Source organism: Pempheris klunzingeri, chromosome 9 (assembly GCF_042242105.1).
Source record: "Pempheris klunzingeri isolate RE-2024b chromosome 9, fPemKlu1.hap1, whole genome shotgun sequence".
Classification (NCBI taxonomy): domain Eukaryota; kingdom Metazoa; phylum Chordata; class Actinopteri; order Acropomatiformes; family Pempheridae; genus Pempheris; species Pempheris klunzingeri.
Genome location: NC_092020.1, coordinates 22,034,849 through 22,179,027, shown reverse-complemented (window position 1 = coordinate 22,179,027; position 144,179 = coordinate 22,034,849). Strand labels below are relative to the sequence as shown.

The following is a 144,179-nucleotide window of genomic DNA, read 5'->3' as shown; positions in this document are numbered from 1 at the left end:
TTATTTACTCTCTCATATAGGACCAAATACTGCAGGTTTGGTCTTGGCCATTGGGTTTAGTGTGCTGCCAGTGCTTCATATCTGCTGGTACTGTAAGTGGGAATTAGGTGGGCCTACTTTTCTCCAACAAGGCACCGTTTAGAAAGGGCTATAATTGGTCATGAAATCGTTTCCTAATGATTTGTTGTTTATTATAAACTAGCTGTAAGAACAGATTGTGGGTTGGCAGGTTGTGTTTGACCACATTTCTAGAAAAGAGCTGCTGATGATGATCTGGAACATAATCCGATTAATAATTTCTTATTAAGAGTTATCAATGCATACTTGGCAGTTAAAACCATATGTTGACTTATTAACATTAACAAGTACAACTAGGAGGCCCATGAGCATTTATTGACGAAATATTTAACAAATACATTACTAAACAGAAAGTGTAAACACAGCCTGGCAACCCCAAATTTATTAGAAGATAATTTATAAAGCATTAGAGCCGGGGATGATTATTCTCCATCTTTTATTAACACTTAGCCTACAGCTGCAAACCTGATGAATAAGAAAACCTTTAATGATTCATTAACAGTTCTAACTGCAGATTTGATGACTAATTAAAAAAAAGTGAGAAATCCACAAGCATTTGTCAACAACAACGTTAGAAATCCATGAATTAATGCTCAGTAGTGTCTCCCTCTCTTATAACCCTATCAAAACATGGCCAGAAATGCTAATAAGACATTAATAGATTGAATCATGAGGTCTGTACCTGTAAGTGTTCTGACAACCTGCCAGAATTTGCTCTTGTTTATGTTTTTTTTTTTTTTTACTGATGCCATAAAGCATCAGTGAAATATTTATTAATCGTTAATAAAGCCAATTATTTACAACTTATAGCCTAAACCCTTTGTAAGGGGTGGTATCATTTTAAAGTGTATGTACACTGAGCTGATTGATAAAAGTAATTCCTGCCAAAACCTATTTCCACCTTGTATTATTATGTTAAAATAATATTCCTTCAACCTAAAAGAATGACGTTTATGTTAAAGTAAATAATAATATCAGAACTAATCAGATGCTGATATTTACACTCATTTATGGGGTCACTAGTTGGAGGTTTTATTTGAGAGAACTATAGCCCATGTTTATGTCCCGTTCTTCCTAAAGTCAAACGTTTTTCTTTCCCCGCAGCGCGCCGCGCGGTTAACACTGGCCCATTACACGTTGTCATTTGTGGCTCTCGGTGTTATTTGGACAATGTTTGGCCATTTACCCTGCCGGTGTCTGCGCGCTCCAAGGAGGTCTCGACAGAAATTGATACTAATTGCGGGGACTGTACACTGCTGGCTGGTGGAGCGCCTGCAGGCAGTTGGAGGACCTGCTTGTCACCGCCTAATTGACAAGGGCTTGTCTGTCCTGGGAGCAGCTGGTCCTAAGCACTGGCGCACAATCGCAATCTTGACACGGCCTCCACTCGCCTGAAGGAGCTTTGAGGGGAAACGCCGTTAAAGGGAGATTTATTGAATCTCCCTTTGGGTGACGCTGTATTAAGTACGCAATATAGGCTTATTTCCGCGGGTGCAAAAGAGAGCCGCACTCCCGGTATTAATAACAGAAGGTGCCAATTAGGCCAGACAGGTGACATTTCTTGTGACATTATGAATCACTGCAAACAAGACAAGCGCGGGTAAATAAAAGCTATGAGCAGCCCTGGTCTGAGATCGGTTATTTTACTTTTCGCAGCTCCGTGACACCCAGCGAGGCTGCGTGCGTAAATCGGATGAAAGCGAGGGGGATGTGTTGCGCCAGCCATTCAGCTGGCTCAGAGACGAGAACACAAGTAACATCAACCCTCACAGTAAAATAATCAATTCATTATTGTGGCCTGTTTCTATTAGCCCATGTCTTTATAGCTGAATGCATCAAGAGGAAAAAAAGCCAAGCAAGTATTGTTTTCGTCTGCAAGTGGAAAAAGGTTTTCCTCCACTTTCCCACTGCCTGTAAAGAAACGCTGCTTTTCTGGCCCTTTTGAACTGAAAATCGTGATTTTTTCCCCTGGTGTTCTCCGGACGCGCTCCTTTCTTTCTGGGGAACAATGACAACACTGGAGCACCCCGCCGGTGCGCCACAGTTGGGGATCCCACGGATTGTTTTGGACATCTTTGGATTTCATCAATCAAAATGACTGCAGTTTTCCATAAAAATGCTGAATTTGGTCCTGGAACCGAGCGGGCAAGGTAGAAAATACGAAGCTGTCCCTCTCGATGATAAATGGCCATCCTTTGATTGAGCAAATAGAGAAATACGTGCCACAGTACTGAGAAACAGGCGAAGATTGTTAAGACACTCATGACTCATGGTCCTGCGTCAGATCATGCCAGAAATGAATCGACCACAAACATTAGGCTGTAAAAGCAAAGGCTTTTTCCCAAACCTGGGAGACGCACAAGCAGGGTAAACCCCAAGTGGACTAATTATTAGTATTTTGTTTGGTTTTTGTGAACAAATATGAAATATATAAGCAATAGGATGAAGGTTTCGTCTTCAAACCACTGACTGACTGGCAGGTTTGAGGTGCAGCTACTGATACTAGATAACATCCCAGTAATATTGGCCTTTCTTACCAGGTTACTGGGTGTAACAAACCAGATAAGGACCCATAAATATATAGGAGTCTTCGGCCTGGCACTGCAGGAAGCTGATCCCTGCGAGTTTTCCCACCAATAAACTCCTGTTGACATGGAAATACCACATCTTATTGACTAAAACCCAATTATCTGGCATCAGGCAGCAGCTCTCTCTGGAGCAGATCTGACATGAAATCGGAAAACTGCAAAGTAAGACTTTTAATTTTCTGGGGAAAAAAAATTAAAAAAAAGTAAAGAATCAATCACCATGCTGACGCCTCTCAAAGTGTCTTATCTAAATGGCCTTAATGCTGCGGCTAATTATCCAATATTGACATTTCAGCCCGCCTCAGGTCAGAGGGTCAACAGTTGGAGATTAATGGCACAGGAAGGAGGTTATAGGACAAGGAACCAAAGATAAGTCACTGTAATATTACTACGATACATTACATTTAGTCTTTCTTAGAGCACTCATTGTACTTAGTTAAGATACCTTAAATTTTAGAGCCAGTCATGAGGCTTCAATTGTGTCTGTGGAGGCTTTTGACCTTATTGCAGTTTATGGTTTAGATGAATATAACATTTATGTACTGTTGGTTTAAGGATTTATAATCTGTACTTGGTGCTCAGTCGTGGCCTTATCTTATAGGTTTAGGTCTTCAGGTTTCCTCTTTATTTGACTGTATTCCTGTTTCTTTTGGTCCATATTGTTTATTTCTAATCATTCTATAACAGATATTGTGGGATAGTTTACTTCGGTAAGGACACCATCCCCTCCCCTCCTACCTTCTCGAACATATAGCAGAGTTGACTGCCTTGTCGGGCTTGAAGAATTGTTTAATTTCAGGGCCCCGGCGTTTCCTGAGGTGAGGTCTGCATTGGCTGCTAATAGAGATCTAATTGATGGGCCGAGTCCCGTTTCCGTGCTCTCTCTCCCTTTATTGCGCCCCGGCGTCTGCTGTAAAATAGGTCTGTAATCAGATTCCACCTATTCCTCCTGGAGCAGGATGAGAGCTCAGGGCTGCAGAGAGAGAGATGGGGCAAAAAGAAAAAAAAAAAAGGAAAGGAAAAGAAACAAAAAATCAAATTAAGACTTGAGTAGAAATTCAACATACTGTTGAGGCTTGATGAAATATTGGAAAGTGAGCTTTAACACAGAAATTCTCCTCTTTCCAGTTGGACTTTTCTTTGAATAATCCTAAATTATTCTCTTAGAAACTTATTGCACTCATCAGTAAGTTTACAGTGACTTTATCAGGTTGAATCTGTCAGAATATTCCTTTATTCCTTAGGGGATTTATCGTTTTGTTGCAATATTTCTACACTGAACCACTCATCTAAAATTCAACCTTATAGGATTTATATAGATCTTTCATGAAACCTTTGTTATTGCTGCCAAATGCCTACTATAATTATTATTTTAACATGGTTATATGTGCTTTCATGACTCAGACTCTCACTTGATGATCTAATCAATTTCCACACAGGCCAGCCTTGGTTAATACTAGTGTTGTCATGCGCCCAGAAGGTACAGAAGATGTCAATCAAATGAGACTTGAGACTGGCTGAGTGATTCTCTAGTTTTTCCTCTCCTCTGCTTCTCTCTCTGTCTCCTATAGAGCTTCCTGGAAGGCTGTGATTGGCCGCCTGTCTGGGCAGTGATAGCAGCCCTGGAGCCGAGGATGATTGATGATGGTGAGGGCAAGGCCGAGCGCTGGCAGCATAAAGCCCCATAGACGCCTCAATAAAGAGCCTGGCTAGTGGAGAGCCTGGGCCCCGCTCAATAGGGCCCCTCCGCCTCCGAGGACCCACGGCTAGAGGAGTGCATGGAGGGAGAGGCAGGGAGAGAGGGAGAGGAAGAGAGGGAGAAGGAGAGGTGCTCTGTTGTTGGATAATCCATTTAGCTATCGAGCCAGCAGCCGTCTGAGGCTGGATAAGTGCAGCGACGGATGTGTGTGGGGTGAAAATAGTAGGGGGCTGGCTGGTGGAGTGCTGGAGGGGGGATACAGGGATGAAGGATATGGAGGAGAGAGAGAGAGGGAGAGAGAGAGAGAGAGATGGATCATCCAGTCTCAGGATGCATAATGGGAAAAAGGGAAGCGGATGAACAGAAGTGGAGATGTGATCTGCAGGCTGCTTTTCACACACGCTAGAAATGATCATGAGCCAAAAACAAAACTGACCACAAAGCAGAGATTAGTGCCTAAACTGAGTGGCATGGCTGAAGCCTCTCTGCTGCTACTCTGGTGGCCATCATTCAGCCTACAGATGCATAACTGTGGTGACCTTTGCTTCAGCAGATCAATGAGACCCTGCTAGGTTGGATTCCTTCGGTGCTGCGTCCACTGCTGTGGCCCCAGACCGCATGCAGCCCTGTTGTAACCCCCAGCGCACAGCAGCTCTGAAAAGCACAATTAGGCAGCAATCTGCTCCTACCAAGCCAGCTTTCAGTGTCTCCAGCATGGCTACACGGTGTCCTGCAGACCCTCCTGGCTGGAGTTGGCAGGATGAAGCTCTGAGGGAGCGGCGGGGCTGGAGACAGATGGCCCGATGATGTGTTTTTACTCTGCAGGGTTCATAGAGATCAAGGATGAGAGTCATTATGCATGTAATGTGGTTTAAGACCCTGCATATGTTGCACTTACACACAACAGATTTAAAGTTAGGCCAACACTAAAACAAACTGAAAGTTCCCAAATGAACTTAAAGTATGAACTGTTGTTTATTAGAATTAGAGTAAGCTTTAAAATATTTTGGAAATGTCAGAATACTTTGCATGTGTTCTTTACCTGCCATGTCTTGTGTAATTCAGTCATGTTCATTTGCACTTTAATGTTCTTCATGAAAATAAATCTAACAAATATAAACAAAATAACTGCTTGTTGTTCTTTTGATTTCTGCTCTTCCATGCATTAACAAGCTGTTTTTGGAGGGGAGCTCTATTTGAGATCTCAGGTTATTTGAGATAAATCCAAGTTGACTATCAAATCTGTAAGAGCAAGTCTCCATTTATGTTCCAAGTCTTTTTTTTTTTTTTTAAATTCCAAGTCAAAGCAATTGGGAACTTCTAGCACAAGTCATTCAAATATGAGAAAATAAAATAAACCTTCAGCATAAGCGGGGATGTTACCAGCTTTGGGCTTACAGCAAGGTATTAATGTGACAACTAGCTTCAGCAGAGGTGGAAGAAGTATTCAGACCCTCCTACTACCACACTGTAGAAATACTCCACTACAAAAAAAGCCCTACATTCAAAACCTTTCAGCTTGATGAACTTAAAGTATCAAAAGTACTTATGCAGTAAAAGGCTCCCTGTCGGTGTTTTACTATTATATCTGATCTGAGGTTGTGCCAATTTTAACTACTTTATATACTGTTAGGTAGTTTAATATACAGCAATCCATCATACCCTATAAAGTCATATGCTTGTAGCTTTGGTTTCCCATGACTAAGCAAATTCGGTGCCCTGGCAGCCACACCACACACTCCCTCACCACCTCAACTTTTAATGATACACACAACACAACTACAAGGTGTCGTCAGAGTTGATAAGTGAAACTACAGACCAGCAATGAGAAAATCTAACCAAACCTCAGGAGGTGACAGAGAAGCTACAAAACACTCATAAACGTGGACACTACCCTCTGGTTACAGGACATATTGGTCTGTTAATCTCATAACAAATAAGAGAATCTAAAATGATGACTGAATGTCCCAGATCAACATACCTGTTCAGCTACCTGCTGTTCATTCTCATAGCTGCTTACATTTGATTTGTTATTAGGTTTAACAATCTTTCCATGATTATAATCAATGACTTGCACTATTTACTAATGATCCTAAAACTGCCAAACTACCAACAAATTACACCTTATTGCTTTACAGCCAATTAAAGCCACGCAAAATCTGTGTGAGCAGTTCAAATGCAATAGGTTAATGAAAGCGTAACAATCAAATGTGTCTTTATAGATTTGTGATTAGTGCGGGGGGCTTATTCGTGGGGTATCCATAACTTGATTTTGCCTCGGATTTTAATTGCCTAATTGGAGTGATTATTTAGCAATGGGAAACCATTCCACCTGTTCACCCTCTGTACTTCTGGAAGTGTCAGTGTTGGTTGATAGTCGTGTTGACACGCACAGTTCTTCTTCCCGGTGGTGGGAGAAGTACTCCGAAACTTTGCGAAGAAGTACAAATACAACAACATATTAAAATACTGCATTGCAAGTAAAAATCCTATAAAGTACAGAGCATTTTTCCAACTGTATTTTTGTGTTTAAACAGGGAAACAATATTTTTTTACAAGCTACAGCTGTTCTATAGTATTATTGTGAGTGATTATCAGTGAAGATTGGCACATATTTACAGGCACCTGTGTAATTTTTCTTGTATTGTGGGTTCCTGGTGCTTTGTGCTTTGGTAAATCGACCAAAATAAGAGTGAGACTAATGTTTGTACGGAACAGAAGGATACCCTACATGGACTTTAAATAGTTTCAAAAGTTTAAACTAGGATAAACTAATATGAAAGCATAGAAAGATGGCAAAAAAACAAAATCAAAGTGGAAAAAAAGAGCCAAAAAAACTATAGTATGCACCAACACATGTAGGTACAAGAGAACAAAGTGTGAAGTTAGGAAATAATGGGGATTACATTATACTTTTTAAACTGATGGACAGCTATGTTATTATTAGACTCTAGGATGAAAACCGATGCAGCAGAACTGGAGATATCATTTTGTTACTCAACACATTCTTTTTCCTGGTGATAATCTGCCGACTACATTACCCACAATGCAATTCAACCACAGATTATATGGTCAGAGATTCTGGTGTAACCCCAACAAATGTTTTCTTATTCATCAGACCTCACGCAGGTCCCCCTGGAGCCTCAGAAAAGACTTGATACACCTTTTTTGCAGTCGCGCTCCCTAAGGCCTGTAAACAGACCATAATGTGCAAAAATGGTGGCGTTTCCATTTAAAATTCTACTTATGTTTTCTCATATTGCACAAGAACCCCTCCCTCCCTGTTTTGAAAATGCATAAGGTTAAAATCAAGCCAAACGTATAAATATTACGGATCCAAAAGATATGATTCATGACGTCCCCGTTCTGACTGACATGGAAAACATGTGTTTCTGTGCAGCATGAACAAATTTAATCTGGAGTGGGCTTCCAGGCTGCACCATTATCCAGCACTGAATTATTTCATATCGCTGCGGCTGTTGTTGTTGTGCATTGCTGGTGGGCAGAGGTTAACCAAAGGCCAAGACAAATCCAAGCCATCGGCGTTGGCCGCATGGGGAAATGTTGGCAAGCGAGCCAGAGAATAATCATAGGCTAATCTGATTTCCAGCTCTGATAATGGAGGCCAGGCTAAATAAGAAAAATTTCAGGCAAATTTGTGCAAATGAAAAAGGATTCCTCCTGACATAATGGTATGGTGCAAGGCAGCCTCTAATGAGCAATAATCTGTCTAAGAGCTTCTCTCTCTCTCTCTCTCTGGTTTCTCCCTCCATCTTCTATCTCATCCTGTCTCACCCCTCTGCCTCCTCCCACCTTCCCCCACCACCCCAGCTCTCATCAGCTTCCTCTCTTTTCCTGAGGAGGTGCATGTCACAGCTATGTGACACAGATATGGAAGAGAGGAGGAGTAAAATCAGCAGCACGGATGTGTTGGGCGGTGTATACACTGTTATAGGATGTGTAACGTATGTGACAAAAAACTCCACATTACCAAGTAATTTTTTGTTCATTATCGAGCCATAAAAGGTCTTAAATACGTCTCCAATAAAAAGGGTTATTCATAGAGCTATTTCAATAATCAATGATGAGCCTTATTCTACCTTTTGTTTAAGATAATTGCATTAATAACCTGTTGATGCATTAACACCTTTAACAACACTTACTGCAGCTCTGAAGGGGTTTCAAGAAATCTCAGACACTCATCACCATTTAATTTAAAGATAATGTGTTGCACAATAAAATAAGATATCTAACCCGTTCCTCAAATGACGCCTCACATCAAGAGAAAATGGTGAGAAATCACAAAATCAACAAAGACATATGTAATTTCTGGCTGCCTACAAATAGACAGATAAAAAGTTTTTCATCTACGTGTTTATAAGTCGTCTGAAAAACCTTGAGAACAGTTTGAGGTTTTATTAAAAGACCTTCTGGGGTTTTCTTCAAATCACTACGTATTTATATAAGTAAAATTGATCCCTAACTCTGTGTCTTCGAGGTGATGATAATACATGAGACACAGCTAAAGCTAATGCAGTCCAATGAAACAGTCCTGCAATAAATCCTCATACACCAACACATGAACGTTATAATGTCCAGATTTTGTTGAAACACTTTTAGAGAGATGCTGAATCAACTGTATTTTGGAGGCTATAATCTGTGGTGCTGTTGAACTCTATTGCTTTACACTGTGAGGTGTTTCTAATATTTAGTCTACTCTTGCTGACACAAATGGATTCCACAGAACATTTGTTTCAACAGAGACCCTCACGATAACTGCAGATTTGTTGTCTACAGCTACATTAGTGTTATCTTGATGTACCTAATAAACTGGCAACTGAGTGTAGGACTTTGTAATAGACAAAACTTCCCAGAAAAACTTACATTTCTTTGCGGTTTAAAGTATCAGAGGCCAAGAGCAAAAAGCTGGACTTGAATGTGATAGAGATGCCTTGTCAAAACCAGTAATTGTTTTTTTCAGTTAAGAAATAAACAACACAAGATCCCCAGTGTGATCCTGTGCACATGTCAGATATCCCTGATGTCCAACAGCCTCAAAACTTTGGTTTTACCAGAAATTAAATGGTCCTCTAAATGATACCTTTGTGTTTTTTGACATTGGACACAAGAGGTCTAAAAGGTCCAGAAACACATTAACACTGTACATAAGCATGAGTAATACCAAAATGGCAATAACATAGTGTTTTCTCATTACAACACTGATACACCATGCTGTAGTATGTGTTATAATGGCGATATTCACAAAGCAGCAGCAGCAGCAGCAGCAGCAGCAGCTGTAAGACAATTTTACCTCCGTAGAAAAATAACACCCCTCTCCCTCTCCCTCTCCTCCCCTCTCTCTCCCCCCACGGCCAGCAGCAGCAGCAGCAGCTTGGCTCTGTGTTCCTGACAACTTCCATAAATTATTGGAGATTTTCATATTTCAAATTTCATCTGCATTCATGCGGAGCGGCCAGGGCCCCAGCGGAGGCTACAGTCAGGGTGTCGGGTTGTGGAGGCAGCAGCCCCCTCGGTAGCAGTGCTGCCACCGGCTGCCTGGCTCAGTGGCCCAAGAGACCCTTGGCTAATTGAATTGCGTCCCCTGATTAGATTATCCTTGCGGCAGCTTGCTGCCAATCTGAAGTATGGGTGCCTTCTATCCTACTTAACCCTTCTGCCCCCCACCCGCTGCTGCAAGCGCGCGCACACACACACACACACACACACACACACACACACACAAGGCAGAGTGCCCAATATATTCAGGGGCCATCAAAGTTGGCCAGTTTTGTTATTTTTCTTTTGCATTGTCTTGCCTTGTAAAAGCGGCCATCTTTCACCGCCTGGGCCTCGCCACCGCTCGTTCTTTACCAAACAGCCGACCCTGGCAAACTGTGACTGTCATTACTCCCCGTTTGTTTTTCTGTTTGTTTTGCTTTTTTTCTCTGCAGGTTTTGTTTACAGAGCATGTGGCCGACTTACTGAGGGACCGAGGGCTCTATCAACACACAAGTCCAAGCAGAACAAGGATCAGTGCTTGTATTTGACACTTAATTCACCACCCTGCTCCATTTCTCAAAAGCAATCTTGTATTTATTTAGCCCAACTTAATCAACCTCTCACTTCATTTGTGATTATCTGAGTTTCAATAACACACTTCGATAGGCACCACTTCTGTATAGCGTATTAATTGCCTAAATATTTCTCTTTTTTTGTCTTCCTATTGTTTACAGCCCTTGCTTGTAACATGCTCTAGTTATTTCTGTATCATGCATCTATATTTTCACTTGCTACTGTGACATCTAAATTCCACTGTGTGCTACTGAAGCAGATAATGTTGCTAAAGATACAGTATACGCTACACGCTATATATTTTGTCTGTGCATTTTGTGACTGCAACAACTGTTTGATCCTGAAAAGTCAAAATTGCTGTAATGTCAGACTATTGCAGTAATATAGTGCAATCATTTTCATTATACATTAACCTGATGATGACTTCCTGGGTTCATTGTTTGGTTTTTAAGTGTCTTAAAATTATAAAAATGCTCAAGTTGACATATTGAGACAATTTCCTTTTTCGAAACAATTAAACATATTTAATTTACTATCATATTAAACTAAGATAACCAGCAAATGTCCACATTTGAGCAGCTGGAACCGTTCACATTTCTGATTTTTTCCTTAAAAGCGGACAATTAATAGAATTCCTTTCTGTTGATCAACAACTCTAAAATAAAACATGTGATGCCACAGTGTAATATTTTGGAGAAACAAGTCCACCAAACATCATAAATGGACTGTGGTCTCATGACCCTGTGATGACTGCAAAAATGCCTCAAACCGCCCCCACCCCCCCTCCTCTTCAGCCTCTGGCACTAGCAGGCCATGTCATCTCATGCATTGCCACATTTCAGTTTTGGGCCGATGCATAACCCAGATGAATATAAGTGTTCGCTGAGGAAAAGTCATGTTCTGATGTAATTATCATCTATTGCTTCCTGTAATCGTATCAGACCTCTTTTGAACAATAATCTCTTGGTGAACGTCTGGAACGGAGCCCTCCTCCCTGTTTATTGTTCTCAACTCCAGTAAAACACAATTGAATTGAGGACTCAGCTATTAGATTTTTTGCTCTGTAGAATAAACTGAAATCGTATTTTTGCTGGAAATTATCAATACATCTTGGATCGCAAAAGTAAGAAGACACAGAGCAAAAGTAGACCCTGGGTAGAGTGAGAGGGAGGATGAAATGGATGAGGGATGAGGAAGACTTGATGGGAAGACTTTCACCAACTGGAAAAGGGATTTATTGACATACTGGGGTCAGATGTATATGCTACAGTTTGTAAATCACATCAAAACAGCAAAATACTGCTCCTGCACAGCAGCAACTTTATTGTGCGCCTGTTAAATCCAGTAAGTAAACTGAGCATATTGAAATGTGGGGCGGAAGCAGTGCACAACACATAAAAATACAATTTTACTGTTGCCAAGAATAAAGATAATAAAACAAAAATTGCATTTTTTTTCCTCAGTGCGCACATCTGAAAGTTTAGTAACTTTAAAACACAAGAACAAAAAACAACAACGTTGCAACCAACAATATTCGGTGTGCAATCCTACCAAATAAAACATCCGCTGCACACAACAAAAAAAACAATAACTATGTGGTAACATAGCTTCAGCTTTGAACGCTGTTTTCTGTTTTCCTTTGTTGCATAAATAACTCTGACAACATAAAAACAAAAGGAATTAAAATGATACCTGCAGGCTTTACAGAGATGCCTCAGATCTGCGGCGTTTTGCATCTGGTCTGCTGAAATATTGATGACGAACAGAGTTTGAGGCAAACCAATAGCTTTAATTCAATCAGTGAACTTAAGACAGTAAACATGGACAAAAATCCATCCTGAAACATGATTTTCAAAAAGCGGCCAGGGATTTTCTGTTTGGCTTTAAGACATTTACAAATGGACAATAATAATGGAGATACACATGAGTTTATCTGCAATCACACAAGCAACTGCACTGGTAGATACTTTGTTTTTAATCGTGTTTGACTGGCTGCTCTAAGCTCTGGTTTCTGTTTTTGAGTGAAATAGTGCATTTTGACCGTATTAAGGTGTCTGGTTCCCCCGGTGACGCGAATACTAAAAAGTGTGGTTGGTTAATTTAGGAAAACAGAAAGCACTCTTACTGAGGTGAAACTATTCTGCTTTCAAACTGAGTACCAAACATTTTGTTTGCAGATACACACGTTGTTGCATGACCCAAGTTTTTTTAAAAATATTTTTTACATTATTTTTACATTTTTTAATTTTGTTTGTGTTGTTGTTGAACATGTTCTGTCAGTGTTTGTATCTGACAGCCAGTTTTAAAGAAGAACAGAAAAATTTAACTTTTTATATATATATATATATATATATATATTTATATATATATATATCCCTGAAATAAACTTTTATGTAAGAGGAATCCAGATAATTTGTTTGCATGTCAATTAATGCATGAAGTAACTATGAATAAACAGTTGATTCACTGATGATCTAAGTGTGAACTATAATCACATGAAGTCATGGCGACTTGATCATTAGTTGATGGTGAGCAACATGAATTCATGATACATCCTGCATTAAATCTTAATGAGTGCATTACTTAAGCTTTACTTAAGCATATAATTTGTACCCTAATTATAAAGTCTTACTAATTTTTCTTTATCATAGGCTGATTGTAATAGTCAGACTAACAGGCTCTACTCTTACATTGCTGCTCCTTTATTCCAGGTGAGCATGATAGAGCATGTAGCCTTAGCTTCAGTCTTCTGGCATGGTATGTAGCAAAATCGTAACTATTTAAGACCCTTTTAGAGTCTTACTGTTTTAAAACTAATTAGCTGTAAACATTAAAATGTCAGATATATCACTTTCAAAGCCAACGATAGCATAATTAGCTATCTAACTAATTCTGGTCTCCAACAGAGTTATATTTTGTTATACAAAGACCGTATGAGGATAGGTAACATACGTATGAATATCACTGAACCTGCTGGTTCAGGAGGTGTTTTCCCCCCATTCTGTATTCCCACTTATATCCTAATCCTAATATCCTAAATGTAATTTGGGATGCTAATATGAAAACAGGACTCTCCTGGATGATGTAACAATCCTGTGGGTTTCTGTTTAACCCTTTATCGGGCAAGGGAGCATATTTGGTAACTTAAGTGGGAATTCAAAATGCCGCCCCTTGCCTCACCATGAGGCAGTAGAACTGCAAGATTTCTCCAAGCCAATCAGCAACAATCAGGCTACATGACAGGCTGGCAAGAAACCATATATGGTAACTTCATTGACCTTGACTTTCAGCATAAAATTTAATGAAAAAAAAAATCCAAAAAAAGTCTTGTAATTACCACCAGTAATGGTCTAGGGTTGAAATTTTGAATTTCTAAGTATTTCAATGAGTGCCCTATAAAGGGTTAAGCTGCAGATTGTATGGTCAGTCTAATCTTAAACTCACCCACACTGGTGAATTTGGCCCTCAGTATTTCTAATATCCTAGCTAGGTGAAAGAGAAATCTGTTCACCTGTTTGTGCCCAGCAGGAGGCTGAGGATGCTCTGGCATCTGCAGAGGAACAGCAGCCTTTCTGCTTCCCTCAGTAGCCATCCAGCTCATCCATCCATCCAGCCAGCTCTCCTGAGTCACTTTTCATAATTATTGAATTACATTCCTGGCAACCCATTAAGGAGGACATTCTCTTCTTAACCACCTGCTCTTCCCCCCTCCTCCACCCCATTTTGCGCCATCAATCTTTCAGCGTTACCGGAGCCCCTAAAAGCTTTCTGACTGCTCTATAATGGGGGACAGCGCGGGGTCAGGGGGTGCTACAGGACTGTGTGCTCAGGAGCAGTGATGCCTCAGCATTTGGGTGGGGAGCGGGGCAAAGGGACGAGTGGTGGTGGTGGTGTGAGGGGGCAGCGGGGGTCACTCTGTGCAGCCTGGCTGTAATAGGTCACTGACTGGACCTTGGGCTGGAAACAAGAGAGGAGACAACTGGTCTGTGCGTGTGATTATAAGGCAGTGTGTGTGTGTGTGTGTGTGTGTATATATGTAACCTGTTCAGGTGTTTCATAAATAAAAGTGCACTGACATTTTTCCTCAGCTTGCATCACCTAATATTACCTCCCACTAACTTTTGACAGAGTTCAAAGAGTAAGAATGAACTTGCAGCATTCACTGGTGGGCTGAAGTATCTAACGCTCTTCCCTTGTCCCATTCTTTTGAAGTACAGTTGGTCCACCTGATCTCTTCCCTCACCTGAGCTAACAACTAGCTTATTTAACTTAATAAGCGTATGTCTAATGATTTTTAATGATGATTTAATGATGATGGCGTAAACCTCCACATAGCAGAACATTAACCAGGCACACATATGGCATTTTATTATTCACCATCAATGATTTGAATGAGTTGGTATCATCATGGCATCATCGTTAACATTAAGCTGCTTTTTTACTGACATAGATATGAATGGGAGAGATGTCGGAGCATTTTGTCACATCCATCTTCATATAGTCTGAAATGACAATGTGTGTCTGCACTGATTAAACCTGATCTATGGCAATCATTTCTATGCCGGTAGAAAAGAGTTAAATAGCAACCACTTACTAATTCAAAGTAGGCCTATTTATGTTGAATGATAAATCATTTGCCTGGTTAATATTTCATAATGTAAGTTTGTGTAATGTGTGATCATTATCACTACTAAACATGTAAAAAAAAAAAAAAATACAAGTGTTATTTTCTGTTGTGGACTGGCTGCACTGGCTAACGTAAGGCTATCAATAACCAGTATAACAACCAATGATTCAGGAATTCAAAATGAAGGATTCAAGAATCCCCACATAAGCAAGCATCAAGTATTATATTAGGCAACAGTGGCAGGAAAAACTCCCCTTTAACGGGAAGAAACCTCGAACAGAACAAGGCTCAGAGGTGGGCGGCTTTCTGTCGGTGTCCGTTTGAAGGTAAGTAGTGCTCTCTCTTAATTCAGGAGGAAGAGTACTCCAGCAGCGGTCGACTCTGACTGAGAAGACTATATGCCCAAACTTGCTGCGTCTGTCTTCCTTTTAATAGTATAAACTGCTCAGTAGATCAAAAATCACCCCACGCTGGTTTGACTCTCACATAAAGCTCAAAATGTAAAATGAACTTTTAGAGCTATATTTTAGAATCCTATCTGATTTCACTCATTCTGAAGATTCTTTTATGCAAACACAATCAACAAGAAGCAGTTATATATGCAAATATCTCGGTTTGACGCACCACAATTAATCACAATTAGCCACGTTGAAATGCTAAATGTTTTGACACTCATCTCGTGAACATCACTACCACTTTGACATTTTGGTATTTTGGAGTGCAGTGCTCTTTTCACTGTGTTGTCCAGGTGATTCCACTCAAGTCAATGTTAAGTGAATAGTAAGGTTAGGTTTGTCTTTATCCTGCTGGCTTATTGACTCGCCTGTCAATACCACTGCAGGGAAAATCCATAAAGCCTCCAAATGTTATCTCAACATCCGCTCGTGGGCGTGCGTGTTCACTCATGCGTGTGAGGCTTTAAAGGTCTTACACAATATTTTACTCGAATGTACATTGGGTAAAAGAAACCCTTCTTTTGCGCGAGTTGGGAAATGTCTTTATGAAATGAATACATGCTTCTGTGTCTTATGAGGGCAAACAAAGATGAAAAGTATCCCAACAAATGGAGATTTTGGCGGGACTTTGTAGCTTGTGTTTAGGTTAAAGCGGTGATAATCGCATTTTAGCCGCCAGGGTTTGACATAACTCCAAAATATGCCTTTTCATACATCATGGCCTTGTGAGGATTTGGGTAACTTTTTAGTAAATCGACCCTATTGCCAGACAAGAAGGGCGATACTGGATGATTACATTCAATTATCACAACATTTGCACATGGTAACTACTCAACTGCTGAGGTTTAGGAAAGATTGTGATTAGGGCATATAAACTATGGTTAAGGCAGGGTTACAGTTAGGCAACTAGAACACTTGATTACACAAATTGTAGTGATGGCTAATAAATAGGTGCATCCCCACCTCCACAGAATTATTCTGCGCTTTGCTAAAGGACAGATTAGCACTGAGCACTGCCCCAAATCCCCCAGTATAGACATCTGGATATTCAGCTGTAACAACTCTTTAGCTGCTAAATGCTGCTGTCAGTTCATCAGCTAGCTGCTAACTTTAAATGTCCACCATCAGGAGGTGTGCAGGTAGTGTACTGAGGGTTGTTTGAGCTTGGTAACAAGGTTGATGAGCAATCTGACTGAACTGTACAGTAAATGTGACATAAAACCAAAACGTTCAGCTAAAAGAGGCTAGAAAACTACACAGGTTTGTAATAATTGTCTGTGGATTTTTTATTCCAAACAACTCCTGTCACTTAACTTGATATAATATTTATGTAGTGCAGTTTTAAAGTGTCTTAGTTTTGGTCAAGATAAGTGTTGAAGAATGAACGGCAGTCGTCACAAAAAAAGTGTTTGTGTGTGGTTACAAGTAAACAGTATTGGTGCAGATGGAGGGCTTATGCCTCACCTCACAGCATGCTGCTCATTACCTAATGCCCAGATCCCAACACGTATTATTCATTTCTGACAGCTCACCTGCTTCGCATGAAGCAAAGATGCACACATTAAAACACACACACACACACACACACACACGTCTACTGCTCACACTCAAGAACACATGTACACCTAAACTTACAGGATGTCATGAATGCAAACATACTGCACACATACATAAATCCCATATACTGTATGTTACATACCAAAGTGACCTTGCACACCATACCTCAGCATATGCTTTACACACATACACGCACACACACTGAGAGCATATGAGTAATGAACAACCTTAATAACACCTCCAACTTTTCCTGTTCTTCTCTCTGCTGGCTGTTTAAATTCACATCCCCCTTTAACGTCGCTCTAATCTGATTACTGCTGGGCTAATGGCTCTCCTTCTGCTCCTCCCAGACGCTCTGCCCAGACCTTGGAAAACACACACACACACACACACACACACACACACACACACACACACACACACTGAGTGTTCAGGGTGTGTGTTGCTGCAGAAGAGCTACATCTGCAAAGTATGGCCGAGGGAAAAGAGCTGAGAGAAAGAGTAAGAAGTTGGTGTATGGTGTTTATATGCATATGGGTGAGTGTTTTTGTGGGTGAGGAGGGGGGAGGGCGGTGGATCAGCAGCCAACTCCACTCCAAAACCCTCCCCTCACTCTCCCTTTCTCTTCCCTGCAACACCACCTCCTCCTCCTCCCCCCATCCCCTCCCCTTGAGTAAATCTATAGGGAGGGAAGGCAGAGACAGGTGCATTTCTCCACAAATTGAGTTAGCCAAGACATGCCACATCCAATTGGACTAAATTGATGTGAGAGTTTGTGATGTCTGCCGTGGGTATTACAGCAAAGGTCAGTGTGCCGAGACAATGACATCAATCTGGTCCACGTGGCCGGGCGCTCGGGCCCCTGCCAGCCCCCTGATTCAGATGCAAACCTGCAAACGCAGCCAGGGGAAGGAGAGGGCGGACAAATGCTGGTTGCAAACTGGTGGGTATTTTGTGATTGCTTTTGAATAGAAGCTAAACAAGACCTCGACACACCCTGGTTGTTGCCTTTTTGTGTTACGTGCTGCCAATGGCCAATAAATACTATAGATACCCTCTAGGTAAACAATGAGGATGGCTGTTGCTTTACTGGGTTATTGTTTTGATTATAAAGCAGCCAAACCAGAATCAAAAGGTATGGAGGAACCTCTATCTATCTATCTATCTATCTACACAGACAGCTTAGAAAATGAAAGAAGTCTCAAGGAATGATGGGAAGCCTAAAAGGTGTTGCAACATGCTACAGTAATAAAACAGCCATGTAAACTGGGTTTGTCATAATTAGAATATGGGATTAGCCGAGTTTCATCGCAGGTTACTTGAACCATAAATTAAATTTTAGCCACACTAGCAAATGACTCTATGGATGGCAGTGTTGGTCTACTATTGGTTTGATGGGACAGCTTCAGACATGCTTCCACCTTTTAGGATTTGCACTTATTCTCTGTCAGATGAGAAAATTTGATGCAATTTATCTGTATTGGAGCTCAGATATGAGTTGGGAAGCAATTAGCTTAGCTTAGCATAAAGACCAGAGGCAGGGGGAAACAGCCAGCCAAGTTCTAATGCTAACCAATGAACACACTTTATGTGGAATTGAATTGTTTGTGGTCTTAGAGGGATTGTTGTGCAGGAACATTTTCTTGATCAACAACTGGAAGTATCTGTTGGCATGTAACTCCGAGTTTAGAAGTGCCGATAGGCTCATTTTGGAACTTTTCCTCCACCGTCAGTCTCCTTAACCATTGCAAACCGCAATGGGTTTCGCTCATTGTCATGGAGCTGAAAACTGTTTTTTAGATAATGACAAGAGGGTTTTCACAGGACAGTAACTGAGGTTTGTTAACAGTAGGCAGATACCAAATAAAATACTGTGCAGCTCCAACAGCATTCACCTGAATTAGTTGTTAGACTGGATTTAACTCAAATATAACCGTCAGCTATGGTGGCGTTTTAACCATTTTGCTGTTTATTCACAATTCTATAGTTGTTTTGACCAAGTGGCATGCTTACATACAATCTGCACATATTTTAACATATTAGAAACAACAGGTTTAGTTCTTAAAATGTATGCTCATACTAACTAAAACAATTATGATTACAATGGATGGCGTCCTACGTCCTGCTGTGTTATGATGCCAGTGCAACTTCAAATGCGACAACCAACCATCAATAGATTCAGTTAATGTGTATGTGACATTTCCCCAACTCTGGGATGCTTTTTATACAGAGGCCTACCTACAATGAACACTAATTGCCTATCAATTTCATATCCAACACGTGAGTGGTAGTGGTTTAGGGCTACTTTGCCTCTACTCTCAGGAAATCCAATAGAAACTTCATCATGCTGTCACCTCTGCCAGGGCCTGCAAACCCAGATTTCAGGGGTATGGCTTTCATCCCACCTCTATTCAGAGAGCCATTTTCTTTGATCACATTAGCTTTATTGCTCCTCTTATGGTTCCCTCCGTCTTTTCACTGCTACTCTATATCAGCCCAGGGCTATTGGTTTTCATTCTGTGGCTTCAATCTGGACCTGGACCAGGCTGAGCTAGGCCAGCTTACATTGACGTTAATTCATATAAAAGCTATATGAACAGCTAAGTTCAACTCCTGACTTCACAAGCTCACTCCATCAATGGGGCATTACATTTGACAGAGTGCATTTAAAGGTAAATATATAGTAACAGTAATTCCTCAAACCAATAAGGACAAATCAATATTCTTCCTGAAGTGCTTCTGTGTATTTGAGTTGGTTTGACTTCATATTCATTTTAATCACATACCAAAATCCATAAAAAACATCTAAACATAATAAAAGGTGGTTATTTGAAGAGCTGCTGTGCAGCTTTGCTCAGTTTAATCTCACCTTTGTATTTGCAAAATAAGCTGAAAATGACTACCACAGAAAAGTACCTGCAAATCCCGGCCAATTAAGAACAAGTTATCATCAGCTCTCTTTGACAAGGTTTCCTGGAACTCCTGGGACCCACGAGGGTTCAATTCATCCCCAGTCAGTGGATTCCCAGTCCAGAGATTTGTCTGAGAAGCAATTTACTGTCATTTGCCAGAGAGTGCTGGCCTGATGCATAAACATCGTTCCTAATATGCCAATTCATCATCAGGCAGCCAGGGGATTCTGGGTGTGTTCTGATCAAATTTGCTCCAAGCGATGATGAGGGGCATGTTGGTTTTGATGCAGAAAAGTGCAGATCCAGCTATTTGTCACGTCAAGCGTCCACAGGGGAGGCAGAGGAGGAAAAATTCACAGCGTAGAGGTAGAAGGGATAGAAGCTCAGTCGCCCGCCACAGCAAAACTAATACGACTAACAGAGATTTTCAGCTTCGCTAAGGACTTGGTTCCAGGGATAGAAATGTCGGTCGGCCTGCCACTTTGGTCCAGAGTAAAATATCGCAACTGCTGGATGGATCATCGTGAAATTTTACACAGACATTCATGGCCCACAGACAATGAATCCTAATGGCTTTCTGACCTTTATGTCTAGCATCACCATGAGGTTGGTTTTGAGTGAAATGTCTCACCAATTACTGGATGGACTTTCATGTTGGTCCAAAAATAACCTGTACTTAACTTTTCATCAGTCACAACCATCGGGTCAGCTGCAAAACTAATGACATTTCCACCAGCATCAACTGCACTTGTTTTTAGCCCATTGCCAATTATAAAATGTTACCATGCTAAGTTATGAACATGAGAAACATTATACCTGCTAAACATTAGCACTGTTATTGTGAGCATAGGATGCTACTGGCTAAAGCACCAGTAAACTCCATTAGAGCTGCTTGTAGATGGTCCAAGAGCTGCTGGATCCCCCCCCCCCACCCTACACATGTCCGATAACTGCCATAACTGTCCAACACTAGGAGTAAGAGATTCACAATCGCTTCACGATCCTACGTCTGTCAAGCTTTACACACGCGTCAATATGGGCTTTTTCAACAATATAATTAAAGATATTCCAAAGAAAATACACATTTCTGGAATAATAGCTGTGAAATCTCAGAGAGAAATAAGCAGAAAGTACTACAGTATGCATTTGAGAGCTACATTCACACCATGGTATTAGTTTGTTTGTTTGTTGTTGTGAATGAAGGCGGCATTCAAAATGGAGGGAAATGCTCATTGGCTCTCCAGGTGCAAGTGTCCAATGTCAATGCATGACAGAAGGAAGAAGGAGAAACAGCCTCAGATGGTACACAAGTAGCTAACTTAAAGGTAAAAGTGACTTGTTTGCTAACATTAACTAGCTTAGCACTAAGTTATTATTGACGATAACGACAACAGCACAGAGTTGTCAGCAATGTTAGAAATGCTAACGACTGTGCGATTAGCTAGCTAGCGTTAGCGAACAAAGGCAGGTGAACCCAGCAGTGCTCAGTGTTCACAGCAGTAAGAAAAGGCACGACGTTAAACATTAACAGCATTAAATTATAAAAAATTACAAAAATATTACACAATTCCTTATATTTGTGATTAAAGGTAACATTTGTGTGACAGGAGACCAGTAAAGTTATGCTACTTTTGTTTAAGCTTTAGCTACGTTAGGTAGTTGTGTCGACCACTAGTTAATGTTTGCGTCTTACCTTCGAACAAAGGTTTATTTGTTGATCTTCGACGGTTTCAAGTAAAGTCTTCCACACTGTTTAATCCACAGCCGACATCCCTGCTGCTGCGTTCTTGGCCTCTGAAAAGTGAAAAATAATACATCCCCCTTCTAATCGAAACCTGAAGGATATCAGCTGTCAGACCTGCAGGATCCATATACAAATAGTTCAGTGCTAAAACTGAAGTGTTAAGAGCAGAAGAGTGGCCTCAGCGAGGCTACTGGAGGCTTAGGAGGCCTCCTATGCTTAGTTATGGTTGCTGACCTAAGGGAGGGGTTTAGAGGAAGGTGAACTGGCCAGGTGTGCCGAGGTCGGACAGTGCGCAGGGTTTAAACTTTCTCTGTTGTCTGATCTGACACTTACTGTCGCCAGTGTTTCATTTGCTATTTCACGGTGTGGAAAATGTGAACAAATTGCTGAAAGTCACTTTTAAGGGATAAATGTTTAAAGGATCTCGTGAAAAGACTAAAAAAAAAATCAGACCAGGACTATGTACTCAGTGCTGTCTGACATCCTGAGGATGTCTCTGCTTCCTGTGACTTAAAAAAGGTCACTGACTAATTTCCTAAACCCACTGACATAATGTAGCTTTTATGGATTTATCATACAATGTAGAAAACAATGTAGTGTCTCTTAGTAAACAATGTGTTTGTTTGGTTTTGTTGACAATAAGGAAAACAGAGACTATGACAGACTTTATCCGTTACTATTGTTGTCATTTCTTCATTTGTAGAGATTCAGAAATATGGCAAATCCGACACTACTCCGGCTGCAAATTATGGCCTCTAATGTCCTCAAGGAAGAAACGTATCGATATTTTAAGCTGTGCTCTATGCAGCCCACTAACACATCTTTTCTTACAGCTTTATAAAACATGCTAGGACACCCACTTTGTGTACCAGCCAATTTACCATCCACATATATTGATTTCAGCTGGAATATCGAATCTATCTCTCGCAGCTCTGTGGTGCAGCATCATCCTTCAGAGTCCAGAGAGCGGCCTTCTGGGAACAGGAAGTGAATCAGAGCCTGCAGTGGACAGAGCGACTCTGATGGCTCCCATCTGGCTGTTCTTTAAGGATTCCATCCAATCAAATTAGGTTTGATTGATCAACAGGCGCCGCCATTGGACGGTGGTCATGGCAATATAAATCACCCTCTGCCGCCATTATGGATAGGTTTCCTGAGGAAGAGCAAAAGTGACAAAGTGAACATGAAATTCAAGGAAGTTGACTTCCTCGTGGCGAATATACAGTTTACTAATCTGAGGTTTCTGTTAGAGAGGAGATAGATGATGATATTAGGATCCTAGCGCTCCAATATGGATGTGGTTCCCCATAAACTCTGGATAAACAAACAGGAAATCAAGACCTTCGTGGTATTGAGCCAGATATAAAAATCTGCCCCTGCTCTCATGTAAACCTGTTTATTATTATTTGCATTTAGTTCTATTTATTTATTTAACCTTTATTTTACCAGGTAAAATCAGTTGAGAACAGCTTCTCATTTACAATGATGACCTGGCAAGAGGCCCCAATGTTCACATCAACAGGAGCTTAATTCTTTACAGTGAGACCATGATATAAAGTAACACTGACTTACTCTACATCCAAACACAAATGCACAATGCAACAGAACATCAAAAGACAAACATGTAAACAAAGCAAAAACACATCTGACCTGTGGAACTAAGGTACCACAGCAGTGAGAGGGATGTCAGCCAAGCCCACCTGTGCATGGAATCAGCCAAAATAAGTCCAAACACCTGCATGTGTGGAGCAGAAGTGGCTTTAAAGGCATTTTAAAGCAGCTTATAAGAGATATTTGTCCTGATGTGAGTTATGTTTATCATAGCATCCCACTCTCTCCATTAATGCTGTGTTCAATCATTGATAAATGATCATGCCGGACTCCCCAGGTCTATTTGAAACAATATCGGGCAGAGTATCCTGTTGTGCGCATGTTATGAATATTTGAGCCCCTTGTTGCGGCTCTTTTGACTATATGGAAATAATAATTCATATGAGCTGCCTGATGGTTTATGCAGATGGCGGCTGGAGGCAAAATCGAGAGTCTAATGTACAAAGTGAGGCCACGTGTTTAGTCATAACACATCAAAAGAATATGAGATGAGGGAGGAAGGGGAGGGGGGGGGGGGGGGGGCACGAGGCGAGACAAATTAGCAGCTTTAGAAATTGATAGCAGGTGTTTACATGTGGCATTTTTTTGCACATTATAATGTCGAAGCAGGGGGCTGTAATAAACATTACAATGCGTTGTTTAATAATCAATGTAATTCACAATGACCTTGACGTTTTATGATGGATTGGGAGACACGGCCTACTGTAATTGCTGCCCACTCCTCCCTCCCTCTCTCTCACCCTGACGCCTCCGCTCCCACTGACCAATCTCTCCCCTTTCCTTTTTTTTTTGACATTAAAAACCGCTCCATCATTCTCGATGCGCCGCCTTGTCGCCTGCCGCTCAGATGACCATTAATCGCTTAATTCCAGTAAACCTACGTGCGCACAAAGGACCGCTGTCTGCCGCTTAATGCATGTGTGATTAAGCTTTTAGGCCGACCACACGGCATTATTAGCCAGCAGGTCCTTGTATAGAGGGTCAAATGCCTTCAGGGGGCCCGAGGGTGGTGTGGGGTAGAGGAGGGGTGGGTGTGGAGAGGGAGGGAGGGGGGGCAAGTTAATGACACTGACCCTCACTTCCCCAACAGCTATTCAATTCAACAATAATAACGGGTCACGCAGCTGATTTATGAGGCTGGGGCTAATAATTGTCAATTGCTAATGTGGGGGTGGGGAGGGAGGAGGGAGGGGGGGTGATGCCAGTAGACTATGCTAAATAAAATATGCCTTGACCCCACTGGGGGTGAAATGCAAGAGGCCAAAAAAAGAAAAAAAAAAAAATTGACAGATGATGTTTCAGATGGACCCCCTCAGAGCACGCTGCAGACTAACTGCGTCTGAAACCACAATGTTGGTTTGGTGTCCGTGGATTAAAACATTTAGAGTGAATATGCAGCAGCAGCAGCAGCATCAGCAGCATCATCCAGGCCAGACTCGGGCCTGCGCGCCCCATCCGGCCGCCTGCATGGCTGCAATAAATTAATAACAACCAAACAATGTGTCGTGAAGAGGCGGATTCAATTACTAAGTTTATTTACAGGGAAAATCTCATGAAGCCCATTGACCAACGTTAAACAGCGCGGGATGAAACGATGACAAGAGCTCCGATAAGAATTTAATTCCATCTCATTTCAGACGATTTTATGAATCAAATTCTTGAACACTGGCAAGAGATTTAATGATCACATCTTTGCGAAATCTTATTTCAGAACCGGTCGATGGCATTTCTCTGCGTTAATGTCGACTTAGAGGTTGGAGTAATTTAGTAATTGATTCCTTGCCTGGCTCTCGCCCGTGCCAAGGCCGCGTTTGAGGGTAATATGTTTCCTAATCTTATCCCCTGGAATAAGATTTTTATGTTAATCCACTGGCTGGTCTCTTGGTCACTTAGGGAACACAGATAAAGGCTCAGAGGGGCCGGAGAGGCCAGGAGAGACGAGCCGTGCTCTGCAAGGAGCTGGCTGCAGCATCTGGAAAACAAAGAGAGGAGGTAATGGGAGTTAATGATGGAATATCACACAGAGAAGAACCAGTAATGGACGATTAAATAATATTTACCTCGTTATCTTCGTTGAAAATCTGTAAATTAACCCTTTTGTTTCCATTTAGGCTCCAAAAAGGTAAATAAGAGTTATAAATCTGATTTCTCCTCCACCTTCTTTTTCATATCAAATTGACCCCAAATATCGGTCTTTTAGAATTTATAATAAATTGATGCATACATTCCCTTTCCTGCATAAAAACCAGGATAAAAATGTAACCAGACAGGTTTATATCGGCCACAGATTTGTGCCAAAGACCAAATAAAGACACATATGGTGAAAATACGCCAAAAACGCCTAATAACAGTAACAACAACACGACCCTGAGTATCGTGTGCTGCACGATTTTTCCTGCAGACACTGAGAGAAGACACCAGCCTCTAATTGAATTTTGCCTCTTCTCCAGATGTCACTTTCCATCTGTGCGTTTGGAAACGCGATGCGCTTTTTTACGCACGGGCCTGGAACACCTTCAACTCAGATGGTTGTTGTTTTTTTTTTCCTTCTGTGCCCTCTCTTGAGTCGACATGTTTTCTTATGTGCAGTTTCGACTCTTGAAATAATGGCATCTTAGAGAAAGAATGATTTTATAACAAAATATTCTAATTATTTGGGATATTTAATGAACTACCACTGTGGAGATGGAACAGGAGGGTCACTTTTACCCCTCAGATGGTTTTTACTTCAGATATTTTCACATTTTGCTGGTGAGACTGCGACCTTCGCCTTTATCCATCCTGTCAAATTGAGACATCAGACTAAATTGCCACGAGAGCACCCTCAAAATGAAATTTTTATCTCCTCTCTGAGCCCCTCCCCCTGCAACACGCGGCCTTATTAATAACCGTTTTGATAAGCGTAGGATTTCCTCGGGCGGAGGAGTGAGACATTGTAGGTGAAATGTGACAGCGGGACCCTCCCATCACTCTCTCTCTCTCTCTTTATCCTCCTCCGTTTCTTTGGCTTTTCGGGGGAGTGGATCCATCCAATCCATCCACAGACAATGGCATTTTGTTCCTCTTTTTGTCCCTCCTGTCGATCCGCATTCCTATATTGCTGAGCAACGATAGTGCGCACTAAATGGAGAGGAGTTCCTCCCATATCCCGGCTATTGTCCGGCACTTGCCAGGGGAATTTAGGGTCTTGCACACATCGCATTTTCCTGATTTATTTAAGTGAAGGCATATGGTTGAAGCCCTTTATTTGCCATATAATTACGAATTAACTACCGCTTTAGTTGAATTAAAGGGCCATTATGTTACTGTAAATCACTGTTTGCGCGCACTGCTGCTGTTTGGAGAAGGTGCTGAACGCGAGGACCAACCTGCAGCCAGCCACCAGCGTGCAGGACATGAACTGTCCGCACGTTTTGCATCTTGCAAAAGTTCCAAAAAAGAAAAAAAAAAAAAAAACACCCATTAAATCAGCTCAGGCTGCAGAGTCCTGCCTTTCGGTTTTAATATTCTAACATCAAAATATCAAACTGTGGCCTCTCATCCCTCCCGAACCAGCTGAAAGAATTAAAAGATGTTGAAACTATAAAAGAGGAGGCATTTCAATAGCTGGTGGGCTATGGTGGAGGGACTATAGACCGCAAGAATAAAGAGCGGCTTCAGTGAAAGAAACCGATGGCTAAAAGCTTAATTGTATTTGCCTCGGCGAAATATCAGAAAAGACTTCTCGTTTCTTTGAGCGTTATTAGATTAATTCCCAGAGATGGTTTCTTTTCTCGCTGCCAGACGCGTGGAGGGAGGACGGTGAACCATTTGGCTCTTTGGTTTCAATAATCAAATTAACCATTTGGTACAACTTTTGGGTCCCAGCTCGTGTGTAGAAAAGGGGAAAATAAAACATTTACATAATAGGCACCGGGTTGTGTCAAGAAAGGATTAACTTTTTTTTTTCTTTGCTTTCGTTGATCTCTGAAAAGACAATGTACACGGGGAAGAAAAGGGAGGAACACACTGCAACACGTCAGCAATTGTGGAGAAAAATAATTGATGGAAAAAGTGAGCGAGTCTTCTTTTATTTTAACAGATGATGTGGGAGCTGCACCTCGCGGCCTCGAGCTTTTACGGCCAAAATGTCCAATTTATAAGCGCGGCCGGTGGATAAAACCTAATATTCAAATCTCCTGTTCTGTTTCAGTCCAAAAATACATTTATCCGGTGTGGAGCTACTGACACACGCATCTGAATGTTTATTTGAAAATTCATATTTTAATAATCTAATCCAAAAACGTAATTTCAGACCACTGACCTGTAGGTGGTTCAGAGGTTGTTGTTGTTTTTTTTGGTTTGTTTTTTTTACCATCTCCCCGTTTTCAACAAATAAACGTTTATTTAATATTTTACAAACCTACCCTTATTGTGATGAAAAATAGATCGATATTGGGAAGCAAAACAAAATCAATGCCAAGCTCTGTATTAATCTTATAAGAAAATGTAATGGTTTGTAGTCTGAAACGATGCTGCAGCCACGTAGGATACAAAAAAAAACAAAAACCCTGATATAAAGTCACTAGTGTGGATCATCGATACGCTCAGGCCCTATAGGATTATTATAGGAGTATTACAGTGATTCTTCAGTGTGGGGTCTCTCAGATCCATCACTGAAACACGACCAGTGGTGAACAACAAATACAAACACCAAACACTCATCTGCTCAATTTAATTCATGCACCAGAATTCCTGTTGCGCCTTTTTGTGTTTGGATAATTTGGAAGAGAAAGAAAAAAAAAACCCGCAGCTTCAAACGAGCACTTGAACTCGGTCCGATGAAAAAAAAAAAAAAAAAAGAGAGAGAAACACATCGAATTTGTAAGCTCCATACAGAACGGTCCACCTTATTACACAAACCAAATTAACCACTCAGCCAATATTGTGAGCCTAAGAGGTCCGATGACTGCCTCGCCAGTTCGTTACTTTCATTAGAAAGATGTTATTTGCCAAATAAACGGAATAATGAAAGTAATAAAGACAATTACAAACTCATTTGAATCATAAAAACACACCCGGAAGTTTAGCCGAGATTATGCAGGGGAAGGATTAGAGAAAAGGGCATTATTAAAGAGAAGATGGTAAATTCGTTTATTACTGTGCGTAAATGGCGATATGTTTGGCTTTCCATCCACAGAAACTTCATTTTTAGCTGCTACACGGCCGTGAAGCAGAAAAAAGAAAAAGCAAATACCTGATTAACAGTTTAAATTACTTATTAAAAACAATAAAAAAAAAAAAAAAAATGTCATCACCCCTGCAGTGACATGAATTCGGTTCGGTGTCTAGCACTGGTGTTATGGAGGTGATTGCACTACAGGAGAAAATAAAATAAAATAAAAAATCCCCTGAACAAGCCTTTTATAGTCAGTGTCGCCAGATTCAAGAGAATAATCAGTGAACATCAGTCATATTTTGCCTCTGAGCACATTTGCTTTGTTTCGGTGGGTTTTATTGCTGGAAGCGTCCAGAAAGAAAAACAGAATAAAGCGCATCAAACATGGCGCACAGGCATCATTAATAGATAGCTGCACTGGAAACAGGTGACTTCACCTCAGCTGCGGGTTTGGCTTCTTTTATTTGTCCACAAAGGAGAGATTTTTAAACCTCAAAAGTCGCCGTACCTGAAGCACAAAAACGCTCTATATACCTGACAAGAGCGTTCATGTTTTCCTGCTCCAGTGCGGGAGAACAACAGAGCAAAAAACAGTCGGAGCAGAGGGGCAGAAGGAAGAGGCAGAGGGGGGAATACTATGTGAAATCCTGCCCAAGGTATACGGTCGCTTAAAAGGCTTAAAAGCTTGGAGAAAATTGGATCAGGGAGAATCGTCACCCAACTTTCATTATTTCCAAGTGGTGTGATTGAATTAAAGGGCAAGATGGTGGTTGGAGAGGAGTGGGGTGGATGGGTAGAGGGGTGGAGGCGGCGGCGGTGGAGGGGTGCGTAATGGCGTGGTATTAAATTCTAATTAGAGATGCAGGGGATCAATGATAGGGAGGTTGGACAGCCCGGGCCCCCAGTGCCAGCCCAATAGACTGATGAGTTATTGTCATGTAAAAAAGCGCTAGCAATAAGACCAAACGCTTTGCTATTGTCCAAGCGGAAAGAGCCAAGTTTATTATGAGGACTATATGCTCTAGAGACCTCGGGCTAGGCGGCTCTTAGGGGGCTTTTCATAAAACAGGGCTAGGTTCCTATAAAGGAGGCCAGTTTTGGAGCAGGCGCTGAGCAGTGAACATCTACCCACCGTCCAGCCTCCTTCCAACCAGTTCAAACCAAACAAGTCATCTTTTCCCCCCCAACTCAGACCGCGCGTCCACCTCATTTTTATTTTGATCATTTTTTTTTTTTTTTTTTTTTACTTTCCAACCCAATTTTTTTGGGTAGTTTTTTTGTTTGGCTTTTTTTTTTTTTCCCGGGAAGTGTGCAGCTTTCTAACTCCACCGAGCCTTCTCAAATGTATAAAATGGAGTATTCTTACCTAAATTCCTCTGCCTACGAGTCATGTATGGCCGGGATGGACACGTCGAGCTTGGCATCGGCCTATGCGGACTTCAGTTCGTGCAGTCAAGCCAGTGGGTTTCAGTACAATCCCATCAGGACCACTTTCGGGGCCACCTCCGGCTGCCCGTCCCTCACGCCGGGGTCCTGCAGCCTGGGGACCCTGCGGGACCACCAGAGCAGCCCGTACGCCGCAGGTAAGCAGCGGCTCCGGAGCCTCAACCCGGCGTATTATAGGACGTCTTGATTGCATTTGAAAATGGAAATGTGTTTAGTATTTACCAAACGAAATTTGCTTACACAAATGAAAGAATTTATCACGTTAGAAGCGATTGCAGGCAAGAGGTAATTCGGTTACGGGGTTATACTATCCCAGTCACACCCAAAACCGCCAACAGAATTATCTTAAGCTGCCAAAATGATAGGCATAATTTATTTACTTTGCGATGAGACATAAAGCTTCGAAAATAATTAGATAACCAAAGACTAAAGCTCATTATTGACACCGAATTGGAGTTACAGTAGCAACAAGCGGGGCGGATGGAAACATTATGACAAGTTTTCAAACTTGAGCCTCCAATCTGAGGAGCAACAATTAGTTTAACATTACAATTAACCGCATCACAGGTCAGCGACGTTATCAATTCTGAAGTAATTCACAAGTAATCAAAGGCGTAATACAATTGAAAGCTTTAGCCTGGCACCCTTAACCGGATTTTATACAAAATATCGAATTGGAATTTACTTCCAATTTGACAACATCACAATTACATACACTCACACCTCATACCGCACAGATGAGACCACTGCACGTCTAACCCACGACATTTTATTTGGTTTCCAGTTCCCTACAAACTCTTCACGGATCACGGCGGACTGAACGAGAAGAGGAAGCAGAGGCGCATCAGGACCACGTTCACCAGCGCGCAGCTGAAGGAGCTGGAGCGGGTTTTTGCTGAAACTCACTACCCGGATATCTACACCAGAGAGGAGCTGGCACTCAAAATCGATCTGACTGAAGCCAGAGTGCAGGTACACAGACACCGGCTCTCTCCGATAGGCGCCAACCTGCTCCCATTACGCACAATTACGCACAACGGGATTTATGATGCAAATAAGAAACATTTTCAAACATTTAGTCTAATCGCTAATTTTATCACATTTTAGTGATATAAAGGATCTACTGCTTTGACACGATGAACTACCGCTGCTGGCCCAGTCTAATACACAGTCTGGTGCCATAATGTGCAAAATAAAGATGGTGTTTGTTAGTAGGGACACTTTTAACCCAAAGCATTTATAAGCAAAACTATTTGGAGTAAATTCACCTCAACTGTGCGTAAGAGCCTCTTTGGCCATGACGTTTGTTTGAAACTTGAGAGTGGTTGATTTTTTTTTTTTTTTTTTTGGCACAAACCAAACATTCACGGTGGTTTAACCTTTATATTTGCACCCATTTTCAAGGTGTGGTTCCAAAACAGGCGTGCCAAGTTCCGCAAGCAGGAGCGTGCAGCTGCAGCGGCCGCAGCGGCTGCCAAGTCCAATTCTGGAAAGAAGTCAGACTCCAGAGACGAAGACAGCAAAGAGACCAAATCTACCGACCCCGACAGCACAGGAGGACCGGGCCCCAACCCCGTGCCCACCTCCAACTGCGGCGGACCGAGCCCCACCGGAGGCCAGGTCAACACCACCGGCAACGGACAGGTGGACCAAGTCAAGACCTCCGTGTCCACCGGCATGGGGGTGACAGCACCGAGCCAAGGCTGGGCCACCGCCCCGGGGACCATCACCTCAATCCCGGACTCATTGGGCGGGCCATTCGCCAGCGTACTGTCATCTTTGCAAAGACAGAACGGAGCCAAAGCTACATTAGTAAAGACCAGCATGTTCTAATGAAGCTCCGCAGCAGGAGAAGAAGAACAGAGCAGAGGGAAAGAGATGCGTCCCCCTCACTCTCCGGAGACTGAAAAGCAATTGCCCGAGACAGACTTAAGGACAATGAAAAGCAGTTAAAAAGAAGATGACAACTCTGTTCTTTTATTTTTTATGCCTTGCGCCGTTTCTCGTGCTCAGTGGACACATCTGCTGTAAAAGTATCCATCTTGACAAGTCGTGTTATCTTGTAATAACGTTTTTTTTTCTCTTAAAACAAGCTGGTTGAAATGTTTCTGAAATCCTGAAAAAAAAGGCATATTACTCCTGTACTAGTATCAACACACTGACACGCCTGTTGAGATGATTCATGCGTAAATTAAGAACAAGACAACACATCTCATCCCAAAGCGACACGCTCCCTCTTGTTTTAAGACAAAAAACTGAAAAAAACGACGTATTTAAGACTGAATACCGGATGAGGGGACTTGTTAAGATGAACATTTTTTTTTTTTTGGAGAGGGGGGGGGCAGTTTGGGAACAAACACAGACGTCTGCGCACTGGAAACGCGCCGCGCCATCAAAGAGCTGAGGAGCCTCGTTAAGTCACATTTACATGTCAAGAGTTCAACAGCTGCTTTGTTTGGTAGAGAGACGTTTAAAATCCATGACTGAGGATGCTCTCTCTCTCTCTCTCTCACACACACACACACACACAAAACAAAAAAATAAAAAGAAATCCACAGTCTGACACAACAAGTATCCAACGAGACGCTGACGCATTTTGCTTTTCTGTTCTCTCCACACACGATCTGCTGGTCGGAAGCAGCCCCCCCACAGCTGGGGTTTTTGTTTCCGGGGGGCTGCTGAGAGTTTAGTTTCTTTAAATTATCGATATAAACACAATTATTTCCTTGAAGAAAAAAAAAAAGGCACAAACTACTGCAATGTTCACCTCCGACAGGAAATCTGTATGTTTTGTGTGTCTTTCTACGGCAGTGTTTTTGTGGCTCAAATTGTATAGTGTTAATACGTATTATTGTCTCCTATAGTTGAACCATAGGCCATACTCCCTCGTAGAGCGACCATACAAGTCTTTTTGATGTTTTACAAAATTCCCTCGGAAGAATTTATTTTGGTTAAAAAAAAAAACAAAAGGGAATGGATGCAACCATTGTATTTATTTCTATATAATTTGCATGTTGTCTCTTTGTCTGATTTTTTTTTCAATGATTTCCCTTCCATTTTGTGAGCATTATGTAACATGTTTTGTCCAGGATCTGAAAGTTATTTATATGTAGGTAATGAATGCTTATATTTAAGAAGGAAATATTTCTACATGTGCACATAGTTTTCCAGGTGTACCATTGAAATGGTTGTTGATGATATAAAAAAAAATAATGGTCCAAGTTGCTTTGTCATGTTTTCTTTGGGCAAAGTGGTTAGTTATTACAACTGCTGACATTTACAGGTTTTACATTATCTTTATTTATACAATCCTAAAGTAAGCTTTTTTTGTTTTTTAAATGACTGATCAGTTTTGATTGAGTCGATTGAAAAGGCCAGACTTCAGCACCACGGACAGCACCGTCCTGAGCCACAACATTTAAGAGAGAACATTTGCCTTCAGATTAAAACAAGATTTAGACCCGGAACAAAGCTGGAAACCAATTACATCTAGATTAGAAACAAAGGCCAGTGTGTCACACCGACATGGAGGTATTTTTAATGGGGGGAAAATGACTAAATATCACATTTTATTGCGTCTTTTGAAGGTTTTACTGGGTCACAGTTTGGGATTAACAGCTACCAGAATTTGTGACCCAGTGAAAATATGATGGATGCATCTTTTTGGCTGAAATTCCTGTTCAGGAGCCTCGGCATGAACCTCACACTAAAATCCTTTTTCCACATTATAATCTGACTTCAACCTAAATAAACCCTGAACTACTGAACTTCACGTCACTGGCAGAGACTATTTAAACTCTGTGTTACTGGACTTAATTCTTTTTTCAGCCTTATGATCTTAGAGTTTGGTTTAATTCATCGTCTGATGTTGTTTTGTTTCGTCTGAGGATTTTTGTCCTGCAGTTTTTGGCAGCTCTCTAAATCATCAAATAAACAAATAAATAAATAAGGCAGGAGAAAAGAGCTGCAGTACAAACTGTTCATAGTAGAGTAGTTTCCTCTTTTACGCATTTTCTTTGTGATTTCATCCCTACTATCAAATATTAACAGTATTTTTTTCTTCTTCCGTCAGTTTCAAGTTAGTTTTCCTGCACAAACAACAGACAAAACCCCGGTTTTAATTTATAACATTTTATTTATAAACATACAGTATGCTATAAATGCCATTGCATTTAAACATCAAATTAATCTATATTTCGGATAGTGTTCAGGTGAATATTACAATAAATACAGAACAGACGTAAAGGTTTCATTCCCCAACTATCCTGTTAAGAAGACCGTCTGAATATAGAGCTCCGTCTCAAAGATCCCGCTATAAGAGACTCAGCCGAGGTTTATTCATGAACTAAATGAGGATAAAAAATAAAATACACAATCGGAACAGAAGCTTAAAAATACTGTAGATCAGAGAGATGAATCCGGAGGAGAAGCTTGGCTATAGGACGCGTTCAAGAGGAAGAAGAGGAGGAGGAAGAGGAGGAGGAGGAGGAGGAGTGGGGTGCTAGTTTGCTTTCATACAGCAAATCATTTGGTTTTAGGCTTAAACGTGCATTTTTACATCCACAATACGTAACCGAGCTCTTCTCATACAAGTTCCAAAAGGGAAAAAAAAAAAAGAGAGAAAAGAAGAAGCAAGTGACTTAAAATGTCCAGCTGACGGCACAGATCTTTAGTTTTGAACCAAATATTGCACAGGTGCAAGTGCTGCTGGTATGTGTGTTCATATCACCTCTGCTGCTTAACTAGATGCAACATGTGAGTTTTGTGTTTTTATTTTATTATTTTTTTTAATTTTCAAATGAATCCTACCACTGAGCAATTATCAAAATTACCTCAATTAATAGCATACAGAAGTCTAAATCGCTCTAACATCCAAAAAATTTTTTTTTCCAAATAGCCAACAAATGTAATCTTTGCACTGGGTTTTAATCACTGCAAATCACGGAGGAAATCACAGGGAGGGAAGTGTGAAGTTAAGGGTGTTCATGTGAAATAAACAGTACTTATCAACTGAAGTAAAGCAGGATGTAAGGGAGGGCTGCAGCTCGTCTGTCTGCAGTTTAAGGGTTCAAATTTGGCCAAAATCCCTCCCCACACCCACAGAATAAAAAAAAAAAAGAAAAAAAAAAGAGAAATAAAACACCACATAGCTGGTGTTCCCCCCCCCCCCCCCCCATCACCTTGCTTTCCTAAGGCACATTGAAGTCCTGACTTTCCAAGTGGACAGGCTGGCTGAGGAGCGACCTGCTGTGACCCAAAAGCACAGAAACAGCTCACATGTGGTGTTATTGCCCTAAAGATGACACTACATCTATAGTGTGTTTTTATACTAGCAGCTAATTTTATTCAGGAGCACAGAGAAAGAGATAGGAGGTCACTGTGAGGGCCAAAGGACCAAAAAATAGCGAGTTACTGTTAAAATTTCGACTGTAAATAGTGGGTTTATAAGTGACCTTTATTTGTTTTCCCAAGTGTTTCCACATTTGTTTGTGTTTTAATCGAGTTCTTCATCGAAGGGGTATAAAATTCATATTTTGCAGATCCAGCCTGTTATAAAGAAAATCCAATCTGAGCTGCCTCTCCACATATTCAGTTTTCTTTCCTGTTTTCTTGGATTTTGATCACTTCAAATTAAGAAATTCTTTCTTAAATGATAAAAAAAAACAAAAAAAAACAATCCAGTAACTACGTGATATACTGCATTTCCATTATATAGATCGTTTCCACCAAGGAAAACAGATTCTACTTAACCGAGACTTGAATGCCGTCCTCTCTTTTAGTGTGTTCCCTCTGACGGTATGGGACGCTAACATAGCCTACCTGTGTTTGAAGCATACCTTAATCTTATTGTGTTTTCTTTTCAACATGGCCGCCACCCCAGAGCAGTGTCCCTCTCTGTCTCTCGCTGCATGATGTAACAGAGTCTGTGGTGATACGTGGACCAATCAAATCCAGATTTCACTCACATATCAGATGACATAAACACAAAGAATATATATATCTATATCATATATATATTTTAAAGACTGTCCCCAGGTCCCTGTTTGGCCCCTACGAGGAATCTTCATTGGTTATTGAGGTGCAGAGGATGCAAAGATCCCGACGCGCTGCGAATGATTTGCAGATAATCGGGTTAGAACAGGGATGGGGTTTCTTCCATGAACCTTGTGCTTTTCTGTCGAGCGTCACAACGTGGTTGGCTGTCCGGCCGCTTGAAAGGGAACAAAGAGAAAGAGAAGGAAACCCATAATTTTTATAAGCCACGATTTTTTTTTAGGGATTTTCAAATTCAAGGACATGCAGCTCTAAGGGCACAAAACCCCTTAATCTGGGATAATGACTTTACTGCATCTTTTCATTGAGGCTCTGATTTAATTTTGTGGTTTTTCTGGTCCCTAAATGATGACGGCTGCTGAGAGGTCATGTAAAACGTGAGCTGTGTCTTTTAGTCTGCATGGGTTGTTGCTCCTGTGCAGGCAAGGTGGAGGGGTTGGAAAGTTACTGTCATCCTCTCCCAGCAGCTCCATCACCAGTTTCTCTTCCTCCCGGTGCAGCTTCAGATCCATCGCTCCGTTCAGCCAGGAGTCGCTGTGTCTGACACGTCTTTATTAAAGCTGCGCCGGGTAGGGTTTTTATATTAAAGAACACCCCGTCTTATCAGCCACACAGCGGGGCTGCTTACAGAATGAAACCTTAAATTCTATCGTGAGATAATGTCAACGTTTACTTTGAAATTACTAAATCAAACAAACCACTGTGGTTTCTGACCACCGTATTTACTACTGGTGCCACGACACCTTTTAAAAAATTCATCAGTGATGTGGTGAACTTAAACAAACACTAAGGATCAACACTTTACCCTTTTTAAAACATGTTAATGACGATTAACTCTCTCTTTATGAACATTATGTAACAGGAAGTCATTCATTCATGCCTAGTGGGTTTTTTTTGTTTGCGCTAGAACCTGAACACACATGTGCTTCATTCATGTTTAGAATGGATGGAAACATTGCTATAGAGACAGGAAGGGGGCCAGACGAAAACAAGAGCGATGGAAGGAGGACATGGGAGGGGATGGGATGGGGTGGGGGGGGGGTGGGGTACTTACAGCGGGAGCGGATGTAGCACTGGTGGCAGTTGAGGAGGCCGTTTCTGATCCGGACGTCCGTCCCCGTGGTGGTGTCCCCTAACTGTCCCTTACACACCCCACACTGAAGTGACACAGGAGCAGAGGGGGGCAGTTTGATTAATACAAATGACTTATTAATTACTCATTAGTTGAAAAGATGGAAACCAGCAATCTGTTTGCCTTCCAGTGGTTTTCGACTTTCCTGTCCCGCCTGTGACACTCAGCCACGAGCCCATTGGTTCCCACTGAATATATAATTCATTACAAATGTCAAAAATGTTGCGTTTCATTTTTTTTTATAAAAGTCTCAGGGATTTCTTACACAGCTGGAAACAGCAGATTTTTAGTTTTTCAAACAGGGATGAATAGTACATTTACTGGAGACTATTTTGAGCCATGGATTAACACACATTTGGTGCTTTAGTATTTCTGGCAGCAGATTGGTGTGTGTGGGGTTGACTCATGTTAATAATCATGAAAGAACACCTCAGCCAGTACAACAGTGTGGCTCATTGATGAATAACATATGAAAGACTTTGAATACACAAACCGTACTTGTTATTTCAGATCGTTTTTTTGCTGAGTTTTGTCTTATCATGAGATTTTCTCGTGATAAAAGAAGAAATACAGATTATCGCCTGATTTATCCTTTAAGTGCATTTGCACAACAACACCACTGCTGAAGCAGAGAACTTCTAATGGAAAACTAAATGAATAAAACACAAAATAAAACAGAGACTGAGGCTGAATCTTGACGTGAAAAGAGCTTATGAGAGGACACGTGATCTTTCTGTCACCGACCTTAAAGCATTGAATGTGGAAGTAGAGACTGAGGGTCTCTATGATCATGGCCGCCCCCTTCCCCAACGGCTGCCCGCAGCTGGAGCACAGCTTCTTCCCACTGACAGACCTACAGGACAGAGAAAGAGATGGAAAGACGCGGTGGACATAAAAGAGGAACACAGAGTTAATACGTTGTTTATCTGAAAGACAGGAAGAGCAATAAAGAAATGCTGCTGATACAGAAAAATCTAATCACACTCAAAATGACTCCTCAAAATTCAAAGTAGCAGACTAATTCTCAACACAGGAAACAATGACCGATCCTCATCTTAATGTCAGATAGCATCCTCTGCATTTCCACCATCTTTGCAGTGGACTTAAGTCAACAAAATAGATGTATTGCTTTTATTTTACACAAAGAAAGTGCAGTGGTGAAGTATACCTCCTTCCCTTGTCTACAATGTTTGCTGTTTTTGTTTGTAATTCTGTTGATCAAGGTTCTTGTGTGATGTGTTTTCTGTTCGTGCGTCGTCCCGTCATCGGCATCGTTCTTCTCGTGTCTTCTATGAGCTATTTTTTTAAACATCTGCGACTAAAATTGTATTTGAATGACTTTGGACTGTAGATGAGCAGTTGAATTTTCTAGACAAATGAATTAAAAACTCCTCTGTACTTTATTGAAATTCCCACTGCATTCAGAAGTCCTTGCTGCAGTGGCACATATTATGAGATGGATGGAGAAATGTAGGCAGCAAAGCAGAAAATGACAGTGCAGAAATGAAGTGCGCCCCTCTCCCTCCTCCCACCTCCCTCCCCACCTGCATGTGGCCTGTTTGTGATGCAGTACCTGTTGGGTGCTGGAGGCAGTGTGTCTGGAGTTGGAGGACATGCTGCGGGGGGTTTTGATGAGCTGCGGCCCATGTTATTATCAATGGGACCAATCCTGGAAATGGACAGCAACATGCAACATGATGATGACGACTCGTAGCTACAGCGACTCTATTGGGTGCGGGCGAACCAATCCAAGCCAGGACAACACAAGTCCGCTAAACAATGTTTGGACCAAAAACCAGACTTCATTGTTTAAAAAGCAGTTTTTGTGTTACTGTTGTATAAGATTCTAAGAAATACCTTTCTTGTCAGACTGATGTTTCTTTATGTGGTGGAAGACTACAGGGAAAATACGGGTACAAGATGCCACCTGGTGGTCAAACAGGATAACTGAAGCTGTTAGACTTACCGTGAGCATACTGCTCTTCTCACTTGTGGTGCAGCTGTGCTTACAAAATATATGCTTTCCATGCAGTAGTATACAATTAGAACATACTACTCCATCATAGCATTGCGCCTTGAACTTTGACCCTCATGCTCGTACATCTATCACTGTCCTGTCCTGTGTAAGGGCCAGTCTTGAAGTCTTGACTTTTATTGAACAAAAAAAAATAAAATGATGTTCAGAATGAAAGTTGTGGGGACTGGAAAAAAAACCAACAACACGCATTGTTTTTCTCACACTACGAAATCCAGGAACTGTCTCTCACACACATTCACACACCTCCTGTCTCCTGTGGGCCGGCCGGGCTTGCTGCTGTCTGCTGTGGGCCCTTGTTGTTTCTTCACTGGAGTCGAGGTCTTGGTCGGCATCGGGGGAAGTTTTTGGCCGTTTTGCAGACTGTGACCGAGTGTCTCCGCCTGACTGCTGCTCTGACTCACCAAGCTGAGGGTGAGAAACATGCAGAGATGAAAACTGATAGAAAATGGATATTTTATTGTGTTTCTGACCATTAACTAAAACATCACAATAGCTTTTCTTTACAGTTGTTCTCTGGCAGTTACTTTACATTTCTGCAGTTTCCATCTTCTACACACTGTGCCCACATGTCTGATAATAACCTTGTTAAACTGGTCTTATTTTAAGCTGCACTCAATGTTTACCACTTTAAGATAGCTCACTAACCTTCGGCCTGTTTTCATGCTGTCGTCAGCGGTGCTGATGTCACTGGTTCTGTCATTTTCTTTTCGTTTCCAGTCCACACTTTCTGTGCCCCCCCTCTGTGTCGTCCAATCGCAAACAAGGAACAGTTAGCTCGACGACCAATCAAAAAACCCATTTCCTATTTAAGCAATCCAAACCACCCAGAGTTCCCTCCTGAAGTGACATAAAATGAGTGCATGAATTTAACAATCTATCTATAATCAGTCAATCAGCCATTCACCGACTGCCTCTCCAGCAGCTCCTGCTTGCGTTCCCAGTCGGCCAGCGAACGGACGATGGTGTCCTTGGGTTCCGAGATGGAGGAGAACTCCCCCCTGCTGGGGGAGGACAGGGCCGAGGAGCGGGGAGTCAGAGGCGCCACAGTTTCCTCCAGTATCCTACGCTCCTGTTGTTGTGGGAGAGTTGAGTGAGCAGCATGTTGGTACAATCATCGGTTAAGATTGTTAGTCAGAAAATATACTTTTCTTTTAGATTTAAAAACACACAACTCGCACCTTCTATTCATTTAATTCCAAAATGACCATGATTTCAGATATTCTCGGTGTAAATTACACAGAAAACAAAGTCAAAAGACACCAAGGAAACCGCCGCACAGCCTGAGCATGCACACACCTCCTCGTGGTACTTCCGCTCCTCCTCTGCCACCTCCCTCTGTGCTTTCTCCCACTCCTCCTTCAGCTTCTCCTGCTCGCGGCGGTACTTCTCCTGTTACCATGGCAACAGACACATGACACACGGCACAGACCCTCAACGAAGAGGAAGACTAAACTGCTCGCTGCCGGTGAATATTTTGGTGGGAAAACAGAGATGGTGCACAGACGTATCTGGCATCAAAAGGAGCTCTGAGAGGCTTTTCGAAAGGCTTCAGCCTGAATCATTCGATGATAAAATCCTCTCCCAGTGTATCCTGCTGAATTTAATCCAAGACTGGACTGAGACCTGTAAAACTAGCTGTAATAATCAACTATGTAATATTTCCATGTTAGATACCCTCAGTTATGTACTTTTAATAAAAGATTTAACTTTCAGACATCAATGAATGCAAAGACAGCTTGTGATACCTCTATTATGGCTAAAAACATGCTCAGATCTGATATTTGTGTGTTAAAAAAAGCAAACAAAAGAGACCCGAAGCAAGCACTGTGGACAAAAGGCACAAGCAGAGCATGCAGAGCCCTTTTGAGCTCAGGGTTCCTGCACAGTTTTCCTGTAAATGCTGTTTTAATACATTTTTTGTTCCTCCAACATTTTAGATGATTTGAGACAAGCACAAACCACAGAGGACTAATTCTTCCTCTCTTTTCAGACTTGTGTAGGAACCCCAAAAGAGAGCTCAATTTAAAAGGTCCAAGATTTAGAAAGAAAGCAAATAAAGCACGACAGATGACAGATCGAGGCACAGAGACAACACAGAATATACTGGGGGGGTAACAAGCACATTGATGCACCAGACATTCATCCATTTCAGCGCATCTCATCTCAAACAGTCCTGCAACAACTGGAAAGCAGAGAAATCTATTCTCATCCCTGTTATTTTCAAGATTTACTTGTTGAGATTACACTGTAGATGGGCGCAATATACCACGGATGCCAATGTATCCTTTACAAGTTTAAGAATATGAGGACCTGAGATGCACCTCTGATTGGCTGAGGAGAGAGAGGGTGATTTGGGCAGCAGCAACAGCAGCAACCTTGGACAAAGTCCTTGTTTGATTGTGTGCATGAGATGGAGACAGTGAGCTAACAAAACCAAAGTAGAGGTTCTTCCACTGCACAAAATCGCCCTCTGGTGGTCAAAGTGTGCATGGGAGTAGCTGGGCTAGGGGTTGGGGGGGTGGGGGGTTGCTCATTATAAAACATACATAGAGGCAAGCTTTGCAAGTAGCAATGGTATGTGGTTAATCCGTCTGATTCGGACCTTTTTAGGTTTGTTCAACAGTAAATTATCCCAATTTGTGGTCTCTGACCCAAATTCAATCATGTGGGCTGTGCTAGTGAAACCGGCCAATTAAGAGACTGGAGTTTTAATTACTGTCGATAACGGAGAGCCCACGTCCTACTACGTATTTGTCTTTATTATGCATGATTCAAGCTATATGATTATTATGACATTTTGAAAACCTCTTCACCTTTAACAAAGCTACATCAATTATTCTTTAGTATCAAAACGTATAACTTTGAGGAGTTTGACACGACTGCGTTGTCAGAGCTTCATGAAAGGTGAAGCTGCTGAATGCTAAATAGCAAATGATCCTGTTATGCCTAAATGCGTTGTGCTGATGGACTAATACAGTTACACTGAACTTGTAGGTCAGCTGTGAGTTGTATGTGTTGTTGCCAATGGCATACAGAGTGTGAAGACTCATAAATCACACATTAAAACATTAAAATGATCTATTTGGGGCTGAGGTATCTCAACTACTCATTTCTCTCCCTAGAAAGTGTTTGTATACTCAGTTGCTAAACTGCATTAGATATTTCCAGCTAAGATTCAGTCCTGCACCTGATCCTCACAATGCTGATGCCTCGCTCGGAAGCTGTGCTCCATGAGGAACTGAACCCCTAAACCTTGCAGGCTCATGCGCCATGCTTTACCCTTTGAGGTATACTATGTACCTGCAGCATGCGCTCCTGCTCTTGCTGCCACCTTTCCTGACGCTTTCGCTCCTCATCCGGGTCCCAAGACCAGCGGTCACCCCGCCTGGCCTGGGGCAACACCGGGATTGACACCTGATAGACCCCAACACACACCCACGCACACACATCCATACAAACAGACACACACACACACACACACACACACCCATCCATACAAACAAACACACACCCATCCATACAAACAGACACCAATGTGCACAAATAGATAGACGGCATACAAATATTCGTGCACACGTTCACACATACAAACCACAACACATCGTTCATAAACAAACACGCACTCTCACCAAATTGTGAAACCAGTGGGACACCAACACACACACACACACACACACACACACACACACGGCCATACACACAGATCAACACCAATGTGCACACACATCCATCACAGGAAAAGAAGAAGGGAAGGGAGGAGACAGAAGTAGTTGGTCTACCACAACAGCACTACTCCAATGCTAGCCAAAGGACTCCTACTAAGGAGAGAGAAGACAGAGAAAGAGACAGATGAGCTCAAAGAAAAACAAAAGCAGTCTCAGCCGTTCTCTACAGCATCCTCATCTGGCATGCTACATGAACTAATCTAGTGTGTCCAGTGATATGAGGTAGAGCCTTGCAGTATGACACAGTGAGTTCACAATTTGAAATAAAACAGCACTAAAAGCTGATGTCTAATCTAAGAAAATAATGATGACATTTTGCTTACAAACCACTTTTTGAAACACGATTAACTTTATATCTAAAATAGCAGATGTTTCTAAATGTAAAAACTCATAATTAAGTGTTAACTGCTAACGAAGGGTTTAAATCCAGGTAGTTTTTCTTGGTTTATGATCTCTCTCATACCTGGAGATTTTCCTTTAATCTTACCTGCAGATTTGTAATTACTTTTTTCCCTGGATTTTAGTCTGTTTTCAGCATTTGACTTCAGTTTGATATCTGTGTACATGCATGTTCAATTAAAATAATGTAACCCAGCAGATGAGAAGCCAGATGAGAAGCAGTAAAAGGGTTTTTCAGAGTCTGACAATGAAATATTATGGAGTCAGATGTTTTTTTACTCACGTTTCCGCGGCAGTCCTTCTCCATCTCTTCTGTAGTGGAAGTGTGAGAGGAGCAGTAGTTAAAATACAATTTAAACAAACATTTCTGATACAGGTGATCAAAGTAAATATCGTTTGGTGGGGCAAATGTTTAGGAGAATGACAACACGGCAAGTGCTGATTTGACAACTTAAGGAGTAAAGATGCAGATGAAAGAGAACGAAGAAAACAGTCCACCAACAGACTACATCTGGAGCTAAATAATAAGCAGCCATCTTTTATTGCCTTTCAACTTTTATTTTGTCTTAATCTTTGGATGTACTCGGCTATAAGTTTGAACTTTTTCAAAATCGCTGAGCCGGGAGTGATCCAGATGTTGATCTTGCAGCGTTTGGTGGAAAAGCTGGCAATGAAACACACACTGAGGCAAAGAAAACTGATAGTTAAGTTAAGTAGGCCACCCATTAGTGGGTCATCTGTGATCATTTTCATAAACTTCCATATTTGACCTACATTAGTGGATATTTTGGAAAGACGGTGTATGACAATTAACATGACAATACTGATATGAACCAAAATGAAATACACTCTTTAACAATGAACACAGATGATGTAAAACTTGAGCAATCTGCCTTTGTTTCATTGTACATAGTTGGAGTACAAATAAGAAACGACAGAACACACAAAAGAGAGAGCGAGCACGTCACTGAGCATCCACAGCACTGTGGAAATGAGTGAAAAACAAGAGATGGGACTGAAGGGCTGTTGTTTAGCCCTTGAAGAAACGGCAGGGAAACCCTGCACATTTAGCACCTGGGGATGGAAACATGAGCTCCACCGACGAATGACGGGGTTTACCTGGCGGAGCGAAGAACTCCCAGCGTAACTTAGGGTTGCTGGTTGCCAGCGGAGACCTGACACTGATTTCATACTCTATAGTGAAATAAAAAATATGTGGGTGGAAGGACAGGAGGGAGTGAGGGAAGGGAGGGAGGGACAGGAGCAATAAGGGATAAACAGATGTCAAAACCAGGTGTTGGTATGGACATCGAGAGAACTGGGGGAGGCTTTTATAGTTCTGCTCCAGAGATGGTCTAAGCTAAATTAATCGTAACTGGAAAAACAATCTATAGCCTTAAAAAAAGGCTGTGATTCCGATTTGTTAAAAAAAAAAGGCAACATGTCACTCACTAAAATTTCAAGACAATCCAAAATTATTAAGACAGAAAAGCTAAGAAAAACAAAGCAGTGTTTTTATTACTCTATCTGGACAGGTAATAGTTTATACATGTTATTGTTGGATCTCAGGTTGTGTACTCTTCTACATTTTGAAAACTGAAAAGGGGACTTTTCATGGGGTAAGAGCTTATTGAAAAGATCAAAAAGGTGGAGCAAGAGTTTGTGCAGGTTCCCAAAAAAGGTTGATAACAGTGACACAGTGTCAGGCTGAAAGGAAAACAGGAAAAAGCCAGCAAGGACGATATGCTAATCAAGCTCAGAAAACAAGGAGATGTATGGAAAAGAAGCTGCTGGCTTGGTATTTGGATGCGAGGGGCTCGCTGACCTGCTGTTGTGTCCTTTGAAGGGTGACACACAAATGATCCTGGTTCAGCTAAGCTTGGTACAGTCTCTCTCTCCTGTGGTCTCTCCTGGGAACTGGGAACACTTGCCTGCAGGGACATTCAAAGATTATCCATTGGATGGTTGGGTGATTGTTTCATTGGACGTGTTTGGTGACAAAAGTTTGCAACCTCACCTGTGGGGTTAGTGACTGACTTTGCTGTGTGCCGACCCCTGACTGGACAATATTTGCGATGTTTGGACCGGATGGTTCAGGTTTTTCCTGTTCTTGTTTAGCTTCTGGAAACACACAAGAGCAAGATTTTATCTTGAAAAACAGAAAACTAACCACACTTTTGTTTTACATTTCTCCTCAAAATTCTTTAGTCATGTTTAAAAAATCAGTCCGTGACCAGCAATGACAAGTCTGAGTAACCACAAGAGGTCAGTATAGCAGTGTGCTGTTCAGACCTGCAGGTGGTGCTTGTTGAGCTGCAGCATCCGACTTCTCTGGAGCAGCTACTGACTGGCCCCCAGTCTTTCCAAAGCTGTCTTCCGGCTTGTGCAACTCCTATCAGGATCACAGATGGTTTCCAAGTTGAATAATGAACTAAACAAGCCTGAGATCAAGAGGCCTGTGTAGTTAATGGGCTATTTGTATAAAAATGGACTCAGTGGACTCAATCCCAGTTGACATTGGTCGCTAGTTAATCACAGGACGGACACAGGAACAGACAACCATTCATGCTCACACTCACACCTATGGGTAATTTAGAGTCACCAATTAACCTGTGTGTCTTTGGACTGTGGGAGGAAGCCGGAGAACCTGGAGAACACCAATGCACACACAGGGAGAACATGCAAACCCCACGCAGAAAGGCCCCAGGCTCATTCTGCAAACCTGCTGGCCAGCGGATTCAAACCCGGAACCTTTTTGCTGTGAGGCCCATGCATCAATCGCCTGTTCTTAATTTGATTGGATTTAAGATTCTATTTTCAGGGTTTTACTGTAATGAAACCATGAAACATCCTTATCCTGACCGATGGGAGTGAGGTGGGCCGGCTGGGTGGTGTCGAATGCTGAATGACTTTCTCGTCTCGGACGTCCTTAGAAGCCGATTCTGTGCCATCTTTCGCCTCCTTCGCCTTTGTTGCCACTGGGCTTTGTCCTCTGCTTGAGGCGTGTGGACTGTGTGTTGGGGAGGCTGCTGACGAGGGAGCGTGCACAGTGCTGTTGCTGGTTTTTGAAGGAGACGCCTGGAAACGAGGAGGAGATTCCCTTCCTTGACTCTCAGGTGTGGTGGGAACATCGATGTCGCCGTTGACTCTGAACAAACCATCCGCCTAAATCACAAGAGTTTAACATGTTTAACATTGGCATATGTTGATGAGTCTGTCCTGATTAATTACAATATGACCAGTTGAAGATTTGGACTTGAGAGAAAGCTGACTGGTTGATTCAATTTCTCTTTAAATGAATATTGTCGCTATTCTGTTTAATTCCAAGGATTTATTCTTCCGAGGATTATTCAGAATTATTAATCTACTCAAACTTGAGAACATGGGGTAAATTTCAAAAACATTTTCAACACTTACAAAAATGGGTTGATGAGAACCAAAAAATGAAAATAAACCCCGTGCCTAAAAACCCAGTGCCCTCATTTGTGGTCATTACAGGCCTCTCATCTCTGTTCATTATTAGCTATTCATCTAGCTCACAACACCATACTGGCCTCTATGACAAAGAGGCACTAATGTATGTGTGAGGAGCTCCTAGCGAGCGGTAACTTAAGACACAGTGATGGAGTTGGGTGAATGCAGTCTCTCAGTCTGCTCCCCTCCGCCTCCACCTTCTCCTCCCTCTCCGAGCAGCCTGTGTGGGCCCTCTTTGTCCACTGGGAGCCCACTTCACATTGAGAGGGCCCTACTTGTCAACTTCTTAAGTCAATAGGGAACAGAGGGCTCCATTCAAAGCCGGGCTCCGCTCAGACTCCTGACAAGACATTCCAGAAAAGTGCTCTGCCCCATTAGGTCTGGTAATAACCTGCCCCTCCCTCCCTGCCACACCAAAACATAAGATCTTGATTTTGAATATTCCCATTTGGCATTTTTTTCAGAAGAAAAGGAAATGGATCCTGTTGAGAGTACTTTGAGCTACACTGAAACATTACATGGCTTCTTCTAGAGGGGGAGGTCTTATCCTAGAAACCAGCCAGCTCATCACCATGGTGGCTCTGTGGTATTCAAATGTATCTGCCAAGACAGCTGGAAGGGAATTTACCCATCAGCCCGTGGGAGAGCAGCCAACACTGGGAAGTAATGACACGTAAAGTGGTCAAGACCTCAACTATTCCTTCTGCAGAACTGTTGTGGTTACACTAACCAAGTCTCTATTATTTTATATATTTAAGGACAAAACTTAATCATCTCAGTATAAAGAACCTGAACAGGGTCGACACTGTGGGCTGTGGTCTACTGAGGAGTTTTTACTGAGGCAACCAGACATTTGAAAAAGAAACAACCCACATGGCATTTGGAAGATTTAAAGCACAGTTACATCAGCAATGTAATGATAAGTGTTTCAGAGTTAGTCTCACCTTGCTTGGCCAGGGTTCATTTGCTGTGGGTCGGGACTGGAAGTAAGGCTTGGGCGTCAGCAAAGGCACCGGTTTGGGTGACAGGCCTCGGGTGGATGGCGGCTCAGACGAGCGAGAGCGAATCTGAGGCCGCTGGTGTGAAGAGTCTTTGGGAAACTCCTCAATTCGTGCCTCCAGTGTGGACGTGAACTTTGGAGCGGGGGCGGACTGTTGCCGCAGATACCTCATGGGCCCGTTGGGGTCCACGTCGAAGGGGTCTGGGGTTGTTGGGGAGGCGGAGAGGGAGAGGGAGAGAGGGAAGGGTGTGCAGGGAAAGGAGGGATCAGCAGATATGCTGCGGTCCAGTAGCTTTGGCAGCTGTAGGCGTTCCAGGACTGCTTCACTGATGGAGAAACGCTGGGCGTAGCGCTGGAGGATGGCTGATGCCTCCTCCGTGGTTCTGGCTTTCTTGTAGGCGTCCCGCAGCTCCTCTTCGCGACGCTCCCTGTTGAAGAGTGAAAGAGGCACAGAAGAGATAAAACAAAACAGCTGTGTAAAATATGAAGCAACTGATAGGACAGTTTCATTTACATTAAGTAAACATTAACTTTGCTTGTCTCTGTTGGCAATCTGGCAATCAATATGACAAATGATTTAACGTCCTAGGCCCTTCATTTCACAACTAGCATTCTTTATTCTAAACACTAAAAAGACATCGCAAAGAAAGGTGCAGAATAAATCATGGACTTTGTTTTCAGGAAATTACTAGAGGCATCTAACACAAGCAGCAACGATCGTTATGGACGACGTTTTGTCTCTTTCACACACTGATGATGCGGTTTAGTGTGGACATGAAGCAAAGGCAGAATTTTCTGGTCATAGAAATCCTTCTAAGCTATGTGACTTTTAGACTTTAGACTTTAGACTTTAGACTTCTTTATTTTATCCCCCATAGGGGGAAATTTTCTTGTTACAGCAGCAACAATATAAACAGGGACAGTGAAAGAACAAAGCAATAGAAAAGACAAAAAATAGCAAATATAAATATAAATATAAATATAAATATAGATATAAATATATGGATTGTGATGAAATGAAATAAATATTTACACCATAGGATATTTACAGGAATGGAATGGCATGGATGGTAGGCAGTATATTAACATCAGCCAGTGATGCTGGTGTTAAAGAGTCTGATGGCTGATGGGAGAAATGACCTGCGGTAGCGTTCCTTCTTGCAGGGTGGGTGCCTCAGCCTGCTGCTGAAAGAGCTGCTGAGGGCCCCCACAGTCTCATGCAGGGGGTGAGAGGGGTTGTCCATGATGGACTTGAGTTTTGTTAGTGTCCTCCTCTCACCCACCTCCTCTATGGAGTCCAGGGAGCAGTCCAGGACAGAAGCGGCCCTCCTGACCAGCCTGTTCAGTCTCTTTCTGTCCCTCTCCGTGCTCCCTCCTCCCCAGCAGACCACTGCATAGAGGACTGCAGACGCCACCACAGAGTCATAAAAAGTCCTGAGCAGAGTCCTGCACACTCCAAAGGACCTCAGTCTCCTCAGCAGGTGGAGACGACTTTGGCCCTTCTTGTACAGGACGTCTGTGTTGTGAGACCAGTCCAGTTTGTTGTTGAGGTGAACACCCAGGTATTTGAGGGTCTCCACCCTCTCAATGTCCAGTCCCTGGATGTTCACCGGTGCAGTCTGGGATGTCTTCCTGCGGAAGTCAATCACCATCTCCTTTGTCTTGCTGGTGTTGAGCTGAAGATGGTTTAGCTCACACCAGTCAACGAAGCTGGAGACGACCTCCCGGTACTCCTGTTCGTCCCCCTCTGACACACACCCTACGATGGCTGTGTCATCGGAGAACTTCTGGAGGTGACAGCTCCCAGAGTTGTAACTGAAGTCCGAGGTGTACAGGGTGAAGAGGAAGGGGGAGAGTACTGTCCCCTGTGGGGTCCCTGTGCTGCAGACCACCATGTCAGACACACAGTCCTGGAGCCTCACGTACTGCGGTCTGTTGGTGAGATAGTCTGTTGTCCATGCAGCCAGGTGACAGTCCACTCCCGCTCTTTCCAGCTTCACCCTGAGCAGTGACGGCTGGATGGTGTTGAATGCACTGGAGAAGTCAAAGAACATGACCCTCACAGTGCTGCCGGTGTTCTCCAGGTGAGTCAGGGATCTGTGAAGCAGGTAGATGACTGCATCATCCACTCCAGTGCTCGGTTGGTAGGCAAACTGCAGTGGATCCAGATGTGGGCTCACCAGGGGGCGGAGGTTTTTGAGGATGATCCTCTCCATGGTCTTCATCAGGTGAGAAGTGAGGGCCACAGGTCTGAAGTGGTGGGGCTCCCTGGGGTGCGTTGTCTTTGGGACCGGAACCACGCAGGAAGTCTTCCACAGAGCTGGTACCCTCTCCAGACTCAGGCTCAGGTTGAAGATGTGCAGGAGCACCTGACAGAGCTGGTCTGCACAGTCCTTCAACAGTCTGGAGCTGATGCCATCAGGACCTGCGGCCTTCCTCGCCTTGGTCTTCCTCAGCTCACTTCTCACCTGGTTAGCTGTTATGGAGAGGCATGGGGTGTAGGGGGAGGGGGGTGTCAGAGTGCTGGGATGGTCCGTGCTTTGGTGAGTGGGGGGAGGGGCGGGGGCAGAGTCAAATCTGTTGAAAAACAGATTAAGTTCGTTTGCCCTCTCCTGGTCTCCTTCCAGCCCCCTCTCATGGCCTCTGCTGTGACCAGAGATGGTTTTTAGTCCTCTCCAGACTGCCCTTACATTGTTAGTCTGCAAGTGGCTCTCCATCTTGGTCCTGTATCTGGCCTTGCACTCCCAGATCTTCTTCTTCAGCTCCTTCTGCACCCTCCTCAGCTCCTCCTTGTCCCCAGATCTGAAGACTCTCTTCTTCTCCTTCAGCAGGGCCTTCAGTTCTGAGGTCACCCAGGGTTTGTTATTGGAGAAGCACCGTACTTTCCTGGTGGGTACGGTGTTCTCCACACAGAAGTTAATGTAGTCCGTGATGCAGTGGGTCATAGTGTCGATGTCCTCTCCGTGGGGGCTGCACAGCACATCCCAGTCCGTGGTGTGAAAACAGTCCTGCAGCGCCTCAGTGGCCTCCTTCGACCACTTCTTCACATACCTTTTGGTGGGGGGTTGTTTCTTCACCAAAGGTATGTAAATGGGCTGCAGTCTCACCAGGTTGTGATCTGAGCGGCCCAGCGGGGGGAGGGGTGATGAACTGTATGCATCCTTGGTGTTTGCATACAGTAAGTCCAGGGTTTTATTGTCTCTTGTGAAGCAGTCCACATACTGGCGGAATTTGGGGAGAGTGGTAGACAGCGATGCATGATTAAAGTCTCCTGATATGAGGATGAGGGACTGGGGGTGGGATGTCTGCAGCTGGGACACAACACTGTGGATGATCTCGCAGGCGGCAGCCGCGTCGGCCGAGGGGGGGATGTACACAGTCAACGCAATGACATGTGAAAACTCCCTCGGCAGGTAGTATGGCCGCAGGCCGACTGCCAGCAGTTCAACATCCTTGGTGCAGCGCTGTTCTCTGACGCTGACGTGCCCCGGGTTACACCACCGCTCATTCACGTACATCACCAGTCCCCCTCCTTTCTTCTTACCACTCTCCCTCACGCTCCGGTCCGCTCTGACGAGGTGGAAACCGTCCAAAGTTACGAGCGAATCCGGAGTGAGTTCGTTCAGCCATGTCTCCGTGAAGTGCATGATGCTGCACTCCCGGTACTCCCGCTGCAGTCTGGTCAGCGCCGTTAGTTCCTCTATCTTGTTGGGGAGAGACCTCACGTTGCCCATAATTAAAGACGGTATGGATGGTTTGTACCGTCTCTTCCTCTCCCGACGCTTTACTCCGGCTCTGCATCCTCTCTTCCTCCTCCGGAGCTCAGCGGGGATGTCAGGCTTCTCCCATGTCAGATGAGGCCCGGCTTGGCGCAGCGCCAACAGCTGTTCCCGGGTGTAAACAATGGAGCCGTGGCTGAACGGGTCACCAGATGCGGACTCTAGAATGTCAAAAACGGTGCGAGACATTCTGATTCCGACGTAAATTGCACATCAGTGGTTGATGTGCAAAAATTCTGCCCAGTTGTTGGTTGAAAAGCAACAAAAAACACGGGAAACACACAAAAATAAGGAAGAAACAAGAAAAGTTTTGAGGAGCTGCTGCAACTGGCTGCCACTCTCGCGGCGCCATCTTGTCATCAATGTGGGCGAGTTGATGGCCAATTTGGCTGTTGCCTGCTTGTACACCTTGTGCAGGTTTTTTTTTTGGCTGAATACAAATGCAACATCCTCTTTATGTGTATTTCACCTACTTGTCTTCCACAATCTCTCTGTAGGTCTTGATGCTTCTCCTCCTCTCTGAGGGACAGGTGCCTGACATCACCTGCTCCATCATCTTCCTCTCCTCCTCCTTCTTGATGAGGTCTTGGGAAATACTCCTCCTCCGATTTTTCCAGCGGGCCAGGTCCTGAAGCACACAAACAGATCAGAATTGTTTCGGCTCCAAGTGAAACAAGGGAAGAGTGCTTGGCCCAGCTGCACTGCTGTGGCCCTAGAAGACTGATTTAAGTTGTGTAACTGGGACACAGCAAAAAACGACTGGAGTGCTTCGGCCTACATGCACTAAAATCTCTGCATATAACTGATCAACTCGTTCCACATTGGAGGCATGAAAGTCCAGCAAAAATAGAAATAGATAGAAATCATCTTAATCATAAATAAATAAACATGCATGGACCATAACATAAAGTCAACTCAATCTGAGACACTCACATCCTGCCAGTGATCCTCCTCTTCCCTCATCTTGTTGTACTGGTTGTGCATCAGTTCATGACGCACCTGACTGTGGGGCTGCAAGATGGCCTCCTCCTCACCACGCATGTCAATCATACTCACACTCCTAGAGGGAGGGAAAGAGAAAGACAGAGCATGGATAATGAAAAAACATGTGTTGACATTTCCTGAATAGGACATGGTTGAGTTTTTAAATTTTTTTTCCACAATGCTGCTAGTCATTACATTCATTTCCATCAGTGCCTTAGAGTAGGATTGTATGCTAGCATTTGTATCATTAAGTCATGTGGGGCACAGTAAAAACTCTGTACCCTGACCTCGTTCTCCCTTGATGCTCCACCAAAATCAGTTTATGTGTTCAGAGAGTAATATCAAAGAAAAGGTACAAATTCAGCATAAGGAAAAAAAGAACAACTTGTAACCAGTGGCTCAGTATAGATACCGAAATAAGATGCATGTATCAAAGATCTCATGAATGATTAAACTGCATCTTCGAAGGTAACATCCATATTTATTAAAAAATCCAACCCATCTGCCCCTGCACCAAAATCGAGCAGTATTCCTCCCTCTCAGGTTGCCTTTGGTTTAAGCTTCTGAATGATCCATTTCTTTCAACAGGAACTGCATTACAGTAAGAATGGTAGAATGCCATTTAACCACACAGTTGCAAATATCAGCTTCAGGTGTACATACCTGTGGCTGTAAAGCTGTAAGTAACATTGTGATGCGAGTGCACGAGATGCAACAACCAGTATGGCCTTCACACAGTCAAACAAAGGCTTGTTACAGAAGGGTTACAGTGGCCTTAACACTTGTTCAGTCAGTAATGTTGGAGCATCCATTTTAAGATTAGACACAAGACAGTAAAGTGCAGCCTTACTGTTAGGAGCATGCAGCTAAACTAGTTGATCAAAACAGGCTTAAAGTGGGTAAAATCACTGTATTCTTGCTTTAATAATTGTCCTTTTTTTGTTTTAATTGATACATTGCCAACAAGCAAAAGTATCGCTTGGCTTGAAACGACAAAACAGTGACCTTTACAGCGTTCACTCCTGGTCAAAGGTTTGATGGAGTTTTCAACTTAAGATATGACTGACATGTTATTTTATCTTACATTTTGGCCAGTGGGATGGGTAAGCATGTAGTGCCACTGCAATGAATAACTGTATGCTCTTTAAAACGTCAAACCAACATGCATTTAAGTCATGGCCTGGTTATGAATCCACTGTCCAGCTTCATGAAACGCTGCACTTTTTGCATTAGCTTTAGCAGCGAAGGAGATCAGCATGTTTTTTTTAAATTTTTTTATTGGGAGCGTGGTCTAAATGGTTGTGATACATGAGGCAGGCAGCTGGCAGAAGCACTGAGGTGATGTTGGAGCAGCACAGTTTAGTAAATCCTCTCCACAGCCACTATTACAAGCACTTTGCACAAATCTGAGAGGAATGGATCGTTGCCAGCAAAAAAGCATGTCCACTAGATTATTTGAAAAAATATTTTCATCATATTTCTTCAAGTGTAACAGCAAGGGACATCGTTTAGTAATGTTAAAGCACACTGCCACAAGTGTCCACCTCAACAAGTCATTTAACTTAAGTGGTACAAGTAGGAAAGTATTTGTATTTGTTAAGAGCTGTCCTACATCACATGAGATCATCTTGTAACAAATGTTGTGATACATCAACCCTGGCTGACGGTATTAACTCCCACTCACACCTCCATGGCTGCAAAAATCTGCATAAATTACAATTTACATAAAACGTTTCACTCCTTTTGCTTCCCCTCTTAGTGTGTTTTTCTAAATGAAGTCTCATACAACTCCAAAATGTGCCTGGAAATTCCTTTGAGCGGCAGCTGCCAAGATAAATTACAGCCCTGATTAATAACGTTCAGTAGAGAATTCCAGTATCACATGAGAGGTCTGAGTATTTTTTCTACAATTACAAGATAGTTGGAAACAGAAAGACATTAAAAACTGGCACAACATATTTGCTTGTGACCTTCAATCAAACAAAAACAACAGTTAACATTGCTGTTAATGGTTTAAAGAAAGTTCTTTGACTTGCTTTAACCTTTGGCAGATTTTATAACTTGCATAAAGAAAAACAGTCAATAAATAAATGATTAAATGACTTATTGAGCGGGCTTTGTTTTGCAGTGTAGAGCAGCTGGGCCACACAGCTCTGAGTGGTAAAAGGACAACTTACTGTGGGTCATCTGACACACTATGTGTGTGGTTGAATCTGCAGAAGGCAGAGAGCATGGAGAGAGAGGACAACCACAAATGAGTACAAGTACACTCCACACAGAAACACTCATTCACTCACGTGAATATCAAAACACAGTGATGGAATTATCGATTGTTAGCTAGCGGGTAGCATACTGTGTTGTGTTCACAGCTGTCAATGAGTTATTTATGAAAGAATATGTACCAGGTAAGGTTAATTAATAATGTGGTTTTCTGTCTGAGCACAGATGTATTTGTCAGTTTCTGGGTTTAATGATCCTAGAACGAGGCACAAGGGGGCAGTCTTATCCATCACACGGCCAGCAAGAACAGAGGAGGAGTTAACTGCATCACCGCAAACCACAACACTGCTAGCACACAACAGATGTGTATGGCCTTGATCTTAGAATGCAGCTGACGCTTAAACATTAAAAAAAGCACATGCAGCTTTTATTAAACAGCACAAGAGCAACATCAAGGATGTGGCTCTCTTTCTGTCTGTGACCAACACTTGTAGGTTTGACCTAAACCACAAAAGGTCTTCACACAGTCTTTTTTTATGGAGCTTCCTCTGTGATGTTGGGAGGGTGTGAGAGCAAATGTGGCCTGTGGTTTCTTGCCACAAGAGAAAAAGGAGACTAAATTAAGAGAAGCCTCACTAGATCAAGACCAGATAGGTCATACACATAGTATGTTGTAGTAAAGGGTCTATTTGTCGTGTTTTTTTGTGAGGAGATTTCAGCCTGTGATACAGTGGGGCTTCCATTAAAGCCACAGTCATTTTATTGGCGTACATGGAACTGTCAATAATTGACTGATTAATGGTTAAGCCAATTTATGGATTCAAGAATTGCAAAAAATATTTTTGGTTCCAATTAGATCGATGTGAATTCAAAGTCAAAGTCTGTATGCCCTAATTGGGTCTCCTGAAGAGATCAACGGTTGCAAACTAAAGTCATGCATAGTAAATCAAAGACCACATTCTCTGGTGTTTTTCCTCTCCAACTGTCTAAATAATAGAAAATAGCAAGGAAATGAGAAAAAATACATATTTTTTTTTAGAATTTCCATGCATTTTGAGTACAATAACAACTGCTTTTGAGAAAACATTATCAACTTGCATTCATGTAAAAACGGTCATGCGATCTTTTGGTAGTTAAGCCATCCAAACAGGAGCAAGTCTGTCTGTGGTCGAGGTCACATGCTGAGAAGGAATACTACTGGAATAGTGGATCCCTTGATTGTTAAGTTGAATTATGTAGTTCTAGTTCAACACGGTGGAAATTCATAAAATGTGGTGTAGTTGCTCGACGGCGCTCACGTTGTTGGAAGACTGCTGTCCAACCAAGATGTCCCTCCTTGTGGGTCGTCACTTTCACTCAGCGCCCGTCCCTTCCGACGGCCTGTATTGGTTGATGCTGTTGTAGCGGTTGCCATGGCAGCGGGCCCAGGAAGGAAGTGGGATGGGCTCGGGGTGGTGACGTGTTTGGGAGAGGTCAGCGTTTGGTGGCCCTGCGTCTCATCTCGTTCTGCATCGGCGACAGGGAACAGGGCACCGATGGCTGCCTTCCGTCCAGCCGCCCCCTCCTGCTCTGTCAAAGGTGGGTGTTTCCCGGATGTGATGACGGGGCTTGTTGCAATCAAAGGGGTTGCTGTAGTGTTTGCAGCTAGAGTCGTCGAATGGTGGAAGAGTTCCTCTGAGCACGACCGAGCTGGAGTACTGCAGAAAGCAAAGCAAACTAAAACGTTCTGCTGCCTGGTTATCATCCTATATCATCAGTCCGCATTCCTCTGGAGGAGCCAAGATGGAGGTTTTTGCAGACATAAATCTATGAAAATAACAACACGGTCACAAATCCCTTCAGAGCAAACTGGAGGTGAAAACACATTGGAGTCACAAAGCCAATGTTAAAGTCATTGAACGCTGTGCTCTTTGTCACCCTGTGATGAACAGCTACTTTCTGGGAAGCTTATTATCGGGCTGTAAATTCCCAGATTACATGGCAGGGAGAGAAAGGCAGTGAGAGGGCCAGGCTTCACATCCCGCATACCCAGGGAAGGAAAAGGCCTCATTTCCTTGCATCCTGAGGGTGGGTCACATGTTCGTGTTCCCTGCGAGTTTATTGGTGTGTGAACACATACTGTACATTTTTGCATATACCTGCTGTATGTATGTCTTCGTATTTGAAGGTGTGTGCAGTTTTGTTCCCGGTCTTTGACATGAAAGGTCAAGTGCCGTATTATTGGACACTAGACGGCCCTCATTTGTATTTCTTTGGCCCATGCTTGTTGCATTTCTAGATTTAGATTTTATCAATTCGAAATATATCACTGCGGATGTTTTGGTCAACAATTTGAATCCCTGGTTGAAACAGTGAATAATATTCATCCTTCCAAAAGTTACATTTTATTTTGCCATTTATGCTGCAGCTAAGAAACACAGTAAACACACACACACACACACACACATGCACACACACACATGTACGCACACACACGGCTGGAGGTCAGCTCTGCTCTATTTCTACCCAAACAACCATATCAACAACAGAGTGATCTTAAAAAAGATGTGTCAAAACAGCTTTGATAGGCAACTGCAAACACGGATATATTGATGTTATACAACTGGTTTTAAAAGCATTAACTCCTGGCAACACTAATATGTACAAATTCCAGCCTCAGTTTTCTTCTGGAAAAATGCAAGCTGTTAGCAACACAAGACGCCCGTATCAAAGCCTTTCAAAACATCCTCGAAATCCCCCTTTTTCCTTGGATCACAGCTATACACAAATCAGATTCCTACTGAGGATTCTTTTCACTCCCTCGAAAACGCTGACAGTCCAATCAATGCCGTAAAGTCTCTGCCAGAAAAAGCTGGAAACTGGGGGTGTGACTCTAATAACTCTCCATCAGAACTGTGAATGAAACGTCTGCTGGACTAGGAAATAACACAGGATAGGGCTGGATTGTGAAACAACAACGGAGACCCAAACTGATATTTTATATACAGCATTGTGTCTTGACAGCTCACAATCCTCGCCTTGTTACGTGACACCAAGTGTAAAATGTGTGACCCCTGGCTGGCTCACTGAGTAAAGACTCTGTATAGCAACAGTGTGTTCGACGTGTAACTTGTATTTGTTGAGCACTGGACCTCTTGCTGACTCACTGTTATGTTGTTCTGGATAAGGACAGCTTTTAGCAGTGCCAAAAAGGAAAAAAAAAAATGGCTGGATGGAAACACCGGCTGTAAAGACTGGAACCATTTCCTACCAAAGAAACAGTCTTGATGAAAACTGTTCACAGAAAAGTATGTGAATCATCTTGATCAACTGGGGCATTGCTTTTGGACAGATGTGCTACTGCTGTGTTTTGAATGGTAAAAATACATTTTTACCATTTGCCTTCACTGTATGGTGCTGCAAGTAGGAATCACTGTAGAACATACAGCAAAAATTGCACATAAGACTGAAATTATCTGCATGGCTAGATGGCCCCAGTGGTGAGTGAGTATTTTTCTGCATCAAGAACCTACACTACGGACTAAATTCATGTCAAAATGAAAAGACCTGAACAGAACCAGGGACAAAAACAGGCTCCTCAATAAGACACAATTGCCAACAGTTGGAGACCTGTGTCCCCTATGATACTAGCAGCTAATGTAGCCTCACGCCTCTGACTTTTTGTCCTTTTCAAACTTGTAGTCTCCCTCTGGAGATATAAAAATCTGTTATCCAACTTAATAGTAGCAGGACTACTCCTCAAGACCTGTAAACAGACCTCCAGACCTTTATGTGTAAAATCTTACCCTTACCCTTTAAGGAAGATGTCAAAATTCAGAAACAATATCAACAATTTAGAAATAAATAAACAATCAAATTCTGTAAGATAATCTACCATCTTTAAGATTTGGTTGATTAAGAAGAATTGTGAATCAGAGCCCTGTCAGTAAAAGGGAACTGAGCTGGTGATTTGGGGTATTGAGGAAAGCATAAATCAAGGTGAAGACCTTTGCTCAGAGGTGACCATCAGGTGAGTTACAGGCTCCATGGGGGTCTCTGCATGGGGCTGGAGGAGGCTACAGAGCAGAGGCTCACTGCTCCTCCTCATGCCTGCTGCATGGACCTCAGCGCAAAGTGTGGAGGCCGTCTGCTCCCCTTCCTCCTCTTCCATTTTAGCCTGGTTCTCCTGAATCTGTATCTGGGGTTCAAGGGGAGGGGTGGGGAACGGGTTGGGGGACTCTTCAGGTGGGACATCTATGCTAAGGACCTCATCTGGGCTGTTACATCACCCGTTCACACACCACACACAGGAAAGGAAGACGTAATCGACAACGGTGCAAAATTAGCAAGAAAGACACGAGGATGGCCGTGACAGGATGGTCATGAGACAGGGGACACACCAACGTAGTGAGGAAGAGTAGGTTCACACACAAGTGGAAAATGGAGGGAAGAGGGAAACCACCATAATGGATGCAAAGGAGGGAGATGGAGAAAAAAAACAATAATACAAAATCAATTAATACATGCGTTTTGATGTTTACGACACGATGGATGAAATTAACAATAGGGTGAATGGAAGATGGATTAGTAACACAACACTGGGTGAAACACACAGGTACAAAACACACACGCGGCACACACTTTCTTACTGTGTAGACACACAATTTGTTGAAGTAAGCACTGGAGTAATTAGACTGCAGATATGTGGCTTCTATCTAAAAATCTTTGACCTCCTGCTGTCTGTGGATACAGCTAGCTAGTTATAAGTCCAAAGCTCAAAACATTAGCCTTCAAAAAGTAAAGAAAGTACGGAAAAATCCTGACACACCCCTACACTACAAACACACACATATAAAACTGCACATACTGATGCTAGAACCAATTAAAGCACATTATTGATCCACTTAGCCCTCAGAAATATCACATTTCTACAGCGAGAGGCTCTGACAATGAAATGCTTCACAGAATCAAATCTGTGGTCCCAGCACTCTCGCGTGGTGACATGCCAAACCAATAAATGCCAATAAAACCATCAGAGGTCGAAATCAGAGTTAGAGCCAATTAAAACGCACATCTGGACTCCAGCAGCCGCTCATTTATGTACAGTACCGGACAGAGAAAAATAATTAACAGCTCAAACATTTCATCATTAACATCTCTAACTTGACACGATTGACACCTTAAACAACACAAAATTGACCCAAAAAGATGTCGGTGGCTAGTAGAAGTGGTGAATAACAAACGACACAGGATTTGTTTTCATCTACAGTCATTCTGTCAAAGGGGTCACTTTTATCAAGTCTCATGATCACTCCCACCCACATTTAAGTGTGCTAAATTAAACTCACGAAACATCCAAGGAGGAAACTAGATCGCCAGACTTTCTCTGATCAAACCGCATTTTCAGCTTTCAAGCAGAAATCTGTGGAATTCTCTGCCAGAAAATTCACAAGAACCTTGAATTAAATGAATTTCAAACTAAAACAAAGCCACAGTTGTACATCCTGTCTCCAAATTGCCAGATTATTATGCAATTACACACCTTCTGACATTTACCAGCAGCACCTGGGACCTTGAATGGCTTCCCACTATATTGATCCTACCTTCAAAATCATCATTTCATACATAGACCACCACCACGCAAATATTATTGTGGAAATATTCGATCATGCAAAGTGGCTAAATGTTCCAACCATTCACAGACTTTCATGACAGATATCATGAAATCGTAGTTTTGAGTTCAGTTGCACAGGACATCATTTCATTAGCTTAGTCAAGTTAGTTAATAACAACAACAACAACAATGTGTATATATTTTTAAAACAGTTCTCTGATTGAAACCTTCATTAAACCGCTGCTTGTCGTAGAAATTCACTTAATTTTCCACTATTATTTAAATTAAATGACATGGCAGCATTTTGTCTATGTGACAGTGTGTCTGCCTGTCTTCCTTTCTGATTTCAACAGTCACACTCACCTGAACGGTCTGTCTCCCCCTATCGGGGAAGTGGCTGTACTCCAACTCTTGCGTCCTCCCTCCTCTTTGTCGTTCTTCTTCTTGCGGAGCGGCGTGGGCATATAACCGCTCTGGTTGCTCTTGTTGGGCAGGTACTGGTTGAAGGGCAAGGCGGTTTTTGGCTCACTGACGGAAGTCCGCCGTGCCGACATGTCGTCCTTACGGACGTCTGGGATCTTCCTGTGGGAGGGGCCGTCGGACTCTGAGTCACTGCCGCGGCCTGTAGAGAGAGCGGAGGGGAGAAATTAAGGGTTTATTTATGGTGTCATGGACCTTTTATGCTCATCACAGAGAGATCATTGCCACCAATTAGACTGAAAGTTCAGGTTAAAAACAATCATCATTATTATTATCATTATTATCATGATTGTTCAGGAGATGGTGTCAAGATGCACAGCTTCTTTTCGTTATGTAGAGACGTAGTACAGGTGAAGAAAAACTAACTCCTCTAACTACTAACAAGTAATTTATCATTTGTACATGCTTTGATAAAGCTCATTGACTTGAAGCTTATTTTCAAAAGTATGTATATTATGTATATTGAATCAAACAGCAATTCCTTACTCCATTAATTGTCCCATTTGAATGTTGTTAACCCATTTTGTGATAACACAGCCATCTAGTAGTTTTGCTGCCCTTCTGATGAAGCCTATACACACAACATTGTGTCTGATATGTTCCATTAACCTTCTGAATGATATATATGTTTTTAGAATGAGAGCGATTCTCCTTTAAGTATGCCAGAGAGCAAGAGCCGTCCAGCTTGCAAAGTCATTGCCAGAGACAGGGAGAGACAGTGGGAGACAGGGAGAAAATGGGAGTGTGAGACCAAGGGGGAGAGAGAATACATCCAAAAATAAGCTGAGCAGAGAAACAGTGAAAGAGTGTCATTGCAGTTACCCCAGACTTCAAATGTCACAATCAAAATATTACGTAAAATCTACAGACTTTCCCAAGCTGTTACATCATACAGGCAACAGAACATAAAAGCACTGTTGTGGTGTTGTTATGTGCTGTGCACTCCAGTGCCTGAACATAAATCAACCCGAAGCAGGTTGATGGCCTTTTCTATGAAACAAAGCAAGGAACATAAATCATCACTAATTTTGTATTGCGCAGCTCCTGCTGACTAAATTCTAGCCTACGGTCCGGAAGAGTTCACTTAGGTTGCCACTGCGTCTGTCGGTATCACATTTTAAACACATTGTTAGCTATTTAATGTGAGTGGCAACACCTGGCTTTGCAGAAGTGCATCGCTCAAGGACTTTCCCTGCTCGGCGTCTTAAATTCCACTGCAAGATGTTCATGTGTGATGATTGAGGACATCACGTTTACAATTCCAGGGATGTGCCGCTAGCATACCAGATATCAGTCATTTCCGCCTTCACAGAGCTATTTTTTGCTAATGCTAACCCAAATTCAACGTTTGGAAACTGCAGGTAATGGATACCTGCAGCCATGCTTTACCCAAGGTCTCTCCAAATTCCTGTCTAAGATGTTCAGCACATGTGCTACTGGAATCCCCCTCCCTTTGGATGCATGTGTACTCGATCCATGACTCAATGTATATTTTTCACAAGAATAAACCCACAATTTCAACCAGAACTAAACCGTAAAATCTCCCCTTAGTTCTGAACAGATCCATGTAGATGCAGCCACAGCTCTCAGTGGAAACAAATGTCATATTTTGAACATGTGAAAAGTCCTGTTTCTATCAATAGACTTCTTCATTTTTATGTGGTCTAAAAGATTGACAGATCAACGTCCAAAAGAGGCCTTGAGATATCTGCACTTCCAACAATGAATGGTTCAATTATGACTCTTAACCCATCAATTGGAAACATGAGTGACTATACCCTCCAAGTCTATCCATCCTTAAGGAGCAACATATGTCCTTATGGAGCGATCTGCTCTTCTCACATATGGTAACACTGAAGCTTGAGGGAACGTTTATTGTGGGTCAGTGCCGCACTGTACCAGAGCTTCACAGAAACTTATTTAAATCAATAATCATCAACATGCAGTAAACCTATAGGAAATGTAAAAGCCATGGAGTCCAATTCAATATACGTTAAAGAAACTGAAAAACAGAAACACAATCATGAACGAAGAGTGAAAGTGATATCTGAAACATTTCTAATTGCATTAAAGCGAAATAAATGGTGACTGGGACAGTATTCATGCTTTTTCCAGTTTTCCATTTATATGAGCATTTCTAGCAAAAGAACAGTAAAGGAGTCATATATTTAATACAGATCTTCACCATATAGGTTCTGATAGGATCTGGCTCAGAAACTTTTACCTCTCCTCACTCTCACTACAATCGAAGCACTGTGTTATAAACATGCAGGAAGCACGACTGTCATTTTCATCACCAGCAGCAAATTCTAGCAGCTGTAGGGTAAAGAAACATGACTCTGAAACAACACTATATGGACGATATCATCAAGCCAAACAGGGTGCGTACTTATCTTAAGAGAAATTATCTAGCCATAGACTATATAAAAGAAATGGACGTGGCCTATGGGTCTGAAAAGCGAAGCCAATTCACAAGCGTCTTAAAAATTAATGCTTTCTAAGGGCCAGCAGGGGCGACTTTGCTGGTTGCCAAAAGAAATCTATGAGAAAATGACCCTATTTCTCACTTGATTCATTACCTCAGTAACCACAGTTTATGGTTTTAACAGCGTGATGTTCATTTTGAAAATCATGTTCCTATTTAGAATAAACAGACGATAAAGCAGGGTATGCTTTATGGTGGGACTACCTTGTGTACAGACACAGGTCATGCCTAAACCTAACCAATTAGAGGTAAGTCGCTGTGGAATGACTTCTCATTCCAAAACCCAGATGGTGACGTCCAAAACGCCAAACTCAGTGCTTCAAAACAGCATTCACAACATCACAGTGGCTATGTCCTCTTTTTAAATACTGGATCTTACTGACTGCATCAAGTCTGTTTCAGCAGAATCTCCCAGTTAAACTTTCATGAATTTGATATAAATATTTCAAACTTATCATTTAAACATTTGGTGCTGAATCAAGCTCCTCCAGCATTTGGAGCAAGTAGCTTGATGAAAATATTGTTAAAATAAGTGGGCAGCATCTAATTTTCTGGTTGGAGTGACCGGTTGGGAACATTAATAAGACCGCGAAGATAAAAACAGTAGTGTTTGTGCCTTCTCTGGCCTTTGTCAGCTCATGCAGCAGCTTGGCAGAATGCAACTAAAATAAATTCTGTTTAAACTTCAAGCACTTAAATGTGTTCATTACAATTCTGTGTGTGTGTATTTTCAGCCTTGCCGTCAATTCATATTGACATTGGATGTGCGTCATGTCCCTGAACAGCTGTAAGTGATCTAAACATGTCAGATATGAGGGCATGAAGGCATGTGATATGAGGGCAGAGGAACAAAAACATTTTACAGACAGACTCTATGTACTGTCTTTATCTGTATGCTGCTGCGTTTGTATCTGTGTCTTTCTGTATTGAACTGGCTGCGAAAACAAATATCCCTCTGGGACGATAACATCTAATTATATCAGACTGGATAACTGGTATTTCAGAAACCCCGTATACTGGACTTCAGGGACATTTCTTATTTAAAACAAATGGTGAAAACCGCCTCAATGACATCATTCAGTTTATTCTTTCAATCAGCCTTTGACTAGCATTGGGTACTGTCCAACAAAAACAGAAAAAGAGGAGGAGGGGCTCTACAACAGGAGCACCAGAAGCACAAAGTGTCTCATTTATCAACACTAGATCCATCTACCAAACTTGGCCCAAACAAAAGAGCATCGCCAATACTGAATTTCGTTCAGAGATTCGATTAAACTCTTCTCCCTGTCCTCTAATTACTGTCAGCGTGAAGTCAGTTTACAGAGCTGAATAGTGAAAGGGCTTTGTCTAAAGGTCAGGGCAGGGAAAACATACTCTTGTTCTGGGTGTATTCATAGCTCCTTGTGATTGGATGACAAGTGCATTGTTATCCCGTTCTCACTTCTCTAGTCTCCTGGGTCTGGTATGAACAGTGATAGTATAATGACTTCAATAACAACAAGGGCTTACAAATCTTATCAGACATGCAAATATGTTGACCCTGGCCTTGATTTGGACATCAGAATCATCTTATGTCTGCCACTGATGTAGAGCTATATTTTTTCTGCTATCACAAACCACGATGTCACCTCATTGTCTACTGGGGTGACAGATATACTGATAATAATATGCACTAGAGCTGCAAATAATGCAACTAAACCTCTTCACTGTCTATCACAATATTTGGTGATTAATGTCATATTTGACAACTTAATCACTTAATCGTTGCAGCCCTAAATTACACAAAAACAAGTTTCATTGCTTAATTTTTATCTGCTGATATTTCGGGTGGATTTTCCCCTTAACTCTGAGAACAAACATCAGCATCCAGTGAGCTTTTTAGTTAGTTTGACTGTTGGTGACAGCGGCTTAGGCTTTGGAGACGGCAGTTTCCTTTGCACTTCCCTCAAAACAAAAAGCCCAGCCTGATGGGATGCTTGGCTTCTGGCTTTTCCCACATGCACTTCAGAGATGAAACGTGCATTAAGCTTTCTGACGACTGCTGTAACCTTTTATAGGCTGTCATTAAAATTTAAAAGGGTCAAATTCAAATAAAGTGAAGCAATCAACAGCTTTCAATGAAAGCACATGGTTGGCTTGGCATTATAAAAGTAAAACCAAACTCTATTTTTGACTCAACTTTTGACTTCAGCACAAAGCATAAAGCCAATCTACAGCTTTTTGCAGTTTATGTTTGTCTTAAAAACTTTATGTAAAACATCATGTAAAATTGTTAAGCTATGGTTATCTAAACAAAAACTTATGATAGACTGGCAAACAAAGCAGTACATAAAGATTACGTACGTGTACTCAGATCTTTATGTTCTGTCTTTTCTGTTATATTTAGTATCTGTGATTGTTTTACTGCGTAATCCACCCATGAAGCATTATGCATGTGTTCACACCACACCAAGTATATGATTGACATAATCCTAATGGAAGGACAACCACCTGAAAACACACTGAAAACTTAAAGGACAAAATAGATTTTTAGAAAAATGTAGAGAAGAAGGTGTAGAAATCAAAGTAAGAAATACATAAGTGGAAGTCATATACGAGTAGCAGGCTGGGAGAATCAACTGTACCCGTCAGGTTCGCAGACCATGAGCCTGTTTCCATGACAACTAACAATCAAAATAGACTTAAATATGGATAAAAAGGGAGGGAAAAATCAGGCATATATTAATTTCCATGAATAGTACTTGACATCTGAACACATTTTCTAGGAAAACCCTACATTGTCCCAACTGCTAAGATTCAGGAATTTCGTACACTGTATGAGATGAGTTAGGCTCTGAGTCAACATACCGTTATTTTCTGAGCACCTGCATTTGTTTCTGTCTTTCTTAACGAGGAAGGAGCGTATGAAGCAGCATGGTGCTCCTACTGCAGCCGCTCCAAGCGCTTCTAGTTTAAAGTCTCAACTTTTCAGAAAAGCGTTTGGTGACCAGTCGAGCGGACTCGTTACCATGGTAACCAAGAAAATGGAGGAGAAGATTGTTGTGGCTGTGTCCATGCATCCAGAGCTTTAATTATGATATGTCAGACAGAGAGTATCACAGCAGAGACCATTTGTGGGGGCACTGAGCAGATTGGCCGGACAACTGACGAGGCGACGACATTTACAGAATTCTTTCCTCCGAGCGCCCACATCGCTCTACGGCTCTCGAACTGAGCGGTGACAGATGGGACATTAAGCTCATCCGTACTAAGTATGAGGTTGGTGCTGAGGGTAAAATAACAATGTCAAACAAATGAGTACAGTTGAAACAAAAGCAAATAGGAGACGGAAGCCTATCATGCAACGGTGGTCGTCACAGTGGTGACGTGTTGACTTAAAAACAAAACCCACATGCAGGGTTTTTTTCTCTCACCACACAAATGCTTCATTCCATCACTCTGTCTGCCTTTCTGCTAGAAAAAAATGCTATGTGGACACGGCTCCTGAGTCTAAGTACTATTAATTATAAGCTTCATTATTTTGAAGATCAGGTGTATCATTATATGGGACTGGGTTTCGTCATCGCTGCTAGTTCAGTCAAGTGTCAGATCAAAAAAACGCAATCATTCATACAACCCCACATCTTTCTCTACTTTGTTTCCTTTGGTAAGGATGCTTCATCATGTCGTCTCTCTCTAGTGCTGTCACTTATCTCATTCCACACTTCGTGAGAGTTATCAAACAACTGTAGCCCAGGACAACAGGCTCAAACACTCAACACAGAGCCACTTTTGTGTGGATGTCAATGGCAGATCTGAAAATCCTCACTGAAAGGTGTCACAAACACCGTGAGACTGCGAGATTAGACGGCACGAGGCACCCACTCGTGCATGTACATACTGTGCATAAACAGATGCAGAAATTACTGTAGAATAAAGCTAAATTTCTGCAACATGCAAATTCTTTAGAGGAAAACAAGAAAGCGAGGAGAAAATGCAGGACACGGGGAGGAGATTTTTTTGTTTTTTTTAATAGCATTTTTGTCTTAGAAAATGTTTAAACTGAAATATTGACTCTTCAATGCTTTGGCGTTTTTGGTCAGTTGAATTAAAGAAAGCAAAGACTAGATGTGGTGAGCAGCTGGCTCCACAGACATGAAACAGATTTTAACATCAGAATATCTAATCACAGCTGCTATTTGGTGTTAAAGTGTGTTCACGGTGTTTAAACTACAGCTTAATGTCTCCAGATTTGATTGTTTTCAGGGACACAGAGCTGATGTTTAAAATCACTACAGTGGAGTGCATTGACTTTGCTAGATCAAAACAGACCCTTCTGTATGTAGCATTCTTGGCACTTAAATTTTATCAACTAAATCAGTAATCACTAATATTTACAACCCCTGACAAAACTGTCATTGATTGGATGTCATGTTGGTGGAGCCTGTGTTAACATTACGCAACTGAACTGTGTTTGAGACAAAAACAGATGTGACAGCACTTGTTATTGTAGTTAACCCCGTTCATGTTTTGACATGACATGGCAGACTGACATCAGATATGAGTGATCCGCGAACTGATAGAGACACGCAAAGGATGTGCATGAGCAGCTTTTCAGAAAGGTAGGAGGAGACTTGTGGAGTGCATGAAGTCTTTCCTTAATAAGTCTTTCCTTAATAATAAGACTGGATTTTTTTTTAACTGGCTATAACGGAGGAGCAGTTTTGTTGAACAACAGAATACCACAGGCACAAATGACATCTTTTACAGTACATGTGCAACGTGTCTATATGCTAAATCTGACCAGAACAACAACAGCTGCGCCTGTACTGAATTTCCTCCCTTCAAACACACATATAGCTGTCACTAAAAAATAAACAACGACTATAGCTTGGCTTCAAAACAGGCATCTGCACTGAGATCATTGCTTTATTCTCCCAAATAGCCTTTGACTAGCGCTGGGCGTTGTCCTACGAAAACACAGAGAGGAGAACAACAGGCTTTACTACTGTATAAGTACAAGGACAATGCACCTCATTTATCTATATACTATATCTGTACGCCACAATTGACCCAAACAAAACAGCGAGTACTGAATTACGTCCCTTACACAAGACATATGGCTGTGGCTAAAATGACAGAATGGCTATTGAACAGATTTACCCTACAACCTTTTATTTTAAGGGTGGTCATTCTAACTGTAATATCATTGGCAGTGTTCCGTGTGAATATGAAGAGTGTTAAGTCTCTAAACTGTAGACTATTTCCTACCATCGCTGCTACCGCGGGTGACCAGGACGTCCGGCGACGGGGTCTGTCGTGAGCGTGAGCCGAAGGAGTCCAGACTGTCGAACGAGTCCTCGCGGCCGTGGCGTGGCGGGGAGAGAGAATCGCTGCGCTCAGAGTCCCAGCAGTCAATGTAGCCACTGTCCCGGATGCTGCGTTTAGGGCTCTCTGCCTCCTCCGCCTCCTGAACATTTAGAAACCAATACTCAGGTTACATCGAATGCACAATTTGGTGTCAAATGCATGTATACAAAAGGAAAGATACAGGACATTTTGGTCAAAGTACATTTCACACCTAGTACACCCCTAAATCTCACTGGAAGTGTTTGATCCATCCTGTCTGGTCCACATGCTTTTTCTCTTTCTTCTCTCTACATTTTCTCATTTATTCTTCTGTTCAAATCGATCTCTGTCACTCTCTCTCCACCTCAGTGACCCCTCCCTTTGTCTGTCTACAGTTGAAACATGTCTATGCAGCTAATGGAAGGTGGGGAAAGGCCTTTCCTGTCTACCAAAAGATTTCCTGTTCCTGACCCCTGGATCGTCTGTTATGCAACTCCCAAACCTCTGACAAACTCTGTATTATATTTTTAACTAGGCTGTGCTGCCACAGCGTTTATGTCCCACTTGTCCATTTGTCTAACATACATTAAAATCCCTGTGGTAAAGCAATGCATTGTACAGTGATGGTGCGTTGATCAGATGGTTCTTTGCCTTAAATTTCAATGACGTCCAACCTTTTTAACTTCAGTTTTTATTTTAGTGCCGCCAGAATTTGGCATTTTGGCAATCTGGCAATTTTGGCATGTAGAGCTGAAAGGGTTTGTTCATTGCATAAATTGCATTAAAAAAAAATCAGATAGTGTTGGCTTTATATGGCCAGGTTTGGAGAAATGTGGGAGCAAAGCTACACACCACCAGTGATACATGAGGTGCATCATTTTTTCTTTATTTTTCCAAACCCTTTAAGTGACACACTTGCAATAAGTGAGCAGATAAAACTGCAGCTGGGCCACGCATTCACCTGCTTCTTGTATTTCAATCATCATTTTTAAGGTCCAGCTTTCGTTCCAGAAGCAACAGAAGTGAACTGGGAAGTGCCAGTTTAATTATGGATGTGTGAACTTCATGTGCTTTGCCTGATTTTCAAATGTTTTTATTAATGTCTTTTTTTTTTCTTTTTTCATAGAAACGTCTCATTGTCTTGGTCAACTGCAACGTGTGAACATCTGGGAAAGTTATTTTGCTGAGTTGGCAGTGATTTCTCAGTTTTATAATAGCAGAGGGACGTCACATTGTGGAATAAATCGCATGGGGGTGACATCATGGTTATGAGCGGTTGTCGTCGACTGTGTGTGAGTGTATGTGTGTCTTGAGGGGCTTGCTAATGCTAACTTTTCTCTGTCCCTTTGGATCGGTAGAGGGCTGAAACCAGACTGACATGACTGACACGAGTCCAATTTAAGAGCTCATCCCTGGACCTCTGCTAAACTGCAAGTGCAACTAGCGCGACTGTTCTGCCCCCATATTCTAGATGACCGCTTTCCTTATATTTTTAGCCCTGGACATTACTAAAACATGACTTAACAAACCTTTCGCATCTGTGACAGCAGGCCCTCAAACTCTTTCAGGTCCAGCGTGGGCCCGTTGTAGGAGGTACAGCCGTTGGCAGCCCGACCCAACCAGTAGATTGTGATTAGAACCTAAAGGAGAGACAGAAATGGTGATAAAAATGAGAGGATACTTTGTAAAGAAAACTTCCGTTAAAGCAAACCATGGAGCATAACTGTAGACAGGTTATTGTGAAATCTTGGAACATTTTCGAAGCAAAAGTACAAGAGCCAATTTCAGCGCCAAGTGGGACCAATGACAGATATGTGTATATGGTTCCATCTTTTCAGGGAAAGGTTTTATCGTGGGACTAATAAAGGAATGTCTCATCTTATTTTATTTGTTTATGTGTGTGTATGCATTGTTCAGATTAATTGAAAATAATGAATAGAAGGTGACACATGCTATCATCAACACCCAATTAAGAACCCTGATGTAATCTCAGTGATCAGCAGTAATAGAGAGGGAGCTGTTTAGGCTTGTTTAAAAACAAAAGCAACACAGTCATCCAGTGATCCTGAGTGCAATCTTAAATTCAAGCTTCTCATTGCAGTCAAAAGTCTTGAATTCAGACTCACTGTCCATTAGACTGTCAGGACAAAACACATCATTCAAGGTACATCGAGCCAATTTGTTTGAAGCCTGAGTCTGCTGTTCCAAACCAATCATTACCACAAAAAGAGTACAACTGCATATCTCTAGGGTAATGTAATTTAATGTCTTTCCAGAGGAAAACTGTACAGTTCAGCCAAGTGGATTTACAGAATGTACAGTAGCAACACAGGCCAACATATGAAACCTTTCGCTGGTGTTCTTAATAAGTAAAACAGCCCACAAATAATATTTTGTCAGCTCACGGTTGTATTGAAGGAAGGTAAAACTGCACGAAGCAAACACTTGAAGCCATTCTCCCCTCGATCCCTTTCGCTGTTCTCTCTACAAAGCAAAACAAGCTGGCTTTTCTTGTCATTGCAATCCAGCCTCTTCCAAAGAAGTTCGGCTACATGTCCTGCACAAACACGACAAGACTGAGCCATTGTTCTGACCCTGAAACCAGTCACAGGCACTTCTCCTGCTACAACACTGCATCCTTTCAGGGGCCACGGTGATTTATATTTGCCTGTTAGCTAGCTTAGCAATGAGTACATAAATCACCAGGTCAATCTCATCTCCTTCAAACACCGTGTAAAGGAGCTGAAGGAGGCTGTACTTCTGACTGTTGCTTTTAACCTGATGTCCTGAATTAATGCTGAACGTGACTGAGGAAGTGACACTTACTGCATTCAGTGCATTCCCTTTGGAGTCAGCTAAATGCCTAAAAATGCTAAATGTACGGATCGGCTGTAGCCACAGAGAGATCACACAGAGCTGCACCTTTCGCTCTGCTGGCTAAATGTCCCCAGCTATATTTACTGTGTCCATGTCAACCGGCACTCCACAGGGACTGCTTTGATAAGAAAGCTCAGCGTGGCTTAATGTGTTTATTTCAGTCATACTGTCGGCGTAAACACCCTCTGCCATTCAAACACACTTGGAGGAAGAGCAAAGAAACAGGCCTGCTGCTGAGTAGAAGTACAAAGTCTTTTATGCGTGAAACTGTGCTGATTCCTGAATGGAAATTCTGCTCCTCTACTTCAGCCCAAAGTAGAGGAGCATCCTTACTGAGCTGCAACTCTACAGCATGGAGGGATTTCCCGTTTTGCTCAGGGGATCAAACTATTTTCAAGTATAGATTAACACTACTGGTGATAGATTCACAGTTTGGGCATTCATCTTTATGTAAATTACCTGTGCATTAAAACAATACTGCACTTGCTGTGGTTATGCTTTATCATCTAGCACCCTGGGCAGTAGAGTTTATTGCTTCTAGGTCATCAGTACAATGATAACATCCGTGCCAGCGCACACTGGAAGTGGGTCAGCACCAGCTGTGTTTCAGTTGCTTACTAGTATGCTTTAAACGCATTCATATTGATCCCAACTGCACAGCACAGTGGGAGGACATAACACAACTGTGCACGCATGGTGCAGACACGCAACACTAAAGCTACAACAAACAACCACACAAGAAGTGAAACTTGGGCACAAGGTCTAAGCTAGAGTAGTTCACAGAAAACATGTCAGTGGTATTTTGACTGACAGAAACGTGAACGACAGGCCTGACAATGATGTGAAGGACAGCATTACAGTTGGTGTCTCTTTAGTTTCAGAAACTGTCTGATGTAGCAGATGTGGAAAGACCTGTCAAAGAAGTTCCACCGAAAAAACAACAATCATCTCTTTGTTTCATGTGCACACACACTTGAAGTGGCGCATACACAAAGGCTGGAATAAATCCCAAAATGCACCTACAGTATAAACACATACACACCAGCCCGTGCATGTCACAGTCCGCAGACCTATAGATGAACATATAGCGTCATCAGAATACGCACATGCACAATCAGCCCTTCTTGTTCACACCTGCATCTGCTAAACAATCGTCTCATGACTCTTGATTCCACCCATCCATCCAACACTCTCTTTTTACCTCGACATCCAATCGGTTTGCAAAACAATACCTTTAACACCAAATCAGCAAATTCCTCTCGGTGCAGTTCCTTCACCTCTCAATATGTGATGTGCTGCAGAACCAGCTGCTATCAAATGCTAGTCATCAGCCTGAGTCTGCAGGGGCAGGTCCATGGTGTATTAGCATGTCGTGGCAGCAAGTCCTGGCTAAAGCCTTGGCTGCTGGGAATTTGTAGGCTGTTTGCTATTGCTGCAAACGCTGGCTAATGTGGCTGAGAGTCCCCGTGTGTCGTCAGCTAAATGAGCTAGCAGCTCAGGCTCAGGCTGGCTCTGCAGCTCCACACATTAACTTGTTCTGTGCACAGCAGCATCACACAGACAGCGAGAGAGAGAGAGAGAGAGAGAGAGAGAGAGAGAGAGAGTGAGGTGAGAGAGAGTGAGAGAGTGTGAGAGAGAGAATGAGAGAGAGAATGAGAGAGAGAGTGTGAGAGAGAGAGAAGAGGCTTTGACTGCAGAGTGGGCAGGGCTAGCAATATGTGTTCAACTTCTTAAAGCAGCATTATTAGAAAAAGAAAAAAGGCTGCTCTAGTATATTTAGACAGAAATCTGTCAAAATGAATCATTAGGAGGGGAGACAGAACAATAAATACAAAGAGAACTAAAATAGACAGAAAAGGAGGAGGGAATCAGTGACATTCAAATGTTTAGAATTTAATCTAATGAAACAGGTAGAATGGGTTAAGTGTAAATCAATGAATAAAACTATAAAGAGCAGAGCAAAGGGACATATAAACAGCACTGTAGGTGGAGTGTGTGTGTAAACGACAACTGCAAAAATAGCTGGAATAAGTAGAGAAAGAACCAACAGATAGAGAATTAGGAAACGAAGAACAGACAAATCAACTGATTACGTAGATGTAAAAGACAGAGCAGATCAAACAAAAGCAGGTGGAGTGCATACAATTTAAGACTAAAGAAGACCAGATAGGATAGGTAAACAACAGTAAGAAAAGCAAAGCTAAAATGGCTTCAAACAGTAAAACCAGATGAGAAATAGGTAGGTAGTATTCTAGTAGAATAGTACAGCACATACAGTAGAGCTGGCTGTAGAGTGAACAGGACTGGTAAGAGCTGAAAAAGACACAGTAAGACCAGCTGAAAGAAAAGAGAGCGACAACAACAGCACAAACAGAAACACCAGACCATAACAGCAGATGTGTGTTTCCCACACAAACACACATTTAGCACACAATAAAATTATCCCACTGTAATTCAGAAGTATCACTTACATTCTTGAGCTTTCGGCTGCAGTCGCTTCCCCTGGGAGAATAAGAAAGAGAGAAAGAGAGAGTGAGACATTGACCTTTGGTGTTATTTAATGATATATCTTACATAAAAATAACAATGGACACCTTTCAAACAAACCACCTCCTACACATCCGTGCAGCAACATCAAAACTTATTTAATACATAGAGGAACCTGCAGAGGATGTAGCCCACGCAGGGAGAAGTAACAGACTCTGCACCCCCATCTTGGTTTGGTTTGTTGTTTGGTGATGTATTCAGTACTTTCAGCAGATATGCTGATTGGCTGCAGTTTGACTTCAGCTATCTAAAATCAGGAATATTTGTGTTGTGTTGGTCTGAGCCAAAGAGTCAGGGCACCTCTCTAGATCTGCCGTTTTGCACCGGCGTTCTCATCGTTCACATAGACGTCCTTCAACAGAAAGTCAGAGGAGACAGATGTCTCAGTGGTGGCCAGATGCTGCGACTGCCAAGTGATCTCTGGGAGGTGCAGTGCACAAACATCACTGCAGTGGCCACTTAGCACTACAGCTGTTGCCAAAATGAAAAGACGTGGATCTTGTGGATCACCACTTGAAGCTATAAATGGGAAGTGGAATGAGGCAGTTGTAAAACTGACCCCAGTGCACACTTGTGTTCTTCTTAAAAGTTGAAGGCAAGAAGGACCCGTCAGAGTAAAAGCAGCCTAATGTAGAAACCTGCGCATCATAAAGCTTCAGCCTGGATTGTGACCAAAAAAAGCTCCAAATCGGTACTTTGGCTCATTGGGTTGAATACTCTGTGGTACAACCAAATGATACGGGAGATCAAATAATTTTCAGAATGTATATTGGTTTGAAAATGAGCCAATGGCCAGAATTGGAAGGATGTGGTTTCTCTTTCTGGTTTTAGTTGTGAGGCTGCTGGCTGCAGCATTTTGCAAGATTGGTCAGCAAACATATTCAAACCATTATGTTTTCCTAATTATCTCCATAATTGATATCTCATCAAGATCCGTACGAATAACAGGTCTTTAATAACAGGATATCAACGTCACTTTACATAGTCTACCTCATAAAGAAAACTCATTATCTGTTAAAACATGTGTGGGGGAAGGATTGTATTACATGAGATACAGCTTCCCATAAGGAGAATAAAGTAATGAAAGTAAAGTAATAAGATTGCTTTGAACAGATTAGAAAATGTCCCACTGTGAAAAGCATCCCTCGACATGGATAACAATGGATGACTTAGAGATTAATATGAACTAAAATGAAACTATGCTTCCCTGTGTTAGGGTCTTATTATTAGTATAAAGAAAATATTGAGCATTTTTTATTTCTTAAATGATGGTATACTTTATGAAACTGTTTATAACTAGTTTCCAGTGCCTGAGGGTCACAAAGCCCAACTCACTCAACACAAAAGTGACACCCAAATTACAGTTGCGTGAGTTTTCCATGACAGCAGTGAGTGGAGAAAGAGAGGAGTGAAAGAGGAGAAGAAGTACAAGGTGAAAGTAGCTGGAGGGAATGATCTGTAAACCCCCCCGCCCTCCTCATCATCCTCTCTTTCTGTTGGCTTACTAAATAAACAGACACAGGCTGCTTTTGTCCACTGTTACCTTGAAGAAGCAAACCTGAAGGACAAACATGGCAGATTCCACACGGTGTTAGATCATGTTTTAGAGCTTCTTCCACCCTTTTCTGTTTTGTCTCTCACATTTTATTCAGTGTCAGTGGTGAACTATTTGAAAACTACAGTATAACCAAATCATCTCTGAAGATCACACAGAACACCTGTGGGTTATATTCTCACTCTAAATGTATTTAATCCTACCACAAACCTATTACCTAAAAACAATAGCAAAATTAGTAATGATGTGTCAAAAGAAGTAATGTCACGTTTGCCAAGTCTGAAATAATAGTGTTCTTTGGGAGATAACACTTTTACACAATGAGAGGCCAGATTTTATGAGCTTCAAGCAGCTACATGAAACTTTCATTTGGTCGAAAGCTGTAGTTTGTAAGTGAATGGTGTCTGGAATTAAAGCATCTCCCAAACATCCATCCAGACCGGCCGATCCAAGTGGCACAGCGAGCGGTGTGAACACCTCTGGAGGAGAGAAAAGAGATGGGACAAGAACTAAGCTAACCCAGCTTGGACCTAACGCTGCTCCTGGCTAATATCTGGCCAGACCAGTCAGACCAAGCGCTGCGGTGGGCCGGGGCACTACACCAGGAGGACAGGGAAGACAGCCGGACAAGTCGGGCTCAATCGTTTCGATGGCAAAGGGACCAAACGGAATTAAATAATAGAAACAGCAAATATAACCAGTTATCTCACTGATCTTGTTTACTTAATAGGTCATAAAGTCATATTATGTTCTACCCACGATTGAATGTTTACAAGACACATTGACCAAGGTTTTATTGATGAAAAAGTGCAACAAAATTAAAATTGATTTGTAGAAGAAATGATGACTTTTGCTATTAAACACCTGTATTATGTTGCTGACGGTAAAGAGTAAAAGCAACTCAGTACTTATCATTTTAATGAAATCCTGAAGGACTTGTGTTTTCCTGTACCTCAGACGAACCCTTTCTGATTTTCATCATATTTATTTTCACGCAGCCGAGGAAAACTTTCTTGTTTGGATTTGTTTTTTTGTAGCATTTCAAAACGTTGCGTAATATTTGCTCAACAGCTGACCGCTCCTCTCCTCTCCTCTCCTCTCCTCTCCAAACTGTCACTTATCTTGGAAATCGATCTGTTTCAATCAACACGCAGAAGAACAGGAGATATTTCAGGCCTGAGCTCATAGTGTACCCAAACTTGCCTGTCTTAACGCCTCCCTGTCCAAAGCCCTTTCCTAGATGAGTAAACACCTGTCCAGAGAGTCAGGGGGGAGAAGCACCGAAACGGCTTCCTGCCATGGGTACAAGCTGCAAGGAAATAGCATCCTGTACGACAGAGGGTTACATAACGACTGGAAATAGCACTGGGCCGCTTGAACAATGACACCAATCTTTCCTTTTTAGCTTGTGCTAAGTTTGTTCGGTATGAGAATCATCTTCCACAGAAAAGACGATCCTTTACAGCTAAGGTAAAGCTTTGATTTGGTTCCTGTTATTATTATTCTTATTGCATTATCATTTTCAAATGACACATATTGTCACCTTCCATCTGACACGCAAACAACTGTATGATCGAGAAAACATTTAATATTTTTCAATCTGTAATCATCTGTTTACATTCAAAACTATCAACTCAACTCTAACTCGTGCTGAAGCTAGGCTATGGCACAGGCTGAATTAACTTCTAATTAAACATTAGGGATGTACATTTCAAGAAAAAAAACTATTCAATAGTCACTAAACTATTCACATATTCGAAGCAGTTTTGGATTACAGCCAATCTTTAGGCGATTGCTGCCCACAACATCTTACGTCCACCTGGAACAAGCGCCAGAGTGGGACTTAGGAGGAGAGACTGTTTGTCCTCACATCTTTACACAGACCTAGGTTCATCTCAATGCCCCGAATGAATCTACTGCTCCCCCACAGGCTTACTACCAGGTGCAGGTAAAAAAAAAAAGGAAAAAGTAACAAGTAACACATGACAACATTGCATTATTGAAGCAATGTCACTGAAGTACAGACTACTGACAATGACACTAGCACCCTCATTTAAACTGAAGCTAAGCCATTGCAACAGAATGATGTTTGTTAACTTGACGCATTCAGAAAAAAACGTCTACTTAAACTTTAGTGTACACAAACACACGCGCCGCGATCTGTTCTGTCAAAGAGTCCCTTGTCCTGACAGAACCAGTCGAGCAGCTCCTCTGTGAGACCAGCTAAGATGAGCACTGTCCCCTTTCTAAACCCATCTATGAATGAAACCTTGTTGATGCACAGACAGCACGAGGACAGCACATGCTACACCCACACTGACACACCCACACACTGACAAACACATACAGTTCATATGGGAAAAAAAAACTACACGCACTTGGCTTTGTTACCAAGCAACAAAGTAGGAATCATGGTTCAGTGAGTGATGTAAAGCCTTGTGTGGTGTTTGGACAGAGACCAGCTGTCTTACAGTTATGCTATTGTTACCTCACTGACACAGGCTCTACAAACTTCCATTGACTCTCAGTTAGTTATTTATGTTGGCAGTGAAATGCACGATTGTCTGATGCAGAGGATGACAGACGGGGTGGCACACAAAGAGGCACAACACAACCATTGATACAGACAAGCTATCTGTTGACACACAGTTTAAGGGTTCATTATCAACACTTGGTCCATCTACTTAATAAATTATAAGCCTTCCTTCATTTCCACATTTTTAAAAAAACACCCAAAAGCTCCGGAGCAGTTACTACACTGAGTGAGTTGTGTGATAGTTTTGTCAGCTGTTGTTCAGGGATGTCCTTTAAGAATTCAGAAAAAAAGGAGATTTGACTGAAAATTGAGCACACTACATCTGCTGATGAAGATCATGCAATATGGTTGAAAGCTCCATTACAGATACTCCTGTAAGTGGACCTTGAGATGAGATTATACATCTCAGAATAATAAAGTACTTTGCTAACTACAGACCCTTTAAAAAAAGAACAATAACTCCCTTATTGAGGACTCTTACCTTTGTCAAATGTTGGCTATTGTGCTTATGGACAATACACACTCACACACACACACACACACTCACTCACAGACCCGTAGAGCAGTAAGGTAACACTGAAGCTTTGAGACTTACTTGGCGGTGGGGCGTGTCGACGTGTCCTGCAGGTCTCCAGGGTCAAACAGCTGGGAGCCTTTCAGTCCCAACTCCTCACAGCCGCGCAGAAAAACACTGAGGTTGTCCTGCGCAGAACAGACACACACACACACACACACACAGAGTTTTCATCAGGATAAATACTATGACGGTAGAGACCGAAGGCCAAGCGAGGTCAGCAACGCAAACACATGCATCACACACACACACACACATATCACTATAAATCATACATTTATTGTGTTGAAAATACACTACTGGGACTACAGCAAAGAAAAGAAAGTAAAGTCTGGTTCATTAAGCATGATACACACTGTTAATTCAAATATAATATATACACACGTAAATACACATCAAAACTCAGTACTTCTAGTAAGTCTATTCTCAATGACCTCCCTAATCTAACCCTAGCCTTCATCGGACATCAACCAAATCCTAACCTTGAACTCCAAACTAAGTCTTGAGCTTCAAAAACCTTCACAGACCTGTGAATAAATGATCCTAATAGTAAAATGGTGCTAAAGGTTATCTCACACACTCAGACAATAAGATAAAAGGTCAAGATCCACTTAATTTACTGCACACTGAGTCTCTCTGATACACACAAATCTCTGAACAACTCTATCAAGTTCTCTCTGCCAGGCAAACAACACACACACACACACACAAACTTGAAAATCAGGATACCTGCTTGACAGAAACGTGATACCACCAGGTTTTGTGGTCAGCTTTCTTGTGTCTCCTCTCTCAGATTACTCCAACTTTCCCTCTTCCACTTTCTCTTCCTTCAACTGTCTCCTGCTTCCTTTTTATCTCTCCTCCGTCACCTGCTTTTCCTTGATTACTCCATCTTTCTCTTCTTCTCTGCCTTTCACTCTCTCCCCATCTTGTCAGTCTACCTCCCTCTCTCCCCTCCGCTCTCAGACAAACTCTTTGTTGGACGCAACCTGAGCCGAGCTCTCCTCTCCTGTTCCCAGGTTCTCTCTCTCTTTGTTTCCGTGTCTCTCTATCCTTCAGAGGGCCACAGCCAAAGCCCTTCCCTGGCCTTTCTCTCTCTCTCTCTCTCTCTCTCTCTCTCTCTCTCTCTGGGTGTCACCATTTCCTCTCCACCCTGATTGTCCCTAGCACTCTCTCTCGTTATCTCTCTCACACACCAAAACACAAATACAATGCACTTATATCCACATACAATCTGCACACATTTAGACAAAATGCTGTTTTAAATGCTCAGACACACAAAAAACCAAGAGACGTATTTATATGCACACTCTAACTGGGTGTAAGAACACATGCATGTCTACAAACACATAAACACACACACACTTGGAAACACTTGTTCTCACGATCCTTTCCCATTTGTAGGAAAACACCCCCTCCAAACCCACCCTGCAGCTTCCTGTGTTTTTGGGACAGCGCCATCTCTGCTCTCCTGGTGAAGCAACCCCACCCGCACACACACACACACACGTGCACACACACACACACGGCCATCCCTTTGAGAGAGGTCACAGCAATCTCTTCTTTTGACAGTTTTACTCCAGGGAGCACACACCTACGGAGCGATTAACTGGGTCTCACACTGACACTGCTAATCAAGGTCATGTTAGACTTCAAAATAAAAGGCTTTCTGTCTGGCTGCATCCCACTAACATCAGTGTGGGCTTTATTTATGAACATTTTCCAGATATCACAAATTACTTCATCAGGGTGGGGGCGGCCTGTAACAGGGACAATGAAATATTACTTATCCACATTGCTCATGAATTTCCAGATTACCCTCGTGCGAACACTTGGACGCATTTTATAAACTCTTCTTAACTCAATGACTGTCTATGCGCATGCATATTTAATCTGTGCTGGACTCGCTGACTAACAGCAGAAGTGTTGAACAGCCTTCAGCTCTCGATGTGTGTGCACAGTAAACCTCCAATTATTGTCTCCAAATGAGGGATATCAATTACAAGTAATTAATCGCACAATTTGCTGTGACTACCTGCAATTAACAGCATTTTTATAAGACTGAAACTTTTGATCATGGACATTTAAATGTAAATTCACAGAATTAATGTAGAGTCAAAGGGGGGGGTCAGGGGCACTACTCTAAATGGTCAGGTTTAAGTTACTTATAGCTCTGTAAGAAATATAACTGACTCCATAAGCAATAACCTAATAATAATCTAATTCTTAAATATCAAAGCCCTTTAAAACAAGGGCTGCAGTCAGAACTAGACAAGTGAACATAAAAATGTTCTGCTGAAACACACTATGAATCCAAGATGTGAATTAGAATTGTGATGATAAAACCAAAACCAAAACAAACATCGCACACAGCTCGGCCCTACCTACAAAAACCTTCAACCTTCAACCCCCAACCTTCAACTATAGGTGCTGTAAAGAGACACTGTTAAGAGACAGGCTCTATGGAGCTGCATGATAAGGAGCGGCCAATTTCAATCTTCCATTAGCTGACATTTCAGAGTCTGAAATAACAAACATTGAAATAAACAACAGGCCAGCAGGCTATTAAACAGGCTCACTTAGTAGAAACTTGCGTAATTTCAAACATGATAATTTAGTGGGTGTTTAGAGTGTGTGCTTGTGTGTTTGTGTGTCTTAAGAAGTGAGCATGACTTTGCGGTGATTTGAAGGTCAGTGCCACAGGAAACTCGGCGTCTACCGCAAAGAAATGACTGACAGCTGAATGTGTTTGTAGAAGGATTGGGAGGTACGAGGGTGAGTCTGACACAAAGACCCTGTCAACTCTGTTCCAAAGAAACATGAAGTCACAATACATTTGGGCAAAAGTTCTCGCTGGCGTGGAAATACCAACATTGGTAAGATTATCAAGAGATAAAATCAATAAATACAGCACAAGAGGAGAAGAAAGGGAAGAAAAGCAACCACCCAGAGTCATCTAAATGGCATTTAGCGACCAAATCTGAATATACATTCATAGTTAGAAGTTGAGGATTATTCAGAGTTAGCAGCAGATACGATGCTCATAAGTATTGTATGTGTGTGTGCGTGTGTGTGTGTGTTGTAGCTGCACGTGTAGTCCAAGTGAGAAAAAAAGAGCTTGGCTTCCCTTGAACACAACCCCCATTGTAATCAATATCCTACTACCACGATTAGACCACCAAGGTTTTTCAGAGAAGATCAGTGTTCACGCCCTGATTTGGGTCCTTGACAGAATCCAGAGGAAAGCTGCCCAGGATGAGGAAACAAGCCACTTTGGTGTCAATGAGATATGCTCCTGATTCTTTTTTCTCCCTGCCAAGGGTAACAACCAAAAACAAGCCAGCACAAGGTGAGGACGAGAACTCAACCATGCCTCTTCTGTGGCTCAGATGTTCCACTCACAAATATAAGCTTACATTGTAATTCATCTTAGTCTTTCTTAGCGAACTTGTGTATCCAGAGGACATGTAGTGTTGCTGTATTATTCTTTTATAGATGTACCAGTACCTACTGATGATAAGTGTATATAGCAGAAGACGCATAGTATTTGCGTTTATTAGAATTTCTATGCATATTTACTAGAGTTAGAGAAGTTTAACAACCAATATTAGCAGTATAACGGTAACGAGAAATCACAGTGCAGGAAAGCAAACGATATTAGAAACAGTGTTGCTCATATACAGTTTGTCCAACATGTGGGCCTGACATGTTCATTTATTTAACTGAAAAATTGTTCTGCCCAATACAACATGTATTCATTGTATTCACAATTCTAAAAAAAATTATAATTATCTAGTGCTTAGTTCAAAACTTTACTCTCAGCTAATGTGGCATTATGCAGTTTTTATAGTATTAGCCTCAAAACATGCTCCTGTCGTTTAATTTCTTTTAATTCTTTTATCTTTATATTCAAGACGCAAGATGAATGGTCTTTAGCATGGATTATTTTATGGGCTTTGAAATGCTCTGGCTGTACCAAGGGTAATTAAATTACCTCAAGATACACTCAATAACTCAAATGAATATGAACAGTGAAAAAAACCAAAAGCTGGGTTTACAAGGGTTTTATGTAACAGTCTGAAGTACTGGGTTTCTTACACATGCGTCACTCAAAGTAACACAAATGCCTGTTGCTTTAAACTTAATGCCTGTAAAACAACACATTTTTAAACATGTGAATTACAGCCATTCAACTTGCAAGGCAATATCCATTGCGTGTGTTTACACACCATAAAACATGAGCATACCAGTCGACCGAGAGACGGCTGGGAACACAGCACGTAACAACCAACCTGTTCAGACGAACACTGAGCCATACAGGCCGAGCTGCCAAAACATTGAGGTAGCTGCTCTAATTACAAAACAGCCAAACCTCCACAGAGACTCATTTTCCCATTAGCCCCCAAACAGGAAGAGGAAGGGGGAGTAGCCTGTGTTTTATTACGATGGTCCAGATAACAGCAGACCCCTTGTTTATGCGTTTCTCACCTCTTTAATCACAGCCAAGAGGAAGAAAAGTCCCCGCAAAGCCACAGGAAGCTAAGAGACAGAATTATGAAACTTCCAAAGTATAGAGGGTCAAATTGTTTTGCCTGAAATAAAACCAGCAGGTGTGACTTTTCCTTCACCTTTTATATGTTGTCCTCAAACTCCTAAAGTAAACATGTTGTCTTTAGTGGATGATTCATCCGCCCCTTTGGGCCAATTAGTAATGTTTTTCGTTCGGTCACTGCACTGCCTCTCCTTGGGCCGCTTGTTGTTAATAACGTTACATGCATCAGTCACTGTGAGTTTGTGACATAAGACTTTATGGTTTATCAAACGACGGTTAAACAATCACAAACAGTACTACACATTATTGTAGACAAGTGTTGGCATTAATGTGTCCACCTGCCGTAGATACTATTAAGTGAAATTCTGAGGTGAAACTGCTAATGCGACACACGTTTTCTCATTTGATTTTGACAGTTCTTATTTATCGTAAGACAGCTCGGGTTTGAAAATGCTTCTAAAAAAACAACTTGTGAAGGTCTGTGGTTTTCACAGTATATTGTTTCTGGGAAGAAAAGTGCCGATATGCCAGGAAGGATCTATTTCGGCCCTTAAAAAGCCTTTAAAATACTAAAAAGACGGGGCTGTCAATCAGTGCAGACGGGCTGTTAAGAGCCATTAAGGCACAAATAGAGGAAAATGATTGACTATAGCCAAGAATGAGGGATGATGTTCAAAAACAAAACAAAACCAAGAAATAACAACAAGAGAAATTGAATATTGGTGTTAACGCACAAATCACAGAGTTAAAACATTACTTAGATGGAGTGAGCGCAGAGGTTCTTGGGTTTAAAAGCTCTAACAGGATAATCAATTGTTATTCTCGCAGTGATTGTATGGTGGAACAAAAAGGTCTGTAAAGAATGTGGCTGTGTAATTACCCGCCACTTGTAAAAAGCCAGAGAAGGCTCATTGGCGGCCATTAGTGACGCCACGAGATAAGAAAAGCCATTTCAGCCCATTTCAGACTTCCTGGTCTACTCTGTCATGCCGTGATCCAAATCATACAATCTTTTTCTGAAAGTACCAGACTGTCTGCCCTTATCCCCCCTTGTACGCCATCATCACATTTTAACCGCCTTTGTCCGTCGTAACCAGGGAACAACCTGTCAGTGCAGTGTCATCACTTTAATCACACTGATTTGGCCTGCCGTTGATATTAATGCCACATTTTCACAACTGGAGGTGCGATGAGCAACAAATAGTTCTTAAAAGAACAAGCTGAAAAGTGAATTTAGGAATCTCAGTATGTGGCCACCTATCATTTTGTAATTAGTGCTGACACGCAGGCCTACGGTATCCTTGCAGATACAGTGTTTTTTTCATGACAGCTGTTAGGACTGAGACTGGGAGCGAGTTGGGAAGAAAAGAAGACAGGAAGTACATTTAGCTGGAGCCCCAGTGCGATCAGCTTTCAGTGTGCCCCTGTTTATGTATCTTTTCTGGTCCTGAAAGGTCACTTCATCCAGATCAAGGTCTTAGGATGTCATGAAAGGGCTCCACTGTATTGCACTGTACTTGACTTAAATGTATCAGTGTTCAGGTCGACTGAAATTCACAGGCTCTCATTCAAAGCAGGAGGCCAACTTAAGATTTCTTGCTGCTCAGATGGAAAAAAAAATGCTTTGGTTTTAATGAATCTAACAAACTTTGTTTAGTCAAAGAAATACAATGGAAAGATAGTAAAAAGTGTATATCTGCAGTTGTTGCCTTAGGTGACGCTGCAATCCAATCACATCATTGGATACTTAGAAATTACTGCTTATTAATTGCTGATAAATTACAATCACAATAGTTACTGATGCTGCTTTGACAAAAACAGAAAAAAAATCTGGCAAACAGAATTTCACAACTTACAGTACATAATCTGGAAACAGACCAATCACCCAGCAAGTTACACGATGGCGTACTTTATATTAGGCCTAATTAAGCAAATGCATGAGGCTGCCATTGTGTCCCTATGTTACCGCTATGTCATGTCATTGCCATAAATACAGTTCTGCACATAGTGGTAAACAGCTGCAGACAGGGAAGGAAGAGACGTAAAGCACTATGACAAAGAAGAAAAGCAGGAGATGGCATGGATGAAAAGATCTATTAACGGAAGTTTTTATTTATTTATTCACGGTGGTGGTCAGTTTAACTTTCTATGCTGCTACTGTAACACCAGAATTTCCCCCCAGGGTTCAATAGAGTCTTTCTATCCATCTATCTATCTATCTATCTATCTATCTATCTATCTATCTATCTAAGTGCTGTAATCGTAGGTGTAATGGATAAGTGAAGGTGGAGGACTCACCAGGCCAGCTATCGGTGTAGGAAGTCTGTTGATTTTCTTCACCAGGCTGGGTTTAATAGAGCTCAGCAACCTGATAAAAGACAGAGAGGGAAGAGGACATCTCAAGCTAAATTTTAATGAAAGCGAAGTCATGCCTTTTAAATGTGTCCTCATGACAAGCCGAGATGAATATTTCATACGATGCATCACAAAGTGAGTTTAAACCAAGCTCATGCAGAGTGACATAACCGCAGGGAAAGAGATAAAGAGTGAGTGAAACTGTGTGTGTGTGTGTGTGTGTGTGTGCGTGTGTGTGTGTGTGTGGGGGGGGGACAAAAAAGGGAGAAAGAGACATTTCTGAGGGTCCCACAGTGGCGTCTGGGAGGCTTATGACAAGAAAGATCCTAAATCAGAGCTGAGAGTCACTGCTTCTCCTTCCACCCACTGGGAGCTGTTAACGAGTGCCAGTACACTTCATATCACAGTGAACTACACACTTAAAAAGGTATGTCGTTCTGCTGTCATCTCTCATTGCACAAACACAAAGGGGAAAAATATATCTTTTAGAAAGTTTTACAATGCATTCCCACAAACTCTGCTTTGCCCGTCAGTCATGAACAAGCCACTGTTTCGGAGTTCCCGTCTCTCCCCGTCTTCCCCTCTCCCTGTCTCCTGTTTCGTCTTTTGTGTGTGTGTTTTCATCAGATCGGAGGAAGCACTGTAATGATTCTGCCACAGTAAAAGGAAAAACCCACCTTTGGATACTCTCACAGTATTAAATATCAGCCGCCCTGTGATGTTGACGGCATTCCAGCAGGCATTTTGCGATGAAATGCTGTAATCCACCTTTTTAGTGAACTCTGGTTCCCCTGGCCTGCCTCTTCTACTTCAACTTCAGTTAGAGATTTCCTGCCATGCTGTACTGCATGTTTCCCAGAATAACTTCCGACGAACCCAGGAGACGGGTGTTCTCAATGCTACATACAGTATGTGTAGGTGGGGAAAGTGAGCAATGGATACAGTGAAAACAATATTCTCACTCTTGAAAATTGCCTGGAATGTGGATAATGTTGCAGTCTGCTTCCCCTTTTTGTTTATTTTTAAGGATGAATCTCTTATAAAATGGATTTCTGCCTGTATGATTGTTGATCATCACTTCAGACGACTTCTCTTTTGTATTTTTGGGAAAGAAAGTAAAAAACAATCCAATTGTGCTCATGATAGAAATGATTCAGACATTATTTTTTTTGCCAGTTCTCTGCAGGCATATGTGGCCCATTTGTGTCCACTGTAGACTGTCCCTGTTCAAACGTGTTACAACATTAAGAGGAAGATGGAATGACAACAAGAGTGAGAGTGCTTTCCTGAATTTTAAAACAGAGACACAACAAAAACAAACAGTGCAAGCGGCATAAATACATCATCTTGTGAGTTTACTAAGGACAAACACATTTCCTGATGCCTTGAACATCAGGAAAAAGAGGAAGAGGTTGGAGGGTGTTTTGCTTGTGGGATTACTGAGATTGAAAACAAGCCACTCACAGGAAGTCCAATCTGCTCTGTCCTCTGCTGCTTGGATACCATTTAAGTGCATTACTTGACTTAAAGACAGGGTCTGCAACTTATTTTGAAAGTATGTTTTGTTACATTGATTCCCTTAACAACCGAAATTCCCTTGACAACCCGACAGCAATCAATAATTGAAGTAGTCTGTCAAAAAAGAAAACAAACAGTGTGGCTGTCACAGGACAGTAATAAACGTAACCTGCCCAGGACCTGGGAAATAATGGTACATCTAGATGTTCCGTGATATTCCAGACATTCCTAAACCAGTGGGGATACAGTTAAATTGGATGTGATTCCTGTATACTGTACTCATGTACAATAACAATGGCGTAATAACTGGGCCTGTTTAACTGAACTTGGCATACAGGAATGTGGAAGTGTCCACAACTCATTATTAGTGAGCAGACAAGAGTTCAAGTGTCACACTGGAGGACAAGTTAACAGGACGCTGGTCTTTCTGATCACTGGACCATGGTGTTGTAACATATCACTGCACTTATGAAAGAAACCCCTCTTTGACTGCTGATGTTCTTCCTATTAATTCTGAATCATATGGGGTTATTTTAGATTGATATACTAGCATCTTTTTTCCTCTCTTAACTTCTTATGAACTGTCGGGACATTATAACTCACAAACAGATGCTGAGGACCGCAGAGCACAAAGCCTTTGTGTGTTAAAATGGGCCGTTGCTATAAATTCAATGAAAGAAAATTTGCGAGCACTCACTTGACCAATTTGTGAACCTTGTGATTCTGACTCTTGCACTCCTCCTTTAAAGGCTGGGGCTTTCTTTACTTTTTTTAAATCTTAATCAGATCATAATTCTCTAGATGACTCTGATGACTGATTCTATTTTACATTTAAATAATTCTTTTCCAGCACTGATGTTTGTCATCTTTGAAGTGCTGTGGGGAGAATCACCAGCGCTGCTTTTGATTTCAAAAGGTTGAAAATTGAAAGCTCATTTGATCAATTTTTGATTTAGAATTGAATGCGTGACGCTCCCAAAGCATAATGTCATATCTGTGACTCAAATAAAATAACACTCAACTAAAAAGAACCTATATCTCCATTCAGTCAGACAACAGCAGGAAAGCATCATTTTCCTCAGGAAGAGTGTGAGAGCAACAAGTAAACCTAAGAGACAGCTAGTGGATAATATATTCCACAAAAGACAGTCAGATAAAAATCAAAATGTAGTCAGAACTTACTCGCATAGCAGTATCCCATTTTCCAAACCTCCTCTGAAGTCCTTGTCTCCAAAGCATCGTCCTGTCACAGCCTACAGACAGAACAAAAGGAGTGAGTTAACAAAATATAACGATCAGATGACCTCAGAGCAAAAAGAATGACATCAAATTATCAAGTCAGTCTCTGAATCTAAAGTCTAGACACACAAGTGCCACTCGGGAACTAAGAAATAAACCCAACAACCTTTATCAACACTCCTTTCACGCCTTTCCTTCACAGTAAATCCTGGGAATGGTGCACAAAGAGCTGTCCGCCGTATATCAAGTCCCTCTCTGGTTAACAGCGCTAAACACTAACAAGCTTGACATAAGCCGCAATCATCCCGACCAAATGGCTCTGGCAGGCTAATATGTTGTGACAGGGGATTTATTGGGTTATAGTTGCTCAGGCCTGCTGAGGCAGAGGAGCTGCTTGTTTGCATGCATTTGCATGACTACGGTGCATCATCAAGCCTGTGTGCCTCTCTTTCACGCATATTGCAACACATAAAAATGCTTATTTGTTGGAAGACATTCATTTGAGTGCACAAAAACCCAGAGGCTGCAAACCTGTACACATTCTAGTTTAGGAAAAACAATGACAAAATTTTGACCTTTCAGCTTGACTAATACCACATATCCCACATGAACACACACAAACATCTCAAGTACAAACATAAGCACCAACAGCGACATAACTGCCTCGGAGTCCAGAATATATGCTGCTGCAGGACTGTTCAGGACAGGCCTACTTAAAATTCATTTATTCTCACAAACACTGGCAGGCAGTGGGCTATAAGAAGGGGGACCCCTTTAGACTATTGGATTGGAATCCAAAACAATTACAAGACTAAATTTCCTGAGAGATTCTTTTACATTTATTTGCACAGCTGTAGAAAAAAGTGTGGAGATGTAGTGTCTGGCCGGCCTGTGTACATCTGTCAGCTTCTTGGCTCATCTGTGAGCCTGGACCTCTTACAAAAGGAATGGACTGCTGTATGTCTGTGAGTAGGCCGACAGTAGGCCTCATTTCTGCTGCTGCTGCTGCTGCTCAGGAGTTAGACAGAGAGGCAGATGAAGGTAGACAAACAGAGAAAAGAAAGTAGCACCGATTTTCCCAGCATGCTGACATTCAGCTATTCACTGCCATTATTCCCTACTGTGGAAGCGCTTGTGAACGGGGCACTGTGTGCCTGGTGTTGACAGCACTAAAGTGAAGAGTGAGGTTTGAGCAGAAGGCCTAAAAGTCTGCCTCAGAGTCCAAACGTTAATCCACAAAACCCATATTCTATGATTACGGGTTATAGACCTACTCTGGGGGAAGACATGATATTTTTTTTGCTGAATTAAACATCAATAGGCAGAGCTACAAGGGGCAAACTTCAATGGAAAATAGTAGACTTCTATAAATAAATAAATAAATAAATTAAAAAAAAAAATCAGTCAATCGGTTGTTTTTTTTTTCCACTTATTCTTGACAATGCCTTCGTGACCTCTGAACAACAGCAGGTAAGTTCAGCATCTGTCCAAAGGTAATACAATCTGACTACCAGCAGCTCGAGAGCTCACTATTTCGTACAGAGCCAGGCCGGCCGTTTCCCCCTTTACCAGTCTTCATGCTGAGCTAAATACAAATATGAGAATGGTATCAATCTTCTCATCTCACTCTAGGCAACAAACCAAATTAGCATACTTCCAAAATGTCAAACTAAGCTTTTCACATCTATAGCCCAATAAAGCTGGTGCAACCCTAGGAAGCCTAATACTGTTGGACTGCATTTTCTCAATTAACAGAGCCTGCATTTTCCACTGTGCTTCAGGCTAAAGTCACTTGGCCAGAAAAACATCTTTGGCTCTGCCTGCTGAGGTTTAACTTAATCAATGACATTAATTATTTCTCCAGACCGGCCAAGGAGAGATGTTTGTGAAAAAAAAAAAAAGTCCAATCTTTGTGCAGCTGTACAAGTAGACAACAGCAGACTATAGATCTCACTACTAGTCAAAGAAACACAAAGATGACATTAAGGATCTTACATTACACAGTAACAGTCTGCCGTTCTCTATGTGAGGAAAAACCATTCCCATGTCTTCCCTGTAAATGTATAGAAATCCCAGATGTAGTACATTTGAGAAAAGCATCCCTGGTTTTGTTCATCGGAGAGCAACATTTCATGATCTGATCTCAGTTAACATTCAGCGGCCTAGATACTTTTATATCTGCAGCTTTAAAAATGCAGCCGAGTAGATGACCTTGATTTAGGAGCTCCTTAATAAATGTGTCACATGAATGTTGGTGCTCTGCTTGCTAAAGATGGATAACCTTCTACCCCTTTCATGAGTAGCATTCACAGTCATTTACCGTACAGTAAATAAGGCCAAGTTTTGGTTTATTGCTTAAAAAGGAATCATGCTGGTTGCTGCAGTGGTTGAACCTTTGTGCTTTGAGCAACAGAACAGCCCCTCTAATAAATAGGTCAGCTCCTCTCTAACCTTGTCAATGAGTGCTCCAAGAGATTATACTGTCACACCACCTTAACAGGGAGAGATTACAGTACCACCATGATTTGTAGTTCAGTTTATGGACAGCAAGTACTGGAACAGAGGCAACAATTGACAAAAAAAAAAAAAGACTATTCCTTTTAAAAACATGAGGCAGGCCTTTACATTTCCTACAGGTGCTGCTCATGCTCATAATTTAAAAAAAATAAAAAATAAAAAATTGCATTCAAACCCGGGTATTTATTTGAAACATTTTTTCCCATATTCAATAAATCCACAAAATAATTTCATGGGCCTCTGGTGGGCCTAAACATCCAGGTGGAAACCAGAGTCTTAAAGGTTAGGTCTATCAATATTTTGTCCTTTGGGGTTCCTGCACATTAATATAGATTACATTTTTCTTTTCTGGCAATGAAACGGTCTGAACTGTAGAAAACAGTAGCGATTCAGTTTTTCTCATTATCTTGCTGCTGTCGGCGCAGAGCTTTGATTCATGTACATCTGTTGCTCCCATAAGTGTCATCCTGAGCTGAAGTGCACATGAAACTCCCAACTGACCGGAGGGAACACTCGAGACGAAAATTTGGGCCACATATAACAGAACTGACGCATTTTTCTAGCAACAAATGGCGTGTAGTGGGGTAACACAAATGTCCTGAACATACTAGGCTGTAATAAAATACAATCTGACCAGACCCTCAAGCACTCACGGTTACCTTATCATCAGGAGGCCGACTGGCTGATGGGCTTTTCATCTTGGTAAAGAACATCACCTCCCTGGCTAATAAAACACCTCCTGAGTTACAGCAGGAAACTTCAGCAACAGTAACATTGCTGTAAATGTTTAAGCGTTTTATTTCTTTCACATGCAAGGGAGTGTTGTTACAGTAGGTTAAGAGCATGGTGCACAGAAAAACAACCCTGAATCAGGAGGTAATAAAATGCCCACAGAAGACCACCCAGACAGATGTATTACTATTTTCTGATCAAAAAACACAAATATTAGTAGAGGAACAGTAGGATAAGAGCAGTGCCACTGAGTGATCCTCGTTTCTAGTGTAGTGTGTTATTATCGAACTAGAACTCCAGCCTCCTTGTTGTGTGCAGTTTTCCAGACCCACGATCAGTGTCACCAGTTCAGTATCCAACCAAATTTGAAACTTAGTTACAATCTCCTGAGTTATGGCATTGGATAATGGCCAGAAAAGTATTTTTGCAGAACCTTTTGGGTTTAAAAATGCCATCACTTTATCATTTGATCCTATTTTTATAAATTCTTGAGTTCAGTTCACAAGCATGTTTTGTGAAGTCAGTGTGACCTTGACTTTGACCAAATCTAATAAATTCATCCTTGAGTCCAATTGGACGTTTGTGCCCAAGTTAAATAAATTCCTTTAGACGGTCCTAAGATCATGATCACGAGAAGAGAATGGGATGGACTGGCAGACAGATGTGAGCAGCTAATTAGCTATTTAGAGGGCAAACTGACGTTAGCAGTGCCCTTTTCAGATAGACTTCACTAAAGTCAAACACACCACAATGGAAAGTTGCGTCCTAAAAATGCTAGACACTTCTGGATGTGAACAACATTTTCAAATCAATACAGGGTCATATGAGGGGACTCCATTAAAAAGAGGAATGTGTCGCCTCTGTTGTTTTCAGTGGAATGTTGCCCGCATTGTTTCACAAACAATCAAACTATGCTGGTTGGCTTTTTTTCCTCCTTTTCAGTTCCTTCCCCTTTCGAAACCCTTCATGTCCAAAACTGAAGTCATGCTCATGGATTCACGTCCAAAGCGGTCATCGCTATCACTTTGGTATCCACAGGGAAAGGAAGTCTGGGTTGGTTTAGAAATGTGTGAATAAACTTCGCAAAAGTGACCTGAGCTTTTGCCAAATCCTGTTTCCCTGAGGGTGCAGTAGTGTGTGAATCTATCTTTTACTTTGATGAATTATAAAATAGAAAAAAAAAAAAGAAAAAAAAAATGTAGCATGAGAATTCCCAGGAGACATCGCTTTCATGTTCTGAGAGATAAAACATCAATGTGATGAGAGGAGACTCCTCTACAGTCAAACCATGTCTGGCAGTAAACCACATCTCAAAGACAATTTACTGAAATAACATCGACAGGAAAAATACAATTTTTAGACAAGATATAAATGAAAAATCGACCCTGCATATTCAGTCACCACAACAGTTAAATCAAGATCTTTCTGTCAAGTCCATGACTGTGTATAGTACTTTTAAATCTCCTTGTCTGAACTAGCTTCCTGCAATGCCTCCACCCTGAGGGCGATCAAATGAAAACAGATCTATTGCAGAGCGGCAGTAATCTCAGACGCCCCACACCGGACGGCTACCTGTCCCAAATTAACGGCCAATAAATTCAAGGTTTGAGACGGGCTGGTCTGCGTGAGTTGGGGAAGTAAAACACTACTTACTTCAAGGCCCTGAGGCGAAGCGCGCGATCAGCCTGTTAAAGAGTTGACAGCTGTTAGCTCATGGGCTGGTGAACATAAACAGAGACATGTGCTCCCGACACACACGCCTGCTTTACAGTCACACGCCTGCTTTGTAGTCAAAAGCATTCTACTTTACAGGATGTCGTCTTAAGTGTGTTGCATAATCCTGACAGAATCCAAGACAATGCGTCCAAGTTCAAGAACACATGTAAACACGTCCCCTGGCCTTCAGACAGTAATCTCTTTGATTTAACTTGGCGAGAGTGCTTAAACTGTAAATGCCTCTGATTCTGGTAGAAAAACAACAGCAGGCAACCTGACCATTCACTAATACAAACTTTATGACCTGAGCAGGCACAATAGAAACAAACAACACTGCTGATGCATGATTTGTGTAGTCTGGTGTCTTATTCAAGCAAGAGACAATACAATAAAACCACTCGACTTGTTCAGTATTGCAGAACCTAAATCATCTCTTTCATGACAAGAAAGAGATGAGCTGTGGCACGGAAACACTGATTCAACCGCCAAGTTTTTATAGTCATAGAAAAGATACAAATCTTTCCTTTGTCTTCGAGAGAAATAGGATTTGATGAAAAACAATTTCCAAAAGACAAACAACAGTATTGAAATTGGTAACATCTGACTCTTCGTACGGGGGGGGGCTCTCTAGCTGGGGGTCCCCTTCCCTCATGGAGCTTCAACAAGTTCAACCAAAGGTCAGGAGTAGTATCTGCCTACAGTCAATCATCCAGACCCTTTCACAGGCTGCCACCACCACCACAGGGATCCCCTTTTGTGACTACAGACTCTCTGTTTGGCATGTTGGCGGATGAACTGGGGGGGTGGGGGTGGGGGGACAGTGACCTGAGACAGTGCTTAAACTGGTCTGTTTCGTATGTTTTATAACATATATAACATAATAATAATAAAAGCCTAATACTATAGAAGTTTGAGCACAAGTTAAGTCCATAAAATAGAAGATTTAGGGTTAATATGGGGGTAACAGCTGGCATGAAGAGCAGAAACACCGTGGACCTTTCACTGGAGTCCATGGCCACATCAAATTACGGCTGAAACATCTAACATCAATGCAACATCTGATATGCACCACCACACAGCATATTACATTAAAGATGAGCTACAACATATGGTAAAAGAAGCAGTACGTATCATTAGGGATGTGCTAAAATGTATTTTGTACAAAAGTGAGATACAACTTGCTGTTTATACTTATACTTTCCCAGTCTGGGATCAATAAAGCACATCTATCTATCTATCTATCTGTTCCAAACTCTCCCTTTCAGAAAGCAGGCAGAGGTGCTTATGGCATCTGGGACCAATGTGGGCCTGGAAAACAGAATAGCTTGTGTATCTTTTTTTTTTCCTTGTTACCTAATTTTAGCATGCATCGTGAGGTTTCCCTGACTTGGCGGAGGCTGTATAAGATTTGGACTAATATTGGATCACTTTTCTAAAGCCCGCATGGCAGATCACCACTAAATCACCACAATCAGTTGCAGATCCAACCACAAACCCCGTCATACTGATCTGGAGACAATGACGCCAGCAGATACAGGCGAGTATATACTGTAGTAAGAGCCAGAGGGGCCATCAAGCAAGCACATTGGAGCCAAATGTAAGCAAACTCTGACAAGTAATATTGTATTGACTGACACGATCTCATGTACACTCGTATGAAAGGCACTCACCCATGCGCCTACAAACACATCAGAGCGGATACTTGATGTCAGTGTGTGTTTACATGAGGCTGACTGCAAACACCTCTGTTTGCAGTTGAGACAGGCTGATCTAAGGAAGCAGCTGAAGTTTTATATCAACTGCATCAAGTTGCAGCCCAGGCCAGAGCCGATGAAGAAGAGAGTATTATGCAATCACAGGTAATGACAGTTAATAGAGCATAATTGGCATGGTATTATACAGTGGAATCAGCACTGGACCGCAACAGTCCAATCCTGGAGTCAGACCACAGCTTCTGAGGGAAACATTTGCAGGCTGATTTGATGACAGCAGACTATTTAGACTGGATCGGTTGTGATAAATACATGTTTCATATACTAAAATTTGTAATGACTTGAAAGGCCACCCGGAAGAACAAGAATAATGATGTCTGTCAGAAGAGGACGAAAATAGAATTATTCCAAAAAAGCTACAAAATTATCACCTCATTTTCTAACAGAAACACAACATGAGAAAAAAAAATAACGAGTGGGGCGGATTGTTATGCAAGACCTTTGTACTGCAATACCACATTCACATGTGCCAAGCACACGCTGTAGGCAGCGGTGATGAATTATGCTGATTTGTAGTCATGGAGAGCGCAATAAAGGGGAAAGGAAGACATAAATAAGTGTGCTGTTCCAGAGTGGAGAAAAACCCCTCTAAGCCAGATCACTTAAACACTATGAAACCTTACATTGTTTGTTGAAACAACATTTTAAGTGAACACTACCAGATTGTTTGCGCTATAACACGTTTGCAGTACACTGAATTTTGTAGAATGTGAGCTGGGACGCAGCTCTGCTCCCTACCAAACTTGTACTCGCTGCTTTTCATGTTATTTAAAAACACAAAACAAACAAACACTTTCCTCTGTTGCTTTCTCATTTTAGTCAGAAAAGCACAAATGTTCCCAGGCACAGGGTGGATCCTGTGAGAGTCATCTGGCGTGGGAAACCTTACACAACCCCTGATTACTCATGTATTGCTCCTACTCGGCAAGACACGCTGATTTCATCTGATCAGAAGCTACATATTTACATGATAGACTGTAACTGTCAGCCGACACTCACAGACAACTAGACCACCCAAAAGGCTACAGAGGAGAGCCACTAAATGGGATTTACTTTCATGCAAAACCAGACAGTTTTATATTAGCATCATACAATATTTCGATTTCGATAAATGCTTATTGTTGATGAAGCTTGCCTGTAGCTCACATGGAGGCTCTCCAATATAGTCCCTGTCCAAAGAAAACATCAGCAAACCTACTGTAACGACAAAATCACGTGAAACAATTAAAAATAATGGTTCGCCACATGCTAAATTAGAAACAGTGAACAAACAGCACCCCAGGGACCGCTGATCTGTCAGCTGCACCAGCCTGCAAGAGCACTTTTCCCAATAGCGGAGCTGTTTTCAATGTCACACCTTCGTCTCTGGAGACTGGCCCACTGTCTGTCGAGACGAAATCATGAGCTCGGAATGAATGTCCGCCTGTTGTTTGTGTTCACGCTGTAAATCTGGAGACCACCTGGAAGTTTGGTCCATATGTGGCCAAATTCTCTACCTTCAACATGTCATCGTGTATTTTTATTTAATGGCTAAAAAACATGCCGCTATTTTGACCTGAGAGCAAATGTAAAAATAGAGAATTGATACATGCCCAGACTGCAAATGAAACTAAAAGTGATTATGGGCAGAGGATAGACAAAATAACGTTTGTCTATTAAAAAGGACAAACTTTGAGCTAACACAACACCACACACACACTGCTACCAACATAATACAGTTAGTGACATGTTGCCATGATTTAAGGCTTTTCCTTATGGCACAATTCATTAACCTGCAGTGCCATCCACCAGTCCACCTGTATCCAGGCACAGATGATGCGAACCCTTTGAGCTGTTCCGTCTCATGTTGCTTTGAAACGTACGAATCAAAGTGCTGCTTGCCAGACCTCATTTAAAAAAGGTGACAGATGCACCTTATTATCATGCAGCCTGATATGACACCTCTTTGTAGCAGTGTTGGTGACTGCGATTACGTTACCTCCAAGTTAAAGTCTCATGCCGTTTATAATTATTTTTTTTCCAAATCTTTTATCATTAGCTGGTCATCTTTGTAATACAGTGTAAAAAAAAAAATCTGATTTCCATGCAGATGGAGCTATATTGGAGGTTTACTATCCGAAAGCTAAACAAATGAATTAATTGAGAATTTATTTCCAGGCAAGCAATGCTGTAGTATCAGAATATAAAACAACACATCGTAGAGTGCTTAGAGTTACACTATCACTACACTCAGCTACACTCCTTATTTGCCAATGGATTTCTGTTTTTCAAGTAACAGAAAGTGACATTCTCTAAAAAAAAAAAAAAAAAAAAAAAAAACCACAAGGCCTGGCAGCCTTAAAAGATGAAAGCTATACTGTATGTGGTCCTGTTAGTTGTTGCTACTGATACAATTTCTGCTCTTGAGTAACCGACACTGTCATAATTCTCGTCAAGATTTAGTTTTTATATCCAGTTTAATATCAACCACTTCTTCAGACATTAATCACTGCAAGCAAAACAGGTCCATCACCTGCTCGTGATTACGAGAAAATGTGCAAACCACGCACAAAGTTACACACACACACGCATGCACAAGCTGTCATATTCTACTTCACACTCTCTGACAGTAATTCCCGAAGACGTGAGGAACTTGGAGTGCGAGAAGTTTTCCACACTTGGCTCAGCATTTCTTGTCTCACTTCAACAGAGCGATGAATCAAGAGAGAAGAGAGCCATGTGCCACATCAATATCAACAGTGTGACACAATCTAAAAGGTCAAATTACAATCCTGCTTCCATTGATCTTTTGTTTCCTTTGTCTTTTTGTGTTTCAGTGAGACAGACTACTGCTAATTTGCAAGTGACACATGTCATCCAAGTATGTTGGTATGCTCCTTTAAGCTCCATTAATCAAACTCAGTGGATGTCAAGAAGAGTTGAAACACATCATGTACATTGGGAGCCATGTGAGCAGTGCTGTCACTGAAACTTGTTTTGTCCTCTGTCACAGTCCCTGCTGAGATACAAACTTAACATCCAATTTTTGCTGTAAACAAGTGCATTCTTAAAAAGGGCACGGTGGGTAGCATTTTAATGATCTGCTACCACCTTAGATGTTGTAGACGTGCACATTTATTTGGGAACCAGAACTAAATGGGTAAAATGCTGCTCATCTGGCTTTCATTGTCTTCTGCTCCACACAAAATGCTGGTGAGTATGGTAGAGATACCTTAAGACAATGGAGATTTGTCACGCAGTAAAGATGTTCCCTTTACTGTTTCTACTACGGACACTGTCCTTTTATTAATAGCACTGCTTGTATGAGGCCAAAGTGACAAATGTTAATGCTATTAACTGTGACTCAATTTTTCATACAAGGAGCTGACAGTCTGCACTGAATTATACATCAACTGCAAAACCTGAGCAAAGTGTATTTATTTAATAATTCTGAAGAGAAAATGAATGAAAGTAAAGCAATGCCAAGTGACAAGATCATGAAAAAAGTATACTGGACCTTTTTAGGATGAGGGAAAAGTTTGAAAATGACTACATTTAAATTCCCACACGTTATGTAAGGCAATGGATAAAAATATGTCCAAAAATGATCATTTTAAGTATCAGAGCTCCTTTGGGGCTCCAGTCAGGACAAAACCTTTGTTCTTTGTTATGTTTCAGTGGTTCTCAATGGATTTCAGAGCAGCCTCTGACCCTTGTTAGATTTCCAGGTTTGGCTGTGGAAGCTGTTCTTGTTCTCCACTTCCTTTCACATGAAAGATGAAAAGTTGAATGGCCTTATGCCAATGTTCACATAAACTCATCGTTTGAGGAAGTTTGAAACCAAACAAGTCAACTTTAAAATGTCTCCAGAATGAAACATAGCTGTTTCATGTCCAACTGTGCTGCATATTTTTCAACATCCTGACTTTAAAGGGATATTTCTGATTATTTGAAGTAGGGTTGTATGAGGTACTTATCCATAATCAGTGTATTACTTACAGTAGATTGCAGTCAGTATGCCCCCAGTTTGGAGGAGCAGGCAGGAGTCCCAGCACAGATGCTAAGTTATGTACTGCTTTGGATGATTCAGTCAGACAGCCCTTTCTACAGGGAACTACAGCAGTTCTCTCTCTTCTTTCTCCACCAGACTCTATTGATTAAAACAGTTATTTTACCTCACAGAACACAAAAAGTTGCTAGCCCACTGCTGCCTTGATTGGTTAGCTTGCTTGTGTTATTGTGGGACTTTGGTGTTTTAAATGGTTAGTTTGGATCTGGACTCACATGGTGTTTAATTGATTAAGGCAGTTATAGTATAGTGAACTCCTGTATTTGGTGAGGTAAAATTATGGTTTTTGTCAATGGAATCTGGCAGCTGTGAAGCAAGTGAAAAGAAGGGGAGAGCAGCTTCGGTCAATCATCAGAAATGGCTGTCTGATGTCAAAGTGGTGAAAATATTCCAACTACGCTTTAACTGATATTGACTTTTTTGGGCTTTTAATTAGGTGGCTAAAATTAATTTTGCTGCTGCAGCCGCCCGCAGCATTTAATTGACTCCTGAAGGCTCCTCCAAACTGTAGATAAGTACCACATACAACCCTGCGTCAAAAATCTGAACAATCCCTTTAACATGAAGCAAAGAATCAAGTACAGACTTTTTACAAGCTCTGTGTGTAGAGTTCATGAAGAGGACATTTGAAAGTAAGAAGATTTTCAGCACCAAGAGAGCAGAGGCTGATCCCTACATAGTTTCCAGACGAGAATGTGATCTATGCGTTGTGATGGTCACAAGGTAAAAGGCAGGTGTGTGTCTGCAAAAGATTATTTAATAAATCCATGTACAAAACATTTTATATTCTGCTGTTGGGTTTCCACAGGTTTAAAAAGACCCAGAGACATATAAACCTATTCTAATTCTTTTGCTCATTTTCACCCATTATATTATTTCCCATTTCATCAAAATCATTCTGTATATTTTTAATTTAAGTATATCAAGCACAGGTGGTTGATAACCATCAAGCATCAACTATAAAAATATTTTTCATAGAAATTTCTTAGAAATGAAATAAGCTTGGAAAAAGGGTAACTTTTGCTCTAGTAACGTACCACAAATTGTATGGTAAGTATAAACGTTGTCACATATTTAAACATTGATCTCTCACAAGAAAAACACCACAACTCTTCTGTAGGGATTAACAGCTCTGACCCAGTTCATTCTCTGGGCTGCTCTGGTGTTCACACAGGTTTCTTCTATTGCTAACAAGACCGATATACAGCAGAAAAGGGGGTTGCCAAGATGATTTATATGCTCTAAAAAGAACTATGTTCAGAGAAAAAAAAACATTGCCCTGATTTAATCTTTCTAAGAATTTAACTATGTTATTTCTTTAAAACAGTAAGACAAACACGGAATATAAAGAGCTTTCAAAGTCCCCATCATTACATGAAACAACAACTTTCACTGAAAAATGCAAATATAATCTGATAACGTTATCAAAGCGATATCAAAGAAGCTCGTGTGGAGGGGGTCTGTACATTGATCGAGTCAAACAAAAAAAAGATCGCCATCGAGCATGACATGTCTGGCAAGACTGAGCTTTTCCAAGGTGCGTTCTGCAAGAGGAAAACACAGCTTTTAAATCATCTGTGGTGTTAACAGGTCCGGTGAGCTTTTCCAGAGCTGAAGTACAGGCCAGCTTCATCTCAAGGGCACCGATGATCAAGTTATGCTCGTCTTTTTTTAAAATCTGTAAAAGTCATACCACACAATCTGCGCACACGTTTTACCGTTTTATGTGATGCTTTCTTTTGCACAGATTGAGTTATTTTAATGCCAGGGCTTGCATACCCACATGCAAATGTTCCACAAAAACAAGTCCCCCCCCCCGCCCTCAATACTGTTTTCCAAGGGTCGCTGCATCGTTGGCTCAGCACTGCCCAAAATGATCGTGATTGGTTTAAAGGAATACAAACAAGCCAGACCTTTCTCCAGAAACTAAGCGTGGAGAGAGGTCTGGCTATGTGACACTAATAAACAGGCTAACTAAAACACTTCATTTCTATAAGACGTTGCTGAAAGTATTCCAACAAATTCAAACTCAAGCCACAGTATAGGACGTTTTCTGTGCAACTGATTCAATCACATTGCGGCAATGATTATTACTCAATGAGGCTAAAACTGCTTAGCAAGTGTGCCACACACGCCCACACTGCTGCCATTCACATGCCACAAAGAGCCATTTCTACTATGCCCACTGCTATTGTGCATTCAGTTGTGAATAAGGACAGGGTGGGCTACCGGAAGCACCAAAGCACTGCAGCAAAATTTAAATCCCTAAAAGCTCAAAAATGTAAATGTAATTGTTAACAAATACAAGTCTTAGACTATGGCCATACTATATATTGCTCTTTGCATTCAAACCATACACCTTGCATTCAGGGACAGAGACTGCTTGCTTCCAAACTTGTTTTCGTAAGAGCTTTAACAGTCTGAATTCCGACGCCCTATTCTCTTCTTTATGCCCCCCCCCCCCGTTCCCCTCGACTCTTGATAAGCCCCTCTGATTAAACAAGCCAAATTTCCTGCGACTAAAATGGCCTAGCCGTAAGCTAAATGTTAGTATTCCAGCCAGTCCGTCCCATTTCCACCCTGATTAGATGATGGAACAATGTTTGGGCTGTGGATTAACCCCACTCCTGGCCCCCATTGGCGCTACTCTCTTCCACCTCCATTCCCTCCCACGTCTTTCTCTCCCTTATTCTCTTCCAGGCATGGCGGGGCGTTGAGCCCACATGAGGGGAAAGGAGGGAGCATTTGGCCTGAGGATGGTTTGGCAGTTGTTGGGGATAAAGACGAGAGAAGGGGATCTCTGCTAAAAAGGACGAAGGAAACTCTGACTAGGGTCACATGTGAAATAAGGTGCGGGGTGAGATGCAGGTTGAAGTTGATTACTTTGTCCTGTTTTAGCTGCAAGGTGATGCTGACAGCTGTGAGTTGCCTGCCAAGTCATTTATCCTTTCATGAATCTGCATGACTGTGTGTATGAATAGGAGTGTGGTTGGAACAGTTGCAGTCACTTAACTTTATTTGCAAGCCAACACAATAATAGATCCAAAGATTTGTGTGTATATAGTTGGCATGAAACTTGACAGGTAAGATTTTGAGAGACCTAAAAATATTATAACCATCACTGGAACAACAGACAGTAATTATTTATGGATAGTATAAGTGACTCAGCAGTTGCCTTTCACCACGTATTTGAAATATATCATTCCTAAGGTCACTTTCAGACCAACTTAAGCTCTGTGTAAAAAACCAAAAAAATGCAGGTCTGTCACTGGTTTAAATGGAACCAGTCCAGTAGTGTTGCACAGCAGGGAAGCCCACCCAAGGGGGAAAAAACTGGCTCAGCTTATGTTGCAATGCAAAGTAATATCATCTAGCAAGGTGCTGCATCAAACGCAAAAGCCTAAAATGGTTGCCACCATTAAAATTACAAACTACTACAAAATGATGCTGCAGACTTGCATCCAAGACTTAATTCTTGGATGAGTTTAAGTCACTGGTGAGAAATAATATGTGTCACTTGCATTTTGGTCTACATTTAAATCTCAAATAAAGAAGTATGCAAGTATTCCATCTAGAAAAAGCTAAACTCAGACATTCCTCTTTACTTCGCTGTATTTCCTTTGGCAAAACAGTGACCAGGTTGATATGAATGGGTGTGCTGTTTGCAGCAAGATGACATCTGATATCGGTGAGGTATGGTTCATAGTATCGCAGTCTCGCTATTTGAAGTCACCAGTGCTCAAACTTTCCCTTACTGAAATGTAAGATTTCAAGAAAAATAGAGTTATACTGTCATACTATATAACTGTCACTTATTAACTTTTTGTTTAACGATCAAAAATCTGGTTATATACACTTTAGATTAGTTGATTGTAATTGTTGTCTTTCTATATGAAAAGGGCTGTCAGTTTTACAAGTGTAATAGCCAGCCCCAGTTTTTGGTGGCAGTGTGACTGTTTTGTCTGATGTAAATCTGGATCTGGAATGGATTGGGCCTTTAAAGATTTGATAACCCTCTGCTCTCTCTGCAGAACTAATCTACCACCAGGTAAAAGCCTGCTGAGAAGAAAGTGAGGTGGAAAGAAACACTAACAATGTCCCTTTAGATGGCCAGGGAGATCATTTGGGTGGGACAAGGACACACAGGCCTTTCATTGTGTTGCCCCACGCTGGCTTTAGGAGATGTGTCTGAGGAGCAATGAACCTTCAAAACCTTCTACTCAGTGCACGCTCCAGGATCCTCTGAACTCCCCTCTGTGGCACAAATGCCGTCTCTTCCATTTAGCTATTACCCTGGGTGTGCAGTTACAAATCCCCATTCTACTAACCCAGCACACTTCACATGCATTTTCATTTTAGTGAAATTAGATACAGGAAGTTAAGGTGTTAACAAATACACAAAGGAGCACAGCTGAAAGATTAAGTATGAAACTGATATTCGGCTTCCATGAAATGTAATGATAACACTGAAAAATCTGGAAGTGAGTGCTCCAGTGGATAAACAAGTAGGTGTTCAGTTGATGAAGCACACAGGGACAAGAGCTACCGTCATTTTCATGGATCAAAGACACTACCTTACAGTTGAGACAGCCCTTTGAACAATTAAGGCCTCTGCGTAGGTCTACGTACATCAAAAACATCCAAACTGGTGGTTTCAGATTTTACACAATAACCAACCTATGCAGAACCAACGGTACCTTACCTCACCATACATCCCATACCTACTAGGATTTTAGTGACAACCCCCCACAGCTCTGCAAGATCAGAAACAAAGAGCCTCCGTGTCGAGGCCAGCTAAGCTTCCTAAGCAGCGGGGCTTTTCCAGGGGCCTCCACTAGTCTCCAATATCCTGCCTGCTACAGTCTCCATCAGTCCAAGGGCAACATCCAGCCAGCGGCCACACTGGGAGCCACAGTCAGACAGACGCCACAGTCTTGACCTGCTCGGATGGACATCTCAACGCCAGAATTAGATCAGCTAGGTTTTAAAAGCTACATTTATTGAGCATTGGGGCTCACTTTGGGTATACCTGATGATCATGTTGAAGATATCCACACCTTGGAGTTGAACTGAATTACGTACCACTCTACAGAGTCCCCTTTGCCTTCCTTTCTAGGTCGAAATACAACTTGTGTTACTGGGAGTTTGATGGGACCAGTATAATCATGAGTATTACCACGAGACCTCTGCCTTCACCCAATTACTGCAGGTACCAGATTAGTATCACTGACAATTGCTTTGCTTGACTTAAAATCACTGAATGTCCCCAGCCAATTTTAATCCGATATAAATGGGGCTCAAGCTTCAAGTTAAGTTCTCACTGCTTCTAACTGTTTTCGCTACAAAATTAGTGAACTGTAACCCAAATGTTTTTTTCTTGGAGACTGAGCAACATAAGATTTGGCAGCCTGCTTATGTAGTGCACCACGCTCAGTACAGTATCCAGGCAACAGACCTAAGATTTTGGTAAATACAGGAGGGATGATGAGATTCATCTTCCTGCTGTCATTTTTCAAGAACGGGAGGCCAGTATACCAGCCAAAACAAACAAAAACCCCTCTAAGCTTTCAATGTGATAAGATTCTGTTCTTCGTTTTGGACACGTTCGGACCTGCTGTCCTCTCTTCTCATTACCAAGCGCTGTCCTCAGCAAGGCTGAACTAATCAGGAGCTTCAGTGACATACTGTGTCAACACTGGAGCACAATGGGGGTTAATCAGCATGTTTACAATGGCTTCTGCTCTCACCAGTGTTGGATGTTTGAGACACTCTTTGGCCAGTAGAGCAATCATGTTGAGCAACTCAACACTAATTCCATTACAATTTGGTTCCCATTAAACCTTCAACATAACCGTCTACTGCAATTCCCAAAATGCAAACACACTGTGAGGTTGGCTAAAGCTTACTGTTCAGAAATATGTAAGATAAATAGACAATAAAACAAGAAAGACTTTGACTATCCAAAGGCAAATTGGCTACTTCTGGTTCCATGGACGAGGGAAGTGGGGGTGCTCAAGGTGCTGCAGCACCCCCTAGAATCAAGTTAAACTTAAGATGATTTTTTTTTTTATTGGGATTTATATACATAATGCACTAGTATTTGTATTAGAAAAGATCTGTTTATCATTAATATGTATTAGTCTTAGAGTATATTTCAAAAGACCCACTTAATCAAAGTAACTAAAAGACATCAGGGCACATGGTCAACACCTCAGACAGACCCGGAGAGATCAATTCAGCCAGCTTCAGTCAGAGTACATTAGGTAATTGCGATTACTGCCACTGTAGAGTAACACATGGCCATTAATAAAACAGGTTGAGTGATCTAATTATATATATTGAATATGAAATATATCTGGTAACTAGAGCTTCCTCAGTTTTCTTGAGCTTTGGCAAAGTTTTAATTTAATAATGTTTAATGGTACTGTACTCCCCCCGACAGACAGAAAGAGGTTGCATATACGGACATAAAACAAAAACTGACTGTTTGATCCTGAAGCCTGAAGTAAGTCTGTGTAATTCTTAGGTTTATCAGTGAAGTGTAAAAACTACACTGCAGACTTGAGTCTCTGTTGACAGTAAACAGAGTGGAGGCTCTCTGATGTGAACGGGTCCATCTCTGGTTGAACGGCCATCAGTAGATCCACATATGCACTCATCTCCTGTATGAAATGTCTGTGTCCTCACTGTACCGCATTATTAGAAACTATGACAACCTGATCGTGGGTCTGGGTGCGAAAACCATGAATGTCTCGCAGCATTTTGTGTGATGTTATTTTATAGACAGAGTTCCTCTCGGCCCCCCCAAACTCTGACTGACTTCCAGCATTACAAGCCAAAACGCATTATAAATGGTTGAATCTGCTGAAATAGTTGAACAAAGTAAAAGTGTGTAAATGTATGGAGATTATCTTGGATTGATGTTGTCACTGGAAGACACTGCAGAACATGTGACCATTTTGGAGCTTTAATGACTTTAAAGCTTAGAAATAGCTTCTCTATCCCCTATTATAGACTAAAATTCTTACATATTAGTAAGTAGAAGGTAATGAAACCCCTATACCCCGGCAGTTTCCCAAGGTTGAGCCCCTCTGTCACCCGCGGGAACGTGGGCGTCTGTCAGTCCAAGTTAGGACTGGGGTCCCATTAAGAAAAGGAAACACTGGAGCCAGGCTTTCCTTGCCACATATGCACAGAAATCCTGCCATTGTACCTCTCCCCAGGGATTCAGGGATTTTAGAAAAGAGTCCTGGGACCGATACAGCATCTTCCGTAACAACAAAATAACAGAGTTCACTGTCTAAATGCTCTGGGAGTTGTAGGTGGGGTGAGATACTCCAGATCACAATGTCACTAAATAGCTTCAGCTAAAGAAATCTCCCTTTAGAGCACAACCACTCCATGTATTAATACTCACTGAGCATACTAAGCTGAGATAAACAATTGACGTTACTTCATCACATTTCACAACTAACCCATCCAAAGTGAAGATGACAATACTTGCATTACATATTGGAGAACAAAACTGATATCTGCAAGTCAATATTGCACCAGGATTTCAACTGAAGTTTATTTTCAATGTCGATTAATCTGCTGACTAATTATCATTCATTGATCATTTGGTCTATCAAATGTCTGAAAACAGGGAAAATGCGGCTGATCATTTCTAAACACTCAAACTAATCTAAAACCTAAAAGGTAATCAGAAAATGTATAGAGGAAAACCAGCAAATATTCACATTGAAGCTGGGCACAGTCAATATCTGAGTCATTTATTTGACAAAGATGTACATGTGTTGTTTGTTTAGGTGCGTGTACGAGATTCTTCACTAATCTATCAACACCTTTATCACACATTTTCAGACAGACAAATATTTTTTCTGAGAAAAGAGGTGAGCTGCATGAAGAAACACACAAGTGACTGCCAGGCTAAATATCTAGTTACACCAGAAATACAATGATGACAACGACTGCACAGGGGAGTCAACTAATTGTTGTGTCCTGTAATAATCCATGTGACAAACATGGAAAAACCAGGACCAATGTTTGCAATGTTTCACAACAACTATTACGCCTAAAATGTGGGGAGGTTCTTTGACTGAAGCTTAGGCTTTGCTCAAATTGCATAAGTTGCTTAGTAGCTGTTAGAATGACTGCTTACGTTACTGAGAGCATTAACAGTCTATAGCTGACAGCGCATAACTTTTAATATTGTGTTTAAAACCTCTGACTGTGTTGGCCTACACACTTGGGAGCAGACAACAGAGAGGATGTTACATGTCAGTTTGCTTAAAACCAGAAAATGTTATGTCAGCATATGTACTAAGTTTGAGCTCCATGAACTGTGAGTTAGATTAGATTAGATTAGATTAGATAGACTTTATTGATCTCCCATAGGGGGATATTTACATATTACAGCAGCAACAGAGGCAGGGGCAAGATAAGCAGTAATAGAAAGAAAAATAAATAAAATAAGCAACAGTAGAAACAGTTAGATTAGATCAATCAGACCAAAACACAAAGCTTTTGATTTAATCATTCTATTCAACACTTTGCATTGCATTTAGCTGGAGACCTTAAGCGACGTAACATTTCTACAACGGCTGATAAGTACATCATCCATAGCTACTTTTTTTAGTGATAAATTCAAATTTTCCTTTATATTTTCTAAATGCCGGCATTACAGGTGACGAATGACAAGAAATTCAAAAGGCGCAAAGGTAACACTTACAGATAAGCTTCCTTATCTCTCTTTACTGATAGCGCCAAAGTTGGACTCAGGCCACCCAGAGGAAATGTCATGCTTGCCCCCAAAAGAGGGAGGTGCAGCCAGCTTGATTAGTCAGGATTAGAGTTTATCCCCTGCTACCAGCAAGCTGATGGGGATAACAGCACTCAAGAGACCGGTACTGTAAGCTAAGCCATTCCACTGCGGGTATTTAGTTGACACTCTTAACTAGGAAGGCTTGCAGTAAGAGAACTGCCAGTGTTTTGGTCTCCGGTGGGCTGTACTGCATTCCATACAACAACCCGATGAGGAAACAGAACTATATTACCCTATGCGATTATTCTATAAGCTCTCATAGTATATCCATCATGCACCATTTCTTTTTGTTTGTAGACATTTTATATCTGGTGTTATTACAGATTGCGTAATTAAAAAGAAACGTGTCACTTAATGTTGGGTTGTTGTGTGATATTCCTTCAGCTAAACATAAATTCAGAATAACTTAAAGAATGCAGAGGTGAAAGTTGGGGCACAAACAGGGTGGTACTCACGCCAAAGAACATCATCGGCATTAAAACATACGACAAAGCTATAGAACTCAATGCCACTCACTGAGGTGCATGCATATTAAAGAGCTTTAAGCCTGTCAGCACTTTTTTTGTCTGTGTAATTCAACTCAATGCAGGCTTTTTTTGGACCAGAAAGACAAAAAGGGCCCCTTTTTAGACGGCATATGAAGGGCTTCAGTTGGCTAGTAAGCTCCTCATCGCTGATCTAAGAGGTGTTCCAGCAGAGAGTGTGTATATTGGGTTTGTGCTTAAATGAAAATTGCTAAAAGCCCTGTCACAATCATATTGTTGCCAACATTTAACAGACAGTCTGCCTGAATTGCAGGACTGGCGGTGGTCCAGGCCTGATGGAGCCTGGGGAGACCTCTGCCTGCTGCTGTCAATACACGGGGGCTGACCTGCTGCAGTGGGGGAGAACAGGACTCCTACTGTACAAGTCAAACGTATGCCATTTAGCGGATGCTTTTATCCCCTTCACAACAGAGAGTGCTTGTATTTTCAGCCTGGATGGGCTCAGTGGAAATCTGAACCCTTCACCCTGCCAGGCTGTCGCAACTGTGCGACACAAAACTGACAACTGAATGAATCCTCTAGCTTTTGGTTGACAAAGCTGACAGAATGGTTGCTGTATTCTAACTTTTTGTTACTATTTGTATGATGCCCCTGCGTAATTACACTAATATTTTAAAACTTCATATATTTACCTCCCTCTCTCTGTCTGTGACTGATATGTTAAGCTAAACATTAGGATGTTACCCAGGGGCTTAGCTTCACTAATGACTCTAGCATTACAGCACAACAGAACAACAGACATTAGCATACTAAATTTAGATATTACATTTGAAAGCTTAAGCATTAGTGTGTAAAATTACAATAGGCGGACCATCCAGTGTGTCCTCGAGCCTGATCACATCTAAACTCCTAAGAAATGAGGTTTTCTGCATGCGTTTCATTTGGGCTCTTCTGTCTCCCTACTGCTAATACCGTCTTGTGGATACACATTGGCAGGTTATCGCTCCACTTTATCTCTACACTCCTAAGGCAGTAAACCGTAGTAATAGCTGCCTGGGTAGAGGATTTTACGAAATGGGTGAGAGATATAGAAAACACAGAGAAAGTGGACGCATCATAGTGTTCAAATTAAAAGAACCAAGTCGTTGTTTTAATCTATGAACCATGCGAAGCAAAGCAGGCAGAAAGGAAGGAGACAATGCTTGTAGATCAAACAATACAGCCAATTAGATGGTGTTCATTCCCTTGAATTTTCAGTCAACAAGGTTTAAGTTCCCAGACAGCAGGTGGAGTCATTTATTTTTTACTTTTCTGTTCTGCTCATTTGCTGTCTCTTGTATCAAAAAAAATGTCTTTTGCCTAAAGACTTATCCCATGAAAGCCCCACACAGAACAACAAATGAATCAGATGTAGATGCCCTCTTGATGCTAATGGAAAAATATTTTAGATACATTATTTAAACTAGAGCTGGTATAGTAGTTACGATAAAGTTGACAAACCATTTCCCCTTTCCTTGCTCAAAAAAGAAAAAGTAATGAAATACAAAAAAGGACAGAGTCATTTTCTTGTTATAACTCCTCTCCATTTTACACATGCTCATGCAGTGAGTGTGGCAGCAACAGACCCTGTTAGAATAATTCAACAGACAGGTTTTACTACTTAACATCTGCTGAGACTACATTTTTGGAGACATCGTTCCAACCCTGCCAATTAAACTTCATGACGTTGGGAGATCATCAACCTGAAGGATTCATTCTTGTACACCCAATAAATGTTTCTTTTACACATAAATACACTAAAATGTGAATTGAGTGGTGAGAATCTACATTTAGGTTGCTAGTTCACTGCAAGGACTCCTGTCTGCCTCAGGACCTAACTAACATATCTATACTGGGGCGCTATGACCAAATCATATCTAACAGAAGAGCAAGCATGAAAGAACCTTGGCTAGACACTTATTCTAATGCAAATATCAGCGAATGGTTCTTGCTGAACACTAATATAAAAGAGTCAGCAATGTCAGCACAGCAGACAGGAAACTAACAGTTCTATCTCAATACCCTTCTCCCATAAACTTATTCAATGACCACACGACCAAACTCTCAAACTAAATAGTTTTCGGGTAAAAAAAAGAAAATCAAAAATGAATCACAAGCTAGTACTATTGTGGCACAAAGATGTTGATGTCTGTGCTATTTATGTTTTAACAGTGCAGCTGAACCAAAGAGACAAAACGGTGTACTCCTTTACAATATTATCTAAGGAAAGGTTGATGAGTAGAAACATTTTTAATACAATTTCTGAAAACAAATGTATAGAATTCATGAATAAAGTCCTGTAGATTGTAGCTGTTCATGCACAGATGCCATGTAGACTACATAGAAATTCGCTTCTGCTCTAATATGAGAGAAATTCACAAGTGAAAGCAATGCTGCATCATGCAGTCCTGTCCAGACAAATGCCAGTCAGCTGAGAGACGATTGTGTCACTTTCCAGAGTGTAGTGACAGCATGCATTGTTGTTGGGGGGCGACCAGCTGGGGAGCCCTGGGAGTGTGTGTGGATGTGTATACATGTGTTTGAATGGAATGGGGATTGAGGGGCTCAGGAATGTTGGGGTGAGTGGGCATAGCATCGTGTGAGTGAGACAATGAAAGCCATCCCACTCAGTTATAAAAGCCTCCATTCATGCCGGACCTGACTCAAACTGTCTGACTCTGCAGTGCACAAAAACTCATAATGGTAATAATAATCTATTGCAAATAGTGTCTAACAGTTTCACGTTTTCGCTGGATTTATCTGCCCAATTCACAATGCTGTCACTTTTCTTCCTCAAAGTTGAAACTCGCTGACTGAGGTTGAAGAGTCTCTATTGCTTTCAACTCCTGAAATCACACGAAGAAGGCAGTTTGTCTCCAAATGAACATGGAAGACTCAAGTCAAAACCTCGGGCCAATTCAAGGACACACAACATGAAATAACACCAAGTCATGTACAATAGATCAGAGCAGGCCGAGAGGCAGGAAGAAAAAGGCCGTCTCATAGTATGATGTTACACTGTTGCTATGAGACTGTCAGTCAGCCTGACATCCAGTGCAGTTTGCGCTCGCTCCCTTGATAGTCAGAAAGAGCGCAGCTCCCAAGTGCCCCAACTCTGAAAACTAGGAAACCAGCTCAGCCTGCATGACCCAATTAGAAACATCCCCTGGACGGTGGAGAAACATCAGACTCTGTCCTATCTATCAAACAGTCCCATAGCCCTGCTAAGAACAGCTCTAAATAGTGTGAGTGTGAGCAACACCTCATCTAATGTGTTAAAGATCGCTCATGTTCTCATCGCTCACAATTGAGTTTCACATGTATTCAAGAAAGCTGTTGATTACAAAGACAACCTGCTACTGTTGGGCACTTAATGAAAACTAAGCAAATTAATTACCAAAAAACAAAACAATCCATAAATCTGAGTTTAACAACAGGCATGCAAAGTGACCCACATTGCCTTCGATGAGGGCAGTCAATAGATTGATGGCAGATTCCACGACAGAGTCTGTATTTATGGGCACAGACTGAGAAAAGGCTTGTGACTAAAATGGGTCGAGAAAATCTAACCGGAGGAGGTGGCATATTTATTGGTGGTGATAGTAACTGCACAGAGCAGATTTCAGGTATGGTTGCGTTCTCCCTGTATCTATTTCACACGGACAGTGTTGAATATATTAGATTCAACTGATTAATTAAAAGAAAATGGGACAGATCGTGCCAACATCTGTCTTGCAGCCTTACATTTGCGAAGCTCTCAGCAATGACTAAAAGCCAGTCCGAGATTTAGTCTAGTCCCGCCTCTAGATTGGTCGCCCCCTCTTTTTCTCTTCTTAGCTTCCTCCGTCAACATCCTCTTCAGTCTCTTTGTCTCAGCCATGTCCACGTCCGTACTCAGAATATCGGCCGAGCTTCTGCTTCTAACTAGCTGAAAACTACAGTTGGTGGTGTGTGATGTAGTGCCATAAAAGTTACGCACCTCTCACAGGAGTTCGTACCCTACATAGTGTAAGAACAGGCTTTTAGGAAAGGGAATGAAAGAGGGGACATTCTCTCAGTTTCAAGTCAGTGTACCGTCAAAAAGATTTTGTTGCTGTTATTTCAAAGTAAAATGGCTGAATAATGTTGCTTGAATGAAAAAAAGAAAGCAGGTCCAAGTAAAACTTGAGCTTTCATTTTGTGGTTAGTTCAAGGGAGTATTATGAACTGAAAATGACTGGGAGGCTTTTTCGGACATGCTGTGGCTTTTATGAGGAAGTACCACAGCACACTGCATAATAAATTCTACTTCAAGAGTGCCTTGGATAGGCTTTGTTTTTCTTTTAGAAAATGATTAATAGCAATGTCTTAATTGGAACAGCTGCGGAGACAACCAGAAGGAAAGTTTCTCTGGCTCATTGGATTTTATTTTCCCCTTGAATGTCTCATCAATATACCAGGACTGCATTTTCTTAGTTACTTTATCAAGGAGCAGAGAGTCTGACATCAGGCTTGCCAATCTACTGTTGGACACAACCACAGTAGACATGTAGACTCCCCCCCAGAAAAGCCAGTTTCAGACATGAAGACAGATCCATGTACACATAGGGGAAAAGACAGGCATAATTATAAGCCCATTCTACTGTAATAATGCCAGTCGTTTTGGATGAAGGTATTCTCTACATGCATGGGAACAAGCCGTCAGCATCTGTCAGTTATGTTTCTTTTTACAGTAAGCATTAGGTGCACTGGCTGGTATGGCAAGTAACAACAATTGTTAACAGCTTCCCTGCAGAGAGTGGCTGTGCAGCCCTGGCACACTGCCGGCTGTACCCCCTTCACTCTGGTGCTTCTTACATCAGTGTGTGTGCATGTGTGTGAGTGTGTGTGTGTGTGTATGTCGCACTGCAGTTTCAGTGCCAGGCTGTCTTGCGCTCTCCTCCTTGAAAGCCCTTTTTTTTTTTCTTTCAGTGCATGGGCACACAGACCTGACAGTCGAACAAGATGAAGTTCACCTTGTCACAGGCATACTTAAAGCATCAGTCACACACAGACGTGAGCGCAACGCCGGGAAGTCAAAGGGACATCCAGACTGAGCAGCTCATAATCTCAGTGCAGTGGTTTCAGTAGCTGTCTTACAATCCCATCCATCTATCAAGTCAAGCCATTTACTTTACAAATTCAGTGTTGCACTGGTCTCTCCTAGCATGCATCTGGAGTAGGGTTTGGTCATGCTTTGACTAGGTTATGCAACTATCTATTTTCCTTCGGCACCTGTTCATAGTAGCTGTAATACTGTTAGTAGCTTGATCCAGGGCGATGCAATGAAGCCAGATGTCTGCAAAACTGTAGGTCTCTGATTTTTCATTGCTCAGTACCATTTTATCCAGTCGAGCTTCCTGGGACCGGACATTAGCTAGGAGCAGCCTTATGTACAAGCTGGTTTAGCTTAGCTCTTATCCAGGCTCTCTCTCCTCTCCTCCTGGGGCTGGCTATCGCCCCTCCTGTTGTAGCGCTTGTCAAGGTGCATAAAAGATGTTGTGTGCAGCGATCGACTCCGCTGTCACTTCATTCTAACGTGTAATTTGGCCATAATCACTCATTTTGACATTGTGCGGCACATGGATTTTGATTCAAAGGGGCCAATGTGCTCCACTGGGACTGTTTGTAAGGCCTTCCAAAACCTTTACACCCGTTTCTGATTGATCAGCTGAGCAGAGGGCGGACAGGAGCCAGGGTCTGAACTGTGTCTGTCACTTTTCATGTCAACAACCAAGTGCATCACTGTGTATAACTCCAGGGAGACTAAACGAGCACCGTTATCCCCATTTTAAAATGACATCGCAATTCTCATTCTATCTATAATACGCAGCTTTTCACTCCTTCAGGCCTTTGAGTGTAGCTGTTTGGAACAACTATAAACACTTTAGATTTCAGATGTGATTTATTAACACATTGCACAACAACTTCTGATCCTTTACACTCTACTCATAAACCTGTTAAAAGTTGTCAAATAAAAGAAGTCTGGCATTAGTAAATCTTATCACACGTCACAGACAGAAGAAGCCTTTCAAAAATTCTCTTTGAACTCTTTAATATTGTAGAAAATAAAGCACTGCAAGCAAGTCCTGGCTTTTCATTAAAGAGCACATAAAACTTTTCCTTAAGCCTGCAGTAGTCTCATTTGAATAAGGGCTTTTCTTGGGCAACTGACCAACTTTTTGCCCTTGAAAAAAACAAGTCATGTTGACTATGAAAGAATAAAAGGAGTAAAAATACGGGTTTTGTAAGAATATTGTTGTCTGTGATAAGCTATCATCAACCTAACTGGTTTAGGTGCTTTCACCTGGTCCTGTGTCATGCTTTATTTGAATATATTTGGTTGTGAAATGAAGTACCTGCAGTTTTTACTAGATAAGTTGAGCCACTTGGCTTTTCTGTACCTCTGTGCTTCAGAACAGCACATCTCTTGTGTGCGTCCACTTTGGCAAGTAGAGCCTTCAAATACCCACTCTGTCCTAACTGGAAATGAACAGCTGCCAACGAATCTACGGCCTTATTTGAAAGCTCCTTGACATGAAGGGCATCACACAAATCAGCCATGGGCAGGACACACATGAACGCCACAATGGATCACCAGTGGCTTCACCTTAAAGATATGCTACAGAAAATATGAAACTGTGGTCATTATTGGCCAAGGTTTCCCTGACAATTGGAGCTGCAACAATTAGACGATTAATCGATTAGTCAAGAAACAGAAAACTAATCAAACAAAAAATTGATTGTTCCAGGTTCTCAAATGTGAAAATGTACTACTTTTACATTGAATATCTTGTTGTTGTTTTTTGGTTTTGGACTATTTGTTGGACAAATTAAGACCTTTGACGATAGGCTCTAGGATATTTTATAACATTTTATACTGTTTTTAAAATTTTTCATAGAAAAAACAATGAATGCATAAATCGAGGAAAATAATCGGCAGATTCACCTGTAGCAAAAATAATCATTAAATTCAGCAGATGGGAGGGAACGTGGGATAACTTTTAGTGGATTCATGTTGTGTGACCGCACGAACGCAACCGTACAAACATGCACACATAGTGAAGAAGGAGGGGGCTAATCTCCCATCTACTTTGTTAATCCGCTACATGATCACCTCTCACCCCTCACCCCTAACATGCGTGTGTGTGTGTGTGTGTGTGTGTGCTCATAAAGACCCATCTGGACCCAAATGCTGACAACTGCATCTCTGTCACACCATGTGGATTTGTGTCTGTATGCCACGGCATTCTCTTTACAAACTATCTCAGTCTGCTGGATTGTGACAACATACCATGCCATACCAGACATGCCTCTCATAGCACTCACTATTTAAAAAGTATTTCGTGAATTTGAAAAAAATGTTGCATGGGGGGGGTTGAAGTAACAGAAGACATATCTGTGTAATGACGCGGCTATCAATCTGCTGCTCTTAAACATTAAATCCCATGTTGTTGCCGTTTCAGTAATACCCACGTGTCAACACACCAACTCTTTTCCCTGGAAGACAGAAGGCTTCTGCTGAGATTAAGAAGATCATAACCACAAGATTAGTGATTAGCATCTTACTTTCAGGGATTTAAGTGAGTGACTGGAGCTGTGTAGTGCTGATTTATGCACTGGCAAAAAATGAGCTTAAATCAAGACTGCAATAGCCAATTTTATATTGCACTTGTGTCACTTATAGCTGAGCAGAACGTAGGTGGTCATGTTGTGCCCTGTTCAATCAATAGCTGCTTTGGATGCTTGAATTCAGACAACATAAATGGTAAAATGGCCTTTCTAGTCATTTCGACCACTCAAAGCGCTTTTACATCACATCCTCATTCACCCATCAATCACTCACTCAATCTAAGTTAGAGGAGACTATTCTTTCACACATTACAGCTATGCTTCAGGAGCAAGTTGGGGTTCAGTGTCTTGCCCAAGGACACTACAGCACGCTGACTCATTGGAGCCGGAGATCAAACCAGCACTACCACTGAGCTACAGCCAAATAATAAATGGCAAATGACTACTACTGTGGCCAATAAAACTCATTCAACAAGACTTCAGAGAATACAGTATTTTATGCCATAAACATTGTGTTTGAGTCTATTCAAGATCACAGTGAGTAGCATCTTGCGGTGTCAGTCTGCAGCTTTACATTGCACCCTATCTTGTCACTTTTTTTTGTCTGCCAAGAAATCAGACTCATTATCCACATGTGTCTAAATTCTTTAAACATGCCTGTAATTACAACATACATTTAGTCAGTTGGTTAGTTACTTAGACTTTATTGTCCCCCGCAGGGAAATTTTTTTTTCAGAATACTGCACATTACAGGAAAAACAAGATTAGACTCAATGCACACAAGAACAACAAGCCAAAACAAGTTCGTGTCGCAGTTCATGTCCCTGTTTCAACTATAGATTCTCATCCTGGAGTAATACATTCAACTGTGCACCCTAAGTGCAACACTCAAGATACGCAGAGAGGAAAAGGGGGGAGGGGGGCAGAGGTTGTGGTAGACCATGAATTTCCAGCTCATTAGAGCACCAAGGTGAGTGATGAAGGGGACGTCCTCCACCTATCCTAAACCCTTCTGTCAAAAAATAACATGCTTCAGTGGCTTGTAGTCATAGCAGTGCATATCATCTACGGAGAAAAACTGACAAGAAAGCTGAGCACTTAACACATCGGTCCATTCTGTAGGAAAGAATGACAATGCCCCCAAACTGAGAATGACATCATGCATGAATTCAGGAGCGAAATTTCTATGCACATGGCGCTGGATTTCCAAAACAGCCGGAGGCCAAACACAGAGAGGTGTGCTGCATTGCATTGCTCTTTTCTGCTGCTGTCAAGACATCCAACAAGGAAACAGTCCTTACTAGTGCAGATTCAAAGCATTAACATTTTAAAGTGCACATATGAAGCTAATCCAGTTATTCACTATGTGTCACTCAAGGACATTTTGACGGACAGACGGCTGTCAGATTGACCGTGTGACCTTTTGGTCAGGAGCCTGGTTCGCTAAACTGTCATGCTGCTCTTTGAAAATAAGGAAAGGGACAATGGTGGTTTTCTCATGGGTACACATCAAGAGCGTCTGAAATGTAATTCACAAAGCATTATGAACTATCTAATCACAATAGCAAAGAATGGAGTGCTGCAGGAATGTGTCAAGAAAAACCTCACATTTTCTCACTTCTGGTTTCCGTGTTTCAAAATCAAGGGGTTTTTTTTTAATGTGTTTTTTGTTAGTTGCCTGAAGTAAGGTCTGTGGTTAACACAAGCTTAAGAGATTTTCATTTTATTCTAGGACATAAAATACGTGACTAAGTACCCCACTCTTGAATTTTGAAGCTTTTATGTGTCTTACAAAAGGAGGTTGCTAACTAGTGGCTAAATGTGACCACAGAGGTTATCATGGAATGGAAACTCATGTACTTACTTGTCTGCATTTACAGCCTCTTGTTGTGTTAAAACTAGAAAAACAAACTATTCTAACTCAAACTTTACAACTTGCAGATTCGTAAATTTTCCCAATCGCATTCTTATTTTATTTTAAATTGTACTTACACCGATTGAATTTACGCTCCAAACATCATAGAGTGGTGTTCACTTGATAAACAAAAGGTTAAAGTGTCTTAAACTGCAATAACCCAAAAGACAGTGGAAAAATCTCATTGGCTTTTTGTCAGGGGAACCCGAGTGATGCTAACTTCAGGGTTGAACTACAAAAATAAGTAATCGCTGCAGCACTCTATTCCAGTTTGTGTCAGATATAAAAGACGTTTTCACTTTAAAATGGCAGTTTGAGGCATCACGATTCTACCTGCACAGTCTCAACAATGTCAATTAGCAGATGCCCACATTTAAGACGCACTAATAAGTCATCATAACATTTTCTTATTGCAAAGGACCAACTGTGTTAACAAAGACTACATGAACACATACTGTATGAGTGTGGACTGCAGCATTGGTAAACATTCATACATCATGGTCCCTTTCATTCTGAAAACTTAAGTTTGTTCACCAATAACAGCACCCTCTGCGTGTTTCGTTCCACTATGTGCTCAAACACAGAATTTCAACCAAGGCTGAGCCATTAACAAAAACCTTCATCTACTGATATAATGTTGACACAATGTACGACCACTATTTAAAACCACAAAACATTAAAGCATCTTATACCTAAGTAGGCATATGGAAGTATGGACAGATGACATTTTGTTCTTATAAAGTGTGAGGATCATCCTCACCATTAAAAAATTCTTTGGGTTCTTGGAAGCCATAACCCCTTTTCCCCCTGTTTGCTTGGCCCGGTCCATCATTTCCTGGCTCCTTAATTCAATGTTTCCGTAGCAAACACCAGGAGCTGTCATCAAGTCGAGTCCCATATAAAGTATCTCATTCCAGGCGGCTTAGGTTGGTCCTTAATGTCAGTATTTCACTCATGGTTGCATGCTGATGGATTGAGATTGTCTATCGTCTCTCGGTTGTCTGCCGTTGCCTCTCTGTACAGGATTTGCTACACGATTAACTCAAGATGTTTTTCTGATTCACTTGTGACTTAAAAGAACAAATACCAAAACAAGGTTGCAGCTGTATTCTACATACACGTAACAACACTGCACACATACCAAAAACACACACAAAGAAAGCAGAATTAAAGAAGGATTAAATCTCCATTCACAGCCATGTCTGTGCTTAAGCTAATAACAGACCAGTGTGGTGATTTGACTGTTGAGCACAATGGTATCAGTGGAATGACATCAGCCATTTACATGTAGATGATATCATTTTCCCTTTCAGGCATGTTACAATGAAACCTTGTATTATTTACGGCCCCCCAGAACATGCCATGACTTGGATAGGAGGAGGTGGGGGGTTCTGGGTTAGAGATACTGAAACAATAGAGAACTAATAAAGAAGAGAAGCTGAACAAGTTCAGACAAGCTATGGAAGAAGGGACATTTTCCAAAAGGAAAAACTATAAATTTTTCAAATAACACAACTATAAAAAGCATTAAAACTGGACTGAGCTGAACTGTCGGACAACTAAACAGCCATCTATTCATAACAAAAAAAAAAAAAGGGAATCACACTCATTACCATGGAGATTTTGCAAAAAGCATGTAAAGACCACAGACCACACTACATTTTTTGTTGTATCAAACAACTGTGACCCTTTTCTGCAGGGACCTCAGTCACAAAACTTGACCAGACTGTGAAAAGACTAAGCATCACACATGTAATACCTTATGTTTGTAGACATGCAGGCACAGAGAAGAACACAGTGACTAACTGGCAGATTAATCAATACTGAAAATAAGGATTATTTGCTGCCTTAAAATGGGATGATTATGACTGCTGGCAAGAAATAAACTACATTCACATACTACAAGCTAATGTGCAGAGACAGACCAACTTCTACTTTTGTGCAGACACAAGTGCAGAGGCAGCTGTCATGGCAAAATCTCCGTTTTAAATGGAGTAGTGTGTAAAATACTCCACTAAGTTAATCTTTCATACTTGGCATTGTTTAAAAATGACATGATATTAGTATATTCCACTTGCCGAAATGAGTTGTGCTTCTCTATGCATGTTTTTAGCAACATAATTTCAACTTTATGCATTTGTTTCAATGCATGCTCCTGTTAATTTATCACTTGGGAGTTTTTTTTCCTCCAAGAAATGTCTTTAATCATAACAAAGCCAGTGAGGAAATTACTCAACTCTGAGAAAGTTATTTTCTCACAGTTATGCCTTCATAAGAAATTGCCAACAGCAAAAACCTCCTCAACGACCATTCAGAAGGAAGCCAGTTCATCAAACGACTAAGACGTCTGTGTGGAAAAGAACTAGTCAGATAATTTAGTCGGGTTTCTGTCATACAAACACCCCGTGGCTCTGCGGCACAAATCAATCAACATAAACAACTGAAGGTTTCCACCCTCATCAAAGGGCCAGTCTGTTTCTTCTGAAGTTCAGAGGAGCTTAAACACCGTCATTAGTGACAGCCTTACTGACGAGATGGTGAGAGGAAACGGCAGGTAAAGTAATGAGTGCAGGTGTGAACGCGTCGTCAAGGTGTTGGGTTTTAAGAAGACCCGTTAGCACGCACGCTTTGCTGTTTCACACTGACCAAACCATGGTGGCATAATCCTGCCTGAGTGTGTGATTTTAGATAGCATGCTGGTGTTCTGGAAGCAAAAGAGGCGCGGTGGTGGCCATGACGGGTAACACATCAGCGCTGAACAACAGGCCTAAATAAGAGACACACACACACCCCCGTCGCATCCTGTCAGCTCACCCTGTTCGCACAGATGTTGATCTGGCTGTTACTTCCTCCGCTGTCAGTTGAAAGATAGAACAACAGTGCCTCCCCGTTCGGCGCTCATACATTTTATGGGGACAGCGAAACAGAGTAACAGCACAACATTCCCACCTTGAACAGGCTGTGCAAAAGTCCTACATATTTCCAAATGCTGGTGGAGACTTTTCAAACTGAAGAAAGCATGACTCAAGTTGAAGATTGAGTCATCTTACAGAAACATAATACTTCTACATTTCCTCGTCTAGAATAGTCATTTACAGTGCAAACCCTCCTATCGTGGCTCTAGGTCGCAACACGTATGGAGAATTACTTTGGGTGTACAATAAATGTGTGACACCGCCTGATAATTTAGCGTGTGTCCATTTGCTGTGATGGTGGTGTTACCGCAGTCTCCATTATAAAATCATACACTGAACAATAAATCAGTTTCTGCTCCGGATGCTGGACCACCAGAACGTGTTGACACAGAAGCATAAATCTGGTTTTCACCAGCCGTTCAAGGGTCTCTGTGTGGTTAGCCAGTGTGCAGCAGAGTTCAAATTATTCTATTCTGCTGACACAAAGCAAAAATAAAGAGCAACTGCTCCTCACTGTTAAAGTTTTCTTTTTAAAAACTGACGTCCAACATGCTTGGTGTGAACAGGCCCTAAAAAAGGACGGCAGTCAAAGATACATCTTCTCAATCAAGGACTCAATATTGCCTGTGTGGGTCTGCGGAGAGTACAAACCCACAGTGAAACAAACGAGAGGACAAAGGACAGGCAAAGAGACTTAACGCTTAGTTTCCAACCACTGCTGAACCACTGTGAAGATCCTGGCTGGAGTTTCTTTGCATGTTTTGACTTTCCACTGACAATACATAGCAAACAGGGGACCTGTTGTTATAACCCCTGGGCTGAAGTCCTCACATTATGTGACACAGCAGTTGGGAAATGACAGTCAAACATAGGCTGTTTGGATGCTGACTGAGGCTTTGTGTAATTCTATTCATTCAGGAACCAGTGACCTGTCTCTGGTCCCCTAAGGTGACTGAAGGACCGTCACCAGGTGTGTGTGGGTAATGGAATCAGTCCCCATGGGGTAAAGGTGATAAAAGAGCAACAACACGGGAGCCGTATCAGTTCACCCGCACCTTTTCAGCTCTCAGCCCATGATCTGCCTCGGAAATTCTAGGTCAGTAGTAGCTTTTTAAAGATTTGATATGTGCCTCCAAGGAGTTTGGTGCTGCTAAATAGGCCTGCAATGGAGCCTGACACTCTTAAAGGGGATCCGTCACTTTTAATCCTACTTTGAGATGTAATACACTTTTATTAGTTTAACCACAGTACGGTGATAGATACACATAAATACATATCAGGTTGTTGGTAAGATCCAGAGTTAACATTTAAAAGCATCCATGTTTTTATAGACTCTTTAAAACTGCAGCAATGAGTAATCTGACTGTTTACAACACTATAAACGAAAGAGTGCTACCAAGACAAGTGTCGTGTGACAGCCGATGACATACAGATTAATACGTACACAGGGAGGAAACAATATGGTCTTAACCGATACCATTATCCGATACTTCGCCTATTCATGCGGACTAATATTGACACTGGCATTATTCAGAGCCTCAGTGCAGGTGCACAGAGAAAACTTGTTAGACATATCTGGTTTCAAGTAATACATTGTATTTTTAGTCTGCCGTTAATCTGATATTCCAATTAAGTAACACACACAGGATCTATCAAATATCCAACTGGGGCTGAGCGATATAATGGTAAATATCGCGTGATAGAAAAACATTTATCATTTCATTTTACGCTCTTTTCGTTTATTTCACTGTGTCGTAAATCACACTTTGCGAGAATATTTGTCGCCGTCTGGACGACGATCTGTGTTCTTTCGCATCGCACAAACGCAGGCAGGAAATTTGCAAGAGACAAAAACGGAGGAGAGTGAATGTGACACAGAGCGGGGTAAAGACTCCGACCAGCCAAGTCAAAACTAAGAGCTCGTACCTAAAAGAGGGATGACACCTGTTGCGTAGTTTGGGCATGAAAGGCCTGACACAAACCAGAAAAACTGCATTTAGTATTTCTACAGTAAAATGTTATGCTTTGTTACATGCTTAAGTGTAAAATTTGTACAAACGTTCTAAATAAAAAGGAGAAGAATAATGAAATATGGGTAAGAACCTTTTATTTGTCGAGTATACTTTCCTAATTGTAATAAGAAATAGGTCTTCCCATGTGGTCATTTTATGTAAACTATTCATTCATTGAATTTACAGTAAACATGCTATATCGTGGTCTATGGGGTTAGGCACTGTCCACCAAATTGGTATATGACCATGTCCACGGTGAAACACTGTCCTCAGTGCTCCTGAGCACCCAGCTCTGCAAACGACATCACCGGTAAACACAGAAATATCTGGGGGGGGAAAAAGGGGGGACCGATTAAGTTCCTCTCGCTCTTAGTTGGGGGTACCGCAGAGTAAGCGCTACGCTTCAGCGACGGCTCCGGCCCGCTGCCGTGAGCAGGGGCCGAGCTATCGAGGAATGTCCCCGCTGGCGTGTCGCTCACTGAGCGCAGTGACAGAGGGCAGCATTGTCCAGTGGCTCCATCCCAGTGAAATGTATCTTTCTCTGGCTATGAAGCCACCCAGGCCTGTATCAGGATATGAGATTCTGGTCATATCACAGCCCTACAACTCACACGATTAATGACAATAATAGGGGGGCCAATACAATAGTGCTCTTTATAAACTGATGTTAGGTGTTGGTAACCAATAATATTCCATTATATTGATTCTTGTCGGAAAATCCATCAGGGATGGTTTCAAATCAGACAAAGTTCCTTCTACACTGTTACTAACAGTTGAACAGTGGAAACGTAGCACACATACAAAACTGTGCTAAAGTATTTGATACTTGTGTTTAAAAGTTTTATGTTCTCTATGTCTCTCGGTAGAAAACTACAAACAAACAAAAAAATATATATATAAAATAGATATTTTCTTGCTGAGACATTTAGTTAACAACTAACAGTATTCAATGTTACCTTAGAAGCAAATGATTTGACATTTCTGGTTGAGAATATTACTGTAATTACTAACTGAATATCATACATGTTTCTATCAACTAATCATTCAGCTCTCCTGTCAACACGCGATGACTGATGACAGTGTGGTAGTAACAGCCAATCATGATTAGCACCCACAGGTAATGCATTCAATGCGTCCGTGATTAGTTAAATGTAAATGAGCAGAGATTCTGGAGGGGTGGGGTGGTGGTGGTGGGGACACAGTTGTCCCCTGTGCGGAGGCCCCATAATCCTTACCAACACCCCTGCTACACTGAATAACTCACGTTTTAAACACTTCACGCCACACTGGGCTTTAAATCAGATTTTTTAAGCCTTTATGTAAACCTGCAGAGCTGAGACTGCATTCCAGCGACATGCAACAGATAATCGGCCAGTCATCAGTGTGGCGAAGGCTGACAAGAGGACAGCCCACTGCAGGATGACAAAGTCAAATGCAGTGGGGGCAGGCAAGTGTCGTGATTGAAATTCTCCCAGAACAAAACCTCGTTTGTGTGATTATTGTTCTCCAGGCTCGCAATGAGGCAAAAATCCATTCCACATGATGCATTCATTGTTTTCAGCCAAACACGCACAAGGCCCCACAGCAGCCACAGCTACTGTACAAAGGCCCCCCCCCCACCAAAAACAACTGAAAGCCTGCTGCAACATTCAGGAGGGTCTAGTGCAAGTATGTGCAGAATCCTATTGGAGATATCATCATCAGTGAGCTGTCATTACAGGTCATAAATGCAACTTTCTATTTTGAGAGTAAGAAAACAGATATTCACTGAGTGTTCACTTTTCCAGACACCAGACATTATAGGATCTAATTATATTAACAGAGGATTGAATAAACTCAACATATTCGCGTTAAAAGCATTACTGAGCATCAGGCAACACTGTGACCCACCACAGCAATTTCTTAGTGATAAAAATGTGTATTTCTCGTTAGAATCAACCAAATGAATGCAGGTTTAGTCACCTTTCAACAGGTGACGAAGCAATAAAATCAAACTGCCGTTTAATGGGGATGGCGCTGCAGATCCATGCTGCAAACCAGTAACTAAGGCCACACGGGGACAACAACACACCTGCGAGGAGGGGAGGCCAAGTGCTGCGGACTTAATTCAGTAATTGCACTCGTGACTCACCTCTATCCATTTCTGCGCCTCCTGAAACGCGGAGTCTGTGGCCGCCTCGGTCTCGGGGTGATGCTGATGAGACGGTCCTGTGTCTGCAGCCGGACTTGCCATTGGCGAAGAGTCTCTGCTCCCCAAGTGTTAAAGCCTGCAAAAAAAAATATGTGTAAAAGCAGCTCAGAGCCGCGTTATCCCGACACAAGTAGTCGTGAATGGTGTCGGTCAGCCTCCGTTGGTTGTGGGTGTTGCAGCAGCAGCAGCAGCAGCAGCACCGGTGAGGCGGACGGACCCGTTCCTGCTCTCCGGTATCGCTCCTGTCTGGAGTCTGTGGGCAGACCAACAGCGTCAAGCCCGCCGGGGTCACCTGTCCACAGGGCTTCCGGTGTGAGCGCTCAAAATAAAAGCACGGACTGGCGCATTAACATTTAATGCTGTAACGCTGATTTAACAACTCCAACGGTGATTGTTTGAATGACATGTAAATCTGATCTTTTGAGCTTTTTCTGAAGATTTAACATAAGCAGCCTCAATGCAAACAGACGCTAGCTAACGGTAGTTTCTTTAATAGCATTATTTAGCTAACGCTAGCTTGACGTTTTACCGTTACATGAGCGTGGACAATATGCTATAAAAGTGTAATTAGTTCATGTTAACGCCACAGTTTGGAAACTCAAACAGCTTTTCTGGTTGCAAAGTTAAACTGGAGGGCGGTGGAAAGTGGATAAAAGACAGGACAGACGGAAGAGAAGGTAAGGACAGCAACACCTTAGCTAGCACATTAGCCAGCTAATACAGCCTAGCTTAGCAAACCTCCACCGTGCCTTTCCCTTCCTACAGCTATCGGCAGTCATGTTCATTTTTCATATCTGAGACTTTTAGCATCAATGAGCTCTATCTGCTAATTATTAGCCGTACGTTGGTGTCACATAACGTAGCATTAGCTAGTAAGGTTGGTGTCTGTTTTCTTAGGGGTGGGCAAACACTGTCTATTTGAAGGCATTTCCAGACTTCTCAAAGACGCCATAATCCCGCTGAAATGACAAATCTCCCGCCAGCCGCCCATTTGAAAATATGCTTCCTAGTCAAATTGTGGCTAACCAGCTCTCACACTTAACGCATGTGGAAACCGGAAGTGAGCTTTATTTTGGCGGGACAAGCGAGAGAACAACAAGAACAGTAACCACGACATAAATAACTAATTTATTCCCTTTTCTTTGCGTGAGCAAAAATAGGAAGACATTATTAGATAAGAAATAATACAAGGAGAAAATAAAATTCATGATAAGTGGATGTCAAAACTTTTAATATTGGAGTTGCTTTGTGCGAGCCTTACCACTTCCGGTGCATATTTTTTTTTAGGTGAAATTTGTTCATCAGAATCAGAAAGAGCTTTTTATGGGTCAAATATGTGAAGACGTTCAAGGAATTTGACTTTCTTGTACTTACACATAAATAGACAAAAAAGGAGACTAGAATAACAAAGCTTAGCGAAGGAAACAAAGAACACACAAAACATTTAAGGTAAATATACAAATATTTAAGGGGACTAATTATTTACATCTCATAAAGATGCCACCTTCTGTTTTATAGTTGTTGTTGTTGTTGTTGTTGTTGTTGTTGTTGTTTTTAAATGACTTTACCGCCCTTATGTTTAGACTCTTACTTTGGTTGCAAGCTTCCGGTGTCAGTCTGGCTGCTGCTGGTAAACTTGCCTCAGATGGACTAACAGGACCAACAGCGCACCGCAGTATGAGCCGCTCCAATGTCCAAAAATACCCAGCGCAGCGCGGCTCCACCACCAGCCAACAAGGGCAGCAACACGCTGGGGATCTCACACACTGTGTCACTATATGGGGCAACTGAGAGAGCAGACAGGTCACTGATTTTAGAGCAAAAACAAAGTCACTGATCAGTATGAGGGGAAGTTAACTAATCAACACAATTCTACCATTTAGTCTATTTAATCTACTCTTTATTTTCTTCCATCTGCCTGATTACGGATCAAACTGATTTCTGTGATTGGTGTTAACCTGAAAAATAAATAAAAATGAAAAAGAATGACCTCAGCTGTGCCAGTAAAAAGTTGGGCATCTGAGTTCACCTGACTTTCTAATGACAAGGCTGACATGTAACTATGTAGAGGCTAAGATGAGCCATTGTTGAGGCTGTTTTGGAGCACATAATAAATTGCGTGGTGCTAGCGTAATGGTTCAGCACAGACAAATGCTCAGTTGGATCCTCAAGCTGACAGCAAAACACAAGCAAGCTTGAACTGCCAAGCAAACATGTGTTTTGTATTCTGTAGTCTGCAGTTTAACATGATATCTCACCAAGGTTTCACACATAAACAAGGTCAGCTGTGTTCGCTGCAGCCAGATTTACCTCAACCAGGCATTAAAGCCAAGTGTTTGGTCCCTGAGCCTCCCTTCACTCCTTCTGAAGACATTTAAAGGGAAATGAATGCTCATAAGATAATATTTAAAATCAGTCTACACAATAAACAAGGGAGGTTTCTCAAAATGAACACCATACATATACACACACACACACACAAAACATTATAAACTATTATTCTATGACCCTATATCCCATATTTTAGGAGGCAACGAGGTTAGATGATAGAAATGAAGAGGTTTCCAGGCCTGCAGACGGCCAGGTTCATCCACAGGCTTGCTGATATTCTTACGTCTTTGCTGACCTCTTGTGGAAAAACGGAGCAGCTCTGAAAAGTGGGAGGAGGAGCTGCCCCCCTCTGTTCCTAAGGCGCCTATTTCCTGGAAACCACTAACAGTTTGCTGTGGTTTTCTTTCACGTCAGCCTCGACGTGTCTGACAGGAAAACCTGAGAATGATGGTTTGTTTTCCAGTCAGCTGGCTGCTCACCTGCTTCACCTCCAGGAGCGACGGTCCCATCTGTGTTTGACAGGAGGCACTCTAAACCTGGACGGGCAACTTGGCAAGTATTACATCTCTACTGCTAATACATTGCTTCTTTATCAAGAAATCTGTTCAGTGTGCTTGTTAAAAATGTAACTTTCCCAATGTGTTGATAAGATTCAACAGTATCTGGGATTTTAAACTAAAATAGCATTTATCACACATCTATTGGTGGAGGCCTCATAGTGTTTGAACCGTTGTAATGAATGTATAGTCGGCCAATTTCTATTAATTACAACAAGCGGTAACCTCTAAAAGATGAATACAATCAAAACCTGGAGGGGGTTTTTGCAAAACACAAGTTGACCTTTAATTATTTGTAGCTCTAAATCCTGGCAGGAGGGATCCATCCTTCTGCTATTTTGGCCATTTTGGTCAATTTTGTCTGTTATGTCATGTCTGGTATGTCGCCAAAAGCGTGTTTGTGGTTGTTTATTGCCTTCAGCGCCTGGAAAACAAGGAACATTTATGGAACCACAAACATTCAGCTTGCAAAATAATGTTTTTGTTCCACCATCAGCAGGTTTATTCAGTGCAGCCGTGTTGTCGTGATGGGCACTTAGACTCTCTAATCTGCCTTTCATGACCTAATGTTTGACATTCCTACATTTAAAAGGTGTAATGATTTATAGCACAAGTACTGTGTTGTGTCTATAGGTGGTGCCATAGGCCTGTGTTTTTCTCTTCTTTTAGTAGTTGTCAGTTTAAAAAGTACAAATAATTGACATCACACACTGCCTAATGCTATCTATTAAAAAGGGCCGTGTATGATTGAGTATTAAACCTGCATTTTGACTATTTGAGCTGTACATCTCCAGCAATAGTAATGACTAATCACAATAAGAAACACATTTAATGCACACAGCAAAGGAACAATGTTTCTGTCACAGTGATGGAAAGTAACAAAAACATTTACTCAAGTACTGTACTAAAATGCAATCTAATTTTGTCCTTTTCACAGGCAATTATTGTATTTCTTTTACTCCACTACATTCATTGCATAATTTTAGTTACTGAATGCATTAATGGCTGTTTTTTTTTTTTTAAATGGGACATTTTGCATTTCAAGTGTGTCTACTTTTGATATTTTAGGTGTATTTTGATGCCAATACTTTTCTACTTTTAGTTAAGTTGAATTCCTTTACTTACTTTATTGCTATTTTTACTTCAGTTCAAGATCAAGATGTACTTCTTCCCCCCCTGTCCTGCAGTGGTACTCATAATATACCCAAATATGTTTGCACACCAACACACAGACCATTGGTGTTTTTCCTTAACTCACCTTTTAACTACAACAGAATCAGAAATTACAAAATCACAGCTGCCTAAATAATCTGCTGAAAATGGAGCTGGTTTTTACTTTGAGCTCTTTATTTCTGTTCCTGCACAGATAGTAAGCCAGGAATCAGCGTCTGGATTTCAAAAGAACTAGAACGGATAAGCCAAAATCAGAATTAAAAAAATAGCGTGTCACTTTTCTCATTTCTCACCCTCTCAGTCAGACTCCTGGGTTCCACAAACTGACTTCAGTTCCTCCTCATTTCATCCACAGGTTTACGACGGTTCTTACTGTTCTCTCCAGAGTTTTCGAGATGTGGCTCATGGTCGTTTCTGTCCCGCTGCTTCCTGCCATCGTCATGGTTTCCAGTCGGTACAGCGTCAAAGTGTCCGCACTGTGGAGTCGAGCTCTGAACTGGGCACTGAGGCTGGTGCGAGGGAAAGTGTGTGTGAGGAGCACCCACGCCTTCGTGTTCTCCAACTGCACGCATGGCAAAGTTGACAGCGTCCTGGAGACCTTTGACCTGTACGCCGCCACACACCCCTCCCTCTGCATCAGCCCGCAGACTGGTCAGTGTGCATCAGAGTCAGCTTATTCACCAAGTGCATGAAGTTCCAAGACAAAAGGCCACGAGTCGTGTGCCAATGTCTGTTCAAAGATAACCCCAGAAGCTTCGCTGCAGCTGAATCTGGAAAAACACCGCTAGCTCAAACAGCTGAGAACATTTACCTGCCTGGATGTGTTCCCAGGAACATGTAGCTTGAATTAAATGCAGTCTTTATGAGTCTTTTTGTCATTTTAATATCCAAAGGCATAGAGTAGAGATCCCGCGGGAGCTCCTGAGACCTGCAGTTTTATTGTGATATGATTCAGTGTTCAGGTGCGTTGGTTATACATCGATAAGTTGAAAAAAAATATCTATGTCTGTCAATCTGTCTGTTGAAAGACATCATTAAGTTTAAAACGTGCAGATAAAGAAACACCGCCCCCTGTCGCTGTCATCTCCTGTAGGTGAGGCGGTGGATGAAGCGGTGAGGCGTGTCCGTCCCTCCCAGGTGTTGGAGCTGGGGATGCACTGTGGCTACACTTCCGTCCGCCTGCTGCGTCTGCTGCCCCCTGCTGGCAGACTGATCACCGTGGAGCTGGACCCACTCACAGCGGAGATGGGGGAGGAAATCATACTTGTAGCTGGCTTCAGACACTCCCAGGTACACCCAGGGAAGATGTTACTTTAGTACATTCAAATTAAAAGACAAAATGGCAAACTTAGCACTTTTAACAGCAAACTAGAATCTAACTGAGGGATTGTAACCCCTTTTCTGTGCTATTCTGATTCATTGCAGTTCCAGGTGTTGACATCTAGCTCAGCTGAGGCCATCCCAACTTTGCGTCCATTTCTTGAGCCTGATCAAGGGACCAGTGAGGGACTCAACCTGGTGCTGATGGATCATGACCCCCAGGAGTACCTTCCAGACCTGCTGGCTCTGGAGAGAGAGGAGGTCCTCTGCCCCTCTGGCTGCTCTGTCCTTTTGATCCACAGAAACCAAAGAGCTGAGGATCTCAGAGGGATCCTGCATCACATCAGAGCGAAGCCGGACTGTTACTGCATCAAGTCAGAGTTTCAGTTTATGACGGAGATCTTCTACCAAAAGGGGAACGTGAAGGTAGATAGTAAAATCTAAAGATGTTGGTGCATGCTTTCAGTTTGAGTGGACTACGTCAACCAATAGTGTTAAATACTTACTAGTATTACTTATGAATAAATGATTTCCTACAGTTTATCAGACTGCTGTCGGAAAACTGCTTCTTTTCCTTGGATGACTATGGGGAAGAAATATGATAAATATATATTTTTTATTTTGTCCTCAACTATGAAACAAGTGATATGAATGACAATATCGGGATGTAAATCTATTAATTCTGTACATGACTCTCAAGTATTATTGGAAATAATTTACAGCAGCAAAGGCAAGCACGATAATACATATGAGCTGGAAGTCAGTGTTGTAGAACGGCAGTCAAGTAGAAAACGGAGGCATTCAGATGGGGAATATAAAAATCATTTTTTAATTCATGGATAAACCCACACGTTTGGACTCAGTCTTCATCAGGGCATAAGGTGCAGTGAGGCCAGCTGTTAAAAATAAAAACTAATCAGGTGTTAATGTGACCAGGTCATAAGGGATGGTGGCCCAGCCAAAACTATATACAAAGACAAAAGAAATATTTGTTTTGTCTTTTGTATTTATGAAGTATTTTCTAGAGAGCATCGGATTTCTCATCGACTGTTGTTCTACAACAAAGATTTCCTACTACACTAAGCTGGACAGTCATAGTTCATCCTATTATTGGCCCCCGTCCTCGAAGAGCATCGGATTTTTCACACCCACATCTCTATCGCCATTTATCTTGACCCAGCGCGGCACTCCCAATTCTTTCCTTAATCATTCATGATATGTATATTGTAATATTATCACTTTCTGCCACCTTATCATGTACGGCCACCAAATGACAAACATAAATATTTAAACACGCTGATTACGATAACAGACACGTAGAGGAGATAGAAAATACAGCTTACCTTTGTTTGTGATTTTAACAAAACCACAAAGCTGCTCTCACTATCATCTTTCCTCACAACAAAGGAAACAAAGAAAAAAAAAATGACTGGGTGCACAGCACAGAGTGACCATTTGATGGCGCTCTTTGCTTTGTAAAATTGTGAACTCAGGCACTGGAATGGGTTTGACAAGGCAGCCCTATAAAGGGAAATGCCAACCATTGTCAGGACTTGTGTGTTTTTCTTGCTCCCCTGGACAGCTCAGCAAATACTTGTAAATCTATTTTCTTTTGCTGAAGACAGCAAAGTAATGTTGTTATGTTCCACAGTCGTCTTACACTGACACACACACACACACACACACACACACACACCCTCCTTGTGATATTTACATATACATTCACAGTACCCCTATGTTAATGTTTGCAGTTAAAAATTGCATTATTGGGGAAATCGCTCCTACTTACTCCCCCAACCCCCACTTTTTTTTTCTAAACACTAGTGTCCTAGCTCTAACTGGCCGTAGTATCTAAGATTCAATGTCCCAGCAAGCACTGCATCATAAAAAAGAGAACCAGTGTTGTCTTTAGAGCTGTAGAGCTTTTCTGAATTTGCCTCTAATGGCACTGCTGAGGCTTTCAAAGCAGCTGGAAAGCTATTACATGGTTTAGAGACAATTTACTGCAGAATTTAAATAAATAATATCTGTGCAAAAACACAATTTAATTAAATGCAATATTTCCAAGAGCCCAAGGGTGGATCTAGACTCCAGGACACAACTGTTACAGAAGAGCACAATCAATGCTGTAATAACTCAAATTATGCACACTTAGAGAGCTTACTGCAGTAAAAGAGAGACAAATAGAAAAAAAGAGTCAGGGGAAGTGGTGTAAATTGTCATCTACTATAAATTAGACATGGAGGTTAGGTAAGGCGCGGTCAGGTATGAGAACTTTGTAAATCCATCCAGTTTAACTGTTCACTGTGAATGTGCTCCACAGAGCAAACCAGGTAATGGAGCTGGCAAAACTTAAGGAGCTGCAAGAACACTTTAGAATGTCAAACATGGATCATTAGTTGCACCACAGGGGAAGTGGAGAAGGGAGAAGGGGAAGGAGAATTTCCTTTGCTGAACATTAGAAATCATAACATAAAACAACAGACAACACGCAGACATTTGGGTTATTTTCTGCTCCCAAACGCTACTTCTGTTACTGACAACTGCAGAAGCATAAACAACAAACTGATTAGTATACAAAGTTAGTCTCATAATCACTATCAAAATATAACAACTTCAATTCCAAATTAAGACGCGTATCACTTGGAAAAAGGCGACGCCCACTCTGAGGAAGCGATTGCCTGCATCAACGTCAAAGCGCTGAATGTTTTTAGCACCAATTAGCAATCTGGAGCGTTTCATGTAGAAAATAACAACATTCAGGGTGGGTGTATCATCTGTGAGGATTTTTTAAAAAGGAGTTTGTAATTTTTGTTTTGGAATGAAAGAAGTGAACTCATGTTGATCCTGTTTTCTAGCAGAGTTTGTTGTCTTTGTAAATATTTACTGCAAGCTTAAGATCCAGTATATAAGTGCTCCAATTACGAACTGACACTCTCATCTACAATGTGGTATAAATGATACTGTGATTTCACGCGAGTTTCTAAACTCAGATTTGCACTACTGACAAGAAAAGCAGGAATACATTTTTTTTCAGTTGCAGGAGTCATGCTCATTCCCAGCCCATAGAAACCCTACCGGTCACATATTGGTGGACTTTATGCAAATGTACACATGTATTTAGATTTTTCTGAACCTGTTAAGTTGTTTTTCATGTTGATTTTGTACATATTTGGCTATATTTACCCGTCACAGACCATAATGCACCAAGAGCTAATGACTCTTTTATACTAGCAGGCATTTCAGAGATGCTGACAGGATTACAATTATTTTAGCTGTACCCTGCATGTCCCCAAATGGCCAATGTGTGATATGTAATTACACAAGGCAGACTGACTGTAATGATTGCTCATTAGCTTCCACCGCCATCTCAGCCCAGACAGGCTCTTAACTTTCCACAAGTGTTACAGCTAGGGCGTGGTCAATTTCTCAGAAGCGATTTAACAATTCCTTGGCCTCCTTTTGGAGTACCACTTGTCTACACAATGATGTACAAGCAAATGTAAACACCAAGCTCTATGACCACCCCAGCCTTTGCCCTAAAGTTCCCCAAAAATTCCTATTTTAATGGGTTCAATGTCCAGGTTCCTGATTCATCAGGCTATGAACTGCTCTCTGTTCTATGGAGGCTGGAGAGCTGATGTAAACACAGCTTTCAATTATAAATCAAACTCTAAAAGAGCCACACTTCACTGCCCTCGGGCTCTCTGCACAAAAGCCCAGCCTTCATACCCAAACACCACTGCAGGGAACTTATGGCCAGCTATTCACCTCTTCAGCGGTCGTGAGTGTCAAAGTTATGCAGAGAATGTTCTGCTCATCTTTTGTCTTGGTTGGCTGCTGTACCATCTATGTTTCTATAATAACACTGGTGGCAGAGGTTTGACAGTATGGGCTGTTTCACTGGATTAATAGTAGTATTTTTTTCATCAAACATACAAATTGGGTGTGATATTCTCTCCCTTGTACATCAGCTTATTATGATTTTGAGCAGGACACCACAGTCAGAAGAATAATTGATCTAGAATTGTACTGAATCAATACATCGTTACAGTTACCAGCACCGTCTTCTAGTTTGCTTACAGAGGAATTGAGTCCTCGCTAAGATTATTCTTTAACTGCTTGGTGAAACTTGCATTAACTTTTACTATTTGGGGGCAGGAGGAACAAGCTGTAACACTGACACATTATATTGGGTAGACAGATTGCTATTTACGGCATATAAGGCGCAACATTACAGTATCATTCATTTGAAGTCCTGTCTGTGGCCACCTGGCAAATGTTGTATCTCTGTTTTGGTCTCCACCAACTCCAGAGGGAAATGTCTGGCTTTTTAGCTGCTAAATACTCCACTGTGCTTACAAGCTAGTTGCTAGTCTACCGTTTGGTGCTTGGTTGCAGTGGGTTTGTCAGTGTTTCCTTCACTGCCTCCTGGGCGTAGAAACGATGCTGATGAGAGCGGTAAGAGTTGAAGTGAAACATTAAAGCTGCAGGCCGGAAAACTAAACCAATTAGTTCGCAGACACTGAAGTGTTCCATAAAGCTGAGAATCTGTGATAATTCCCATAACCTTAAGGTTAGGAAACAATCAGAGCCATAGTTAAAAGCAAACCTTGTTAACTGTTGGTGGGAACAGCAGCCATTTCCTGTATCATGCCATCATGTTAATTCCATATTTGAGTCATAATTCACACAGCCACTAGACCTCCTTGTCAGGTAATAGGCCATTTAGGCCATAGCTGACATTTTAAGAGGATATTCAAATGTGATTTCAGTGGGACAATGTGGAGTGCCTCTCGGGGGCTCACTACATAAAGTCACTTAAATTGCGAAAACCCCAAATTCAAGGGGACAAATAACATGAAGCTGTGAAGAGCTTCACCGTGTCACATCATGTTAGTCGTAACTGAGGTGAATTATCTACAATGCACAGGGTTTTGGAGTAGACGGAGTTAAAAACAAGGCTGTTTACTTCACATTTAGGTCATCAAACTATTATTTTCTATTTTGCACAGTTTAACTGGCCTGCATCACAACAATCTTCTGTCAGTTATGAAAATTTGGTGGTACTTTACATCAGCATGTCTAATGGTGGCATAATCACTTGTTTACATGGAGTCACACCATATTTCTCCTCAGTCGGTGAGGGAACAAAGCTTTCACCTCAGCGCCTGGTGCATCAACTGGAGTGGGCAGAGCAAACAGAGGCAGGAGACTCTTGATGGCCTCTCAAGAGACCGAAGCACTTCTATATTTGGTGCACTGTGATAGCCTGCGCCCAAGACCCCACCCCCCCACCTTCCTCTCGATAGTCACTTATTTCCTCAACATGTCATCTTCTCAGGAGTTAGACTCTGCAGTGTCCTTCTGGTTACATTGGTTTATAATAGGTTTAATAGAGTTTGGGGTTTGTTACAGTCTCTGTAAGTCTGTTTGTGTCTACACTATGCATCTACAGTATGTGTCTATATATATCGATGCACACATCTTGCTACCAAATGGGGGCATCTATGACTTTTTGAATTAAACTGTAATTTCAGGTGGTTTATGATCACCTGATTCACTACTCCCTCACATCAGTCCCCACCACCTCCTTTCATTCACACTGTTTCTCTTTTTCAAATAACTGATTGTGAAATGTCCACGTTGTCTCCACTACCGCCTGTCCCTTTACCTCCTCTCATTTTGATGTGCATGTGTCAGCTATTGGAAAATGAAAACACTCGAGTTGTCACTTTTAATCTGTGAAGGGTCTGACAATGTGAAGTGACTCTACCACCCCCCTGTGACCCAGGCTTCAACCTACAACGCACACACATATGCAGTCAGTCACATACACACACAATCCCTCTCGGTGGAGAGGGGGAAGATTGAGAGAAAATAGACCTCCCACCATGTGGTGTCTTAAGAGGGCTGAAGCCTCTCAGAATGTACTTTCTCTGCTCCGGGTTGAAGAGACCTCCTACGCTTGAGATTTTTATTTTCAGGGAGAAGCAAGACATGCTGCCAATGTCTGAAACTTGTGCTGTTAAGCACACTTACCTGATGCTGAGGGAAAATTGGACAAGCAATTCTACCCCTCGGGCTTTTTCGTTAGGATATGAAATGATGACAATATGGCTTCTTTTGAAATGTCTGTTCAGAAATGATTAAACTTCGCCATGACAGCATACACACTTAAACTACCAATAGACAGATGTGGATTTTGTGTTTTTGTCATTACTGAATTTAGCATTATTATGATTTTAATGTGTCTGAACCTCCTTTAAAACGCAATTTACCCAAGAATTAGTAGAAGGGAATGATTTGTTATTTGTTTCAGCACACTATATGGTAGCAAGCCAACAACATACCAAGGAGGCTTGATAGTTGCTACCAAGCTTGACAGTTTGCTAGTTATCATCTTAAACGTTAGCTTGCTTAACACCAAGCTAATCACCTAGAAAATCTCATTATCATGAGGTATTATTGCAATTGATAGCAACTGGGGACCTTTGTTGCATGTCAATTCATCAATCCATCAGTCAATCATAATCTATTTGTATAGCGCATTTCATACAAAGTAACCTCAGTGTGCCTTAAACACAGTGCATATCAACCACAATAAGGATAACCAGTAAAACAGAATAAATCATTTATAGCTACTGTATTTATAAATATGGTAAACAAAATAACGAATCCCCTGCCCACCTACCCACACACACATAGCTGTGCAACCCAGACGTCCGTGCAACATGCCCAAATACTCACATACACCCAAAGACAGAAAAAGACAGACTGAGAGAGCAGATATGCCTTTCACTTGCTTTCAAAACATGACACAGTGTCTGATGATTGTAGGGTTGTAGAGGGTTTAAAAGCAGTGGACAGGTCAGAGATGCATTGAGGAGCTTGACCATCAAGTGATTTGTAAACAGTGAGCTGTATTTTGAAGTATCTGATCTATTTTAGCCAGTGAAGTGATCTACGTACAGCAGTAATACATTCAGTTTTTCTTGTCCTAGTGCGTACTATGACTGCAGCAATTTGGATGAGCCTCAGCTGTCCCGCAGTCATTTCGGGATGTCTGGCAAAACAGGCACTGCAGCAGTCTAGAGATGCTTGAACCAGTTTTTCAGTGTCTGACTGAGACAAGATGGTCGATGAATTTAACTTTAGAAATATTTTTAGGAGGTAACATGATGTCCCAATTATACTTGTACTGTGACTTGTCCAAGGTAACACCTGGATTTCTAACCTGCTCATTTCAGAGACAATGAGATCAGTTTGGAATTGGTCTCTTTTCTCTGACCTCTAACGCCTATGACAAGGATTTCATTCTCTCATTTAAAGATCACCGCAATGTATTCAAAGGATGAGATTTTTCTAAAAGAGATATTATTAAAGGTTAAGTGATCCGCATAGAGGGTAGCAACCTCCCACTCTTTCGATTGTATCTTGAGCAAAGTTCAAAATAGAATTTTTACATGATCTATCAGTTTTTTGTTACCAATCTCTTTCAGCCAGGTCTCAGTGAGCTTAATACGGTCCTGTTTGCTGTTACATGTAAGGTCATTAACAATGAAGGTCTTGTTAGATAAGGATCTGACATTTAGCAGTGCCAGCTTTAGAGTGCAGGTGGCTGCAGCTGCAGCTGGATATGACATAGCAGGTTTAATATGAGCAAGATTCTCCAAGTGAGCAACCTGATCTCTAACTGGTCTAGGTGGCAGGTTCCTGTAGTTTTATCTAATGCTTATTATTACTGGAATAATGTCTGTATGTCTGGAGTTTTCATGCTTAGAATATTGACTCACTATTAATCAATAGAAGGCAAGACTCTGTTTGATTTGGAAGGAGGCGATCATTACGGAAATCATCTGTTGCTAAAGGTGGTGAAGCTGTCCACATAGGAGTTGTCTCTGTTACAACCCTTAAACCAGATGTGCAGTTGCCTTTCTGGTTAAGCGTTTTGACCAAAATATTAAGCCAATGTCTATCCAACATTGACTGAGATAGCATGTGTCTAAAACCTTAGTTTAATGTTAGCTAATGCAGCTCAAAAATACCAGTACCTGTACGCCAGTTACTTGCTAACTGATACAAGGACTTTCCTAATGGTGTGTTCAGACAAGACAAGACAAGACGTGGCAACTGAGCAAATGAGCAACTCCATCCACCAACAAAGACTGTGAGATTTGCTGGAAATCCCCAGAGAAAGCTAGTGATTGGACCTTGAGTTAAGATAACTTTGTAAAGTGAAAATAGCCCGTTTTTATTTGGACTGTGTGAAAGAGGGTCTGAGACAATCCATCAAAAATCAATGCAATCCTCAGAAATATCTTCCTTAGATGGCCATAACAACAATAGATTTTCTCCTATTGTGTGGGCTTAGACCAAAGATATTGGATTCTTCACTATGGGATCAGTTTAAATACCAAGGCGGACTCTTGACCTTTGATTCCTAAGGATTCCTAAGGATTACATCTCATAAGCAAGAGTGTAATTATAAGACCAAAGACTGTGAAAAATGATGAGGACTTGATCACCACTGCATAGGTACGTGACCTCCTTGTACAACAGAAGTTTTTTTTTCCTTTGTTACAAGGACATACTCGTACAAAAGCTTTGTCCAAATGCTCATGGACTCCTTCCACAAAAGACTAGATGAGGTCTTAAAGGAGCAATGCGGCCTTCAGTCAAGTCTACAATACACCCAGAGGGATGTGGACGAGCTAAAATCGCTATCTGACATCTTGTCAATTCAATGTAAAGAGCCGAACAATGACATGAAAACAGCCAGCTCCAGCCTTAACAACATGATTGGTAAAGCTGACGACCTGGAAAGTCAGTCTTGCCCTGACAATTTAATCTTTGAAGGAATACTGGAGACCAACCATGAGAAGTGGTCTGACCCTCAGGAAAAGATCAGAAAACACAGCTCAGAAAAATGTTAACTTTACTACAAGTGTGTAGATATAGACATAGAACATGCCAACATGTGATGCACTTTTTGGCAAAATGTGTCAGTCATGTTCACATGTAAGAACTACATTGGTAATTAGAAGAAATCTCTGAAGTCAGAAAGTCATTAAGATGGAAGTTTGAGAGTTAAGTCTGTCGTTATCTTCCACTGTGATAAACACGTCTGGAGAAGATGAAGATAGTAATTAGAAATGTCTGTACCAGATTTCTTAAATAAATTAATAAATAGATTTCTTTTGTTTCTATTGCATTGAATAATCAGTTGGAAACAGCAGATGATGTGTTTGTTTCTGTGCTTGAGTCACTTCATACTTTTACAGAACAAAAGGAAATTTCTCCTTTTGTTTTCATGCTTTGTGTTGTGATGCATTTTCGAATTCAAAGATGCAACAGGTCGTAGCTGTCTCAGTTTTCTTGTAAGAACAGTTATTATTGCATATAATCACAACAAGAGGCAAAGGGATTTCACTCAGCCAGGTTCTGGTCTGACTGGATCCATACAGGAGAGAGACAGGAAAGGCAGAGATACGGGGCAGAACGGAGGGTCGATGAGGGAGCTGGAGGGGGAATACTCTTGGTGAAGAGATGGAGCAAGTGCAATTACTTCAATAAACGCACAACAACAGGACATCTTATTATCATTGACCTTTTATGTATTATTCAAGCATTTGCTTGGCACACCAGGTTCAAAAAATAAATTGTGTACCTATACTGACTGCGTGTGTGTGTGTGTGTGTGTGTGTGTGTGCGCCTGTGAATGCATGTAGCCCAATGTTCATTCTCTTGCTCAGTATGGATTAGACTTGACTGTTTTATTAATGGATCAATTGCGTTTCTGCATCATCAACCTTTCAAAACCCACTAAGGGTGTATTGATTTCAGCACAAAACACACACAAAAAGCTGGGTTGGAGAAATGTGAATTCATTGATCTATAACTTGCCGTGGAAATAAGAAACAAATACCTGCTACAAAGTTCTCACCGGTGAGCAGAGGAGAGGATTATCTGACTCAAATGTACAGTGTGCACACGTCATATATACAGTCCTCATTTTAGCAAACCCGTGGAAATAGGTTCTAACGATCAAGATCATTACTCAAATGAAAATGATTGATCAGTGAAATCAACAGCACCATGTGTCAATTCAGATTATCATTAAATTAACTTGACCTCTGTGAAATTCTCAAGGTGCAGTATAAACTAAAAATGAAGGTTTGCAGCCTTCACTTGCTCAGAGTAGTTGTGAAATCTGATGAGCTGTTTTACAGCACAAAACATGAAGTGGGTGTCGTCATAGTAATGTACTGCATCTATGCAATAATTCATTTGACAGTGATCTAATAGTTTGTGTTCTGATACTATCATTTTAAACATAACCGATATTTACAACTGGAGTTTGGATTCTTGAATCATGTGGAATAAAAAAACAAAACTGTTCACTGATACTTAAAAATGTGACTCTAATCAAACTCTACTTAGCACGTGTCATCTCTGTATGTACTCAGTTGTTTAATATGAGCTACTTCCTGGCTGAACTAATCAATACTACGAGTCTTCAGCCATGCTAGCAGCTATGTGAGGTTGTACTGCATACAAAGCATGGTGGTGCTTTGAGCTTATGAACAGGCCCTGGAGCTACGCAACAAGTGTGGCTACAAACCAGTTTATGCTGGAGGAAATAGTTGTTTTATATGAGGTGCCTAGTGTTCTTAGGTTTCAGTGTTCTTTAAGTCTGTTCTCATTTTTAAAGAAGACGACTGCTATAGAGCCAGACTGAGTCGATACCAAATTAAAGGCGCATTAATTCCTCTGAATGTTTCAGATTTACCTCATAGACATTTATCTAATATTTACCATATTTACCAGGCAAAGGCAATACCCACACGTACCTGCACACACTTCATCCTGCCCCCAAAAGAGCCGGCCGTAATGGCCTTATTTCAAAATGGAGAGTAATTCCAACAAACTGCCATGGGTGGAGTAGAAACAGTGATGGAGCCACTGACTTTATTTCCCGTGAGTATATTATTACTGAAGTAGCCATATATATATTAAGCCTTGGAGCAGTATAGGAGTCATGTAATCCATTACTGTTTTTTCTATAATAGTTGGCGGTGCCACAGCTTTATATGAAATTTAAAATGCATTGTTCCTTCATTTCTGACCAACACACTTGAATTGAGGCCATCTCTAAGAATCCCTAATGGCATAAATTCACTTCCACGGCCCTAACTTTTTTTCATTGTCCATCCTATTTGCTGTGGTATTTCGTGTAATTTCTGCCGAGATTCCCCTGTATGCAGCTCTTAATGGCTGCTGTGAATGCCTAATCTGACGCATCGCCACGGTCTCTTTCATCTTATTTGAGAACAGAGGACAAGTGTTCCTCAATCTGCCTGAGCAGAGCCTCATGTTTTAAGCCCACATGAGAAAAGGAGGCAACACCACTTGTTGTCCAAATGGACACAGAGTGGGTTTGGGTCACAGCAGCGGCACAGCTGATCAAATCTCAAACAAAGAAAGCGCTGTGGCACAAAGCTAAGCTAATTGGTTGCTGCCTTTGCCTCTATATTTACTATCCAGACGCTAAAGTGGTGTTGAACTTCTCATTAAACTCTCAGCAAGAAAGTGTATTTCTCAAAATGTTGAAGTATTTCTTCAAGCGAACATTAATTAATATTTTGCTGCAAAAACAATCTCACCCTAAAGGTCTAGTAGCTGTTTTTTTTGTGAACTGATGTGAATCCAGGTGTGTGTGTGTGTGTGTGAGTGTGCGGCTCAACCTGTTCTCATTCCCAGGGTGTCAAACACTGATGCTTTGTCACCCCTTTTTCCCTTCTGTGTCAATATTAGACACTCAGATCAACTCTCATGCCTTCAATGCCAAATGGTTCTCATTAACAGTTCATCAAATACTACCGTCTAATATTACCGGACCCTCGTCACCATGGTAGCTACAGCAAAATAAACAAACGGAAAAAAAAAAGTGGTTAACATTCTGAAACTGTCGCAGTTTGGTTAGGTTTACATACTAAAACCACTTGGTTGGGTTTAGGCAAAGATGATGGTTTGAGTTAAAATAATCATCCACTTGAGTTTCACCTGCGACGCCCTGGGAATGAGAATGAGCTGAGATATGAGCATGAGCCAGTGTATGATCTGATTCATCAAGATCAAGTATTATACTGTGAAATTTAATTTAAAAATTCTGTTAATTATCATAGATGTCATGAAGATACTACAGAGGTTTGTATTGGGTTTGTTTTCTGTAACCTTGATGGTTGTATTTGGTCTGCAGATTGGGTATTGATCATGTTTTTATTGTAATATAGGGAAAAATGACACTAATACAAACACAACCAGCATTGAAGCAAAGACAAGACTTAACCACCCTGAAACATACATCTGTCTACAGTTCTTGCGTTACCCTGACTCGATAACCTTCAGACCACCAGGCAGTTTCTTCCAATGTTCAAACCTCCTCTCTCATTCAGAAAACACTAACATCCATCTTCAGCCCCTGCTTGACTTCTGACTCTGATGTCTTTTCTTTTCACAGAAACAGACTCTCAATACCTTATCTTTTCTTGCAATGTTTGCAATGTCTTGCAATCTTTCTCTCATTCAGAAGATGCAGAAATATCTTTCTTCAGTCCTCGCTTGACTTCTGACTCTCCATGTGTGGAGCCAGTGACCCAATATCCTCTCTCTCATTCAGACAAAACAAACTCATTATGACCCAGATGTCAATATGTCTAAACCCTACTGTTTCTCCTCATCTATTGACCCTATAAGGGAAAAACGCTTTTTATCCAAAAATCTAAATAGACCTGTTTGGGGTTTGGCATGGTGTTGCTGTAAAGGAGCATCAACAAGAGGCATCAAAATAAAAACTCAGTATACAGTGTATTTCATTTTTGTTTCATCAGTTTACTAACTTTTAAATAATATACAAGTATATTTAGTAAATTCAAGGCTTCAAAACGTCACTGAGGCTACGTCCACTTATATGCAGTTTATGTACAGTGCACACGGCACACTATCTGTGGCAGAGTCATTACACTGTATTTTGCCTAAATATGACGCCAAAGTAACAAAAAATCTTCCCATAAGGTCCATTTGAAGCTATTCTGGAGCTTTTGTTCATATCACACAATCTTCCTTAGCGGAGGAGTTGCGTGATTGAATGCACGGAGTTAGTGAGTTGAGTGCTTCAAGTGATTTTATTTTACGTGTCGGTTTTAAAAAATAAGCCTGACATATCATTTGCAATTGTCGATTGGTTTATCAACTGCTGTTTACATGGTCAAAATGAGCTTTTAATCTTAAGTATATATCCTATTTTGTCATTTAACTCTCACTTAATTTGATTTCTTTTTTAATTGTTGATATTAATAGAAATTTTGGATGTCAAATGTGTCAATGTGTTCTGTACATTTTGTACTACATTCAACACAACAGGCAGCTGGTTTTAACTTCATTTTTACTGAGAGTGGTGTCTACCCTCTCATCTAACTCCTAGCAAGACAGCCAGTAGATATATTTCTCAAAATGTTGAATCATTTCTTAAAGAGGACTTCATAAAGTAGATATTTTATTGCAAAAACAGTAGCTATGCAGTAGCTATTTGGGATAAGATCATTTTTCATAGCAGTCCTGGTCTATGTTGGCTTAAAAGCTGCGGTTC

At 41.6% G+C, this 144,179-nt stretch overlaps 3 protein-coding genes across 3 annotated transcripts; 2 read left to right on the top strand and 1 right to left on the bottom strand.

Moving 5' to 3' along the window:
* Positions 1-29,819: 29,819 nt before the first annotated feature.
* On the top strand, positions 29,820-31,796 carry phox2bb (paired like homeobox 2Bb). Its single transcript, XM_070837161.1, has 3 exons — positions 29,820-30,084; positions 30,732-30,919; positions 31,352-31,796. Exons 1-3 carry the CDS (start codon positions 29,844-29,846, stop codon positions 31,778-31,780), a joined length of 858 nt encoding a protein of 285 aa, XP_070693262.1. The 5' UTR covers positions 29,820-29,843; the 3' UTR covers positions 31,781-31,796.
* A 3,644-nt stretch (positions 31,797-35,440) lies between these two features.
* LOC139206901 (LIM and calponin homology domains-containing protein 1-like) lies at positions 35,441-125,189 on the bottom strand. Its single transcript, XM_070836508.1, has 28 exons — positions 125,088-125,189; positions 88,335-88,405; positions 85,578-85,647; positions 78,749-78,855; positions 73,987-74,017; positions 70,168-70,278; positions 68,561-68,759; positions 60,709-60,967; positions 56,051-56,449; positions 54,710-54,745; positions 52,482-52,608; positions 52,022-52,176; positions 47,714-48,197; positions 46,158-46,460; positions 45,588-45,687; positions 45,313-45,416; positions 45,121-45,226; positions 44,415-44,489; positions 43,579-43,607; positions 42,472-42,585; positions 40,468-40,560; positions 40,076-40,240; positions 39,817-39,911; positions 39,415-39,576; positions 38,707-38,802; positions 37,878-37,986; positions 37,056-37,158; positions 35,441-36,158 (listed from the first exon to the last, which is right to left on the bottom strand). Exons 1-28 carry the CDS (start codon positions 125,187-125,189, stop codon positions 36,133-36,135), a joined length of 3,831 nt encoding a protein of 1,276 aa, XP_070692609.1. The 3' UTR covers positions 35,441-36,132.
* Positions 125,190-129,603: 4,414 nt separating this feature from the next.
* LOC139206829 (transmembrane O-methyltransferase homolog) lies at positions 129,604-130,972 on the top strand. The gene is made up of 3 exons (XM_070836426.1): positions 129,604-129,859; positions 130,302-130,498; positions 130,634-130,972. The coding sequence occupies exons 1-3, from the start codon at positions 129,604-129,606 to the stop codon at positions 130,970-130,972; spliced, it is 792 nt and encodes a 263-aa protein (XP_070692527.1).
* The last annotated feature ends 13,207 nt before the right edge of the window (positions 130,973-144,179 follow it).

Excerpts from the sequence above, each read along its gene's own strand:
- LOC139206829 (XM_070836426.1), top strand. The coding sequence starts at position 129,604 with ATGTGGCTCATGGTCGTTTCTGTCCCGCTGCTTCCTGCCATCGTCATG. Across the intron at positions 129,860-130,301 it reads CTGCATCAGCCCGCAGACTG|GTGAGGCGGTGGATGAAGCG; the intron begins GTCAGTGTGCAT and ends CATCTCCTGTAG. Across the intron at positions 130,499-130,633 it reads CTGGCTTCAGACACTCCCAG|TTCCAGGTGTTGACATCTAG; the intron begins GTACACCCAGGG and ends GATTCATTGCAG.
- phox2bb (XM_070837161.1), top strand. The coding sequence starts at position 29,844 with ATGTATAAAATGGAGTATTCTTACCTAAATTCCTCTGCCTACGAGTCA. Across the intron at positions 30,085-30,731 it reads GAGCAGCCCGTACGCCGCAG|TTCCCTACAAACTCTTCACG; the intron begins GTAAGCAGCGGC and ends TTTGGTTTCCAG. Across the intron at positions 30,920-31,351 it reads TGACTGAAGCCAGAGTGCAG|GTGTGGTTCCAAAACAGGCG; the intron begins GTACACAGACAC and ends CCCATTTTCAAG.
- LOC139206901 (XM_070836508.1), bottom strand. The coding sequence starts at position 125,189 with ATGGCAAGTCCGGCTGCAGACACAGGACCGTCTCATCAGCATCACCCC. Across the intron at positions 85,648-88,334 it reads AATGGGATACTGCTATGCGA|GTTGCTGAGCTCTATTAAAC; the intron begins GTAAGTTCTGAC and ends GTCTTTTATCAG. Across the intron at positions 70,279-73,986 it reads GCAGCCGAAAGCTCAAGAAT|GTTCTAATCACAATCTACTG; the intron begins GTAAGTGATACT and ends TCTCTCCTTTAG.